General features: G+C 37.8%; 6 protein-coding genes, 1 long non-coding RNA gene and 1 pseudogene across 19 annotated transcripts in view; 2 read left to right on the plus strand and 6 right to left on the minus strand.

Moving 5' to 3' along the window:
• Positions 1-4,680: 4,680 nt before the first annotated feature.
• Positions 4,681-5,817, minus strand: LOC113463769. The gene is made up of 2 exons (XR_003388603.2): positions 5,609-5,817; positions 4,681-5,500 (listed from the first exon to the last, which is right to left on the minus strand). It is a non-coding gene; the product is annotated as an uncharacterized LOC113463769 (long non-coding RNA).
• A 5,170-nt stretch (positions 5,818-10,987) lies between these two features.
• LOC120105004 lies at positions 10,988-18,578 on the plus strand. 4 transcript variants are annotated; one of them, XM_039117027.1, is made up of 7 exons: positions 10,988-14,550; positions 14,644-15,687; positions 15,778-16,634; positions 16,968-17,034; positions 17,136-17,733; positions 18,194-18,260; positions 18,366-18,578. In XM_039117027.1, the coding sequence occupies exons 2-3, from the start codon at positions 14,995-14,997 to the stop codon at positions 16,603-16,605; spliced, it is 1,521 nt and encodes a 506-aa protein (XP_038972955.1). In that variant the 5' UTR covers positions 10,988-14,550; positions 14,644-14,994; the 3' UTR covers positions 16,606-16,634; positions 16,968-17,034; positions 17,136-17,733; positions 18,194-18,260; positions 18,366-18,578. The 4 variants fall into 4 exon arrangements, with proteins under 4 accessions (XP_038972955.1, XP_038972957.1, XP_038972954.1 ...); XM_039117029.1 differs by having other exon boundaries at positions 10,988-14,080; positions 14,165-14,550; positions 15,778-17,034; XM_039117026.1 differs by having other exon boundaries at positions 15,778-17,034.
• A 1,652-nt stretch (positions 18,579-20,230) lies between these two features.
• LOC113462875 lies at positions 20,231-23,750 on the minus strand. Of its 3 annotated transcripts, none has more exons than XM_039117034.1 (11): positions 22,977-23,750; positions 22,792-22,893; positions 22,586-22,675; positions 22,247-22,426; positions 22,078-22,163; positions 21,665-21,994; positions 21,388-21,551; positions 21,216-21,309; positions 21,041-21,136; positions 20,708-20,968; positions 20,231-20,623 (listed from the first exon to the last, which is right to left on the minus strand). In XM_039117034.1, exons 6-11 carry the CDS (start codon positions 21,791-21,793, stop codon positions 20,327-20,329), a joined length of 1,041 nt encoding a protein of 346 aa, XP_038972962.1. In that variant the 5' UTR covers positions 21,794-21,994; positions 22,078-22,163; positions 22,247-22,426; positions 22,586-22,675; positions 22,792-22,893; positions 22,977-23,750; the 3' UTR covers positions 20,231-20,326. The 3 variants fall into 3 exon arrangements, with proteins under 3 accessions (XP_038972962.1, XP_038972963.1, XP_038972961.1); XM_039117035.1 differs by having other exon boundaries at positions 21,388-21,513; positions 22,747-22,893; XM_039117033.1 differs by having other exon boundaries at positions 22,747-22,893.
• A 3,274-nt stretch (positions 23,751-27,024) lies between these two features.
• On the minus strand, positions 27,025-28,339 carry LOC103721550 (uncharacterized protein At5g39865-like). The gene has a single exon (XM_008811815.3). It carries the CDS (start codon positions 28,307-28,309, stop codon positions 27,407-27,409), a length of 903 nt encoding a protein of 300 aa, XP_008810037.1. The 5' UTR covers positions 28,310-28,339; the 3' UTR covers positions 27,025-27,406.
• A 6,938-nt stretch (positions 28,340-35,277) lies between these two features.
• LOC103722450 (flowering time control protein FY-like) lies at positions 35,278-77,491 on the plus strand. 3 transcript variants are annotated; one of them, XM_039117032.1, is made up of 19 exons: positions 35,278-35,804; positions 40,982-41,073; positions 58,504-58,546; positions 58,860-58,928; positions 60,476-60,580; positions 62,428-62,523; positions 62,616-62,698; positions 62,812-62,883; positions 62,965-63,062; positions 70,851-70,910; positions 71,008-71,068; positions 71,148-71,235; positions 72,730-72,793; positions 73,478-73,556; positions 73,848-73,937; positions 74,877-74,962; positions 75,135-75,676; positions 76,661-76,909; positions 77,068-77,419. In XM_039117032.1, exons 2-19 carry the CDS (start codon positions 40,985-40,987, stop codon positions 77,170-77,172), a joined length of 2,079 nt encoding a protein of 692 aa, XP_038972960.1. In that variant the 5' UTR covers positions 35,278-35,804; positions 40,982-40,984; the 3' UTR covers positions 77,173-77,419. The 3 variants fall into 3 exon arrangements, with proteins under 3 accessions (XP_038972960.1, XP_038972959.1, XP_008811236.2); XM_039117031.1 differs by lacking the exon at positions 58,504-58,546 and having other exon boundaries at positions 77,068-77,491; XM_008813014.4 differs by lacking the exons at positions 35,278-35,804; positions 40,982-41,073 and having other exon boundaries at positions 56,405-58,546.
• Positions 77,492-77,813: 322 nt separating this feature from the next.
• Positions 77,814-84,639, minus strand: LOC103722451. Of its 6 annotated transcripts, none has more exons than XM_026810541.2 (2): positions 83,464-84,638; positions 77,814-78,019 (listed from the first exon to the last, which is right to left on the minus strand). In XM_026810541.2, exon 1 carries the CDS (start codon positions 83,633-83,635, stop codon positions 83,489-83,491), a length of 147 nt encoding a protein of 48 aa, XP_026666342.1. In that variant the 5' UTR covers positions 83,636-84,638; the 3' UTR covers positions 77,814-78,019; positions 83,464-83,488. The 6 variants fall into 6 exon arrangements, with proteins under 6 accessions (XP_026666342.1, XP_038972965.1, XP_026666343.1 ...); XM_039117037.1 differs by lacking the exon at positions 77,814-78,019 and adding an exon at positions 78,026-79,081 and having other exon boundaries at positions 83,464-84,639; XM_026810542.2 differs by lacking the exon at positions 77,814-78,019 and adding an exon at positions 79,078-79,154 and having other exon boundaries at positions 83,464-84,639.
• Positions 84,640-96,196: 11,557 nt separating this feature from the next.
• LOC120105005 lies at positions 96,197-96,294 on the minus strand (annotated as a pseudogene).
• A 13,495-nt stretch (positions 96,295-109,789) lies between these two features.
• Positions 109,790-144,179, minus strand: part of LOC103696094 (CSC1-like protein At3g54510) — a 49,032-nt gene continuing 14,642 nt past the window's right edge. Inside the window, exons 4-14 of the mRNA XM_008777622.3 lie at positions 138,666-138,878; positions 138,517-138,538; positions 138,115-138,179; positions 136,435-136,494; positions 136,205-136,336; positions 128,279-128,467; positions 126,568-126,866; positions 120,794-121,073; positions 116,073-116,351; positions 112,819-113,052; positions 109,790-110,211 (exon numbers count right to left, since the gene is read on the minus strand). Coding sequence (XP_008775844.2) covers positions 110,059-110,211; positions 112,819-113,052; positions 116,073-116,351; positions 120,794-121,073; positions 126,568-126,866; positions 128,279-128,467; positions 136,205-136,336; positions 136,435-136,494; positions 138,115-138,179; positions 138,517-138,538; positions 138,666-138,878 — 1,926 coding nt within the window. The 3' untranslated portion in view covers positions 109,790-110,058. The remainder of the gene's footprint in view (positions 110,212-112,818; positions 113,053-116,072; positions 116,352-120,793; positions 121,074-126,567; positions 126,867-128,278; positions 128,468-136,204; positions 136,337-136,434; positions 136,495-138,114; positions 138,180-138,516; positions 138,539-138,665; positions 138,879-144,179) is intronic.

Consider the following 144,179-nt stretch of genomic DNA (forward strand, 5'->3'; position numbering starts at 1 on the left):
TGATCTGAAATCTCTTGAGGGTCATGCTGTAACCGTCCAGGTTTGCATTGTAACCACCTTAGGATTTGATGTAACCATCCAGAATCGTGTTGTAACTACATGAGGATGTGGCGTAACTATTTAGAGCCATTATGGTAAGCTTTATCTCTCGGCATGATTGGAGTGTATTCCAGCATAAAGTGGAGAGCTGCTGCTCGAGGTAAGAGGGCTCAAGCAAATCTGGGATGGATGCCGAGCTAAATGGCCATCTGGCACGTCAAGTAACATAACCATGGAGGTTGGTTGCTTCTTGTCTACTCGGTCGGGCTTTTAGATAGGTCGGGTAGATTCGTTTTGACAATGCAAAGTGCCACATCAACTTTGAGTTGGATAAATCCAATCATGCCATATCATCGAGCTCATGTTCTGCCACATCACTTCCCTCCACTTTTGATCTACACCGTCTTTTTTTTTGATTTGGGAGAAGGAAGTAACTGCATCATCTACTTCTGTGCTATTTTGAAAAAAGCCTTAAATTTTTGGTGAAGGACAAGTTGCCTCATTTAAATTCCCAAAGACACTATCCTATAAAGAGTGTTGGTATTGACACATGACAGCTCACTAAGCCATGGAGTTGAACAATCAGGTTAATCCAAGCTGTTCAAAACTCTATATAAGGTATGCAAACTCTAATGTCTTCATTCTACTTTAAGAGCTCTAGGATTAAGGTTGCTCCACCTATGAGAGTTAGGCTACCATGGATCCTTCAATAGTTCTGACTGAAGTTTCTCAAGCGAAAGTGCGGTCCAATGAGAAGATAACCCAGCCTCCTCCTCAACTCACTACACCTAATAAGTTCAAACTTGCCTGGTCAGCAAATGTTATTGCTAACAACTAGTCGAGATCCTGGTTTGCCTAGCTAATTTCCAAACAATGCCCTTTTAATTTAATTTTAGAGTTTTAGTCATTATACTAACTTTTCTTTATCTGTAGAGTTTTGATGTCATGGCTTTAGTGGATGAGAGCTTCTCTACTTTTAAACATCGATCAACGAAGCTCGAGCTAGTGCTGCACACAGCCAATCAAAAGGTGGCTGAGATGGAGGCCAAGCTGAAGGTTGCAAAAGGCAAAGTAGAAGCAACTAGCTTCAAGCTGTTGAGGCCGAGAAGGAACTACAGGCAACTAAACAGCAAGCTGCCGAGGCTGAAGAGAAGGCCCTCCGATCCATGGAGGACTATAAATCCTTAGCAGATTATCAAAGGGAGTTCACTAGCACTCAATTCACTTGTTCCTGCAAGGCTTTAGAGAATGCCGAAGCTAGACAATGAGGCTCTTCCCTGAGGTTGACTTCAGCTGCCTTATCCCTTCAACAGAGGGTAGCTTTCGCGACATCGAGGAGTAGTAAGAATAGGAAGGGAACAACATCAACCTCCCTCCTCATAATGCCATGGTCGATGATTTTCCCCCAAGCCCCAAGGAGCAGGCTTTCGGGCCCTTGCAATTTTCTTCTACTTGTGCTTAATCTTCTTAAGCTTGTTGTAGGTCTTCTTCAGCAAGCTTGACCTTCTTTTGTAAGAAGGTATGCTCAACGATTTTAACTTTCTATAATGAGATCTGCTTGGCCATGAGAAATGGCAACTTTTAACTTTCTTCTTTTGTAATGAGGTCTGCTCGAATTCTAAGCTGACCTATTTTATAATCAGATATTTAAATATTAATGAAATAAACTTTTTCACTCATACCCCATTTCTTTGTGATGGCTGAGTGTTTGATTTTTCGCTCAAGTGTTTGAGGTTATTTCACGAACATCGAGGTTGGCAAAATGAGACCGAAGCACCTTTGCAAATAGGCTCTAGTATTCGAGGTAGTCTGACGGACATTGAGGTTAAGGCTGAAGTAGTGGACTGCAGTCCTTTATGGGCCTCCAAATCTTTGCCCCTCATTCTCGGCATTGTTAGGCTAAGGTAGTGGACTACAGTCCTTTTGGAGTTGGCCTTGAGAGAGGCTTACAATATCTATGGTTGTCTAATGTCAAGGTAGGGGACTTTTGTCCTTTATGGCCTTTGGACCTTTGTCCCCCAAACTTAGGGGTTTGACTATGGTCCTTAGTGGCTGATAAGCCTCTGCCCTTCGATCTTAGGGGTTGGGATACGGTTCGTTATGATTGACGAGCCTCTGCCCTCTGTAGGGTTGGACTATGGTCCTTTGTGGTCAATAGGCCTCTACCCTCGGTTCTTATCATTGTTAGACGAGGTGGATTACGATTCTGATGAGATTGGATTACAGTCATTTATGGCCAATAGGCCTCTGCCCCTCAATCTCAAGGGTTGGACCACGGTCCTTTATGGCCAACGAGCCTCTGTCCTTGGATCTCAAGGGTTGGACTATGGTCCTTTGTGGCCAATAGGCCTCTACCCTCCAGTTCTCGGCATTATTAGGCTGAGGTGGATTATGATCCTTTTCAGATTGAACTACAGTCCTTTGTGGCCAATAGGCCTCTATCCCCAAATCTAGTGTCAGGACTACAATCCTTTATGGCCAATGGACCTCTGCCCCCAATTCTTGACGTTGTTAGGATGAGGTGGACTACGGTCCTTCTTGGGTTGGACTAGGGCCCTTTGTAGCCAACGAGCCTCTACCCTCTAATCTTCGGGGTTGAACTACGGTCCTTTGTGTCCAACGAGCCTCTACCGCTGGTTCTCATTATTATTAGGTCAAGGTAGACTAGGTCCTTATGGGGTTGGCTTATGCTCCTTAGCGGCCAATGGACCTTTGATCGATTCAGTTTTCTGGATAGCTAGCATCCGGATGATCAGGTCGGGCATGTCTCCTCCCATCCAAGCCTAGATCGTGCCTCCATCTTTGAGGTCGGTAGCTTCTATGAGATGTGTACGGCCTGTAGCACTCTGATTCTTTGGGCCGAACCTTAGAGAAGAATTGAAACATAATTTTATTGATTATTAGCAATCAAAGGTACAAAATTCAGTATTACAATTCCTACTGGTTGTGTGCCCTGAGATTGACGGGGTTTTACATCCAAAGTATGGGCATCCCTCCGAGCTTCTCGAGCTCGGTTACTCAGTATGGGCCCTTCAAGCATGGTGCGAGGTTTCTGTATTCTCCTTCCTCTATGGCTCCGCCTTCGTGAGGCTAACTCTTCAGCTTTGACTAGTTGGTCATAAGCTTCTTAGGTCAAAGGCTTGGATCCTTCAACTGTAAGTCCTATGGAGATTGTAGCGATTACCCTAGCAATTGGTTGATCATCACTTCATATTTCAGGAGTCCACCTGTCTTGCTGGTGATCTATTTATCGATAGAGGCACCTTTGTCGAATAAGAGCCTCGATCTCATCTTTTAGTTGGAGGCACTTCTCGATGTTATGCCCATGATCTTTGTGGAACCAACAATATCTGCTTGTGTCCCTCTGGTAGGAGACTTCTTCCTTCGAGGCTAGCATAGATATTTCTTGGGTGATGGGAGGCTCGTTGATCATCTCTAGATCGTCGCCTGCCCTAGAATGCTTTCTCCTTAATGCTTCGATCTTGTTATTCATTTCCTTGATCTTGCAATTGAGATCGGTCTCCCTCCTAAAGACCCACTTTGAGTGGTGCGAGGAAGAATTGATGGGACTGGAGCATGTCTCATAGGAAGAGCTGAGATGATCGCATATTGGAGCTCATCTAGGAGAAGGGTGGTCGCTGCCTTGCGTCAGACAGTCCTGGTGGTTTGGTTGGCTACAGATTTACTGCTACAGGTTTTGCACCGCTGCAATAAGAGCCTTACACCTACTAGACAAGCAGGTTAAATTGCTCGATGTTGACAACTCCGGAAGTTGATTGAGAAGGTTGAATTCTCTAAGAGCCGCATAGGGAGCTATCGGACTCCGGCTAGGTGTGGTGGGTGAACCCTTGATGATTGTTTCTCCTGAGCTTCATGGCTTTTTTCGCCTCATTCCCACAGACAGTGCCAATCTATTTCTACCGATCTTTGGATTGCTGATATTGATTGCCTTTATCAATCTGTAGAACAATAACAGGTTAGAGAACTTGCTAGAATTGGCTCCATTCGAACCCTTCAATGCTCAAGTCAAAGAAAGGGTTTGGATAATGGTGTGGGAGAAGAGACGAATGAGAGTCTCAGTATATTGGAGTTGTGTCACAGTCATCGTACCTTTTTCATGGAGGGATTTTAGATCTATATATATACACGAGTTCCGTCCAAAATTGCGTCATGCTGTAGCCATCTACGATTGCGTCGTAACCACATTTGGATTCAATATAACTATCCAGGATCATGTTGTAAACGCATGAGGGTGTGGCGTAATCTTTTAGGGCCATTATGGTAATCTTAATCTCTCGACATTATAGGAGTGCATGTCCACATAATATAGGGAGCTGCCACTCGAGGCAAGAGGGCTCAAGGCAATCTAGGATGGATGCCAAGCTAAATGGCTATCTGTCTGAGATGCAGAACTTTGCATCTGGCACGTCGGGCGATGCATGACCTCGAAGGTCAATTGCTTTTGCTCTATTTGACCAAGCTTTTAAATAGGTTGAGGTAGACTCGGTTTGATAATACAAAGTGTCGCATCAGCTTTGAGTTGAACAAATCCAAATATGCCATATCATCATGTTTATTTTCCACCATATCATTAAGGATTAGTAATAATTCAGCTCTTTCATCGAAAAAATAAGTCAGCTCTTTCGTCAAAAAAATAATTCAGTCCAATATATGCAACCTCTTTCTCTTCATGCATGATATTACAAGATAAGTATCACTCTCTAGAACATGGCTAATGATTGTCTGAGGCAGCAAACAATACTATGCATTGAAAGAGAGTTTATTGAAATGCAATTGTCTTTTCTAGAGATTAAGCAAATTTTCTAAAACTTCTGCAACTTAAAGAGCTTGCACAATAATTAATATAAACATAAATCACGAGTCCAAGTAAGTTTCGTTTTTGCCATCCAAAATCTTGGCATAACTATTTCACTTCAGAGGGGGAAAAAATGGTCTCCATTCTTGTTGCTCACGCTCCTGCCCTCGCATCTTCCTTCGCCTTCCGACTCTGCCCTCCCCAGCGCCACCCCCTCCCCCACCTCAAAGCACACTCCATCTGGTCCCAGCACACAACCTATTTTACATCCCGAATCGAGTACAAAGGTCAGCAGTGTTCCTTCCTGTGACAATATATGATAAAAGATGTGAGACCCTGGAACTGGGCCCGGTCCATTTGACCGGCCCAGTCCCAAACCTTAGGCAACGGGATGGAATTCCTTCCATCCCGAAGCAGAAGGAAGCCCTGTTTTTAGGGCTTCCTCTCCTTCTCCTTGAAGCCATCCGAACCACAGCCGCCGCGTCTAGTCGGGGGGTCTTCTTCCTTGGGTTGCCGGCTGAGAGAGAGGGAGAGAGCCATTAAAATCGGGATAGCTTTGGCACGGGTGGTCTTCCTCTTCCACCATTGCCGTCGGAGAGGAAGGAGCCGCCGGAGAGGGAGGAAGCTGCCGGACCTTCACCGGGGCTGAGGTAAGGAATCCTAATCTTTATCTCTTTGCAGTACCATTTGATAATTAAAAAAAAAAGAGAAAAAGAAAGAAAGAAGAGGAGAGGGAAGAAGGAGAAGGCTGACCGTCGCGGGGTCTTCTTCTCCTCCCGTCTGCATGCCTCCTCCGCAGGAAGAAGGAGCGCGCCGGCCGTCGCGAGCGTCGCCGGCCTCAACTTGGCTTCTTCCGAGCTCGCCGACCTCCCTTCACGGGAGAAGAAAGAAGAAGAAAGAAAGGGGGGGAGGAGAAGAAGTCGGGAGAAGAGGAGGAGGAGAAAGAAAAAGAAGAAAGAATAAAGAAAGGGGAGGGAAGGAGATGAAGTCGGGAGAAGCTTCTGGAGAAGAAGAAAAGAAAAGGGAAGGAAAGAAAAAAAAAGAAAAGAGAAGAAAAGAAAAGAAAAAAAAGAAGAAAAGAAAATAATAATAATAATAATAATAATAATAATAATAAAAGAAGGAGGGTGGTTTACGGGTATGAACCCGAATCCGAACCCGAACCCGGGGTGCTAGACACTTCTGCAGGGTCGGCCCTGGAAGAATGTTAAAATTTAAGTTTTATATATATTGTAATTAATTTTAAAAGAAAATATAATTTTTGGATATTAGGTTCTGCGAGAAATTTGTGAGATTAATTGGATTTGTTGTGGATCGCGTACAATGTAAGTAATGAACTGCCTTCTCTAGACTCTTCATTTATATAATATTATTTTTGCATCGAATAAATTGTTAATGAATTTATATGTGATTTATGAATTTTACGAGATGATGCTTTGAATGAAAAATGGATATGTGAATTGGAATAATATTTTTCGGACTATTGTTATATTACTGTTTGTACATTGTATATGCGTATTTAGATCGGATTATGATATATCTATTATGTTACAAAAGAATTTTGATGTGCATCAAATTTAGAACTCTCAGCCTGGCTATGTTCTGGACCCTGCCAATAGGGGGTTATGCATTGGCAATTCTGGCCCCACCACAGGGTATAAGTATGGTATTCTGGCCCACTCCGCAGGGTATAAGTGCGGTTCTGTTTCTGGCCTAGCCACAGGGTATAAGTGTGGTCGTAGCTAAAGGCTGATGAGATGAATATGATTTGTTTCGAATCAGATTTATGATTATGTATATAGATATTTGAAAAATACGAATTTTAATGAATTTGTGCTTGAAAAGGAATTGATTATGTTATTATGTTGATTCATCGTAATTTGTATTTATATTTTATGTTATTATATGAATTGACTAGTTAAGGTGTTTATTACTTACTAGGCTGTCTAGCTCATTATACAATTTCTTGTTGTTTTACAGATTCTGAGAACTAACCTATCGGGAATTTAAAATGGGAGAGCGACTAGAAGAACTGAAGCACAAGTTATCCTAGATTAGGCTTTATTTAAATTGATGTTTTATCTTTATTGTTCCGCTGCGTATTTAGAACTGTGAGACTATATAATTTGGATCAGTCAATGGAGTAAGATTACATTTATTTCAGTTGAATTATTTTAGATATATATTTATAAAATTGAGATGTTTGGTTTAGATGCCTTGCATGCTCGTCGGGAGAGTTCCCTACGGGTGTGCGGCGGTTGACGGAACCCCCGGCTCGCGATCTCGGGCCGGGGGCGTGACAACTTTTATGGTATCAGAGCATAATTGGATAAATAATGAGATAAGAAAATCTGACATGACATGAGTATAGGTGGGTAGACACTAGGGACATTGGGACGTTAGTTTATGATGATTGTGGCAACCATTCTATGTACTTGTAATGAATTGGTAAGCTTATTATTGGCATGCTGCTATCTGATAGACATAGGTCAGGATGCCTCCACGTCGGACGAGAAAGATTACTTATAGAGCTACTAATAAGGCACCCAACCCGCAAAATGACAGCATACCCCAACAAGCTGGTAACACCCCTCAGCAGGAGAGAGTTGTCAATCCTGCTAGTGATACTCAGACAGGACAACAAGAGCCGGGCCTAGGCCAAGTTATGCAGACCATAGTGGCCTTATGCAGATACAACAGCAGGTGCAACAGCAGTTGCTCTAACAACAAGCGCAGTTGCCCCAGACACAACCACAGCAAGGACGAGGGGAACAGTGTGAACAGCGTAGCAGTATAGCTGAATTTAAGAGGCTGGCTCCTCTAGCTTTCAAGGGGACTACAGAACCGTTGGAAGCAGATAATTGGCTTATAGAGATGGAAAAAGCATTTGCTGTCTTGAGATGCCAGGATGATGAAAAGATTTTGTTTGCATTATACATGATGCAAGGTGAGGCATTCAACTGGTGGCGGATGTTGGAACATAAATATGAGCAGGATAGGGAGCCACTCACTTGGGAAAGATTTTGAGGAGCATTTTATGATAAGTATTTTCCTCGAAGTGTAAGGACGCAGAAAGAGCAGGAGTTTATTCACCTAAAGCAAAGAAATATAACTATTGCAGAATATGAAGCCAAATTTACCGAGCTAGCCAAATTTGTTCCAAAGTTAGTCGAAGATGAACTAGATCGAACGCATAAATTTGAGATGGGACTAAAGACTGAAATTAGAAAACAAGTGGTACCTTATGAATTGACTACCTATGCAGCTGTGGTAAATAAGGCTTTAATAATTGAAAGGGAAGTTATTGATGAACGGTTAGAAAGGGAAAGAAATCAAAAGAAGAGAAATAGGTCAAATGAATTTCAGAGGCAGAGCAATGAAAACGCCGAAAGTTCAAACAAGAAATTCACGAGTGACAACCTTAAGCAGATGAATATCAATAAATGTTCCAGATGTGGTAAGGCTCATGCTGACAAGAATTGCCATTGGAACACCAGTGCCTGTTTTAGATATGGTAAGATAGGTCATAAAATTGCAGACTGCCCATAAAGAAACGAGAATAGATCTACTCAGGCAATGGAAGGAAGCCAGGGGCCAAAGACTAAAGGAAGAGTATTTGCACTTACACAGTAAGATGCACAGGCTTCTGATGTGTTGACGACAGGTATTAATCTAGTCGCAATATTTATTTCTATTTATTGTCTAACCATACCCACTGCTCTTTGTTAGATAACTCATTATACTGCTAGAAAAGATTAAATAGTTACATAACATTTTTGATTAGTTGTCAAAAGAAGAATATGAACTTTTAAATTTCGAAAGTGTTCACACGGATTAAGACATAATAATGAATGTACCAATAAGCAAGTAATTCTAGGGGAAAAAAAATCTAGACTTGACATGGGTATGTTGAGGTTTAAAAAAGTATGTGCAGAGGAAGTGTGGTGAATGGAATTATTTGACATTGGTCAGACAAGATGACTTTGATTTGAAAAGTGTTATGACTTGATTTGAAAGAAGTATTTCCTACTCTTGAATTGCATGTACGAAAATTTCGTGGACGAAATTTTTTTTAGGAGGGGAGAATGTGAGACCCTGAAACTGGGCCCGGTCCATTTGATGGAATTCCTTCCATCCCGAAGAAGAAGGAAGCCCTTTTTTTAGGGCTTCCTCTCCTTCTCCTTGAAGCCATCCGAAGCACAGCCGCCGCGTCTAGTCGGGGGGGTCTTCTTCCTTGGGCTGCCGGCCGAGAGAGAGGGAGAGAGCCATTAAAACCGGGATAGCTTTGGCACGGGTGGTCTTCCTCTTCCACCATTGCCGCCGGAGAGGGAGGAAGCTGCCGGACCTTCACCGGGGCTGAGGTAAGGAATCCTAATCTTTATCTCTTTGCAGTACCATTTGATAAAAAAAAAAAGAAAAAAAGAAAGAAAGAAGAAGAGAGGGAAGAAGGAGAAGGCTGACCGTCGCGAGGTCTTCTTCTCCTCCCGTCTGCATGCCTCCTCCGCAGGAAGACAACTTGGCTTCTTCCGAGCTCGCCGACCTCCCTTCGCAGGAGAAGAAAGAAGAAGAAAGAAAGGGGGGGAGGAGAAGAAGTCGGAAGAAGAGGAGGAGGAGAAAGAAAAAGAAGAAAGAAGAAAGAAAGGGGAGGGAAGGAGATGAAGTCGGGAGAAGCTTCTGGAGAAGAAGAAAAGAAAAGAAAAGGGAAGGAAAGAAAAGAAAAGAAAAGAGAAGAAAAGAAAAGAAAAAAAAGAAGAAAAGAAAATAATAATAATAATAATAAAATAAAAGGAGGAGGGTGGTTTACGGGTATGAACCTGAATCCGAACCCGAACCCGGGGTGCTAGACACTTCTGCAGGGTCGGCCCTGGAAGAATATTAAAATTTAAGTTTTATATATATTGTGATTAATTTTAAAAGAAAATATGATTTTTGGATATTAGGTTCTGCGAGGAATTTGTGAGATTAATTGGATTTGTTGTGGATCACGTACAATATAAGTAATGAACCGCCTTCTCTAGACTCTTCATTTATATAATATTATTTTTGCATCGAATAAATTGTTAATGAATTTATATGTGATTTATGAATTTTACGAGATGATGCTTGGAATGAAAAATGGATATGTGAATTGGAATAATATTTTTCGGACTATTGTTATATTACTGTTTTTACATCGTATATGCATATTTAGATCGGATTATGATATATCTATTATGTTACAAAAGAATTTTGATGTGCATCAGATTTAGAACTCTCAGCCTGGCTATGTTCTGGACCCTGCCAATAGGGGGTTATGCATTGGCAATTCTGGCCCCACCACAGGGTATAAGTGTGGTATTCTGGCCCACTCCGTAGGGTATAAGTGCGGTATTCTGGCCCACTCTGTAGGGTATAAGTGCGGTTCTGTTTCTGGCCTAGCCACAGGGTATAAGTGTGGTCGTAACTAAAGACTGATGAGATGAATATGATTTATTTCGAATCAGATTTATGATTATGTATATAGATATTTGAAAAATATGAATTTTAATGAATTTGTGCTTGAAAAGGAATTGATTATGTTATTATGTTGATTCATCGTAATTTGTATTTATATTTTATGTTATTATATGAATTGACTAGTTAAGGTGTTTATTACTTACTGGGTTGTCTAGCTCATTATACAATTTTTTGTTGTTTTACAGATTCTGAGAACTAACCTATCAGGAATTTAAAATGGGAGAGCGACTAGAAGAACTGAAGCACAAGTTATCCTAGATTAGGCTTTATTTAAATTGATGTTTTATCTTTATTGTTTCGCTGCATATTTAGAACTGTGAGACTATATAATTTGGGTCAGTCAATGGAGTAAGATTACATTTATTTCAGTTGAATTATTTTAGATATATATTTATAAAATTGAGATGTTTGGTTTAGATGCCTTGCATGCTCGTCGGGAGAGTTCCCTACGAGTGTGCGGCGGTTGGCGGGACCTCCGGCTCGCGATCTCGGGCCGGGGGCGTGACAAGTGTGAGGACTCGTGCGGGCGTGTGTTTAGTCTCACATCGGTTATTTGCTAGGTAGATCTTGGGTACTTATACAGGATCAAGGAACCCAAATAATAACTTCCGGCTAGCCATTTTGGGTGAGGTCCTGAGTTGTTACAAATGGTATCAGAGCGGACCCGGCCCATAACCTATGTGGACTAGGGGACACTGCAGCACGAATCTATTGGAGCTTACCACGGGCTGATCGTGGTGTTTGTGATTAGATTTGAATGGATTTGAACCCTTAGCCTGACGAGGACGTCAGGGCTTAAACGAGGGAAGTATGTGAGGACTCGTGCGGGCGTGTGTTTAGTCCCACATCGGTTATTCGCTGGGTAGATCTTGGGTACTTATACAGGATCAAGGAACCCAAATAATAACTTCCGGCTAGCCATTTTGGGTGAGGTCCTGGGTTGTTACAAAAGAAGTAGATCCAGTGGCTAGCCTTGAGCCCTTGACTGGATGCTTATGGCGCGACAAGTATCCATGAAACAAATCACGGCCGTCATGGCATGGTGGATAGGACGTGGAGGTGGCAACTGACAGGTGAATAAGCTAGGAAATAGATGTTACTCCATCAACTTCTATTGAGATTCCTTACTAAGCCCTAATCTTATTAGAATTTCTATTATATTGACCATTAATTATAATAACTTTAGGATTTGGAGATGTCAAGTGGAATGGTGATATTTTTATCTTTCAGTAGAAGATGGTGACTTTTTGTCTTGTGGTTGGAGAGAGATTTTATTAAGAGGGGATGTGAAGAGTTTGGAGAGTTTAAGGAAAACGTGTTTATGGTAGAAAGAGAATTCTTTTTGGTTAGATGAGGCATCTTTGAGATTGGAAGTCAAAACTCATTATTTTGGCTTCCAAATTTTTTCTTCTACAACTATTGCTCAATTTAATTCGTATTTATTATGAACCCTAAGTCAGCATGTTTGATCTACATCACGTGGCATGCCGTTCAACATGATATCTGAGTGAGATTAGAGTATAGCCACATAGTTTGCAGCTTTGTGAGATTTCTTCAGAGCCCAATCTTTGAAGTAACGACTTGATTATTGATGGTTTTAAAGGTGATTGTTCAACATAGTTCTAAAGCTTCCAGTAATTCATTGTACATATAGACAAATATATGGACTCTATTATGATTCAATATTCGGACTATAATAGTAGACTTCACCAACATTAACATGGCTTCTTTTGTTATTACCACTTGTCTCCAACTTCACCAATATCGACATAGCTTTTTGCCTCAACCACTTGTCTCCGTAAGTTGAATAATATATGTTATTCAATTTAGAAATCTATAGTCAAATCATATCTAATAGAACAAGATTTATGAGATATCTTGAAAGAGTCGGAAACAATGCCAGTAGATACTCTTAACAAAAAAAAATGCGAGAAGAAAATGGAATTTGATGGTTAAGAAAGTGATGTGAATTATTCAAACTTAGTTGATAAAGAAAATTATTACCATATCCATGATTTAAAAGAGCCAAAGAAACCATGGGTTATTCTTGCGGCTATCCACTGAAGTTTCAGCAAAATGAGACATCTCAAACAAAAATTATCTGGAGAGTCGATTTTATTTTTAGGCATTTTTGAAAATCCAAAAAAAAGAGTAAAATTAGTTTAAAGATGAAGATTTGAAGCTGAAGAGTTTGATCGATTAGAAGCTGGATCAAGTCCAAAGGGTTTTGAAGGATGGCAAAATTGATCAGATCAAAGATCAATCAAGTCAAAACAAAGATCTAAAGCAAAAAGAACTTAATCAGCTGGATACTATATCAAGTTCAAAAGAGATTATAATTGAAGAATCAGTTAATTTTAAAGTTTCTCAGAAATAGTCAAAAAATGTTATAGTTGATCCAACGTCGAAATTCATATTGAGAAGACAATCATGTAGAAGAGACTTATATCGAAACTATCTAAGATATGTATTTTTCTTTTAGAGATATAGTTAGTTATGAGAATGAAGAGATGACTAATTTGAAGTAATTTCAAAAATTAAACAGCAAAAAAAATATGCTTATTGTGGATAGTCTATATTGTCCCTTAGTATTCAACAAGATTTTTGGTATACCGGTTAATTTTGAAGCTACTCCAATGTTTAAATAGTTAAAATACTCTATGCATAAAAATTTGATTTGTATGTAAGAGCCAATTGTACGCAGATATATGAAACCAAGAAGCCATGTATGTTTCTGTAAAAAAAAAAGGGGAAACTAATCACCGGTCCAGTGTTGGACCGGAGTATAACGAATAGTCCCTGTTGACCGAAAATGAAACTTTCGGTCAACAGGCTCTCGAAACCATAATTTCCGGTCCCTGGGAGGAGAAATGTCCAAGAAAATTTGCCGAATATGCCCCGATTCAGTATTTTAAAGGCGGAAAATGGAGACGTTTGGAGTTTCCGTATTCCCTGGCCAACGGAAGAGGAGATTCGGTTTGAAGGTGGGATGAAGTAAGTCGTTTGGAGTTCTTCCCAATTCCCTGTTCGCGTGGCCAACGGAAGGCGGGAGAAGGTGACCGTTGGAATTCCAGAGAAGACTTTGGAGCTCCACAAGCATTCTGCTCTGTTCTTTGAGGTTCCAACGGACTGTAGGGCAGTCGAGGGCCAACGAAAGGCTTTTTGGTTTGATGTCCTCTGTTCTTTGGAGCTCCACAAGCATAGTTTTCTGTTCTGTGAGGTTCCAACGGACTGTATGCTTATCGGCCCAGCCAACGGAAGGCTTTTTAGAGCAAGACCTCTGTTCTTTGGAGCGACACAAGCATAGTCCTCTGTTCTTTCAACGGACTGTATGCTTATCGGGGGGGCAACGGAAGGCTTTTTAGAGCAAGACCTCTGTTCTTTGGAGCGACACAAGCATAGTCCTCTGTTCTTTCAACGGACTGTATGCTTATCGGGGGGCCAACGGAAGGCTTTTTAGAGCAAGACCTCTGTTCTTTGGAGCGACACAAGCATAGTCCTCTGTTCTTTCAACGGACTGTATGCTTATCGGGGGGGCAACGGAAGGCTTTTTGGTTTGAAGGCGGGAGAAAGTGTGGGGAATTAACTTAACTGTTTTCCATCTTGTTTCGTTTTGCCATAGGGTGTGGGGAATTAACTTAACTGTTTTCTTTGTTTATGAATGCCTTGTTCTGCTCCAGTGTGCCATCTTCTTCCGTTTTGCCTTAGGGTGTGGGGAATTAAGATCAGGTGTGCCTCTAACTTTGTTTTAACAGAGATATTTTGCTGATGTGTCTCTGATTCTGCACTCTTCGTCTGACTTTGTTATAACAGAGCTGAGCTCCAAGAATTGTCGCCAAATCATTTGTGCTGATCCCTCCTATTTTCATTATGATGGCTTCAAAGAACAGTAGTAGCCCGGTTTTGATGGCCATTTGTTGTTACGGTAGCGAAGCTGTTATTATTTCCATCTGTGAGGACACAACTCTTGATCAAATATTCAAGAAAATAGTGGAAAGGTGGAGACATTTATCTTCTACAATGATAGAAATTAAGTTTTATATTCCAAACAAATCTAGAATGCTTGTTACGCTCATGAGCGATAAAGATGTTCATAACATGCATCAAATACAAGTGAACTTAAATGCGGCAGTGATCGAGATGGTTGTTACTCATTCTCCAAGCTTGATCGAAGCTGCTGATGTGGTAATCAATACCAGGTATTCCATATTTGAAATTTTATTTTGTTCATTTGAAGCTAAAAGAACATTAATAAATGTGCTGAAATTATGTTTATCGTTTTGTATGGACAGTGGCTCATCCCATGGTGCTGAAATTAGTTGGAGATCCAAAAATATTTCAAAGAGTAGCTCAAGTAATTTTGTCCAAGTTGTTGAAGAGACGAGAGCTGCAATTGAAGAGGAAGAAAGTCAAAGAAATTCGTTGGATGCTTGGAAAAGTTGTATAGAGGGCGTTGGTCAGGAGTTCAGGAATGTCGAAACTCTTCGTGACAGCATTCGCAACTTTTGTATCGCAAATTGCAGAGATTTTGTGTTCATGAAGAACGATCGTGAGCGAGTTACTGTGGAATGTGTATATGAAGAATGTGAATGGCGTATCCATGCTTCTCGACTTGGTAATGGTGAAAAGTTTGCAATTAAAAAATGAACGGTAACCATACATGTGGAGGAGGGATGCAAGTCCAGTCGCATCCGAAGGCTTCAAAATGTTGGGTTCCGAACATTGTTAAAAATAAACTTCAAGATATGCCATTATATAAGCCGACTGACATTGTAAAAGATATTCGCCGGGAATATGGTGTTCAATTGCCGTATCATCAAGCTTGGCATGGTAAGGAGCTGGCTATGAAGGAGATTTATGGTGATAGATCGCTATCTTATGACCGAATTCGGTGGTATTGCGACGCCATTGTTCAAACCAACCCCGGCAGTATTACAGAGTACGAAACAATTGAAGGTCGATTCAGACGTCTGTTCATTTGTTTTCATGCTTCACTATTGGGTTTCATAAAAGGATGTCGACCTCTAATTTTTATGGATGGGACATTTATAAAACATAAGGATGGGGGTGTATTGCTTGGCGCCACTGCCAAAGATGGCAATGATGATATGTTTCCTATAGCTTATGGTGTGGTAGATACAGAAACTGATGAGAATTGGGAATGGTTTTGCCAGATTTTCAAAGAAGCTATTCATAGTTGCAGTGCGTATCATGGTCAAAAGTTCACATTTATGACAGATAGACATCAGGGAATTATTAAATCGGTGCCGAAGTACTTTCCTGGTTGCTACCACTCATATTGTATTCGTCATGTGAAAGAAAACTTCAAGAATCAGGTTTGCATCATAATATTGTAAATAATTTTAAGTAGAAAGTATCTAAGTAATATACCATCCGGTATGTCTGATATTTAATTGTGATCGCAGGTGCTTGTCCATTATCGTGCAGCTGACAGAAAGAGGCTGCTTGATTTAGTAAATGCTGTTGCGTATACTCCAAGGCTTAATGTTTTTCAAAAGCTAATTGGGAAGCTTACATCAGAAGCCCCTGGTGCTTCCACCTTTCTCCTACATGCCAACCCCGAGCATTGGGCAAACGCAATTTTTTCAGGTCCACGCTGGGGCACTATGACATCTAACGTGGCTGAGTGTTTTAATAGTTGGATCTTGGAGGCTCGTCATCTGCCTATCCCTCAGATGGTTGACCATATCAGGCTTCAAATTATGCAGATGATGCATGAACGGCGTAATCAAGGATATAGCATTCAAACCCACCTATGTCCAGATGCTGAGAAAGTGTTACATAAAAATGCAGAAGATGGTCGGAGATTATCCATGTTTACGTCCAACATAATGATATATGACGTAAAGGATACAAACTACTCATGCAAAGTTGACCTCCAGAATTGCAGCTGCTCTTGTGGCGAGTGGCGAATCTTCGGCATGCCATGTAAGCATGCTTGTGCTTGCATCGAGAAGGCCGGCAGATCCTTGTACCAATTCACTGACATTTGGTTCCAAGCTGAATTGTATAGAACAACATATGCCGAAGCAATTAATCCAATTCCTGATATTGAGGAGCCGCACAGTGCATCTGAAGAGATTCACATTCTACCCCCTATGAAAAAGACACGTACTGGCAGGCCTAAAAAGAAGAGAAGACCTTCTCAAGTTGAGTTAGTACGTGATATGAGATGTGGACGATGCGGAAAGCTTGGGCACAATAGAAGGACATGTAATGAGGTCATACTGTAAACAATATGGTGCTCTACTATACATTGAAGGTATGGAACACCTTTGGCACACCCTTGGCACACCTTTTGCACACCCTTGGCACACCTTTGGCACACCTGTGGCACACCATTGCATACAGTTTCAATCCCATGGCACGCCATGGCACGCCATGTATTCTTATTATAAATGCCATTATACACCATGTTTTTTAATAGAAATCTGAAGAAGAAAAAAAGCATCGCTTTAAGCTCTGTGCACACAGTTACCTGTTACCTGCTTCTTTGCACACAGTTACCTGTTACCTGCACTCAAATATGGTTTCTGTGCACACTTAAAACTTAAGCAATCTGATTTTTTTCCCTTTACTTATCTGGTACTTTCAGATTCGAGATGGTCTAAAAGTGGTGCAATTGCAATGGCCAAATGCTTATCGATGGTGCAGTCGAGAATGTATGCCTAACCTTTCATGTTTATGTTTCTTTTTCTTTGCCTTTCTAATTTATGCTGCAAGTTCACATTATATTTAGTAAATTTTTCCATTGTCGTCGCAGATGGGGAAGGATGTGGTGACGTTGTAGTAAAGGAAGACCTTTTGAAGTAAAGGAAGTTGATTGTTGATGTTGTCAACTAATACAAATTTTGGATTATTTCAGAATTTATCAATGTGGAATACTATTAAGTTCCTTTTTCATATTAATTTGTTGATGTTAGCTGATGCTATGCCTTTTTGGGTGGCTGATTTATGTGGAGAGACCTTCTGTTGACTGGAATTGTTCAGAGAAAGCTTTTTTTTAGGGCTAACTACAATATTTGATCTATAAACATGGTGTGCCATGGCACACCATGGCACAGTTTCAGATCCCCTGGCACAGCAGTGTTGCTTGGTTCATTAAGCTTGAAACATACTAAACATACCATGGCACACAGTAAATTAACCCCCAAACACAGTTTTCTGTTCTGTCTTCACAGTTTATCGTTTACTGCACACAGATATGATTTCTGTGCACACAGTTTATCGTTTATTGCACACAGATATGTGCCATGTGCACACAATTTATTGCAGATAGATATGATTTCTGTGCACACAGTATACCCACCCCGTACGTCTCCAAGTGAAGGTTTGTCAAAGCTGCGCGGTTAAATAAAAAGGTGTGTGATAATTTATGATTCGATATATATAATGCCATCATTCGACAAACTTTTACACCCTTGGCACACCTTTCGCACATCCTTCATTTTTTATCTACTTTGTCAGTATTATCCTTTAGTGTGATACTCCACATCATCTAGTTATTTCAGTCAAATGGACTTGCATGGAGGCACACCTTGGCACACCTTTCGCACACCCTTGGCACACCTTTCGCACATCCTTGGCACACCATGGCATACAATTTCAATCCCATGGCACGCCATGGCACACTATGTATTCTTATTATACATGATATTATACACCATGTTTTTCTAATTGAAATCTGAAAAAGGAAAAAAGAACACCGCTTTTAGTTCTGTGCACACAGTTACCTGTTACCTGCACTCAGATATGGTTTCTGTGCACACTTAAAACTTAAGCAATCTGATTTTTTTCCCTTTACTTATCTGGTACTTTCAGATTCGAGATGGTCTAAAAGTGGTGCAATTGCAATGGCCAAATGCTTATCGATGGTGCAGTCGAGAAGGTATGCCTAACCTTTCATGTTTATGTTTCTTTTTCTTTGCCTTTCTAATTTATGCTGCAAGTTCACATTACTTATATTTAGTAAATTTTTCCATTGTCGTCGCAGATGGGGAAGGATGTGGTGACGTTGTAGTAAAGGAAGACCTTTTGAAGTAAAGGAAGTTGATTGTTGATGTTGTCAACTAATACAAATTTTGGATTATTTCAGAATTTATCAATGTGGAATACTATTAAGTTCCTTTTTCATATTAATTTGTTGATGTTAGCTGATGCTATGCCTTTTTGGGTGGCTGATTTATGTGGAGAGACCTTCTGTTGACTGGAATTGTTCAGAGAAAGCTTTTTTTTTAGGGCTAACTACAATATTTGATATATAAACATGGTGTGCCATGGCACACCATGCAACACAGTTTCAGATCCCCTGGCACAGCAGTGTTGCTTGGTTCATTAAGCTTGAAACATACTTAACAAAGTTAAGTTAAGGATTCCGATTTATGTAGAGTATGGCGCATACTCGATTAAACTGAAAACACACTTAATTAACCTTGGCACACAGTAAATTTATCCCCAAACACAGTTTTCTGCTCTGTGCACACAATTTATTGTTTACTGCACACAGATATGTGCCATTTGCACACAGTTAAGTTAAGCATCTCGTAATATATAGAAATAATGGAATCAGTTACAAGAACGTCGTATACACTTATTATTGTAAGCCTATTCTATGGCGCATACTCGATTATGCTTGAAGCACGCTTAATTAACCTTGGCACACACTAAATTTATCCCCGAACACAGTTTTCTGCTTTTTGCACACAGTTTATCGATTAGTGCACACAGATATGTGCCATGTGCACACAGTTAAGTTAAGCATTCTGCTCTGTGCACACAATTTATTGTTTACTGCACACAGATATGTGCCATTTGCACACAGTTAAATTAAGCATCTTGTAATATGTAGAAATAATGGAATCAGTTACAAGAACGTCGTACACACTTGTTATTGTAAGCCTATTGTATGGCGCATACTCGATTATGCTTGAAGCACGCTTAATTAACCTTAGCACACACTAAATTTATCTCCGAACATAGTTTATCGATTACTGCACACAGATATGTGCCATGTGCACACAGTTAAGTTAAGCATTCTGCTCTGTGCACACAATTTATTGTTTACTGCACACAGATATGTGCCATTTGCACACACTTATTATTGTAAGCCTATTGTATGGCGCATACTCGATTATGCTTGAAGCACGCTTAATTAATCTTGGCACACACTAAATTTATCCTGGAACACAGTTTTCTGCTTTTTGCACACAGTTTATCGATTACTGCACACAGATATGTGCCATGTGCACACAGTTAAGTTAAGCATTCTGCTCTGTGCAATGCACACAATTTATTGTTTACTGCACACAGATATGTGCCATTTGCACACACTTATTATTGTAAGCCTAGAGCATGGCACATACTCAATTAACCTGGAAACATACTTAATTAACCTTCGCACACACTAAATTTACCCTCAAACACAGTTTTATGCTTTTTTTGCACACAGTTTATCGATTACTGCACACAGATATGAGTATGTGCACACAGTTTATCGTTTACTGCACACTAATATTAGTCATGTGCACACAGTTAAGTTAAGTCCTTAATGAGCAACTTTTTTTTGAGTCCTCAGATTGTGATCAAGCAAAACATGGATGATTGTCAGTTTATCGTTTACCTCCAAACAGAAGGGCCCAAAACATCTGACTGTCATGGCCTTTGGAACACAAACAAAGATGTTCTCCATTTTGCACACACTTACAATATGAACGACAGTTTCAATACTATCCGATTTTTGACCTGTACTTCCCATGGCACAAAATCATATGATAGCGGCACGGCATGGCACAGTTAACATATGTAACTAGACATTTTATAAATCATTACAACCAATTTAGAGCACGACAAGATAGACAATAATGCCAATCATCTCAATAATACAAATGTATTCATCATAACTGTCTCATTGTTACATTACACAAAAAAAGAAAATGTAGGAGTAGGTTGCCTGCTCTAATCTCTCTTTCTACATATCTTCTCATACCAATTCCAGAAACTATCATTTGTACTGCAATGGTCATTCAACAAAATATTGCCTGCAACCCAGCTTCTATATAAGGAGGGATCCTTGAACTGTTCCAGCAATGGTCTCGAAGTGCCCCGTGTCAGTTCCTCCGCATACATGAGCAAGTATACCCCACAGTCGAGAGTATCCGGCATTTGCTGTGGACACTCTCGAATTTCATGAATGATAGTTTCCGGGATATGGTATCCTACGCGGTCGCTTAGCCAAAATCGCAGAAATGATGCCTACATGGATGTGAAGAATATATTATTTTTAATGTACCTGTGAATACAAAAAAAAATGTAACAAATCTTTCAACTGACACTCACAAATTTAATATTATAGTTTGCATCATTGAAGCTCCACATAGAATTGTAGCATTGAAAACACTGCTGCTTCAAGTCCAAAACAAGTAAATACCAATGCCATTCCATATTCATTGGAATGAATAGATATCTATAGTTTTGGAGATCGCAGAGTTCTATGTCCCCTAACCATTTTATAATACTAGGCTGCAAGGACTGTAAAATACTTTTCGTAACATCAGCAGTTACCTCACCAATGCACAATAGATGTCGATTCACGGCAGCCTACAAAATTTATTATGTCAGAATACACATAATTTGTAGGAGAATCTTAAAAAATTTTGGGTGATTCAAAACCTGTATTTCACAGGGCAAGAATATAGATGGGTTATCAACAGACTCAGTGTTTTCTCGATGCCAAAGCTCCATGACACGAAAGTAAACGTTGACGACCTGCATTTATTAAAAGAACTTCATCAAATAGAACCGTTGATATAAATTTATGTGAGGTATATGTCTTCAATTAACCTACATCACTGCGTAGTGGCCCATCATGTAGGAGCTGCTCTATAGCATCACCGTTGCATGATGGTTTCAAAGTATCTGCATCCTCCCAAATGGTGTGCCTACAAAATTCATTCCAATATTTAAGCTACTTACATAGTGATAAATGTGAAATTGCAAACTTAATTTAGGTAACTTACTCCATGTGATTTTCTTGAAGGAAGAAATCAATAGCTTCTTCATGGTACATAGGGAGCACACCTTCCCCCTTCCCGTAATACGTATGTTTCCTTGCCATTTTCAGTTTACTCTTTGGCGTCTCCACTCTTTCAACATCAATGAATTTAGTGGTTTCTTCTAAAAGCTAAGTGAAATGAAATGAGAATACAACAATTTTACTTACCAAAGAACATGATATGGACTTAGCAAATTGCATATGTACGCAGAATATTTAAGGAACAGAACAAATTTGTATACCTCTATAGGGGGTGATGTTTCTTTGTCGAGTGGAATTGACTTGCGGAGCTCCATAAGTGCAGTAGTGATAGGCTCCAATAATTTACTCGACCGAGTGGGCAAATCCTCCTTTTTAATTGCTAGTGCCATACTACCTTCACCTAGAGAGGCTATTTTTTGTTTCTTTTTTGCCCTTCTATAAGTATTTGGAAAGTGTGCTATGGCCTTTGCTTTCTCTGTTGCCTTTCGCTCACGTGCTCCAAACTTCACGCGCCGGCATAAGGAGGAAACATATTTCGTGGAGATAGGTCCACCTTCTTTCTCACCCTCAACATCAGTGGGCCAAATAACCTGATAACAATATGCATTTCATCTAATAAACAAGATAGTATAATGATAAAAAAAAATTTTATCAAAATCAAATAATTACATACCTCCACCTCATCTGCACTATCCTGAATCTCATCTTTCTCCACTACACCTTTGTCCTTAGCTTCAACGCAGTATGCTCTTCACTCACCTAATAATGAGTTGTATTTAAGAAATAACAACAACCATGATCCCCACGACAACATAGTTAATAATTCATCAAACATTGCTTACCTCAATAAAATCTGTATCATGCTTAACATTTTCGTCATCCACTAAGAGACCATTATCTCGAAGGACCTTCTCAATTCTGGACACCCTCTTATCAACCAAAAACAAATACCTCTCAGCCACTTTTAAGCGGGTATGTAAGCTTTCCAATGTAGGTTCTTCACTCTGGCTGGATGATGGAAACTAAAACAACACAATTATCCAATTTAGAGTATGTCTTTAACTAAGTGCCACCAAATGAAATTAAATGTGTACCAAGTAGTTATAAGTTTGTGCCGCAAAATAAAAGGTGCGTGCCATATGGAAATAAATCTGTGCCAAGTACTTGTAAATGTGTATTACCTGACTTATCTCTTTCGGAGCTTCTAATAGTGGCCTTCCTCGCGAGAGAAGGTGCAACTCCTCCTCTCTAGGCTCTAGCTTCTCGATCACCTGTCGCAAGCAAAAACTTAAGTCTTGCATCATGTAAAAATAAATGTGATGTTACAAATTAATATTCAAACCTAAAATTTTTTTAAGTTCTTCATAACTTTGGCAATCACGTCCACCTTGCGAGGAAATTTGGCATTGCTCCAACGCAACAGACGTGGATACATAAACGGTGGCCGGTGGCTGCCTAAAAGGATATTCGAATGCTCAACAGCCCATACCTGCCAAAAAACAATGCGAACATCAAATTTCAACACAATACATATCTTAACAATGAAATTTAAAAAAATATAAAGATGCTTACCACCAAAGCCACCGTGCATCCATCCATATATCCACCAGATCCATTCCCGCTGATGTTCCTTCTCCTGACACTCTCGGATATAGTAGGTATCTGCTGCCGAACAAAAGCAAAAACGGCAAGACCCCAACTATATGAACCTAACCGCCCTAAATCATCAATATATGAACATAATGGCTTTGGAACATTGTAGTGTACAGTTGGAAACAGAATAGTGACAAAGAGGTATAAAACCCATAATTTGGTAAAATCCTCTACATCTTGTCGTCCTCTCTTTCCAACTAGTAATTGTCATCTATTTTCTATTGCATCCCTACCGGCCTTTTTGTGGTCACCATCAAAAAAAGGGGTGATAAGGTCAGAAGTAACCCTCCCCTCTCTATACAATTCTACCTCATCACCCGTGGCACTCAAACCAAGGATGAGTGCAAACTCACTCCCTAAAAAAGGCACTAAAACTTTACCAAACCAAAAACCTTCATCGACATCATCCCAAAAAGAGAGCAAAGTGTCTAGAACAGGCCTACTCTGCTTGATATATGGCAAACTTAGCATATGTCCAAAAGGAGTTGCGGTCACCCTATCATTCTGCTCCCGAGACATAGACTGCACAAGGGTGGCAATAAATTGGACATAGCGGCTGAAGTAGCACCTTCCATTGACCATATTATTCGGGCCAACAGAACATGCTTTGCCTCTACTCTGAATTGGAGCCATATCAAATGTCTGCATCAAAAATATTAATGAAACACGTTATCCATAAAACAAATTTTTCAAGAATGCATTGTTAAACAAATAATAAACATCAAATTAAGAATCACTGCAGGGTAAAATTAAAGAAAACAGCAACCTTATATCATGTATTCGCAGGAAACTATACCAATATATCACCTACCAATAATCTTCCCTGGGCGAAATCAATAATCGATTCCATAGCATTCAAACATGAAATCAAAATATTATTCGGAACAAAAAAAACGGAAAGCAAGAGAGATTACGGTTTAGCTTCCACTATAGCCAGCATTATGGTTCTCAAAAAGTAAGAACAAATCTTTCCTAAGCCAAATCAATATTTCATTCCGTAACATTCAAAACCGAAAACAAAAATTTCTTCGGAAAATAAATATGGGAAGCAATATTGATTAGGGTTTAGCTTCGATAATAGCAAGCATTATGGTATCCACTAGCATTGGGCGAGCGGAACCTTACCTGCAATTCGGAATGCTTATCGGGGCGGACTTGATCGACAGGAAGACGACTCCGTCGACTGGAAGAGGACTCCGTCGACACGAACAGGAATCGTTCGAGAGGAAGAAGAAGAAGGGGTTCTTTCCGAAGGCGAGAAGAGAAATACTCGGTCGAGAGGGAAAGGAAGACGAAGAAGGTTTCTTCCTGGGTCCAGAGGAAGAAGAAAATGAGAGGAAGAGGAAGAGGACTCGCCCGAGCGAAAGAGGAGCAAAGGAAGCCGGAAAGCCCAACGGATGAATAAAGGGTAGTTTCGTCACCATTTAGAAAGCCAAAAACTCTCGGGACCGGGAGTTAAAAGATCGGTCAACAGGGACTATTCCTTATACTCCAGTCCAACACTGGACCGGTGATTAGTTTCCCCAAAAAAAAATGCAGAACCTTGAGATCATGTTAGAGCTTTATCTCACTCTGGCATCACAACTGAAATAACCACCACTCGCCGTACATTAACAAACAAATTCCCAGAAAAAAATGATAAATGATTACAAGAAGAAACAAAAGAAAATGGACCTAGATATCATAAGAGTAATTGGCCCATCGGAAACAGCAAACAAGAAACAAAACAAGATGAACCTAGATATCGTGAGAATAATTGGCCATCAGAAACACCAAATCTCCAAAGTAGGAGGAAGTCAAAGGAAAGGGCCAATTCCCCAGCTGAACACATCTAAAGACCATACCAAAACCAACCTGGGGACATATGCTGTAGACATTCGATAATGATAATAACATATATGGATGTCAGTCTCAACTCTACCATCCACATGAAAAAAAATTCCAGGATTTGTGTATAGCATTATTCAGCAAAGCCAATTCCATGCAATGAACAAAACATCAAGTCACTAAGAAAAGATGATCAAATGCATAACGAACAGAATAGCATATCCTCTTAGTGAATTTGCAAAGATGTCAAGGTAAAAAATAACTACAATATTCTGCCAAGACAACCCAAACTTTCTCTCCAAATTCACCTTTCCATGCAACGACAGCCACAAGTCACTCTACTCAAACTCAAAAGGTAGGATTTAACTTTTGCCAAAACTAAAATATTTCATATGCTCCTCCTAGAAAACAACACATCCCTGCATACAAGTTAGGCTGCAAAAGGCCATATAATCCACGTTATCAGGACCTTTCAATTTGCCACTTAGTAGCCACATGGACACTTGGATATGGACATGGATTTCTTGTGTGGGTACAGGTCCACAGGATGACTTTCTTGAAGATTATAGGCTCTGATACTCACAAAAGCATCCACACCCAACAACCCTACTCAAGTCTATGTAACATAGCATTACACTGATAACCTCAAAGTCTCTTCCTTATCACCTGTTTCATTTCAGGTTTTTCTTCACCTTCAGCCCTCTTTTAACACAGAGGACAACTCACCAAGGTCACCTCCACTTCATTGTAACTAGCAAGAATGCTAAGACCTCAAAAAGTGACAGCACATAACAGGTTGTTTAAAACTACCAACTACCTCCAACATATACCCAAAAAATCCTACGAAAGATATAATATGCCTTTCCACACTCAATCTTCTTAGTGATGCCTTGCTCTTTGGAAATATATCATGCATAATACATTTGTATGCAAACCAAAGTTAATAGTACTTGATTCTAACTTTATAACTGCTCTTCCATTCACAATAATGAGAATCAAGTTCCCTTCAGTTCTTGGGCCAAAATGTTACATATGATCTTACACACCTTGTTTGGCAGACCACCATACTCCTTGAGTTTCTGGGATATCATCTTTCTTAGGAGTAAGAGGCATGCAACTCGGATCCTTATCTAGACTGATTGCTATAATTATTTGAAAATACTACCAATTAGACCATTTACAATGATCATGTAGAACTGTGACAGAAATATGGTTGAGAACCAATCTCTTGTTCTACTCTAGCCTGACAACCCTGAACTTAAACCAGTCAGTTTTGGCCCCATCTTCTCACCTCCAAAACAAACCATAATGAGTTTCTTGGGTTTCTAACATTCTTTTCATTGTTCCTTTAAATTCATACGCTAGCTTCAGGCCTGGATATGTTATCTAATTTATGTTTTTATATCCATTTTGAAAAGCACTCTAGTGATTACATCAATTTTTTATATCCTAGTGCTCCTATCCAGTTTCTCTTAAAGACAGCGCTTTAGCTGCTTCCTATTCTGATTTTCATCCTTCATATCAGTATCCTACTGCCTGTTTCCAAGATGTCTGTTTTGACAAATTTCCTCTTAACTCCCCAACCTCCTTCCACTATCTAAAAGTCTACTACCATCTTTTTACATAATTACCTGTTGTTGATATCATGAAACAGCTCAAAGATGCCTGTCTTGACAAATTTCCTCTTAACTCCCCAACCTCCTTCCGCTATCTAAAAAGTCTACTACCATTTTTTTATATAATCACTTTGCACCATACGGCTCATATCATGACCCTTACATAAACCCATTCCCTACATACTTCTGATAATTTCTTGTAAAACAAAAAAATGATCCAAATCAATCCTATACAAAAAAATATCTTCAGCATTGCATGCACAACACAAATTAGAGGCTCATATGAAATAGAATTTTGCCACCGCTGTTCTGATTTGCTGAATGAGAACCATCTTGAGTGCACTAATATAATACCAGAAACTAATCACTAGTATTATCCCAAAAGGAAGTTCCACAAATATTTCCATACCAAAAAAAACAAGAAAAACGAATCCAACCAGTATAGCATGAAGTGGAGATTGTTCACTTACAGCTTCTGCCTACAAAGATTGGAGCAATTAACTGCAGTTATTCCAAAAATACACTTACAAACCAAACTCCATATTGGCATAGATGAATTGATTATGACAGTTTTATACAAACAATTTTACTTCAATCATCATAACCACACCCTTTCGAAGGACAAGAAGCCAAATGTTCTTTTCCCTTCATAGGTACCAAGTATCCAACAATCACCATTACCAAAAGCCCGTCATTTATAGCCCCCATTTCTTACATACCAAGGAAACAGTTACTTCCATATATATCTCAATTGATCCCACCCCCTTCAAGAATCAATCGAGTGCATTTGAATTACATCCAAATTGACCCAAAAACAAGAAAGAAAATTACAGGAAAATCATATCTCATTCCTTCCCATTTCTTGATATCTAATTTTAGTAGCAATTTTTTTACGTGTGGGGACCATCAGCAAGAGCAGCATTTAGGGCAGCGTACCAATCCATTCTCGTTGCACTCCTCGCAGCGCCGCATCCTCCCCTCCTCCTCGACGAACACCTTGCGGCCGCCGCTGCAATTGGGGCAAGGCACAAAGCGAACCCCGCCGCAGCCGCTGCACACGAACGCAGGGTCCTGGCCGGCGACCCCCTCGAGCAGCCGCCCCAGCTCCCCGGCCTCGTGGAGCTGCCAGACTTCCTTCGCCCCGCCGAAGCACCGCCCACCGACGAACACCTGGGGGAGCGAGAAAGGCCGCCCCTTTCCGAGCAGCGCCTGCAGCTCCCGCCGATAGGAGGCGTCCATGGAAAGATCCCGCTCATCGACGGCGACGCGGAAGCCGCGGAGGATGGAGCGGACGGCGCAGCAGTCCTCATGGGTCCGGCGGATGCCGCGGAGGGAGGTGGAGTAAAGGACGACTTTAGGGCGCTTGGGCTCGTCGGCTAGATGCTTCCAGAGGGGCTTAATGGCGGGGTGCTCGTTCTTGGCCTTCGTCGGGCGGCGGTGATGGTGGTAGGTGAGGGATCGGGGAAGCAGGTAGGGCTTCTTGGCGGCGGCGGAGGAGGAGGAGGAGGAGGACGAGGGAGGGGAGGGGAGATCGTCGAGGCCGTCCATGAGGTCCCAGGCGTTGATGATGACGGCGGCGGAGGCGGAGGAGGCCGAGAGAGGGGGATCGGGGTCGTCTAGGATTTTGAGGGAGCCGTAGATGGTGGAGGTGAGGGAGACGAAGTGGGTGGACTCGCCCTTGTGGAGGGATGGGTGGTGGACCACGATAGGGGAGGAGAGGGTGGGGGTTCTCCCTAACAGGAGCGGCGGCGGAAGCGGCGGCTTTGGAGAGAGGGAGATGCAGGGATCGTGAGAAGAGGTACAGCCCATGGAGGGGACCGATGGGCTACTTTAGTTTGCTTTTTGTGGTTTTTTGAGATAATTCGAGCTTAATTTTACTATTTTTTAGTGTTAATATGGAGTTAATGGTAAAAATTAAATGCTTAATTTTCAAAAGAGGGGAGGGGGGTCGTAAATGGAATTTGGAATGCTTGGTTTGGACTAGACAAAAGTATCGGACAGATTAGATAATGATACTACACGTATCCCCTACTGTCTATCTCAATGAAGGAGCCCAAAAATCATAAACTTCCTCTAATGAAGTTGTTAGTTCTGTAATTAAAAAAATCATAGGAGAAAAGAAATCACATGTGGCATCCTCTTTCTTCCTTATCAAATCTCTCCATTAGTTTTTTTTTTCGTGAAGCTATCTTTTTCATCCATGACCATGAGATCTTCTATTTTCTTTTCAAGTTCCTTTCTCATTCTCCAAACTTCTCTCTTTGAGAATCTTTCCATCCATAACCTACTCTAGATTATCAATCTACCCATTTTTTTGGACAAAAATGTCCTTACTTTTTATAACTCTTAAGGATATTTTTTGTCTTTTTACAATCCCACATTAACTCACCTTCTCAACTTTTCAATTAATACTTTCTCTCTCCTTGGTATATGTATATATGTATATATATATATAGGTATGTATATGTATGCATACATATGCATACATACATACATACATATCTATATATATGTATATACATACATACATACATACAAACAGATAAACATACATACATATATGTATGTATATATATATACACGTATGTATATATATGCATATACATACGTATATATATACATACATATATGTATGTATGTTTATTTGTTTGTATGTATGTATATATATATATATATGAGAGAGAGAATATTAATTGGGGGTTGAGAGGGTAAGTTAATGTGAGATTGTAAAAAGACATAAAATACCTTTAAGAGTTATAAAAAGTAAGGGTAATTTTTGTCCAATAAAATATAGGTAGATTGATAGCCTACCATAACAGAGAGTAGGTTATCAATTCCCTATATATACATATATATATATATATATAATTTTTTATATTATGTTAAACAAAGCTAAAAAACTGTGTTTTATGTATCAGTACTGATGAACACAATATTTTGAAGATTATGTACTATGTATATAATTTCTTATATTAAACAAAGTTAGAAAACTATTGTATTATGTATTGGTACTAATGAACATAATATTTTAGAAAGTGTGTATCGATTTGCCTAGAAACGTGTATTAGCTTGCTAGATGACTAATTTGCTTTATATGTATTACCTCGCCATATAGTGTATACTAGTAAAAGGTATGTTTTAGAAGTTGTATATCAATTTATTTAGAGGTATGTATTGAATTACTACTAGGTATATATCAAAGTATCTTGCAGTATATATGTCACGCCCCGAACCCACAGCATAACAGATGTTGTATACTTGTATGGCGGACCATACAAGCATGTAAGGCTACAAATCATATCAAAACAATAATTCTTGAAAATTAATTTAGTAAACATCTTATACAAACAATTCTTACAATCAATTGTTTCAAAGTGACATAAGTCAATATGTGCTTAATTATTTATTCGAATCAATAAAATATTTTAACTAGTCTAAATAGTCTAACTAGAACTCTTAAAAAAATATATAAATATCTTCAGAAGATCTAGCACACTCTTCCAAGTCCCAAACAATCATGAATCTAGATCTAAAAAATAGAGAAAGAAAAGATAATAAGCTATACTAGCCTAGTAAGCAACATAATATCCCAAAATAGGGTCTAAGCATGCCAAATAAATAATTAGTTAAAGAGCAAGATATTGACTGAAAATAAATAAATTTTTGAAAAATATATATCTCTTTTGAAGTTTACTATTATTTTCATAAACTGATACAAGAAACTTAATATCAGGCTATGGCCACGTAATCCAGTGGCATAAGTCAAAATGCACAAAATGCCAAATACCACTATTTTTAACCATCAGTGGTTCGATGTCTAAATACTACTATTTTAATCACCGATGGTTCAGTGTCAAAACTAGTTTGTCAAATCACAAGTCGATAGGGCCAACGAATAATCTTCATTGGTGAGGCTAGATCATAGCTGTACTGAGAATACATACATATAAAACACATTTTATAATTTATCCAATCATATCTTTTAAATTTTATAACATAATATATAACATATTTTAAAATAATTACTATCATAACAGTAACATGCCTAATCCGTTTAACCAAGTATAAAATGAATATCATAATTAAATTTAATTATTATTTTACTAAAAATTCAGAAAATATACTTTGAAGCATTAAAATACTTAATTTTTCTTACTTCAAAATTCAACTTCAGTTAGATGAACCAGATTCACCTATTTTAATATTATTAATTTTATCGTTATCTTAGAAGCCAAACGAAGTCAAAAATTAAAATACTATTAGGGGCATGGCCTCATACCCCTAAATCAGAGTGGTCAAGTGGTGATGCCTGACTGTCTAAGTCGGTGTAAGCAAGGTGAACTTAACTGGTCAGGTTCAGACATAATTAGGTGGCTCAAAGAAGATCAATAGTGATCGAATTTCAAAAAAACCTGGCAAAAGCCGAAATAACGAGTTGGTCTACCGTCTAGAGTACAAAAGGCCTCCAAATTGGGTCAACTTAAATTCAAGTAAAAAGAAAAACAAGGCTTACACTAAGATCCCTGAGCCTACCTAGGGAGAGAAAGAGGAAGAAGAGAGAGAATCTTAGGGTAGGTTAAATCAGAGTCGGGTCTGGTTTTGGTTGTTAATAGCATGGATCATCCCTGCATCTAATCTACAAGCCAAAGAGGAAACAACAACTAGGGAAGTAATTTATTTTTTTAAATAAATAAATAAATCGGGATAAAATGGGAAGAAAAGAATACATAAGAAGAAGAAAATTGGGAGAAAGAGGAGGAACAGGAGAGGAAAGAGGCCAGGGTGCTGTTGGAGGTCCAGCAGCATGACCTTAGAGAGTTGGTAGTGATGGCCACTGTGGTGGTAGCCGGTGGAGGTGGCAAGACTGAGAAGGTCTTGGTTTGGCTCAAAAGCAAGAGAATGGAGGCTCAAATCTGGTTCACTCATCTTGTATTCACATAAAGGAGATAAGGGGGTTACCAAGTGCAATGGAGCTCGACCAAAAATGGTGGTTTTCAATAAGCTTTACAGTGGCAAGGCTCGAAACAAGGGAAACAGGACAGTAGAGGGCTTTTAGAGAGGGAAGATGGGAGTTCGGCAACTGCGCTCGACTGAAGGGGCTCAGAAATTTATAGAGATTTTGGGAGAGGTGGTAGGCTCGAATCAAGTGATAGTTCACCGGTTGTAGCGGCCCCCAACGGCCGGCAGCAGTTCATAGCGGGTCGGCGGATCCTTAGCAGCCATGTGAAATTACACATGGGTGGACACCTAAGTTGAATAGATAGAATTCAGCCTTGAGAAGAAAAACAGGCTAGAAAACTAATTCGAGTTAGTTTGTTAGAAGATCGAGGTGAATATACCAGTCTTAGATTCTCAAAAATAGAAGACAATATGGTAGGATAAATGAAGGAAGATGGCCAACATGAGCTATGCCAAGATAAGTTGAAGATTGATGAGGTATGATTATCAACCTAGTAGTTGTAGAATGATCGTACTTATGCATAGCGGAGAGATGGTAGACGATAGTTACCAAAACCGTCAAGAGTGGAGACTAGACATGAGAAGTAACTATCAAAGTGGATAATATATTTGTGGATAGTTATTATGCATTAGTATAAATAAGTGAAATTGTATTTTATAAGGAATCATCGGCAATCAATCCAATCAGTATATCTTTATCTTTATTTTAGTCATTTATCATAGGAGGAGGCGTAACTTAGCTTTTTACTATAGGTCGGCGCTACACTCTTACCATAACTTAGTATTATTCTCCTATTATAGCCTAGCACTACATTTTGATCTATTTCCATCTCTTTTGAACGGTGGTGTGACAATCGCGAAAGTCCTTGAAGGTCAAGGCTCCTGGACCCATGCTACTCTCTATCCTCTATTCGAACCACCCCTTTCCAACTAGCTAGATGTCGGTGGCATGCTTGCATATGCATCCAGGCCTCGCCCGATCAAGCTTAGTGAGCTACCCTCTACCTCAACCAATCGAGCTCCCCAGAGATCCTGAGTTTCTTGACTCATCTAAAACTAGATGGAAAAAAGGCACCAACATGTACCATTAAGCAGATGTATTTCACTAAGGAGACATGCTTGGGAAGGCAATGAGGAGATAATTTTTGGATGGAATAGGTTCCATAGAGACCCTAGGGAGAACTCCAGTGGAGGTTGTTGTCTTCAACTGCAAAACAAGAGGTGAAGCTCGACATTGCTAGTGGCCAATGAAGGGTGGTGCCAGCATCGCTTGTGGCCAATGTAGGGTGGTGCCAGCATCAAAGGCAAATAACCAAGCATCATCATGTTGGATCCTGGTGCAAGCGATGGATGATGATGAAGGAGGGGTGGAGGATGTGAGCATTGGCAATCACAGCACTGGCTAGCTTGACTTAGAAGGTCGACTCAGTGAGCTCTAGGAATCGGGTGAGGATTGGCGTGAACTTAAAGTCTAGGTTAAGGAGGGCGGCAAAATTGAAATGTCGTAGTAGCTCATGGCATCATGTCTCTTCTCTTCTATTGATGGCTCTCTCTCCTGCTCTACTATCCTGGTAGGAAGGAGAAAGGAGAAGGGTTAGGCATAACAATGGTCGGAATAGAGAGAGCATTATGAGCCCATCCACCTCCAACTTCGAGAACCATGGCCACAACCACCATGGCTTACACGCGTTAGGATTCTAGTTTGGGCCTAATGGGACACTAACATTGCCCCCAAGCCCCTCCACATCTTCAAACCCTCCAAGCCTACTCGCCTCCTCTCTCTCCTCCAATGATGGTGGTGGTGCTCTCCTTGAGAGAGAGGAGAAGTTGCCCCTAAATTTTCCATCACAATTGCTCTTAGAAAGGTGCTTCCAAGTACCATCAAATCCACCATTTTTTTTCCCTTCATATATTGGAAAGGCCCATGGTCGGTGATTATGACGGGATCAAAGAGAGCTAATTGCGATCAAGCAATTTTAGTTCAAAAGTTATCCAGGGCATTTTATGTCTAAATATATCACGCGACCATTATACATGATGCAATCACATGAGTTCATGTGAATAGAAATGGATAGTGAGACTATATTGTATCACTTAATGAACTTAAGAAATCTAATTGAAAATCTTTAAACAAGAGAGTGGTAAGTGGAAATCGACTAAACTTCCAGGGTCTGTTATAATTTTTCCAAGTTTTAAAAAGAGTCTAATTGGCAGATGAAAGATGGATTTGTTTTTAAAAAATAGAGACTAATTGGTTTGAGATGTCTGGGACAAAAGATAGAGATAGAAATAAATAAAGATGCATATGTATTATATGTCTAACTTATTTTTTTGTAGATATTCATGAGAAAAAAGAAACTAAAAGTAGTCTGATCATAAAATTTGACAAATAAATCCAAAATGACATATTCCTCTTTCGCTTGGTAAAGTAAGTTAGTTATTATTTTCTATATGAATTATTTATAATTTATATAAAATAGAATATATTTAATAATATGATTAAATATGATAAATAATTATGTTAAATTATACAAATGAAAGCGAACTCTCAGAAACTCCTTAAAGTGAGCTGGCTATAAATCACTGGAAGTAGGGCTGTTAACGAGCCGAGCCGAGCCCGAGCCTCCGCAGGCTCGGCTCGGCTCGTTTCACCAACTTCCCGGCTCGGGCTCGGGCTCGGGCTCGGTACCGAGCCCAGGATTGGGCTCGGGCTCGGGCTCGGGCTCAGGCGGCATAGCTCGGGCTCGGGCTCGTGAAGCTCGTTTGCCCGAGCCCGAGCCCGAGCCCGAGCGGCGAGCCCGAGCCCGCCCCATCCCCAGCCCCATCCGGCCATCCCCGTCCCTGTCTCCGTCGACCGTCGGAGAGAAGAACGAGCAGCCGCCAGCCGAGCTCAGTTCCGGCGGTTCGTCGGAGATGAATGAAGGAAGGAGAGAGAAGAAGAAGAGAAGAAGGATAGAAAGAAATTAAAAAAAAGGAGAAGAATGACTCACCTTCTTCTTCTGAGACGAACGAAGGGCGGCGGAGGGAGCTCGGATCTGGAGAGCTCGCGATCGTTAACAGCCCTAACGACCGGTGCCTTCTTCTGAGACGAATGAAGGGCGGCGGAGGGAGCTCGGATCTGGAGAGAGGGAGAGGGAGAGACGAACGAAGGCGACTCAGAAGAAAGAAATAAAAAAAGAGAAGACGCACCTCGTCGGCCGGTGCCTTCTTCTGAGACGAACGAAGGGCGGCGGAGGGAGCTCGGATCTGGAGAGCTCGCGGTCGTTAACAGCCCTAACGACCGGTGCCTTCTTCTTCTGAGACGAACGAAGGGCGGCGGAGGGAGCTCGGATCTGGAGAGCTCGCGAAAGCGACGATCGCCGGTGGAGGAGTCGGCAAAGAGGGGAAAAGAGAGAGGGGAGAAACGGAACCGAGCTCGGCATCGGCGGCGGAGGGAGGCAGCGAGTCATCGGCGGCGGAGGAGAAAGGCGAGAGGGGAGGGGAGGAGGGGAGGAGGGGAGGGATACCCGGAAGAGGGGAGGGGAGGGCACCGGAAGCTTCTGGAGAAACCCAGAAGAAAGGAGAAGAAAAAAAGAAAAAAAAAAGAGGAGGTGGTCAGCCAGTCAGGTGGGAGGGAAGGATTAACGGATTGGGTTTGGATTAACGGGCTAAGTCCCAACCCAAACCAATCCAATTCGATTTTGGAGCTCTCTTTTGGGCTCGTTTGGGCTCGCGAGCTGCTCGGGCTCGAGCTCGGGCTCGGGCTCAGATTTAAACGGGCCTCATTTTGGGCTCGGGCTCGGGCTCGTTTGACTAACGAGCCGAGCTCGAGCCGGGCTTTTACCGAGCCGGGCCCGAGCCGAGCCCGAGCAGCTCGGCCCGTTTGACAGCCCTAACTGGAAGTGACCCAAACTAAAATGAGACAAATTACAAGATACGGCTGTCTTGATCAAGGCTTGCCGTTGCCCCTCTCCATCCAAATTCACATTGTCACGTGCTTTCCCACTTGGACTCCGTCTTCCCGCCCCAATCCATAAAAAATCTCCAGCTAATCTCTCTCATTCCAATTTCCAAGTCTCGCAGAGCAGCCGATAGGGCACGTCGAATTCTGCTGCCAGTCTCCCGTCTCTTTGGTTTCTTTTCCGTCGCCTCTTCCACCGGAGTGAAGGACTCTTCAGCCCATCCTTCCATCGATCTTAGGGTTAGGGTTTGGATTTGGGTTTGGAGGCCGCAACTGGCGGAGCGATGATGTACGGCGAGCAGCAGCCGGTCGGGGATTTCCCCAGAGGGCCATCCATGCGGCAGCCTTCGGCGTCTTCCACTAATCTCGTTCCCGAGTACCAACGCCCTCCGCCCCCCTACGAAGGTACGATCCAGGAGAAGAAAACAAATGATAAAAAAAAAAAAAACGTTTTTTCGTCTCAGAATTGATAGCTGTTATTTTCATCTTCGTTTTTGTTCCTGCTTTACTTATACGCTCTTTTTGTAGCTGATTGTTTGGATTTTGGATGTGTATTACTATTTGCTTGTTTTACAAGTAATTGATGTGGATTTTGGATGGCTTTGTCAAACATAAAAAGAAAACTTTGACCTTGGGATGAGATGAGTCGATCAACTAAAATGTTGAAACTCATAATTGTGTATCACTTACTGCACCGGAAGCAAATTGTGTAGACTGAGCATTGTAGCCTTGTACTTGCCTTAAGGATGATTGTGTGTAGGTTTTACAAATAATTTGACGCGAATTTGGGATGATTTTTTGAAATATAAAAAGAAAAATTTGATCTTAGGATGAGATGAGTTGATTAGCTAAAATGTTGGGAACTCATAATTGTGCGGCACTTACTGCATTAGAAACAAATTCTGTAGACTGAGCATTGTAGCCCTGTAATTGCACAAGGATGATTGTGTTGCATGTTTTACAAATAATTTGATGTGGATTTTGGATTTTCTTCAAATATAAAAAAAGAGAAATGTGATCTTGGGATGAGATGGATTGATTAACTAAAATATTGGGAACTCATAATTGTAAGACACTTGTTGCACTAGAAGCAAATTATGTAGACTGAACATTGTTGCCTTCTAATTGCCTAGGGATGATTGCATTGCATGGTCTACAAGTAAATTGATATGGGTTTTGGATTTTTTTTTTCAAACAAAAAAAATTGATCTTGGGATGAGTGATCTGATTAACTAAAAGGTCAGGAGCTCATAATTGTGTGCACTTGTTGCACAAGAAGCAGATTCTATAGAGTAAGCGCATTGTAGCACTATAATTGCGTAAGGGTGATTGTGTTGCATCTTGCATGAGAAGCAAATTGAGTAGCCTGAGTAGTGTAGCCTTGTAATTGCCTAAGGATGATTGTGTTGCATGTTTTACAAGTAATTTGATGCGGATTTTGAATGGTTTTTTTGAATATAAAAGGAAAATTTGATCTTAGGATGAGATGAATTGATTAATTAGAATATTGGGAACTCATAATTGTGCGGCACTTGCTGCAGTAGAAGCAAATTGTGTAGATCGAGTATTGTAGCCTCATGATTGCCGAAGGATGATTGTGTTGTATGTTTTACATGTAATTTATATGGATTTTGGTTGATTTTTTCTAACACAAGTAGCAAAATTTGATCTTAGGTTGATATGTATTGATTGGTTGGGAACTGATAATTGTGCAACACTTACTGCCCCAGAAGCAAATTGTGTAGAACAGCGTAGCCTTGTAATTGCCTAAAAATGATTGAGGTCGTATGTTTTACAGGTAATTTGATGTATATTTGGGATAGTTTTTTCAAACATAAAAGGAAAGAATTGATCTTGGGATGAGATGAGTTGATTAACTAAAATGTTGGGAATTCATGAGTGTGCAACACTTGTTGCACCAAAGCAAATTGTGCAGACTGAGTATTGTAGCCCTGTAATTGCCTAAGGACTATTGCGTTGCATGTTTTGCAAGTAATTTGATGTGGACTTTGAATGGTTTTTTCAAACTGAAAAGTAAAAAAATTGATCTTGGGATGAGTTGAGTTGGTTAACTAAGGGTCTGTTTGGCATTGATTTTATTTTTATTTTTCTATTTTTAGAACAAAATTACAGAAATTGAATAGAAATCATGTTTAATACTTTTATTTTTTTCTATTTTCAAAAGTTATTTCTATTATTTTCTAGAAAAATTGAAAGCGAGAAATCCTTACCTTCAATATTTTCAAAAGCAATACATTCATATTTTCTACCACCATCACCAACTCTACCTCCACCTCCATCGTTATCGCCTCCCTTGTTGCCGTTGTTGCCATTCTTGCTGTTGTCCTTGCCGTCACACCATCATTACTATCATTGCCATCTCCGTCATGCCACCACCGTCACCACTATCACTGCCACCACTGTCACCACTGTCACCACTATCACTGCCAGGGTATGTCGTACCGGCCGGTACGAACCGGTTTGGACTGCAACCGGTACCGGATCAACGCGGGATCCAGTATTGGAAGTTTTTATTGGAAAACTTGCCGATATGACTACCGTACCGGTACGGAGCCGGTACAGACCGGTACAGAACCGGTATATATCGGTCTGGGCTGCCATCGGTACGCCGACTAGTATCGGTACGGCGGATCTTGATCATTGCCATTGCCACCTCCACTATACCACCACACCATCATTATTGTTATTACCTCTGCCACATCATTGGTGCACTAGCCACCACCATTATTGTCATCACTGCCACCACCATCTTAGTCGTCTCCACTACGCTATCGCCACCATCGTGGCCACCTCCGAGATGCCACTAGCTCTTGCACACCTCTGCCTTCGCTGCTATTACCATTGCCTTCCCCGCCATTTTCATTTTCTTTTTAAAACATGATTGATTATATGAAACATGTTTATATTTTTAGGAAAGTAGAAACATAAACATAATTTCTAGTTTTTTGTTTTTTAAAATAGAAAACTAAAAGTGATGCCAAAACAACACCTGAAATGTTGGGAACTCATAATTGTGCGGTACTTGCTGCATCACAAGCAAATTATGTAGACTGAGCCTTGTAAATGCTTAAGGATGACTTTGTGGCATGTTTACCATTAATTTGATATGGATTTTTGGGATGGTTTTTTCAAACATAAAAAGAAAAATTTAATCTTGTGATGAGATGAGTTGATTAACTAAAATGTTGGGAACTCATAGTTATGCGGCACTTGCTGCACAAGTCGTAGAGGAGTCATTGAGCATTGTAGCTTTGTAATTGCTTAAAGATGATTGTGTTGCATGTTTCAGAAGTAATTTGATGTGAATTTTAGATGGTTTTTCCCCATGGTTTAAAAAATTGCTGAGATGGGATGGTACTTGATAGAATTGGTACCTTACAGTTCTGGCATGAAATCGACACTGGTGTGGGTGTCAAGATGCCTAAACAACTGTACCAGTACATATCAGCTTTACCAATCTGTCTTGATCCGTATTGGTGCCTAGTGGCTATCGTATCAGTGGGGATCAAGGTTCGCCATCTTGGTACTGGGCCCCGTACCAGTGCCACGCTAGCACAGTGTTGGTATGGTACGATACATAATTTTTTTGGTGTATCGAGTGTCGGTACACCATCCGTACCGGGTATTGGTACCGAACTGGTATAGTACGTTACATTCCATACCGCCTGGTTTGGGTTAGTATGGCATACCATCGTTGGGACCAATGGTTCTTCAATTTTTTGGAGTCTGTCAGTTTTGGTAAGTACTTCAGTACCAAAATCATATCCATTTCCGCGGAAAAATAGTATTTAAAATCTTTGTTTTCTCAAACACAAAAAAGTTGATCTTAGGATGAGATGAGTTGGTTAACTAAAATGTTGAACTAATAATCATGCAACATTTGATCTTAGTAGCCTTCCAATTGCGTAAAGATGATTGTGTTGCATGCTTTACAAGTACTTTGATGTGGATTTTGGATGGTTCTTCAAAAAATAAAAAGAAAAAATTGATCTTGGGATGAGGTGAGTTGATTAACTAAACTGTTGGGAACTTGTAATTGCGCGGCACTTGCTGCACAAGTAGCAGATTTCGGAGACTGAGCATTGTAGTCTTGTAGTTGCTTCAGGATGATTTTTAAATTGTGGAGATTCATCGATATTTTCTATTGAATGTCGTGGTCAGGACAGTGGTTTTGGGACATGGAAACTGCTTGCTGTTTTAATGTGTTGATGTGGAGGGTTTAGGTAGGTTATTGCACTTGGGCCTAAGATATTAAGAGTTGGTTTCCACTTAGGCTTAGTTTTTCTGGTTTGTTCTTTGCCTAGGAGGCTTACTTTGACATACCAAAGCTTGCTGTCCAACTAGTATTTTCATCTCATTGGAAGGCCTCTTCTTTGGAAGCTTATAAGGAAATTTCTGTGCAAGTACTCCTATGCTGTTTGGAAAATATCCCCACCCTGTTAACATTACCTGTGGGCAAGATTTTAACAAATGATACATAGAATGCTGAAGGCAGTTGGATTGTTAAATATGAAAGTGCACCAGAACAATGTGCTAGTGCTACATGAAATGATGTACATTGTTAATCATTTGCTGGTGTATAAAATAGTATGACATTGGATACACCCTGATAATTTAACTTCTAAAGCTAAGATTTCTTTCTTGGGGTTGTGGTTTTCTATTAAGTTGTGCAAATTATCTTGTCTTCATATCCTATTTTTCTTTTCTTTCCTAGATTTTCTCCCCATAAACCCCTTGATAAATCTCTACCATTATAATGGGAAAGGCCTCTCATGGTGTCTATAGCCTGTAGGCACCAGTCTCTGTACTGTATCTATGTCATGCTTTTGTAGTCCATATCACCTGAACCCTAAAGTAAACCCAACTGTCATCTATAAACATTTACTTTATCAACAAAACACCCTTTGGTTTGGTACTTGCTCTCTTTTAAGGTAAAGAAGCATGAGATATTACCAAGTTTTTGATAACTAGAAGGTTAGTCTGTTGCAAATTGGACAGCATCACCTATTGACAGGAGGCTAACCATGGAATCTAATAGTTCAGAAGGCATGAAATCCTCCGCATTTGCAAGAATAAGGGCGATAAGATGAAAATTGAGCCTTAGGGAATTGATGTAGACAGTTTCTAGTTTCACCTAATAACAAATGTAAATTCTTCATTTACTTTTTTAATATTTTTCTCATTCAATTGCATGCATTTGTTCACCATGAATACCTAGATACTGGACTTGGCTGTAAGCAAATCCTGCTGGAGTATGACTTCCTGGGGTGTGTTCTTATCTTCAATGACTATTTAGTTAGTTACTCATCAACTAGTTTTCCCTCAGTGCTTCTGTACCAGAAATTCAATTTTTCACTGCAAGTAAAACAGTTGACTTCCTGTTCTAAAGAAGTTAATTTCTTTTATACTTGTAAATCTCTAGTTTTTCATAGTAGTGAGGGTGCGAATTGTGAATTCCATTCCTTTTTGGGATGATTGTAAAATATTATCTTTGCTTTTGCTAAATTAGGATCTCTCTTTTTCGTGTTATTAAATGGTGTGCTCTCTGTTTATATTCGCAGCCCATGGAGACAGTTTTGCTGCTAAAAGGATGCGAAAGCTTGTTCAACGGCGAGCCGTGGACTATACGAGCACAGTTGTTCGATATATGCAGGTAATATCTACTAATTGATTTTTACGACTTCTAAAGTTATGGTACAAATTTTGATTATTAACTTTTAGACCTTGATTTTCATGCTTGCTCACATTCTTTATTGCATATTACTTAATATATGTATATGCTTTTATCACATGGATTTCTGTCATTCTTCCAGGAATTGATGGACCCTTTATTTGGCAAAGGAAGTTAAATTCATCAACTTCTACTGAGGAGCAAATTGTTTTTGTTTCAGGCTTTAGGGATTTCTGCTGTTGAACCATGAGAAAACTTTACCAGCTCAATTTAGTGGATATTCATGATGACCTGAAACTTTCTTGACTTAGCATGGCCTCATTTGTGTGAGAAGCTTTATGCTTGCTGTTCAAAAGTTGGTTTTTCTATTAGTTATAAGGTCCATGAAGTGATCATTGACAAAAAAGAATGACAAGTTCTCATCTCATGGAACCACTGGAGTGATGCTATAAAGATTTGTGCCTGTATTTCACATTACAATAAATATTATGACTGGAATGGGCATTGTACCTGAGATCGTAGTCCATTGCTGGGATGCAGTTTTATGTAGTGGTAAAGCTTGTGCAAAAGTTAGCAAGTCTGGTGCTGTGAAAAGTCCTGGTTGAATGGTCTATGTAACACTTCACAGCATGGTCTGCCGTGTCGGTCCGTACCAGCCGGTACGTACCGGTCCGGCCTGGGACCGGTATCGGATCAGCATGAAATCCGGTACCGGTAATTTATTATTGACGAACCGGTACGGGACCGGTACGGACCGGTACGCCACCGGTTCGGACCGGTACGCCACCGGTACGCCACCGGTCCGGGACGCCATCGGTACGCCAACCGGTATCGGTACGGCGGACCTTGCTTCATAGGTTACAGAATTGTTGGTAGGTAACGGACTTATAAAGGAGAAAATGTTTTTGACCTTGAAGGAGGGGAGGAAGGAAAGAGGGTGGGGATGAATTCTGTTTTGTCTATACTGGTTTGTGCTGGTGTTGATTTACCAGATAACTGATTTTTGGATGGTTTCCCATGGACTTGTCATACTGGCTCAACTGGCCTTTGATCCAACAGGTTCTACCAAATACATGCTCATACTGCTCAGTCCAAGCTAGTTTAGGCTGTTAGAGATCTTTAAGGCTGATTAAGTGTCACCTTGAGATTTAAAGCATATTTTTGGATGATAAAATCATGCTTAGATCATTTTATTGTTTTTTGTGTCCATTCCGGCATCCAAAGCGGAAGAAGGAAAAATAGCAAAGAGGTTCATTTAGAATATGTTTATGCTTTTTCTTTACTAATTTGATTAAGAAATCATTCTACAAACTATGAACATAGAAGGGTAACGATTGAAAAGTCATATGTTGCCAAGTTTTTTGATATTAGACTTACTAGATACTTGCTATAGTTAAAGAGACACCTTAGATAAGTTTATTTATCTTTCATATAATTAAATGTGTAATTTTACTTAATATTCTAATTATTATTTTGTTATAAAAATTAGTTCCAGATTATGTAAATGCTCAAAAACATGTTCATCACATGCTGATTGGTATGATAATTGTCAAAACCTATCCGATATCATGTACTAGTGGTAATTGGTGCGATATGTACTAGCCATGAGAGAGATGGTGATTAATATTTTTATCGAAATTCTTGGTGGGGAACATTACGCCTTGCTTTTCGGTTTGCTAAACACAATGAACTGCCTGGTTTTGTGTTTATTGAACTGAACAGGTAGGGAAATGAGTCGGTTTGGCTATATGGTTCAAGATGGTACAAACTGGCCCAACTGCTGTGAACCAAGTAGAACCGCGTGGTTCGGTTGATGTGACTCAGTTCGAGTCGGTTTATGCCATCTCATGACCAAAAGGAGAGGAGGAAACCATAGGGTGCTATTCTCCTCTCTTTTCTTCAAAAAATTGTGAAGGGAAGGGTGGGTTTTGTGAGAAAAAATCAAAGAAGAATACTGATTTGTTAATTTTTAGGTCCAAATCCAAGCCAAATCAGGTATTATCCTCTTCCTCCTCTTTATTCTTCTCTCTCTCTCTCTAATTTTTTACACCTAAAATAGGCCAAAAATTGATAAAATCAAGAGAAATTATGCTCAAAATTTTGTATTTTGGCATGATTTTATGATATGTTATAGATCTAAGGATGATCTATGTATTAAGGAGGAAATCATGATTTTTTAGTTGGTCGTTTAATTTTTAGATTAAAAGTATATTTTTGGTTTAATATCAGAATAAATAAAACAATGCTTAAAGTCAAGAGAAATTATGCTTGAAATTTTGTATTTTAGCATGATTTTATGATATGCTATAGATATAAGGATGATCTATGTATTGAAGAGGAAATGATGATTTTTTAATTGATCGTTTAATTTTTAGGTTAAAAGTATATTTTGCGTTTAAATATCATAATAAATAAAACAATGCTTAAATTTTTTTAAAAATGTTAATTGCATATTAGTTGCTATCTTATATTGATAGCAAGGTCTGCTGAATCGGTCAGAACCGACCGGTTCAGTCTATACCATACTGGTACCGGCCTCCACCGGTACGGTATAACCATGGAATTCGATTTTTTGTCCGTACCGGTTCGCACCGGTACTCATGGGGAAGAAGAAAAGGAAGAAGAGGAAAGAAGAGGAAGAAAGAGGAAGAAAGAGGAGGAAGAAGAAGAGGAAGAAAGAGGAAGAAAGAAGAGGAAGAAAAAGAAACTTACCTGTCGCACTAGGCCTCGGGCCGACCTCCTCCCTTAGGCCGACGAGGATCATCTGTGTTGCTTGCGGGAGAACGGGGAAAGAGAGGAGAAAAGAGGAGAGAGGGGAAGAAAGGAGAGGAAGAAGAAAGGAAGGGTAAAAGAAAAGAAAAAAAAAACCATCCGTGCGCGGGGCAGTGCTCTTGCGCGGGCGCGAGCGGGGAATCGCTCGCGCCCTTGCGCGATTCCACATGTGGTTCTCCTCGCCCATGCGCGGGGCAGCGAGCCCACATGGCCCCGCGTGGGCATTTAATGCCACTATATAGCTAAAATGCGGACGTGCACGTGCCTGTGCGCGTGCCTCGGTTTTTTTTCTTTTTCGGTTGGCCGGTTCGGTACTGGCTTCAACCGGTACGTCGGTTCGGTCGGTTCTGCGTACCTTGATTGATAGTAATTTGTTTAAATTTAGGTATAGTTATGGCTATGTGAACTAAGCTTAAATGCAAATAATTTTTAAAATTAAGGGATAATTAAGACTTATCCGTGGGAAGAAAAAACATATGTACTACACATGATAGGGTTCTATGATAGTCCAAATTAAAACTAATTATTTAGATATTTTAATGTTAAATATTAATCTTTTTATTTAAAATTAAAAATATTTAAAAAATTATAATTTATAAGAATATAAAATACTAGTATTTTTTATGGATAATGCAGAATGATTTTTTTGAAGTAATTGAACTATTTCCTGCATTACAAATGCAAATTATCTGATTTTTGAAGCATTTAATAACTTAAAAACTAATTACTAATTCAACAAAAATCATGAAAATATGGTAAGAAATGCATAATTTTATAAATTATCACATATACTAGGTGCATTTATATCATAAAAGACATTAGTTTATCTAAAAATATTATAGAACTTTGTTTATTTTGTTGTTGAAAACACTTACTATTGTTTTGCTATCAGCTCTATTTAGATAGCCAGACGACGTTGAATGCTCGAGGTGGTTTAGGATGTGGCGCTACTGCAGTTAATGATATAGTAGATGGTTTAGAGTTTTTGGATGTCCCTGGATCCTCATCGTTCACTAGGTCCTATTTTGCATAGCCAGGATATGACCCATATGTATATCCTTCATCCGAGGCATCATATTCGAGTGGCTACTACCTCCACTGCATCAACCAGATTATGGATCATATTGGTTGTTGTGATCTTCTCTTAAATGGGAGTGCGATGGCTAGCTCAGTGTTAGACAAAATATCAGTATTGGGATGGTTATCCAAGATGCTCAAATTATTTGATGTAAGGGTGGGTGTATTTGGGTTGTAGTCATTCCAAGGCCTCAACTACGAACAAGATTCCTATGTCCACAAGTGGCATAGATATTCCACAAGGGACTAGATGTTGATATGTATTTTGTAATTGAAATTAATTTGATGTATGTATTTTCAAGCTAAAAAATGTATTGTGTATGCTTAATTATTATAGATGTGTATTTAATTATTACAATTGCTTCCATTAAGCAATCATTACCAAGGTTCGCCGTCTTGGTACCGGATCTTATACGGGTACCATCTTATTATAATGTTGCTACATTTGGTACCTGTTGCCCAGTAGATACAACCCAAGAGGGGGGGTGAATTGGGTCTTTTAAAACTTTTCAATTAATTAAGCTAAGTTGTATAGATGCATAGTGGATTTTAAACTTAGCAACAGTTTGCTTCTAATCTGATCAAAATTAAACTATCAAGCAGCGGACTCAAAAAACAATTAGTCTAGATTTTTCCAAGCAAGCATTTCAATACAATGTATCTTAATGCAGTTTTATTAAATGAAACTTGATTAAACAATTTGAATATACTTGCAACTAAAGGATGCGCGGATAAGAGTTAAGCAAGCAATTCAATTAGATATTTATCTAAGTAAGTGAGGTAATTAAACAATGAAAGAAAGCATCACAAACACAACAAACATATAGTGGTTCGGTGCACCCCAACACCTACATCCACTCCTCAAGACCTCTTGGAAATTTCACTATAATTCCTCAGATTACATCCGGTTGTTTTACAAGCTCACAACTTAACTTGTTGTTTTCACGAGGTCACAACGAACTCGGTCGGTTTTCACAGGCTCACCGACTAGAACCAACCGATTGTTTTTCCGGGGTGACAATCAAACCCAGTTGGTTTTTTCCGGTTCACCAACCACGACCTTACACCATTGGTTTTTTCCTTTGGCTCACCAACAAATCTTAACCCCTTGATTCAATCCCTTGATTGAATCAAGTTACAAGATATTAGAACAAGGGTTTAAAACAAATACAAGCTTCTTAAACAAGCAGATATAACAATGTAAACAATTAGAGTAAAGAGAAGAAGCCCTCAACCAAGTTTTGCAAATGAAGGAACTCGGCTTCTTCTTTACTTGATCCTCTTCTGATTTCGCACGAGGTAGAGGATCACTGAGGCAGCACACAGTTGGAGAGGAAGCCTTGGGATTCATTCAGATGCTCTTCTTCTCTCTCTTTTGCTTTGAATGACCTTTTTGTGCTTTTGGGAGGTTTCTCTTAAAATCCCTTTGAAATCTCTTCCCTATGTGTTCTCTCCCACTTCTTATCTTCTCCCCTTTCTCTCCCCTTGATGTTATAGCTTTAGATGGTGTGGGAACAAAAATCTAGCCGTTAGAGACAAAAATAGAGCCGTTGGAGTTGAGAAAAAACTAGCCGTTATGCCTCCCAGCGTGCTCGAGTCGACTCGGCTGAAGTAGGAGTCGACTCGTGAATAGAAATCTGCCCGGCACTGTAGCTGGGAGTCGACTTGACTGTAGCTGGAGTCGACTCGAGAACTGTAGCACTGAAAACTACTTTCTGTCCTGACTGAGAGAGACGGCTTGAATGAAGTAGGAGTCGACTCGGCACTATAGCTGGAAGTCGACTCGACGTAGCTGGAATCGACTCGAGCACTGTAGCGCTGAAAATCAACTCTCTGTCTTTTTCTGCGGGAGTCGGCTCGTGAATAGTAGGAGTCGACTCGAGCACTGTTCCTTGAAACTCCAGAGTGCCAGAGTCGATTCTGAACTTTCAGGAGTCGACTCGAGGACTGTTCTTTTGAATTTTTCTTAGAGTTTGTTCTTCCAACTTGAATCCTTTGAACTTGAACCTTGGGCCAATGCAGCATGGCTTTCTTCCAACTTTTCTTGAGAGCTTTTGAGGCCTTCTTGTATTTTTCCAATTTGCTATGTTTCTTGCAAAACAAATTATCTTTCTTCTTGCAACACAAACATTAGTAATTATACTTCAAGGTTTTGTGATCATCAAAATCAATCTTTAAATCAATCTTTGGGTCAGCAATCTCCCCCTTTTTGATGATGACAAAACTTGGAGTATATGCAATATAAAATAGATTGTGTTCTAGAACTAATGCATAGCTAAGTTGCATGAAGTAGAAAACATGCATATTTAAAATATACTTCATGATAATGTTTTAGATTTAATCAACTTAACGTAATCAACACATAAAACATTATGAGCATATACTCAAATATTTCTTCCCCTTTTTGACAACATCAAAAAGGTTGCAAAACAATGAAACATTAAGCGCAAAGTAATAAACTAAACTTAGATATTTCTCTCCCTTATTGTACTCTGATTTTCAGTCAATGCATGTCGAATTATTGCATGAATATGAATGAAATAACTCAAGGCAATAATGTCAGAACAAGATTAATGAGCATGTATCAGAGCCAATTAAAATGATTTCAGAGCAAATTTAAATGAGATCACATTGAATTTGATAATTTTAACATTCTTGTAAAGTTCTTTTACCCCTCTTTCAAAAAGAATAAACTCGAAATTATTTGGCTTTAAGAATGTCATCAGAATCAAGAATGAAAAGTTTGGCTTTAAGAATAATACATTTGAGATACGAACCAAAAGAGACCTTTAAATATAGATTCCAAAGATAGTTTTCAAATCAAGTGCAGGTGGAATCTTTTTCAAGTTAATTCAAGAAGTGTCAAGAATGATATTCAAAGAAAGCACGAATGGAAATCCAACCTTCCTCCTTTTTTGAAAGATCTTTAATAACAATTATGAAGGCTTGTTCATTTAAGATTTTTTGCCCAATATATTAAATATATAGCAACATGAGAGCAATCTAATCAATTTTTTATAGTATAATATCAAAACTTATATACTCGAAAAATATAACATCATGTTGGATCATTAATTCTTAATGACTTTAAAGTTCTTTTATGATATAACAATATTGTGGCACAAATACCAAAACATGAATTCATGCAATTTATGATATATCTTAGAGCATACAAAAAATGCAAAGCTTTGAAAGTTCTTTTAGAGCTCTTTTAAAGACTTTCTTTTGCTCCGTTAAAGAGAATAACATCAAAATCAATTAAAAGGAATTGGCACAGGATAGAAACTCTAAAGTGCAAGCTAATTAGAACTCATTAGTGAATTCCAAAATAGATTTTCTAATAGAGACAGATAGAATTCATTTTTTTTAAAATAATTTTCAAAACAGCTGATTTGCCAATTAGGTGCATTTTAAAATCTATAAATCTATCACATATAGTAGTTACTTTAAATTTGTGTTTATAAGAGATACTGAAGGAAATTTAGCTCTATACATTATTCTCCCCCTCTTTCATTAAACTAGAGGCTCTTTTGATCAACTGTTTGAATTGCAATTTGGTTCATGATTGATGCATAAGATATATTAACCAAAAAGCCTCAAGGTGTATCATAAAGATTTTCAGATTTAAATTTCAGATGATACATATTGGAGGGTATTAGGATCATTTCTCATTTAGTACTCTTTCTCTCTTCTTTAGTTATAGATTTATGCGATTAAGTTTCATATGATCTCTCCTCCTGAAATTTTCTTTCTCCCTCTTAATTGAGCATTCCATTTAGGAGTTTAGAATTTGAAGATAATTTTCAATAAAACATTCAAATTGTTAATCTTGAAAATATGTTTTTTATAAATTTCAGCATATTTTCAATCTTAACCCATTGAGAGCATATTTGCAAGTATCAAATCATATTCATTTGAGATAATAAACGCTCTATAGAATTAAACTCAAAGTATAGGCTATATATAACTAAGACAAGTAATGGCAACACAAGGAGGTTCATCAAAATCAATTCATAAAATATTCAAGGTATGCATGATATAATGGTGACTTTTGAATAAGATGCAAAATCTAGAGAGACTGATATGTCTAAAACTCCCCCTCAAAAGATGCATTCTTCTTTAATCATTCTTTTTTTTTTGTTGAATTTCAGATTTTAATGATAAACGTGAATAAAACTGAAATTCTATGATATCAAGAATGTAAAGTGATCTAAAGTTTTTCAAAATTTATAGCAATCACTCTTTTTCATCTTTCAAGAACAAGTTATGCTTCCTCTTAATCTTTGAGAAAATGTACTGAAATATTAATTAGAAAATAATTCTTTTGAAGCTTAATTTCTTTCAAAAGCAATTACATTTTCTTTCTTTTAAGAGTCATTTGAGTGAGTTAAAACATTTTTAGCTTTAAGATCATTCACTCTTCTTTAAAAAAGCTTGTTCTTTTAATGATAGAGGCCTTTAATAATGTAGAAGAGAAAACATATAGATGACATTGAAGTGTATATTTATAGAACTCAATTTCTTAATCATAGTTTCTCAGCAATGTATACATGAAGCACAATAAATCTTTTTAATATCAAAATAAAATCATATATTTAGAAACATTTGTTCGCAATCAAGATTATTGAAAAATACATCTTTTAGACCAATTTTAATAAACTTATAAGATAGAAAATGATATGTTTTAGATGCGTATCGGAGCAAACAATCAAGGCATCAAAATTATTCTATTTAAATAAACTTTTCTTATATAATTATGCACTGATTTCATCCTTAAGGTGTGTTTTCAAGTGATTAAAACTTGATTTGATTCTTCTTATATACTTTCATTTACTTTGTCATTCATTTCCTCATCATTTTTTTTGAATATCTTTCCTTAACCAATTAATGAACATTTTGATTTTGTTTTTTGTTTTTACTTTCTTATGCTCTATACTCTATTTGCTCCCTATGCGGTAGAGTTGGAAGGGGCACGAGGTATTACCACTAGCCTCCCTCTTGTGCCGTCCCTAATATACCCTATATCGAATAGTTGGATCAAATAGTGTCGGATACTACCACTAGTCTCCCCATTGGCACCATTCCTATGACGAGCAATATAGAAAGGTTAAAATGTTCACTTCAAACTCTCCCTGTTTAAGTGTAATTAACTACGGATTTTATCCCTTCCAAAAGAATGCTCACACAAGTTTCACAAATGTGCCGAATATATTATGCTTGTTTTGCTTTTCCTTAAGATTGGAGTATTTGCTTTTACTTAGATTTTACTTCCCTTGAATAATGTTCATTTTCTCTTCTTTATCTCTCTCTCTTTGTTATTCTCAAGTAATTTACATGAAAGAGCAGAATAAAGAAATAATCTAATGTATTATATACATGTATATCATGCAAACAATATTTTCATATTTTCATTATGCTTAAAGATTCATAACTTCTCACAAGTTATTTTAAATCAAAATTTTAAACATAAACTTGTGTATTTCATGGTTATGACATAGGCAAAGATATATTTTAGTTTGAGCAAACCATGAAACAATTTCTAAAAGCGTAAGTCAATCCATACATATATAGACATGATATTAAGAAATTAATAATTAAAGATTTTAATCATGCCACAATAAGATTTAAGTTATTGACTTTGCTCAGCTAATTTATGAGAGAGGTATCTAAAATTATCGATTCATTCTGCATTCTTCAAGTCAAATACCTACTAGATTTCTTATGTGTGAACTTTTGGCTGAAGAAGGTCCCCTCTCTTGTTTGCATGTGAATGTTTATTGTATCTTACGTGGAGGCGTCCTTCTAGTTAAAATCTCTCATTTTCTTGCTCAAGGATCCTGCATTATTAACAAAATTCTTTTCTTTCTTGAAAGAAAGTCATTAGTTTCTTCACGATACAAAACATTCATACAACATATTTCTTAACTAGATGACTCAACATAAGATATGACAATAATTGAATGTTGAGTCATTTTATTCAAGAGATTGCCTAAATATAAGCAAACACATGTCACTTGAACTAAAGAGATAGTTTTATTAACCAAGATGGTTCAAGGACAAGCAAGTGAGGCAATAGGAAGATTCATCAAAGGTTAAATCAATTTCTTGTTTTCAGAATCAATTTAGCTTAGATTTTATTTGCTTAAGATAATTATCAATAAGACATGCTAGCTAAGTTTTAATCAAATTATCTTAAACAGTTGTTTCTATCGAAATTCAGATTATGATTCATTTGTTATCAATAAAATATGATTCATTAGAGTTAGATTGAAATCTTGCACAAGGGCACATAATGAGCATACAATCTGGTCTACTAGCTATATGATAAAATAATTATTCTGTCATGCTTCAATACAGCTTTAAAACAATAGATCTACCTTGCTCATCCTTTTCAAATTCTACAAGATGGGGTCATAGACATACCTTCATGCCAATCTTCTATAAGAGTTTTTTTGTGGACTAACTTTGGTCAATGAAGATCCCCTTTCTTGTTTGTCTAAATTTGAAGTTCGAGAGAAAATGTTAATTCATTCATCATACATATTTCAAACTCACCTTGCATGAGCTTAGTAAAATATTCATATAAATCTTTATTAGTAGAACCAAAAATGATGTCATCAATGTATACTTTGAGCAAATAAGATATCACAAATTCTTCTTTTTGATGCATAAATTTATCACTATTACTTTATATCAAAAAGTTACTCGAGCTTTTATATCATGCTTTTGGTGCTTGTTCCAAATCACATATTGCTTTATCATATTTGTAATGAGTTTCAAATAAGGTGGTTATTTTACATAAATCTTCTTTAATGAAATAACCACATAGGAGTGCATTCTACACATTCATTTGACAGAATATAAAGCTCATAAAGCAAGCAAATGATAATGGTGATCTTTACTTCTAATCATGCAAGAATTTCATCAAGATCTATTTCATCTTTTCTTGATTGAATCTTTTAGTAGTCACCAATTTTTCTTCATTAAGTGCATTTCTGAAAAACTTAATTTGGTTCTAATTATTAACAAGTTTTTAGATTTTATCGGCAAGATTTCAAATTCTATCTCTTTCAAAAATGATTTAGTTTAACTTGACCAATTATAATCTTGTTCATTCTTCTTAAGGTGTTTTAGTTTCAGATTGTTATATGTAAGCAAAAAGATTAACCATATACATATATAATCTGATTTTAGTGACTTGATGAAAGATCATTAGTCTCATAAAGAATAAAATGAATTGATATTTCTACAACTAGAATCTTTTCATTGAATATTTTATATGCATTGCTTGATGAATGATACCCAAAGACAGAAGTATCTTTATCAGATTTGGCATTATTTTCATAAGAACATTATCAAGCATAACATGTACGACTGAAAAATATGAAAGATATGCAATAGTTTATTTTCTATTTTTCAGAAGATCAAAAGAAGTTTTCATTAAAAATAGATCTAATAGAAACCATATGTATGACAAGTAGTGATAGCTTTTTAATAAAAAATGACTATCATACAACATTGTTTTTTTCATTTCTTCAAGAATTCGATTAACCCTATTTTACTTATGGTGTCCTTGGTGCAGAAACAATTGTATTCAATATTTTTTCTGTGCAAACCTTATCAGAATTTTGGTTTTCAATACTGTGCCATGATACTCTTTATTTTCACAGTTTGGAAACCTTTTTCATTTGAAACACTTTTACAAGATTTAGCAAATACAGAAAATACTTCAATTTTATTTGCCAAGAACAAATCCAATGTAAGCTTTTGAAAACTTAGTGATGGAAACAACATCTTTAGATTTAGAAATTGATTCTTGTTTGTTTCCTTAGTTAACATGCATAGCAAAACTTTGACCTTGCAGAAGATAATCTAAGTAAACCAATGACAAGGTCTTTTGAAATTAGTTCCATACTAGCATAAGTTAATTTTATATGCCAAAAAAAATTTCTTTGATATTAGTATTTATAATGCATATTTTTAAGAGCATATCAAGTACATATTCTTATGTTTATGATCAATAGAAGATAATACCATGGATAAGAACTCTCAATCAAGCATATAGAAAATTCATAGAGTTATTCTGGGAGAATTGATTTACTAAATTATCCATCTATAGGTAAAGCATAATATAGAAAGATGGAGTGATTTGGATATATTTTTTTTTCATACCAAAAATATCACTTATATCACAAAAAATGATTAATACTTGCAAGTTATGTTTTAATCAACTAATAAAGCAATTTTAGTATGAGAGGATGCAAGAATTACTAATTTCATTATTTCCTCCATTTTAGTCACTTTTCTTAATTACATTTTAAGTTTCATTCTTTAACACGTGTCTAGAGCACCCATTGTCCAGATAATATCTTTCATTAGAACCTTGGGTAGCTAGACACACCTGCTGAAAAAATAATTAGATTTTCAACTTAGGAACCTAAGCTCTTTTGGGTTCTTGCAGGTTAGCTATAATTGTTCCTTTTGGAATCCATATTTGTTTAATATTAATAGCTTTACTATTTAATTTATGTGTATTAGAACTATAGGTAAAATTATTATGCCCATTCTTTTCATATTTGAAATAAGTTATCTTATTTGATGGTTTGCTTGGTGAATTGATAATCTTTTTCTCTAGGAATTTATTGTTAAGCAAGGGAGTCAAGCCAAATTTGGATTTATCAAAAATAGCATGTTGATTTTCAAACATCATTTTTAATCTTTCTGAACTTACAGTGAATTTGTTAATAAGAGATTTCAGTTGGTCAACTTCTTCACTTAAGTTTTGGTTTGCTTTAATTAAGCTATGATTTTTCTGAATCAATTTTTCTGAATTTAACCTTAAGCTTTCATTTTCAGAATTTAGTTTGTCTTGTATTTCAGCAATAGAATATCTTTCTTTTGAAATTTTCAGATTTAGCTTTTTAAGATTTTTATTTTTCATAGCTAATTTTCTACATTCACCATATAAATCATGAAAAGCATTTAATAGTTCATCATAAGAATATTTTTCATGAAATTCATTTGGTGTAAGATTAGATTCGGATTTTACCTTATCTTCTTGTGCCATAAAGCACAAGTTAGTTACCTCTTGTAGTTCTTTGGAGCTAATATCATCATTGTTGCTCCTAACTTTCATTTTCTTGCTTGACTCTTCCTTGGTCAAGGTTTTCTTGCTTTTTATCTCTTTCTTCCTTTCTTCTTGTTTCCTCTTCTTCTTTGTCTTTAGGAAGCTTTTGAATTTTTCGGTGTTTGGGAATGGATCCTTGTTTTCATCACCGAATTCTTTATTTGTTGTTCTTTCTTCCTGATTGGGAGATTCAACATCTTTTTCTGCAGGCTCATTGTTAGTATGTAATTGAAGCACATGTGAACTAATCTGGATTTTGTCATAAATATTTTCTAAAGTATCCTATATCTCCTTAGCAGATAAGCATGCAGAGATTTCATTAAATTCTGTTTCATGGATAGCACAATATAGTATGTTTATAGCATTAGCATTCAATTGTGCTTGTTCTTTTTCATTAACAGCTTGAGGGAGTGTGTGAGGGCCATTTATAATGATATTCCATAACTCAGTTTTATGATTGAACAAAAATTTTCATTCTAGCTTTTCATTGAATATAGTTAGTTCCATCAAACAGTGGAGGTCTGTTTATGGAAAGTCCCTCGGCAAATAATATATTACGTGGGGTTGTCATAATCTTTGGCTCTAGTCGGTTAAGACTACAAATAATATGAGAGCACCTGCTCTGATACCACTGGTTGCCCAGTAGATACAACCCAAGAGGGGGGGTGAATTGGGTCTTTTAAAACTTTTAACCACTTCTAAACTTTTCAATTAATTAAGTTAAGTTGTATAGATGCATAGTGAAATTTAAACTTAGCAACAGTTTGATTTTAATCTGATCAAAATTAAAACTATTAAGCAGCGGACTTAATAAACAATTAGTCTAGATTTTCGCAAGCAAGCATTTCAATACAATGTATCTTAATGCATTTTTATTAAATGAAACTTGATTAAATAATTTGAATATACTTGCAACTAAAGGATGCGCGGATAAGAGTTAAGCAAGCAATTCAATTAGATATTTATCTAAGTGAGGTAATTAAACAATGAAAGAAAGCATCACAAACACAACAAACATATAGTGGTTCGGTGCACCCCAGCACCTACATCCACTCCCCAAGACCTCTTGGAAATTTCACTATAATCCCTCAGATTACAGCCGATTGTTTTACAAGCTCACAACCTAACTTGTTGTTTTCACGAGATCACAACGAACTCGGTCGGTTTTCACAGGCTCACCGATTAGAACCAACCGATTGTTTTCTCGGGGTGACAATCAAACCCAGTTGGTTTTCCCCGGTTCACCAACCACGACCTTACACCATTGGTTTTTCCTTTGGCTCACCAACAAACCTTAACCCCTTGATTGAATCCCTTGATTGAATCAAGTTACAAGATATTAGAACAAGGGTTTAAGACAAATACAAGCTTCTTAAACAAGCAGATATAACAATGTAAACAATTAGAGTAAAGAGAAGAAGCCCTCAACCAAGTTTTGCAAATGAAGGAACTCGGCTTCTTCTTTACTTGACCCTCTTCTGATTTCGCACGAGGTAGAGGATCGCTGAGGCAGCACACAGTTGGAGAGGAAGCTTTGGAATTCACTCAGATGCTCTTCTTCTCTCTCTTTTGCTTTGAATGGCCCTTTTGTGCTTTTGGGAGGTTTCTCTTAAAATCCCTTTGAAATCTCTTCCCTATATATTCTCTCCCACTTCTTATCTTTTCTCCTTGCTCTCCCCTTGATTTTATAGCTTTAGATGGCGTGGGAACAAAAATCTAGCCGTTAGAGACAAAAATAGAGCCGTTGGAGTTGAGAAAAAACTAGCCGTTATACCTCCTAGCGTGCTCGAATCGACTCGGCTGAAGCAGGAGTCGACTCGTGAATAGGAGTCTGCCCGGCACTGTAGCTGGGAGTCGACTCGACTGTAGCTGGAGTCGACTCGAGAACTGTAGCACTAAAAACTACTTTCTGTCCTGACTGAGAGAGACGGCTTGAATGAAGTAAGAGTCGACTCGGCACTGTAGCTGGGAGTCGACTCGACGTAGCTGGAGTCGACTCGAGCACTGTAGCGCTGAAAATCAACTCTCTGTCTTTTTCTGCGGGAGTCGGCTCGTGAATAGTAGGAGTCGACTCGAGCACTGTTCCTTGAAACTCCAGAGTGCCAGAGTCGATTCTGAACTTTCAGGAGTCGACTCGAGGACTGTTCTTTTGAATTTTTCTTAGAGTTTGTTCTTCCAACTTGAATCCTTTGAACTTGAACCTTGGGCCAATGCAGCATGGCTTTCTTCCAACTTTTCTTGAGAGCTTTTGAGGCCTTCTTGTATTTTTCCAACTTGCTATGTTCCTTGCAAAACAAATTATCTTTCTTCTTGCAACACAAACATTAGTAATTATACTTCAAGGTTTTGTGATCATCAAAATCAATCTTTAAATCAATCTTTGGGTCAGCAGTACCAAAGCTAATTCAGCGTACTGAGTGTTGATATTCCCTATACTATGTACCGGTTTGGTACTGGTATGGTACAGTATGGTCGGTACGCGCTGGTACCGACTAGTACAGCCAACCTTGAATCATACAGTCTTTAAGGCTAATATAAAATAAGGTAACATTAAAATTATCTGTAAAACATAATTTTAAAAATCCATAAATCTTAAAATAACCTTAAAAATAAAAATAAAAAAATCCAAAAAACTGAATGGGTACCGAATCGATTTGCTTTTGCGTGTCGAGTGTTGGTATAGTTTGGTGCAGTATTGTATCACATCGGTACCTAAGTGGTATGCTCCCGGTAGTGAGATTGCGGACATTGCATTTCTTGATTTTGGGGCCATCTCGTGTTAGGCTTTTTCATATATTTGTTCAAGTGCCAACAAGTATAGGCACTCTGATAATCTTAAACCTAGACTATTTGTAACACTTTTGTATTAGTCAGCCCCACGCCAAGTCTAATTTCGGGTGAGGGAGTAGTTGGATAGACAAGGATTTCCAATTTAAAGATAGAAAGAAGGGGGCATAACAGGATACCATTGTGTGCATCTGGGTGAGCTCTTAATGGAGTTGTGAAGTATGGGCTTCTTTGATAGTTTTCTTTCTCTTCCAGAGCCTATTTGGGGAGTCAGTGCTTCCCATAGTGAGACATGTTTTCCCCGATATCTACTCATTTTGTTCCTGGGTTTTGACTACAATTTTGCTCCTTTTCAAAAGTTCCCATGTCTCTTTCATTTTGTCAACTATCAAACTATGCTACTTGTTTTTTCAAACTTGATCAGAAATTCTGCCTCATGTAGCCAATATGCCCTCTTGACTGTGTACCCAATGTCTCTCAAGAACCCAAGTAGTCTACCAGCCTGAAGAGGTTGGTTTTATGGGATGGGAGTCCTTTTATTGCCACCCATGCAGGGGTGACATATGGGGATTAGAGGCATTTCGATGATATCCACATTTGTAGATGCAAGAGGCATCTCAGATTATGTAGCTATTGCTCAAGAATGATTTAGTTTATTACAAATACTAGATTGTTGTACAGTTCTTTGATGTTGGATGACTAAGGGATGAAGATGATGCTGTTGTAATTTGATTTCTCATCTTACTATAATGATTTTCCTAGAGCAATTTTGTTGAGGAGGGCTAACTCTCTTTTATTGCTTCTGCTCATGTGAACAGTTCCTTGGCAAATCAGCAAAAAGAGTGTTCCATTCAAGGTATGCCGTATCGGCCCAAATCGGGCGGTACAGGACGTACCATACCGATTCGGTACTAGTACCCGGCATGGGTGGCGTACTGACACTTGGTACGCCAAAAAAATTTCGTACTATACTGTACTGACACTGTGCTAGTGTGGCACCGGTATGAAGTATGGTACCAAAGACGGTGAACCCTGGTTTTATTTTTCACCCTTACATGTGGTTTTGTCCTCTTGCTAAGTACCTTCTCTCTGATCCTTGTTTGTTCTGATTTACTCTCAAGAGTTCAGCCTCTATTTTTCTCATGTCTCTTTCATCGGCCCATGTTTTACCCTTGTCAAGAATCAGCTCTTATTTCTATAACGATTCTAATGTAGGGTGCTTGGTATGATTTAAAAGATTTTCAATGCTTCCCTTGTGCTAGTTACAAATCAGGAACTTTTCAATGATTTAAGCCACATTCCCTTTTGTAATTTCTTTTCTTTTTACAAAATGTATTGTTCAATAGTTGGTTATTTCAATGTGTTTGGAAACTGTTCCACTAAATGTGCTGGAAAAGCTGTTATATGATGGTTTTCTATTAAACTTCTGTTTAAATTTGGTCATGCTTCGTGACAAGTCTAATATTAAATATGATGGAAACTAGGATTTAATAGAGGGGAAGTAGAATTATCTAATTATTAGAATATAACCTCCGAAAAACCTGTACGGAAACTGTCTGTTTGTAATTTTTTGCTTTTTCAAGTTTTTTATGTATCCTCCAATTTTTTTATTGGATTGGACTAACAAGGACCTGCTTATGTTGAACTAGGGCGAACTATTGGTCTGCTTTTGCCTTACAAACAAAACTGAAGGTAATACAATAATATAAGTAGTCGCCAAACTTGGCCTATACATCCAAAACTGACGTCATGCTTGTTGCCATTATCCACTATGTTTAGAAAGCCAAAGCATTGATAGTTTGTCATTGTCTATTTTCTTGGTAGCTCTTTTCTTTATAACCAAGTAGTGAGTTAGCTTATATAATTTTGGAAGGATCTAAGCATGATTCATTGCTTGTTTTTATTATACCTTCTAAATCTTTCTAAATTTGGTCTTATTTATTACTTTCCTGGAGTTATTATTACCAGAGAAACTTATTTCATGGGTCATCTGATCCATATGCAGGTTCGTATGTGGCAGCAGGATGTTGGGGACATAACTGTGTTGCAACCTACTCCAGCTGCGGTCCTAGATGTCAGTAATTAAATTTTCCTATACATTTCTGATTAAGGGTTATCTGCCATAAATAGCTTGGTTTTGTTTCTTCCATGAATCCATTTTGGTTTTATGGTCTAATCATCGTGGTTAAGGCCTTGATTGGACAATTATTCTAGCTAGTCATGGTGATTTATTTTGCTTAAAATCTTCCACTTGTTTCATGTTAAAATTAAGCATCTCCTGAGACAACTTTCATGATGGCTTGCTTGGTGGGGTTCAATTTTTTACTATATAATTTGAATTGCATGATTACTGGATGAAGTTTAATTCAGTAGACCTTCCATGAATGCATAATCTGCTTAATTTTCAGCTAAAAATATCCTAAGAGACAAGAAATAATTACACATTGCTTACAAATTGCATGTACATAAACACGAGAATTGGATTTAGACATGTGTCCAAGTGGTTGATTCGATAAGCCAAAAAAAGATGATAATACAATGCATAGAAAGGACAATTTTACCTCAAATATATTTACTAAAATATTGCTTAAAAGAAAAGATTATAAGATGCTACTTGTTATGGTCTTTTAATATGTTTGTGTCTCATCCAAACTTTCCAGTTGGCTCAAGGATTTTAGAAAAATGACATTTTGCAGTTATTTTTTATAGTACATTCTGCACCAATCTTTATGCTGGATTTTGCATAAAATATCCACTTAACTATTGATTTTGCAAGAAAAAAGTTTGTTTGTTTTTTGGCTGAATGATACACATTTAGGGGTCTCTGACAATTTTGCCCTTGGATCTAAGTATGAGATATGCAGCAGTCCAACAAGTGTGCATTGGATATTCAAAAAATTATGTATTATATGTTCAATAAATGTCTATCACCCATTTCATACTTAGGCCAAAGACAACATTGTCCATGGACACTCCTAAATGTTTATCGTTGTGCAAAAAATCTTTTCTTGCAAAACCAATAATTAAGTGGATCTTTTATGCAAAACTTACAAGGTTTGCAATCTCGGTATTGAACCCCATACAGATACCATGTTGGTATACTATTAGTACGCCCGGTATGGGTTTGGTTTGGCATACTGATAATCGGTACGCCCTCCATACCAAGTATCAGTTTGGTACCGGTACGATAAGTCCACCAGGTATAGGGCGGTATGCACTAGTATTGTGAACCTTTCTCACATATCTATAAAAAAAGAAATGCTAACTTTTAACATGATTATAATAGGTGAACTCATTCTTGGAGGGATCCACCTATTTACTAATATTTATAAAAGCTACAATTAGAAAAAAGATAAGCATCAAAATGTCTGATGTGTTTCGAGTTCGGATACTTAATCGACATGGATTCTAGGAGCTGGATGTGAGTGCCCAGGTTGCTATGTTCAACTGCTGATCATAATATCTTATTTGAATGCAAAAAAGATAACTTGGAGGGACTAAGAAATGGGTAGATCACACTATTGGAAGGTTTTGCTTACAAATATGTGCTGTAAAGATTTCTTATTATTCTTGTTGTTTTATAAGATTTATTTCCTTTACTGAACTTTCTTATGGGTGCAGATGTTACCAACAGTTGCATATGCTGATAATCCATCAACAAGCTTTGCTGCAAAATTTGTTCACGCCTCTACAAACAAAAATAGATGTTCAATTAATCGGGTATTGGTAAGTTTAATATATTTTATTTATTTTCTTCTGTATGATTGCTAAATTACATATTCACACTGATCAGATTTGTCTAGTATTACTTAACACCTCTTGTATGCCTTTCCTTTTTTAATGCTTGCAATTGAGTAGACTTCTAAATGCATGCCATTTATGTTTGTGGAAATGATATTTTGAGCTCATTTTTCTGGAATAAGTTGAACCAGTCCATCCGCATATATATACATTTTTTTAAAATGATCTTTGCCAAGGTTTGCAAAATCAGTACTGTGATCCTTATCGGTCGGTTATTGGTGGTACAGTACACATGCTAGTGTCGATTAGGTGTCGGTGAGACTGAACAAGTGAGAAAGAAAGAACATGGCGGTGAAGAGTGAAGGGAAGGAAGGAACTACCAAAGAAGGTGAGGCAAATAAGGGGTTGAAGCTTGTTAATCATGGGTCATAGGTTGTCGATTGAAGCTGGAGCTGTAGGTGAGGCCTCACATGGCGTCGTTGCTGGAAGACGAGTAGGTGATTTGGAGGTGAGGCTGTGGGATTGGGGAGAGAGAGCGAAGGCTAGGGTTTCAAATAGGAGAGAAGATAGAGATTGATTGAATGTGTGTGTGCTTGGGGGGAGGGGGAGGGGTTAGGGGTTTTATAGAAAGCCTAGTTCGGCCTAGGAAAACCAGGTTAGAACCATTCGAAACTAGGTGGAATTGGTCAGTTCAGCCTGGTTTAGATTGGTTCTAACCTTGTTTTCATTTTGGTTGGGCAAACCGTCCAAGTTCTCAGCTAGCTCGATCTGATATGTCTTGAATTGGCCGGTTCAAGAAGCCTCGAACCACCTGGTTTAGGATGGTTCCATAGTCCTTAATCTTTGCTGTCATTATGCAGTATGAATTCAATGGATTAAACTTTCTCAATGAAACTGTAACTAAAATTAAATTTTTAATTTACGAGCTCATATATGAAAAAGGCTTTGGTCGACCAAAATGAGCTTGCCTTTTCAAATAAAATTAAACTTTAAATTTGCCTTCTTGTGAAAAAAAGAAACTCAGCTTAGCTTGCCAGAAAGCTCACTCAAGCTTGGTTACATGACAACAGAGCCAAGCTTGAAGATATCATGAGCAAGCTTGAAGATATCATGACAAGCTTTGCTCTAGGTTAGTCCTAATAGTTAAGCCTGAGCAGCGTACTACTTGGCTTGGATTTTCTTGTTTCCACATTGTACAAGGAGAAAGACTGTTTTTTTTTTTTTAAATTTAAATATAAGATCCATATCACAGAAGTAGTACTAAATAACTAACTATAAAACATCCAGAATGCATATGTAGACGGTAAGTGCCTTCAGATCATGGAAGTTTTGGTGGATTTGACAGTTGAATTAGGAAGGATAAATCAGTATTCTATAAATTCTTACTTTCTAATAGGACTTAATTTTCCACTGTCAAATATTTGAAATTAAACTCAGTAGGTTTTAGTGTAAGAGTGACTTTCAATTGCCTTTATTTCCTAGTTCTATTGCTTCTTCACCCTAGTCAGATTGTTATTCCCTTGCCATCTCTAGAGTTATTGATTCCTTTGATGAATCTGTTTCGTTCCTTTCGTATTAAGGAGATGACTTTAGGTTTTGTAAAATTCTGCACTTAATACTAGCGTGACTATGCTTGTATCAGCACGGTAGTCCTATATCATTTGTTTAAAACGTAATTTTATATGTATGCCATTTTGGACATTACTGTCAGATATGAAATGCTGTCTGTTTGACTTCTTTGTCTAACAAGAAATGAACTTTTGTTAGATGATACAATTACAGGATTTATCAATTATCTTTCATTGATTTTATAACCTTTTTTTGGGATATAGTGGACCCCTACAGGGCGGCGTCTTATAACTGGGTCACAAAGTGGCGAATTTACTCTTTGGAATGGACAATCTTTTAATTTTGAAATGATTCTTCAGGTATTTAATGACAACCTGTTTGTTTTCCTTTGAAACAATCCATTGCTCATGAATAAGCTTGACTTATTTTAGTAGTCCCATTTGTGCTTCAGGCTCATGAACAAGCTATTAGGTCCATGGTTTGGAGTCACAATGAGAATTGGATGGTCACTGGTGATGATGGGGGTTCAATCAAGTAAGTTGCCTGAATGATAGATCTGACTGCTGTTCCTTTACCATCTCTAAGTTAACTCTTGAAATCCCCTTTATTTCTCATGCAATGTCTTATGCTTATCAACTATTGCTTAGGTATTGGCAAAATAACATGAACAACGTAAAGGTAAATAAATCTGCTCATAAAGAATCAGTCCGAGACTTAAGGTGCATATTCCTTGGCTGTTATATTTTGGCTGTTCTATACAAATAGGATCTAGTAGTGTAAAGCTAACATTTGTTAAACAGTTTTTCTAAAACAGATTTGAAGTTCTGTTCCTGCTCCGATGACACTACTGTCAAAGTCTGGGATTTTGCACGGTGCCAAGAGGAAAGATCCTTAACTGGTAATATTGCAAATTTATTCCTTATGTAACTTCTGAGGTGAAGTTGTTGCTTGACTATTGAACATTGCAGCTTCTTTTGATGTTGAATTTTGTTGGAACTATTTGTACCTGCACAAAGGAATTTTCCACATTGGCTTTTATAGTTGATGCATGCATGTATGTTTCTCTGTTAGATGATACAACAAAATTCTGATTGCAAGGAGAGAAACATGTCTTATCATGGGTAAATACTTTTGAGACTGATTTAGCAGATCTAATTTTAGCTTGTATTTATTGGACAGTCATGAAAATACAAAGAAACTAAAGTTCATTTGAATGCTTGAAGTTTCACAAATATGTGATTTCTTACCTTGCCTAAATGAGAGAGAGCTTTTATTTTATGTTTATGTTGCATGCACGTTTGATCTTTAGTTTCTCTCCTTGCGTCATAATCTGTAATTAGGAACATGACTTTCTATTGCAAGGCATCAATAGAGGGGCATGTTTGGTCTTTAAGCTGTATTGCAAGGTCCGCCGTGCCGGTACCGGTCGGCGTACCGGTGGCGGCCCGTACCGGTCCGAACCGGTTCCGTACCGGTTTTCTAACAATAAACTACCGGTACCAGATTCTACGCTGATCCGGTACCGGTCTCAGGCCGGTTCGGTACGTACGGACCGGTACGGCAGACCATGCTGCATTGGCATTACTAGACTTGCCATGCAGAGGTGGACCCAGGGGGGCTAGCAGGGGCCATGCCCCCCCCCCCAAAAAAAAAAGAACCTTTTATTTTTTAAAGACAAGATACACGAGAATTCATGCAGCATTATATGGCAGCTCGTTCTGCTATTTCTCTAATAGAAAAATGGCCCCCTGTCCTAAAATACTACCCAATGAATAATAGGTCTCTTCTATAGATTTTAGTAAGTAGAATCTCATCTAATTGAAATAGAGATCTTATATCCTTATCTTTTCAGTTTCAATCAAAATACAAATTCTTAACTTTACACACCCAAAGTCTTATCTCCAAAATTTTTCAGAGCTCGCCACCATCCCTCCTCCCCTCCCCTTCCTGCGCGCTGATTTTTAGTAAATACAAAATTTATTATAAGCAATGATGATTGTGAGATTTTTATATCCTCATCACTCGTATATCTCTCATTTTTCTGGGCAGTACTGGTATATCTCTTCCAAAAAATCCCCAAGCTCTCTCTCTCGCTGTGTGTGTGTGTATCTCTGTGGAGGGAAAAAAACTGTGGCTAAAGGGACAAATCCAAGTTAATTTTCTCAAATTCTTTTCTCCCATTGCAAGAATTTAGGCGTAATTGCTCTATTCATCCTCAATTTTATTTAAAATGTGTTTTAGATTTATTTATTTATTCCATTATGACATCATTGGGTTATAAGAAATTTTATCTGAATAAAAAGTAAATTTTGATTAAAAATAAAATTTTGATAGTCATTGTTAAACTGTAAATAGTTTTGTATGATTTTTTGAAATTAATCATATCTAAAATCTATAATGGAAAGTTATAAGATGTGAGAAAAAAATACATAGTTTGTACAACATATTGCTTATTGATTTTTCCGCTTTAAATCTGTATTAATTAATATTAGTAAAATGTTTATGCCATGCATGAGGTTAAACTATCTAACCTATGCTTACCTAGCAAATGCTGCATATAATGCACATGAAAACCCTTTCTTGATAATGACTAATAATAAACTCCATATGTTTAAATTGGTGTGCAGTAATTCTTGATGCTTAATTTATTACAACAAAATTTATAAATTCCTGGGGATTTAGTCATAGAATGTGAAGAAGTTCGTGAGCTTCACAAGACAACATTATTTACCAAGGGTTCCTTGACGTAGGTATACCAAAAAAACTCATGTTACTAAAAATTGCTAATCATGATTTTGTAATATGCAATGTTTACTTGTGCAATAAGATTCTAAAGAGGTCTCAAAATCACAAATTGAAGATTTATACCTTGAGTAAAAATTTTTAAATTTACATTTTTCTCTTTGATATCTTCGGATTTGGTATTTTAAGCTTTCTATTATTAATAATCAATGACTTCCTAAAAAATCTGAAACTTTTAAAATACAATTTTTTTTTTAATTCATGAAGAAAATAAAAAAATAGCTTTTCAAACTTAAAAACCTTCGAAGACAATCTTAGTATTTTCCAAAAGAAGAAGAACTAAAACATGTATTAATCACTTGCAATCCTTACACATTGTATTAGGCATTCTTAAAAGTTCCTTTCTCCACTCCACACAGAAACAGAAAAAAACAAAAGAAAAAAACTTAGCCTTATCAAAATGCAATCTCTGATTTTTTTAAAAATTTTTATACACGTGGTGACCTTGAATTTTCAAATTTTTTTGAGTTCAACGTTGATATTTTCTACTTAAAGCAAAATAAACTGTAGAATGAGATACAAGAGGAGTGTTATTATCAAAAAAAAGTATGTGTCAGGATGTCTGCGAGTTGCTGTAAAACACAGATGACGTTGTAGGGATGAGAAAATTTATTTGACTTAAATGGTTTTTCTAAAAAAGCCAAATTCATTTGAAAAACCTATAAATGCACTGTTTTATTGTTTTTCTTTTACATTCTTGGTGCTTTTGTTCTTTTACTAAGGTATTATTATCAAAAACATTAATCTTATAGAGAAAAAGGGGTAGGAGTTGGGTGGACAGGGGTAGCAGGTTTTTTGAAGCAAAACTTGGTCCAAATTCTAGTGGTTGTTAAAGCCCTCCCAGCCTTAGCACCAACAAGACCATCATAGTCCCTTCATGGCAACAAGGTCAAAATTTGGCAGTCCATTAATGTAGTAGCATTAGAAACTGAAGAAAGGATTAATATGATCTCAAAAAGTCCATGATAAAGCGTGTAACATTCCCTTGAGCTCATAAACAAAACAGAAGGAGACCTTCGTACCCTAACCCATTATCTAACTGGGGATTTTGAATTTATAAGAGACAAATTATTTAGAAGACATAATACTTTATTGAATGAGAATATGGCATATCTAGACTTATCTTGTTTACAACCTTCGGACTTCTTTTATGGCTTTGAGTTCATTGTTCTAGTAAGCTGAGTTCATGTCTTATTCAACCTAAAACTTCACTCTTTCCTCTTGACCTAAAGCATGGCTCCTACACGTATTGAAACTCAACATGATGGACTCACGCTTTCATCATTTGTAGATCAAGGGGATTTAATATAAATAACTAAAAAAACATCAAGGACATCCTACATTCCAAGCTCCAACTACCAATCCCATCTTCCGAGTGCTTTTGGTCCTCTCTTAGCCTTCAAAAAAGAAAAAGAAAAAAAAATGATAACTGAAGTTGGGAACAAAACTCTGGATCAAATTGACGAATGGGTCAAGGAAGCACCTTTTTCAATCTCAAGCTCATCAGCAACATGAAAAATAAAAAAAAATTAAATCCCAACTTAGACATAGATGTTGCAAGGTTCTCCTCAATCACGATTCCAAGACTGCTTTGTGGTATCAAAAATTTTGTTCGGCCTTCTCCTCCCTTCCCCCTCCCCCCACTGTTCCTCTCCACCTCCATGTCCTCTTTGCTCTCTCTGTCTTCATGGCAGCAAATGTGGTAGACGTGGAGGTGGGGGACTTCAAGCTGAGTGATGATGATCTCATGGATGAAGATGGCAACACCGACATTGACACCACCCTCGCTGCCCCTCCTCATCCCAAACTTTGCTCAACCATCATCGGTGATGATCCCTTCGCTAGCCCCATGAAGACCAAGGATCATGGGTTCCAAGAGGAGGCCACCAATATTGAGCACAATAAGCCCTTGTTCTTTTTTTCCATATGATTTCTAGGATTCTCTAAGCAGAATTGTTCTAGGGTTTCTTAATCTTCTTGCAATGACTGGATGCTTGAATATTTCTTTCCAGATTTGGCATCTTTTGTCACACACCAACCCAAAAGTACATGCCAAGGGAGGTGGCAACCCACCATCCGCAAGTATAAAATGTCACCTGTCAAATAAAATAAGTATAATCAAACTAACAAAACAAAATAACACAGACAGGATGACCATTTACAGAACTCGCAAAGTTTTCCAAACTGGAGTTGGACGCATGCCAATCCAGAAATTGCTACTAACAAAGCCATAAGTACACATTACAAAACAATTAAAAATCTTTATGTTTCCAAAATTTCTATAGAACCACAAATTTGGGTCCAACTAAATTCAGGATCTTACTCTATGCCTACATGCCAATCGCAACCCATCATCTCCTAAACTTGTGCTTTGAAAAAGAGAAAGAAGGACAAGCTGAAAAGCCTAGTAACCAACCAACAATTCTAACCAAAGGGATCAAGCGAGTATAGTAAAATGAACTTTGAACAATTTATGGATGCATGATACAAAATAACTTATTTAACAATATAGGATTTCCATAATGCAAATTATATTTTTAATTCAAAAGAGCCGTGCATAGATCGTTTTTCCAAATCAGTATTCTTTTTATGATTTCAAAGAGTATTTTTATAAGCCATTACCAAAAACCAAAGTTTCTTATGCAAGGTTTTCATAAGCAATGTGTGATTATTTTTTTTCAAAATAGATTATCAAATAAGATGAAAATATACCATAACAAAGTTAGGATTTTTGTAATCGAAATTTCATATGCAATTTTTTCCAAATATGAATATACAGACTATTTTCCAAAACCAATATTTCACATACAATTCCAAAGGACAATTTATAAGTTGGATTCCTAAACCATGATATCAGTTATATAAATATTTCTACTAACATATTACTTTTCCAAAACCAACCCATTTTCTAGATCATTTTTTCATAGGTAATTCTAATAAACAATTTATAAACAATTTTCAAAAGCCAATATTTAACAACTCATCTATGTATAATGCTATGGCTACATAATCTATATGGCAGGGCCCAAAGTACCATATTTAACCCCTACAGAGTAGGTCCAAAGTACCATGTTTGATCCCTGCGGAGTAGGTCTAAAGTACCACTTTAATCCTTGCGGAGAAGCTTTGAAGTACAACTTTAACCCTTGCGGAGTAGGTCTAAAGTACTATATTTAATCCCTACAGACATTGTTTGCCGATCCGGATTCGGTACCAGTACTTAGTACGGGTGGCGTACCGACACTCAGTATGCTGAAAATATCCTGTATCGTACCTATCAACACAGTAGTGGTGTGGCACCGATACGAGGTCCGATACCAAGACGACGAATCTTGCCTGCAGAGTAGGTCCAAAGTACTGCATTTAATTCCTACAAAGTAGGTCCAAAGTAATCATGCTCTGGAATGATCAAATACTAATGTATAGCCTTCATTGGTAGGGTCAAAATATAGCCAGATTGAGAGTCTAAAACAAATACACAAAATCCAATTATTTTATGAATATCATTTTATTTGATTTTCCAAATTATAGAGATGGACCAAAGTGTTCATAAAAATCCTTAATTGTACATGACTATGAAATCATTTCAAATATTTGACATACACACATGGTTTTCAAAGAAGCATTTCAAACACTTCCAAAATATAGGATTCAAGTTTTCATGCAGGGGTTTTCAATGATTCAAGTAATTCTTATAAACATAACAATAATTCATAATTATGAATGTACAAATTTCAAAGATATTTAGGAATTTCAATGACATAACAATCGCTTGCTTGATCCAGTTTACAGGTACAAAGTAGATTATACAATTTTGAAAGCATTTTTCATCAATTTATAAATATGTAATTGAGAGATATATAATGAAAATCATGGTCTGCCATACGGGTCTGTACCGGCCGGTACAGGCCGGTACGTATCGGTCCGGCCTAAGACCGATACCGGATCAGCGTGGAATCCGGTACCGGTAGTTTATTGTTGAAGAACCGGTACGGGACCGGTTCGGACCGGTACGGGACCGGTTCGTACCGGTCCGGGTCGCCACAGGTACGGCGGACCTTGATTAAAATACTCTTGTTAAGTTGAAGTTACTTTCTCACGCCAACAAAACTTCTAGCAAATTTTTTGAACATCTCAAAATCAACCTAAAACAAGGTAGTAGAGAATTGAATGCTAGCTTTCTGTTTATCCACCCTTTTATACCTGATTAATTCTAGATATTTTGAATTTCCAAGTCTACATCACTACTAGCTAATCCAATTAAAATTTTTGTTTCTCCCTAAGTGAAAATCCTGAAATCACCAAAATTTGTAATTAAGAAGTATATTCATGCCACTTATAAAATACAAAATTTTAGAAGCTATTCTTATATCTAAGTAGTCCAATAACTTACCTAAAGTGAAGGCTTCATAATCTGCCCTGCTTTGTGGACAGCTGCAATAATCGAGCAATTCCCATATTTTCCTTCTGAATTAATGCTTGGAATTTTCAGATTCAAAGAAAAACATTATTGCTACAATATCACCAAAAACGACACCAAAATATTAGGTATAAGTAGGATTCTAATCAAATTGAAATTAGCATTCCGTTCTGCCGGTCCTTGCACATCAGGTCACTTCAAGGATTTAATTGACTAAGAAAATGTCCTCGAAAATTTCTCAAATTTTGCAGGTTTAATGATATTCGTGAGTTAACAATTTCCAATTAAAATTTCAGATTAAACTACTCACCCAAGTTCAAGTTATAATTTTTGGTTTGGAATAGGGCAGAACCTTCCCGTCTTGAGGTCGCCATCAAACACACAAAATCCTCACTCTCCCCTAATCCATTGCCACCGAACGTCTCTAAAATTTCAGAAATTAAATCTTACCCTAAACCTTTCAAGATTTTGGTCTTACCTTGATGATGGATTCAATTGCTTGGCGATCTAATTGGATCTGCAGTGAGTAGTTTGATGGCAATGACGGAAGGGTGGAGGGGGGAGAGATAAGAGAATGAGAGTGTGAAAGAGGGAGAGGGGTGGAGTGGTTTGAAGAAAATAGGGCCATGGCCCCTATTCTGATTAAAGAGGGCACTGCCTCCAATTGAGGCAGTTCATGTGGTGGGCTGGGCTGCGGACCCAGTCCATTACACCTTTTGATTAGAATAGTTAAGGTTTTAGGTTTCTTAATCACTCCTCTCTCTTTTCCCCTCCCTCCCTCCCCATTCCATAGTCCTCCCCTCCCTCCTGCAATCCTTCTTTTCCACCTCCATCTCCTCCTCCTCCTTGACCTCTCCTCCCTCGACCTCTCCTCCCTCCCTCTCTCCCTGTTCCCTAGTGCTTTCCTCCCTCCTGCAATCCTTCCTTTCCACCTCCATCTCCTCCTCCATCCCCTAGACCTCCCCCTTCCCTACCTCCTCCAACCTGAAAAAGTCTCCGCCTCTTTACCATCTACCTATTTGTCTCTAGCAGAAATCTTGCAAACATACAACTTTTAGACATGGAAACGAAAATCTTAAGTGGCTCATGAACTTGGTATAAGTTGGAGTTCTCGACACAATTGCCTAGATATTGGTATGTGGAAATTTTTCGCCTATTCGATTTCAATTATTGTATTCATATTCTTTGAATACCCTTAAATTGCAAAGAGATCCTCTTTTGGTTTTGTTTTTGTTTTCTTCCTCACTCTGAGCTTTACTGAGAAAATTATACTTTAGTTTTCATGTTTTGGTAACATCAATTGTATATGGTCGTGTACTTCTTTCCACATTTGGTGTTAATCTTCGATCTTTCATTCATGTTCCAGTCATGTAGTTATCTTATTTACAAGCAAAAGAACAAAACATCACACTGGTTGCATGAAGTAACCTGAGATTTCTTTATATGTGTTTTGAACTCAGACAGGCCATGGTTGGGATGTCAAGAGTGTTGATTGGCACCCAACAAAATCATTAGTGGTTTCAGGTGTGTTATTATATCTTTGTTCAGTTTGTAATGGTTTCCTCATCTTCCAAGGCTGTGAATGTTATTTATTTTTCCTTCCTTGCATGTGTTACAACAGGTGGCAAAGACAATCTTGTGAAACTATGGGATGCAAAAACAGGAAGAGAGCTCTGTTCATTGTTAGTACAATTTCATCATAGTCTTGTTTTATGTATATGAAAAGTATGCCTTCTAGTTAACAATACATTCGATTTGCAGTCATGGTCACAAAAACACTGTACTTTGTGTCAAATGGAATCAAAATGGTAATTGGGTGCTGACTGCTTCTAAGGATCAGATAATTAAGGTGCATCTTTCTCACCTTCTTTTGAATTTCTTGATTCTACTCTTGCAACATTGTGGACCTTTACTATGAAATATGAACACATATATGAAATATGAATCTGGTATATATGAATATGCTGGCAATTTTTTCATTTTAAAGGTACAAATACAGTGGGGATACGGCAATGTATGAGTGATTTCTTTATGTAAATAATTCTATTATATATAAAAAACTGACTTCTTTAGTTTATTGATGGCTTTATAGTCATGACTTATGTTAACTGCAGGAATCCTTGATTTATTCATCAAAAAAGATGTTTTCCTTTGCATCAAAAGGTTCGAGACATAAATAAGATATACAAGAAATTTAAGATGCAAGAAGAGTTAAGCAAAAGGCATCCATATATCATAATGACTTATCACATCATATTTACTCCATTCAATTATCATTTCTAATATCTAGACCATAGTCTGTACAATAGCATCAGCATTATGAATTTAAAATTTAACCATTCATATGTTTATCATTAAATGTTCTTCACTGGAAAAAGAACCCCTATACACTTTAATGGCAATGAATCAATGCACACACAAGCACAAGAAAGTCAAAAACTAAGCTGTAATTGATTCATCATTTCATGTTAAGAAACGAGGCAGTGTACTTTGTTTCTTATAGAGATTAACTGCATAGAAGAGGTATTCCATAAATAAGGTATGATCAGTTGACAAATGTGTGTATATATATGTATATAATTCAGAATGCACTTTTATGAGGTAAAAGTGTCGGCACATTCTTTAAGAGGGTGTGGTGGCAATGGTCTTAAAATGAAGGGGAAAAAAAAAGAAAACTTGTATCTGGACTTATTAGGATCATTTTTCTAAAAAGTGATCTATGAGATCATAGTATGCATATGCGGCCCGAGTTGCTTTGCAAAGTGACTAGGTGGCCTAGATATGCGCAACCAGAAAACCAGAACATTATCATTATCCAAGTACCCTGCTGGCCTATGCCGAAGCAGCCTGGGTAGATATGTGGATCAGGTAGAAAATGCAAGTTGAGCACTATGCCATATCCGATCTGGTCTTCCTCTGCCCCTCCTACCCTGCCTCTTCTCATCCACCTTTTCCTTTGCCTTCTCCCACTCTGCTATCATCATATATTTGTCTGTGTCCCTTCTCTTCCTATCTTTTCACCCAAATGCACATGTTGCCTACGTGTTATGCAATAATACCCTGGCTGCTCCCAGTCACATTTTAGAACCTTAATCTGGGCGGAAGAACATGATGTGATGCTTATTCAACATGTTAAGAGTGTAGATTATTTGATTTACCATTACATTCTTAACGGAAATTCCATCACCAGTGTTCAATTGACTTTTAGTTGCAGTTACAGTGTCTTGAAGCTCCTATCTTATGTGTTTTTTGTGATAGGAAATTATTTTCAAGGAAAGCATATCTTGTACTTGGTCTTCTTAAGCTCCTAATTAATTATAAAGTTTTGGTTTATTGATTTCAGCTTTATGATATTAGATCCATGAAAGAGGTTGCATCATTTCGTGGACATTGCAAAGATGTGACTGGTTAGTGAATGGTTTACCTTTTCCTAATATCTTTTTTGTTATTTGATAGTTATCATTTCATAATTGTAGCTTTCCACATGCACGGACAGAATCACAGACCTGTTTGCAAACTTGTTTTGATTTGGATTTCGAAATTCACATTGATGGTGTAACATATGTTACAGTAATGCAATATTTTACTCAAATGCCTTTATCAAAAAAATATTTTACTCCAATGCACCTTTTCTTTATTTTCTGCAAAACAAATAGAAAAAAAACCTTTATAATGACTTGTTCCTGTATAATATATCATCACTAACATGACCACAAATTTAAGCTTGATGGTACATGTGATGTTATATTACTAAAAAATAGTTTGCAGATTTGGTTTCGGGTGTATGAACCAATTTTTGCCATGAAGTATTAATTTTTCATTCTCAGATCTGATCTTGAAGGCTAAGGTTAGATAGCACCTCATATTTTTATTAGCGTGGTTTTAGTTTTTTTTGGTCATTAATGGATTTAAACATAATGTATCTTAAGATGCATGAAACATATTCTTCACTATGAAACATGAAGAAATGATAGAATTTGATGATGTTTTTTATTTTTGAACATCAGTGAGGCCTGAAAGTCTGTTATGTTTTCTTTTATGTGGATATTATAGTAGTTTACACTTACTGTTTGGAAGTTTATTTTTGCTAGCTCTGGCTTGGCACCCATCTCACGAAGAATACTTTGTCAGTGGGAGTTTTGATGGGTCCATCTTTCATTGGCTTGTTGGGTAAGGAATCCTTAATAGCCCATCCTCAATGAGATCCTTCTTCTTTACTTCCTATACATCTGGCCAAGCCAATACTTATCCAGCTTATATAACAAGTGATTTTTGCATGAATCATTGGAGGCAAAAATTCTTAGTAGATATATAACATTCCATAATTTTTAGTTCTTATTATTCACCTGCTCTTGATCTGTATTATATGTTGCAATTCTTGATTAGCTGTTGTTATCTCTGTCTAGTCTAGATGTTGCATATTGTCGGCTCTTGTTTCCACTAATGATTGTTGCTGTGCAGGCATGAGACGACTCAGATTGAAATACCTGGTGCACATGATAACAGTGTTTGGGATCTAGCTTGGCATCCCATGGGCTATTTACTTTGCAGGTATTCTTATTATTTTAATTGACTTTGGTGCTGCATATCAACTTTTCGGTTTTACTTTTTGCCTTTGAGATGCTTGCTCGTGTTATTATTATATCCCTAGTTATTCATTACTCCGATTACAAATAACATGCATTTTCTTTTTGTTATTCACATGTTTAACCATGTGTCTTCATTATTATGCATTGTGTACTTGATACTTTCCACAACTTCTTTCTGGTGTCTACATAGTTTTGTCCCTGCAGTTTTACTTTTATTAATAATTATTACAATATTATTTCTTTTTCCAAGCAGTTATTGCATGTGAAATAAATGTGTCACCATTGCGCTCACATTTCATCTTGAAGATTGTTATGATAATTATTGTAATCACTGTTATGGTGGGATTTATTGGCTCATGATATATACCTTTTTCTTGTTACTGGTTCCTTGTTGATGGTATGGTATATGTAATTAAACATATGTCAAAATCCCTTAATAGGGGAGGGTCCGGTTGAATTTCACAGGCCATGGTCTGTGTAGCACTAGGTGTATCGTTTTATCCTTTTTCTGCTAACTGTATCATCTTTCCTTTATTTTAAAATGACTTTATCCTCATTTGAGCTTATAACTACTGTCAGTTGCATATAGTTGACCTTCATACTAGTATTATATATTTATTTTTTTGATATCATCACTATTGTCTCTTCTTTCTGTTTAAATGTCATTGCTATATTATCACTAAAATTAACCTTCTTCCGGAAAAATGCTTTTACTTGTTACCAGAAAAATACCTTTGCTATATGCATGCAAATAATAAAGTTGATGTTTTCTTATACTAAACTGTTGTGTATCTTTGGTCCGATTTATAAAAGAAATCGTTTCATAGCTTTTAATAACTATATAAATGTTCCCACCTGCATTATGGTTTATCTGCTGCTGATTATAGCTGTTCTGCTGCAGTGGTGGCAATGATCACACGACAAAGTTTTGGTGCAGAAACAGGCCTGCAGATACTAGCCGTGATAAATGCAGTATTGGTCATCAAGGTTGCTGTTGTTTATGAGCAGTCTATCTTCCATTCTATTTTTAATTTAGCATATTTAAAATACTTCTAGCTTTCTTTATAAATTGCGCTACCCCTTTTTATTTCATGAGCAACTGTTTATTTGTATCTGGAGATCATTAAAGAAAATTTACACTTTTTGTTTGACTTCCTAGGTTATGGTGATCAAAACTCTCTCCTTGCTGGTCGTATAGCAAGTGGTTTCCCAGTGCCAGAGCCTCCGCCAACTCCAGGATCATTTGCTGCTGGATTGTCACGAACTGAAGGAACTATTCCTGGTATTGGAGTTGCAATGCCACTATCTGTTCCATCTCTTGATGGGTCAGATCAAGAACAGAGGCAGCCTATTCCAGGTATTCTTCCTAGTGGTGCACCTCCTCTAGGTCCCCATCCATCTCTTTTGGCATCCGGACAGCAGCAAGCATTTCAGCAAATTCCCCAGCAAGTCCCACCTCAACAGCAGCAACATATGACATTTTCACAGCAAATGGTTTCACTGCCACTTCCTCCAAATCTGGCTCAGCTACAACCTCCATCACATTTGCCGCTTCTTCAGCATCCTCATGGACCTCACCCTTCACATCTGCAGCTGCCACCTCTTGGAATTTCCCCATTTATTCCCTCTTCGGTGCCAGGCTCCATGTCCATGCCTTCATCAATGGCTCCATCCATTCCCCCGCCTTTGCCTAATCCAATGGTACTCATCTATCCAAATGCCCTAGTCTAGATGATTATTTAACTGGAAACATCTCAAGGTATTTGTAGCCCTTTATTCATTTGACGTCAGAATTTAATTTTAATATTTTAGTGTGAACTTCTGTGAATCTTGAGCATACCTCCATTTACTTTTTCCCATCTTTTTTTGTCTCAAATTGTAAGGTTTACATGGTCTTTTTAGTTTTCATCAATTTAAAACAGCAAGGTTGTAACATATTTCATAATCTTCATATATTGCTGGAATCTTACAACCAAATACCTGTATGATTGCTAGTTGTAAAGCTCAAGCATGCTTTTTTTGAAAATTTATTTCTAGAGTCTTATCACCTAAAAGCAGGGTCAAAAAAGGAAAGAGATAACAGAAGATAATGCCTCAAAATAGTCATTGGTCTTGAATCTTTCCATTTGGCCAATATAGAGTATTCTGGCCTCATGAGTTAGTCTTGACCAAACCTATGAAAATGACTTAGTTTTGGATTGGTTCTGCATGGAACTACAGCATTTCGGTTTTGGTTTCTGATTGATAAAACTACAAACCATTGGTCTGCACTCTTATTTGCTTTGATATTTGTGCAAGATTTTAGTGTCTGCTGGCCTGTTTTCTTCACCTTTGCTGCTGTGAGACATTTTGGCCATGTAAGGGTCAAGTGCAACTCCTTGCTGATGCATGAATTCACACATTTTGTCTTGCCTTGGATCATCTTATGCATAAAATTACTGTCACAAATTTCCTACTTTTCCCACACTCTGAAGGGTGAAAGCTGACTGGTTATAGAACGTATATACAAGTTTGTGTGATTTATCAATGCAATGATTGGTCAATAAATGGTATGTATGGGATAAAGAGAGTTTATTGTGTTTTTTTTTTTGGAAAATGGAATGTAGATCATCATATTTTTTTATGTTCGTTATCTTATAAACTTCACATTTCCACAAAAACTAATTACTGTCATTACTATTTCAGGTGGTGCAAGGTTCAGGAAATCAGATGATCTCTCCAATGCCACAAGCACAAATGATGGGCCTTACTCAGATGCACTCAGGGCCTGTTACCACCAGCAATATCCCTCCCATAGGGGGTTTTGCAAATGGGATCACAAATATTCAGGGTGCAACGAATGCAGGTGGACTGCAAAATCTTCCACTTGGTGCTATGTTTAACCGGCCACAAGGTGGGCAAATAGGGGCAGTTCGGGGACTAAATGCTTATCAGGTACCAAATGATCATTTATTCCTCCTGATTCGGTAAATGGAATTTGCCGAAATGAGCAAGTTATTAGTTGATTCAGCATTGCTTATGACCTGATCTGTGTCCACCTATGGAATGAATCCTCCTTGCGTGGCTAATGATTTTGAGTTGATAATTTGCAGCCTGGAATGATGGATGTTCGGCTCCATGGCATGGCTCTAGGAGGCAATATGGGGCTTCCGCCGCCACCGCCGCCGCCACTGCCTCATGGTTCTGCGCCCCAATAGCTCTCCCTCTGTGAACATTGTTTAGCTGTCAGCTGATAAAATAAATTTATTAGTAGCATCTTATGCAATTTTGTATGCCAACAGTTTTTCTCAGGGCTTCAAAGTTTGTTGCTATCATTTTATTTTTTTATTAGCTTCAAGGATCTATAATATTATCAAAACTGTAGACAAATCTCTTCTGGCAACAAACTAGAAACATAATGCTGGTCCACTGGTACAATGTTAAGGGCTATCATTCTTTTCCCCATGTAGGTTTGGTGTACGTTGTATAGTTGAAACAGCTGGAGTGCTACCTCTGTAAGATGACTCATCTTCTCACTACAGAGCCTCTGCTTTATGATTTCAGATTGAAATTCTTCATTGATCAGAAAACTGGAGGATTCCACGAGAATGTCACCCGCATAATACGATAATCAGGGATGTTTTTTGAATTATTTACGTCTCCATGGGCATATTCTCACCAGACCTACATCATAAATCTTTGTGAAAGCTAGAGGAAGAAAGTATTAAGTTGTAGGAAATAGCTCCACAAGGATCATCTGTCATCTTGGTGAATCCGAACTTCACTTTTTATAATTTCAGATTGAAATTCATCTTTGATCAGAAAACTGGAAAATTCCATAAGAATGTCGCCCGCAGAATACGATAATCAGGAATGTTTTATGAATTATTTGCATCTTCACGGGCGTATCCTCCCCAGACCTACATCATAAATCTCTGTGAAAGCTAGAGGAAGAAAGTATTAAGTTGTAGGAAATTTCTCCACAAGAATCACTGTCTTCTTGGCGAATCCGAACTTCACTGCCGAGAGCAGAGATGCCAATCATATTGCGGTGCATATATGGTACTGCAGAATTGAAAGAATGAACGGCACCGCAAATCAATAAATAGTTGTCGGAGTAACCTAGAAACATAATACAATGACGCAGGAAAATCCATCAAATAACCCAGGAATTTGCTCCAAATTGTTCATGCGGACTGTGGAAAGCTTCCCTATCATGTTTCAAAACAAATTTGGCCTGTGTACCAATAATCTATAAGCATGCTGAATGAATTAAACTTTTGAACCCACACTACTAGCAAGTTCTACAAAATGCCTTCCCTTCATGAAGCCGCCTTTGCCAAGATATAAATACGTTCTTCTGCTTGGTAGAAGATTGCCTGATTGGTGACTATTGCCTGGTGTTTTTGGTTGGATAGCAATAACAAGCTTTTGGAAACTAAAGCACGAACGGGAAACATGCTGCTACAATCTAGGTAATCATTCTTGGAAAGATATGGGGGCATTAGAAAAGTAGGGGGAAAAAGGCAAAAAACAAAAAAAAAGTAGACATATCATCACCATCAGGCATCATCTCAAACTTTTTGTTTTTTATGAGGACATATAATTTCAGTATTAGATATCTAGACATACCTAACATGTTTGCACTTCTTTAAGGCCTCAAAGTGACCAAGGAATCAAGTCCTTTTAAAATGCCAATATCTACTTGATTAGTGAACCAAAAGCACCATAAAGTCATTGACATGCAACCTGTTGTTTCTTAGGCAAAGAACAGGTGATAGGATCCACCATGTTAGACAGCAAGCATAACAAGCAGAACTTTTCATTGCGAAGACAGACAAACGAATCTCTTACAATGTTTGACAAGAAATAATGAAAAACCTTTGAGTTATAAATTATAAACATATTGAGATCTCATGCGTACCGATCGGCCATGAGCCGAGAAGGTAGGCGCTAGTAGGCATCGGCATTGGGCTAAGTAAGCTTGAAGCATGCTGCTACTGTATCGTCGTTGCACTGATCCCTTACTGCTCACTAAATTTTATTTTCATTTTTTTTTTGCCCAAGGCATGTGAAGGTGTATGGTACCCAAGATCTTGATGCAGAATACCAATTGAGGTAGTAGCCCTGGAAAACAATAGACTTTGATTGTTTTCCACTGGCAAATGAGACAGGTGCAAATGATCCTAAATATGTTGCACTGGCAAGAAGGCCAAATGAGACAGGTGCAAATGATCCTAAATATGTTGAAGAGAGCAGATTGTTATTAAAATAGATGCAAGGCCAAGAAATAATGTCGAGAAGATCAAGCTTGAAGCATGGGGCATGCTTTCTTGGCGTAAATGATATTTATCTCAGAGATAAAACAATGAAAAAGAATATTGACATTAATCAATTTCCATAGTTGAATAATAGTAAAATTAAGAATATTTATCTTTTCTTTTTCAACTACGCGGAACCTAACTAAACAAGACATAACTACCCATTGCTAAACTTTAAGTTTTACCCATGATCAAATCTATTGCTCTGATACCATATTTATCATGCTCCAGATCCGGAGTATGACACGGCCGTGCTATCGAGGGGTACAACCAACGATAATACGAAGTCAAATATTATATCTTAGATTTCAAATCAATCTTAACTTCCAAATTTATTTCAAAGAAAATAGAATAAATAAGAATCCAATTTCATTATCCATTAAATGCAATCAATACCGGTTCAGAGCATCTAAATTCAAACATAAACACCAAACCCATAATCCTCAATATTCAGAAAATCATTAACTACAAATTTATAATCAACTAAAGAACTAAAGATTTGCTATATAGATCGCCAAGCTTCCTAGCACGAACTCCAAGCCTAAATTATTCTTCGTCCCTATTGACCCTATTTGTTTGGAGAGAGAAAAATAAAAATAAAGATACATGAATAACACAGCTCACTAAGTTTACTACCTTACTGTATCAAACACAAGTTTTTTCATGCCAATGCATCATTTAAAAAAAAAACAGATATTACAAAATAAAGCATTTCATAATATAGTATATTAAAACAAGTCATAAAGCCAATCATACATGCATAAATCATTTATATTTTATAAACATGATTCCAAGTTTATTTTGTAAATAAATACATAAATCATTCTTTTATCATTTAGCCATATTATAGTTCAAAACATTGCTCACATATATTCGTGCTACAGTCACTTTATACCCGTGACAAGGCAACGTAGCTTCATGTTTCATATGTTAATTTTACACACGCTGCCAGGGCCTATAATCGTATGGATGTTAGCTCCAGGGGTCAATTTTTCTAGTTCTAGGAAACATACATTGCTATCGAGAGCTTTTAGAAAACTTATTTCTTTTTCTTAAAATATACACATATATAGATGAAAAATACTAAATGGCATTATCAAATTATGTGAGGACTCATGCGGGCGCGTTTAATCTCACATTGGTTATTTGCTGGGTAGATCTAAAGTACTTATATAGGATCAAGAAGCCCAAATAATACTTTTCGGCTAGCCATATTGGGTGAGGTCCTGGGTTGTTCCAAATGGTATCAGAGCAGACCCAGTCCATAACCTATGTGGACTAGGAGAGACTGCAGCACGAATCCATAGGGCCGATCATAGGCCGATTGTGGTACTTGTGATTAAAATTGAACCTTAGCTCGACGAGGACGTCAGGGTTTAAACGGGAGGAGTATGTGAGGATTCGTGCGGGCGTGTGTTTAGTCCTACATAGGTTATTTGCCGGATAGATCTAGGATATTTATATGGAATCAAGTAATACAAATAATACCTTCTGACTAGCCATTTTGGATGAGGTCCTGAGTTGTTACACTCTTCAGTCAAGATTGCATGAAAATCATGTGGTCCTTCCAAATGGACATAATTTCATACAAAATGTTCAGGATGTTGTAAGTTAAACAATGGGTTTGTGGTTTAACATTATTCTAGTTGGGGTTTTCCTCGAAGTTCCCAGCTTTATTTTAAGAAATATTGGGATTAGGCTTGGAGGTTCAATCATTATAAGGAATGGAAGGGCTATCCCTGTTTGGAAGAAGTGGGCTTGTCAAGGTTTGTTCCAAACATTAAATATTTAGATGTTTAATTACCAAGTTCCTTACAACAGTACTAGCACAAGCATCTTCTTCAATCTTAAGACCACTTGCATTCTCATACCTTGCAAAGTTTAGTTGGGTTACTGGTATGATCTTCAAATGATGGCAACAAGGAGTCATGTTCTCCTCACATCTCTTGGGTAGCTAATTTTATCTACCTGCCACCCCCAAAAAAGTTGGAAGTCAACAATAGGAAACTCGAGATTAGTTGCTTGTAACAAATGGGATAGAAAAAAATGGGATGGAGTTGATTGGCTTTGCTGCAACTAGATCTTAAACATGTGAACCTGCAATCTCTTTGACCTCTACAGGCTATAATGATGTTACAATTGCAATAAAGTTAGAAAAAGACACTTATTGACAAGTGACTGGCAACATGGCACATGTTAGAAGCAAAAAGATACACCACTTCTAGTTTTCAGATGAAAGGTGATAAGCCAAGATTACAGAAAAATCCTTAGGCATAAGACTAGGGCATTCTCTCAAGTATCTCCTCATCTTGAAATATTATAAGATAATCCATGGTTTCGTTCCGAAAAACTTTTCTATAGTCCTTCCAAGTTGGTAGCAATTTCTTCACAAGTGAAGCTCATGGTCTCGGGATAAAATACGCATATCATCCTTCAGTTGAAAACTAAAATAAGGACTTACAACATTTTTTTTTGTTTTTTCGTTCTTCAGTAGGTGCTTTTTAATACTTGATTGTGAGTGTTTTCTATAGCTGTTGAATTACAACATCACCATAGATCTCAAAGAGTTCATCACCCATAATATTTCACAAGTGGTTGTAGTAGTAATAATCATCCTCCTAACAACTTTCAGAAGCAGCCAATCTCTTAGCTTCCATTATGCTATCAAATTAGAAAAAGCCTGGCACCTTCAATAATGTTAAAACCCTGCCCAATACTATGAGTTTCAAGAAGAATGGTGGAAACTCAGAAAATTAGGAAGATCCCCAATTGGAACAATGCGTAACCAAAACTTAATTCTCCATCTGCATAAACCTAGTCATGTCACTTGATGTTGTTTCTAATTCTATTAAAAGATGTAGCAAGCTCCTAGTTCAAATGTGAGCAATCAATGGTAGCTATTATTTCCGAAACAAATATCACTTGCACCAAGAAAGAGTATCAACCACCTGTCATCTTCATCTCTTTCTTTAATTCTTTTATTATCACCGTCACTTAATTTTCTGCAACAAGACTTCTCAAGTGTTCACCATCTTATGCTGCTTATGCCCAAGATGCTTAATTACAGAGTTTTGATGTGATCCGGTGCTTGAGTCATAGTTAGAGAGTTACATCCTGATGCGTAGCAAGGGGACAGATGGCACACAAATCTCCCCTTCTCAGTGCAAATTCACTGTGGTTGAAATAGAATGTGGGGCAAATGATGAAAAGTATTGCTTCTCTTCCCATTGTCCTTGTTAACACCAAATTTTGATTTGTGATTAACCCAAATCAGCAGGCTTCATTTTACTGCCAACTTTCCTTGATAACTGATAATTTTATTTTTAAAATCAACAATATTTTGCATCAGATCAGTTAGTTTCCCGTACCTTACAAAGAACCTCAATCACCTCACCCTTCTATAAGCCAATACAGACAGTCAAAATGGATATAAACAACTTCGTCCCAAATATCTAGGTTGACAAATAATTCTGTTATACAGAGACTGCACAGCAGGAGAAAATTGGCTCCAAGTCTGATTTTTTCACCCAGTCTATTCAACTTTTCCTTGCTCTGCCAGCGAACTATTTTTTGGCAAGAAATGTACAGAAGTAGATGCCTCATATTCTCAACTCCCTCCCTTCTTGTGATGATGCCAAGTCACTCCTCCTACATTTTTGTTATGTGGAAAAGTCCTCCCACAAATTTTAATGCTGATTCCACACAACAAAAATAATCAACCACATAAATTTACCAAAATTCTGAAATTTTCTATGATAGAAAATTGTCCAGTTGACAACAAAATCTAATGAGACAAAGCTTGCAAGAAGGAAAGAAACCTCGCATTTTAAATTTTTCTCTAATTCACACAATTTAATATATACCCCCTCTCTTAATGTAAACGATGGGTGAACCAAAACAATAGCCAGCTTGGTGAAAATGGTCCCCCACCACCCCCCACCCGACCAAAGAAACAAATTTAATATATACCTCTCTCTCTCTCTCTCTCTCTCTCTCTCTCTCTCTCTCTCTCTATGAGGAAAAGCATAGCCAACACAAAAAATTAACAAGAGAATTGGTTAAACAATACTAAAGGACTACATAATTCACTCAACTGCAAGAACAAGAGATTCGACAAGATTCTATTCAATAAGCAAAGAATTCAAGAGCATGAGAGGATCGCAAGGAGCGAGAGAGATGGAGACCTACTCAACACTTAGGAAGGCTGGGACGGTCAGCCAACAGGAAGTGGACCAATGTCTCCAGTTCTGAGCGCACGAGCAATCTCATTAGCGACCATCAGACATGAAGAGATCCAGCCTTTCAAAATCATCCACACCATCTTCATCAGGTAGATAGCCGAGCCCCACGGCATGGCCATGGCAGCTATGGGAGCTCAAATGTCTCTTTCTCCTACTCTTCCTAATTTCGAGATTTTCTTCTGCAAGATCAAATTAAAATATGAATCCATCAAAAGCCAATTCCAGAATGAAACAGAAATGCAATGTCGAGCTCACAAGGGAGGAAACCAAAGAAAAAGTAAAAAAAAAAAAGAGGAGACTTTCTTCTTCAGACAGGCTTCCTTGTGCATGACCAGACAAAGCAGCAGAGGGATTTAATCCAAATCCAGTTCACAAAAGCTATGGATAGGCAGGCTAGAGGAGAGATAATAACTGGAAGATTCCAAGAGAGCTCTCTTTGCCTTCTTCCCCTTCTTTTTCCCCTTTTGTTGCCACTTATAGTAGGTTCTTTGTTTTGAACCATGAATACGTCCAACAGCACCAAATTGCCCAATTCACGTGAAATACACAATTATCAAAAATGAAACCAAGAGAGACTCCAGCCCAAAAGGGGAAAATAAAGATTATTTAAAATTTGCCGCTATGTGAGAAGACTCTCTATTCTTATTCCAATAGAATTCTTCGTCATGAATAGATCAACAACCGAGTGCTCAAACTCAAACCCAGTCCACAAAGTCATTTAACGAATGAGGAAAGAAGATTACAAAAGAGCAAAATGGTAGGAGAAAGATTTGAAAAAGGGGAACAGAACAAAAAAGCAAAAAGAAAGAAAACCTCCTTCCTTTGTTTCTATGAAACCATCCATCAACACCCAAATTCATCTATTTGCACATGATGAAGCCAGAATGGAAATCCTTCACATTATAATCATGGGAAAAGAAACACACAGATCTATGTAAACAAAATTTTAAAAATGCAAAAACAAGTTACTCAACATAGAAGACTGTATTCTTCCAGAAAGCTTCCACAGGGAAGTCTGATCACTGATCAGCTCAAGAGGAAAACAGGCAAGACAAAGGAAACAAGGAGTTGAGCCGCAGTCACGTGACGAGGTACGTTTCTGACCAGGCCATCCGGCAACGCCCGCGCCGGATTTTAGAGCAGAGGATTCGGCTGTGCATGTGGAGCTGACCGTCAGATCCGGATCGGACGATGAGAGGTAGAAAGCAAAGCTGTGTAATTGGCTGCCAATTTGTTTGTGTCCGACCCTGGTGGGTGGATCCAGAAAGCGAAAGTTGAAAAGGGGAACATTTGGGTCCACCATGAAGTGGATATGGATGAGCTTCTGGGCCTGGCGATTTGATGTTGCTAAAGAGTAATGCTAGTATACTGCATGCCACGTGTCATATAGGGATTGGATCAGTTCATTACGTTTGCGAGATTCGCAAAATTGTGGCTAGGCCCTGTGCAAAGAGAAAATTTCAAATTGCCTACAATACATGGCACGCTTTAAGATTCCAAAGCACCTCTACTGTTTATCACCATGGTAAACATGCATCACAAAATCATTTCTATATAGTTGGCATGTCCGAAGTGAAAACTTCCACTCACATTGGGCCTAAATCTCAACAAATTATTCAAAAATAGTGTTTTCTGCATGTATACCTTTTAATATAGAAAAATATATAAATATTTTTGCAAAGTTGCTATTTGCATGTATATCTCTATAAATTTTTCTTTTTGCACGTATATCTATTTAGGACATTTTAGTCATTTTAACTTTAACCGCTTGTACCTTAACGGCATTAGATGGCATGAGTACAAATGTATTTCAATCATTTTAATTTTAAATAGCTAATTTCTTTATTGTATTAGATAGTACGAGTATATACATTAAAAAAACAAAGAAAAAGAAAGGTATTTATGCAAAACAAGTGTTTTTTGATGGTATACATGCAAATAGCAACTTTTTTGGGTCGAGAATGAGCTATGTATGGGCTCGACTAGATCTAAATGACCCGTTGGATCAAAAATTGTACTTGTGGCCCCGATCCGATCCGACGTATCCGACATTAGGATCCGAACAAGGAATCATGTTGGATCGGAGTTACTCATGACCCGATCCAATCCGACTCATTTGTACCTGTAGTAAGGTATTCATACAATTTCATATATCGAGAAGGGTATGAACTCAAAGGCTACTTGAAAATATAAAGCAACACACTAGCGACACAAATGGTGCAAAATGCATAAAAGTTTTTATAGAGTATTCATAAAAGAACGGATATTGAACTTTTTTAACAGATAAAGAACCGCTTAGAATGATCGGACATGGCTGTGACTAGATCTATCGATGGATGAGCTACTGGATATGCGACTACTGATGCTGCTTCATTCGCTATCCCACGGTGCTGGATCGCATCAGTAGCTGGAAAATAAGAAAGACCTGCAACATATCCATTAGCGGATCGAGATCGGGAAACGGAACCAAAAGGGCAGCTCAGACAATGGTGCCAGCAGCTAAGGAAAGCCTCTTCTTAATGCAATGCTCCTCTGCTGACCTGATGAAAGAGCCATCGGCGACAATAACTCTGAGAGAACGAAAAAGAATTTGATACTAAAGGAAAAGTTTCTTGTAGTTTGGGATTTTTAGAACATTAAAAGTTTAATATATAATAAAAGGCCCAACCTTTTAATCTAAATATTTCTGCACAGTTGGCATGCCGCATGGCAAATAACTAGTGCTTTATATCTCCAATAAAAAAATAGTCATTACCCAATTATGGCCCTTGCAATCCAAGGATCCTAGAAGGGCAAATTAGGGAGACTAACCTTTGCATATTTTTTTTGTATTAAGTGGTTATAGCAGGACTCGAACCATGCCATCAAATTCTTTTACGTTCGTACCAAGCAATGGCCTCTATTTTGTTGAAGAGAAACATACCTGGTTGGTAACTCACTCATCGGTCAATTACTTGTGCATTAGCAAGATGCTCAATGGAGAAATTACACATCAGCTGTAACTTCGATGTATGAAATTTGTGCTACTGTATCACACAATTATCCTTTTGAATTGCACCAACTTTATAGTAGCACCAACTCTATCATGCCATATGGCATGCCAGTGGATTAGAGAGAAGTTTACGTGAAGAACAAGGAGCATTCGTGCACCACAATATTGAAATTTATGTTATATGAATGTTTACACTACATCCTAGCACTCAAAGATCACCTTACACGTGGCAGCTCTGAAATACGAGATAAAAAGGGAATTCGGCTTTTGAGCCAAGACATAAAGCTCTCGAAAGAACCAAAGGACTGGTGAAATGAAAGGAAGCTTGATAGACCGAAGCAAACAATTATGGTATAGACACAAGGTACTTTTACGTAAGAATTGTATAGGCCAAAGAGAGATGACCAACGTGAATTATTATGGGGCAGGCTGAATGAAGACTAGTGGTTGATCGAGGTCGATTGAGCATAGCTATCAGTTTGACAGAAGATATAGTATCTTACCATTATGACAACATAGATGGTGGAGAATAGTTGGTAGTAATTACCAAAAATGTCGGAAGATGTGGAGGCTAAACGTGGTTGTTGTTGATGAAAATAGACGGTTATGATACTATTTAGCTTGTCTTTTGGTATAACTAAATGGATGCATCTGAATATGAGATTTTTCGATCGATCAATGAAACTAGTTTATCATTAATTTATTTTTGCTTTTATCTTTAAATTTCTCATTTTTAGTTTCCTAATACGACTCTAATTTATCAGTAGGAGTAACGGTAGAGTACTGTAATTGTAGCTCCAGGTATACCTAATTATTCTTCTTTTGAATGGATGGTATGGCGGTGGTGAAGGTCTTTGACAGTTAAAGCACTCAGACCTATGCTACTTTCATCATTATTCTTTCATTATCTTATTTTTGGCTAATTTGACCCCAGTAGCATGCATGCGTGTAACCTGGCCATAAGATTGTCATCTTTCTCCCACCACCCGAGCGAGAGAAAAAAACATCAACAGTGAAGAAAGTGAGAGCATTGCAAGGATCCCTTCACAAGTAAGTATTATGTGATGTAGACCATTGAATCAAACTAGCATCATTAGCTCATGATGCAATATTGTAATAGTGAATTAGTTAGATGATTTTTTCCTTAGTATGAGGACTTGAATATGACGATGTAGCCATTACATGATAAAAATGGTTTGGGCCGTTGTTTTCAATATTAATTGCAATACAATCCTAAAGACTAGTAATAAACAATTAGTAGAAAGCCAATCAATCTTAACGCAGCTAGTTGGCATCTCTTTCCACCTAAATAGATCCTAAGTTCCAGCTCTAGTGATAGATTTTGTATTATATTTCTCTGAAAAAAGATTAATAATGAAAAAGGAAAAGAATAGCATAGTTCTTCGACTTGGTAGGTCATGGTACTACGACTACTAAATTGAAGCAAAAACACTTCCAAAATCCATCGCGAATGAAGAGAGGAAGATAATAATCCCATGATGTAATATTGTAATAGAGAATTAGTTAGATGTCTTTTTCCTTAATATGAGGACTTGAATATGAAGATGTAACCATGCATAATAACCACATTTCAGGCAGTTGTTTTCGATATTAATTGCAATAAAATCCTAAACACTTGAAATAAACAATTAATAGAAAGCCAATCAGTCTCAACTCAGCTAGTTGGTATCTCTCTCCACTTGAAATAGATCCTAGGTTCTAGCTCTAGTGATAGATCTTGTATCATATTTCTCTTAAAAAAGAGTTAATAATGAAAAAGGAAAAGAATAGCATAGTTCTTCAACTTGGTAGGTCATGGCACTATAACTACTAAATTGAAGCAAAAACACTTCCAAATCCATCGCTAACGAAGATAGGAAGATAGTAATCCATCTTCTTGAGCAATGAGTTAAGGGTCAGCATAATTTTATTTGTCCTTGGTGTAAAAGCAAACCCTAACATCTACTCGAGTGGCCTGGAGGGAATGAAAGGATTAAACACAAGTAGCTTGGTAGGAAAGGCCAACTAGTGCTTCTTGAAAATAGTACATATATTTTAGAAAATGCATGAGTTGGCCTCTTTCTTTTCTTTTTTCTTTCTTTCTTTTGTAATCGTAACAACTGGTGGCATGCAATGCCTATTGTAGAAAAACATGAATATAAACTAATTTAATAATTCTAAAAGAGTAACAAGATTTCTCTAGTATCTTTTTTTTATATTTTCACCCTCTAATCTGGATTAGAATTAGAGAAGAAAAAGTAGTGTCAAAAACTTGCTTCCCTAATAAAAGGAAGATTAGATTCTTATTTTTTTCCCTTTTTGAAAGCCAAAATTTCATTTTTCCTAAATTAGCAGAATTTAAATAGCTGGAATAATTTAAAGAAGGATTAGAATTTTAAATTGAAATTAGCTATGTACTATAGTAAAAGTGGAAGGGTATCCTCCATAAAAAAAGGATGGATAGTTCAATATGAAAGATTCTCCTAATTAAGAATTGTTGTTAAATTCTTAAATAGTATAGCTAGTTTTTAAATTATTTTTTATTTTTCTTAGATAATATAAATATGAAAGCAGCAAGTAGTTGAGTTAGTAAATCGACCACTAGCTTGAATCACCTCCACACACTCAATGCTGTCCAAGCTTTCATCCTCCTATCTCAAAAAATAGAAACTAAGCCATCCTAACATGATATAGCAAAGAGCTATTGGCACTAAGTCCCCGGGAAGTTTAAGGTTGGGCATAGCCCAAATATATTAGGTCAAAAAAATAAACTTGAATTTAACCTAATTCTATTCTGGTTGGTTCTAAAGTATATATTATAACTGTCTGGGATCGGATTGGGCCGGTTTGAGCTCAAATTGAAAATTTAGTGTTCCAAATACAATCCATGTTAAAAGGTTAGGTTTCCCCATCCAAGCCTAGTCCAAATAATTTTAGTTTGGGCTGAATTGGATTAATTTCGAATAGGTTTTAGATGAGAAGTGGATCAATCCAATCCACTTATAGCCCTAATTGGCTCCTACTTGGTTTTGAAAATTAGGAAACTCCTTTTCCAAGGCAAACATCTAACTTGCTCATTTGATATACCAATGATGAAAAAGCTTGGGATAAATTAAGAGATCCATCCTATACTTGGTGTTCATCAAATATTTTTAAAACAATTATAGCAATTCAATCAATATTCAAAACTTATGAATAAGGATTTCAAAAATAGGGCTTTTCTTCGGCACTTTTTTTTTGGTCCTTTTATACAATGCTTATGAACAGCTGAGATTTGAAAGTATAACCGGTCAATACCTAGTAGTCATTCAAAGGTTTTGGCTATTATTTAGAGAGAAGGAAGCTCGAGGCCCCAAGTTTTTCTGCTTTTCTCATGAATGATAAGAATAATCTAGAAGTTTGGATAGATATGGAAAGAAAAGTTGGAAATATCCAAATTGGGGTCCTACCCATCTGCCTTCACTAGCCCCATCCATGGGATGTTATCCAACCCTCTGACCCACCCACTAGGCCACCACGTGCGTGGTTTGGAGCCTACATCGATTTGAAATGAGATGCATGATTGAAAGAGCTTGGTATTTGATACAGGAGAAAGAGCCCGAGTCATTCTATATGTGCGTCGTGTTTGGATTGTCGCTTGGGTGTGCTCGAAACACAATGGGTCCTTAATTTGGGTTTGTAATTTATCGATTTATGTTTGATGATTGAATTCATGTAATTAAGTGCCAAGTGGCAATTAGATGGCATGAAGATCAAAGCATGATGTGGAGACTTTGACTTGGTCAAAGTCGAGTTGTCCTAGAAGTCATAGATTCTCTCTAATGTTAAGTGATTAGGAGTTGTCTATTTGGTCCATGTGGCGTTTGGGAAAGAGTCCTGGTTGATTTAGAGTCTCTTTTATGCGCCATGAGGAGTCTTAGATTATTTGAAGTTTTGTTTATTGCCATGTATCGTTTGAAAGAGTTCTAGCTGATTTGGACTTTTAGTGTATGTGTCTTTAAAGAATTCTAGTTATTTGGAAGTCTTAGTTGGTTTAGTGGATTTCATTAGCTGATTTTGTCAATTGATTTCATCAGTTGATTTCGTCAGTTGATTCGTCAAATGATTGATTTGATTTAAAAGAGTTTATATTTAGTTAGAGTCCTAAAATTCTAGTTGTAAGAGTCTTTATTTTTCCAACCTCTTACTCTATATAAAGGAGAGGTTGTAGAATAAAATTTAGAATTAATTTGAGTAAAATTTTCTTGAGTTTTTGAGAGTTTTGAGAGCCCTTCACGCGAGAAGAGAGACTCTTCTCATTCCTTGGTGCGACGCCAAGAAGAGGTGAAAGAAGAAGGTGCGACTCATTCTTCTCTTCCGCCTAGTTTTGTGGGTATTTAAGTGGAGGTGAGACTCTTCCCCTAAACCTATACTTTTCCCTCCTTAGAATCCTTCTTCCTTTAGGATTCCAAGACCCCATCCACGTCCTATTCCCCACACATTCCAAACCCAAATCAGAATTTGGGTTCAAGCCAATCTATCCGGCCTAGCCCAATCCAGTTCAATCCCAAAATTCAGCCGCCAATCATAGACCCAATTAAAGTCAATTAGCCACCATCCCATCTTCTTCTTCCTCCCTTCTCCATCCTAGAACCCTAGCTGCCATTGCCAAAGCAAAGAAGAAGAAGAAAAAAAAAGGAGAGGAAGTTTTAGCCATCATCCACAAAATTCAGCAACACCCATCCCCATCTACGTCAGTATTTTTCAGCCCAACCCAATCTCCTAGTTTGTATATTAGGAAAATCACATTAAATCCATGAAAAATGGATCCAACCCTAACCCTAATCTGATCTATAACAATCAAAAATCCTAGATTATATAATCCTCCTTACCTTCACTTGAAATATTTTTTCCAATTTATTGAATAAACTCTTATTTATTTATTTTTTCATCTTAAGCTAGTACATGTAGGAAGGGTTAAGAGAAAGGCTGACAGAATGAAATATAAAGATAAAAAAAGATGAAAAAGATATGGTGTCCCATCTGAATGACTTTTTGAGTGATGTTTTTGCGTTACTTACGCACTTTTTGGAGTTGGTAAGGTCTCTAGGACCCAAGGTCATGACATATGGCTGAGCTGAGTTGTTAGTGGTGTAAATGGCACCTAATAACAGGTTAGTTCATACCCAATTATTATTGTATGAGTGTGTGTGCAATGTCCACTTTAACAATTTTTTTTCATCCCCTATCACAAGGTAAGGAAATCTAGAAGATAGGTAGACGGAGTCTCTTAATGTCACACCCTAAATTTGCGATATAACTCGCCATGCTACCAAGAGGTACAACCGATGATAAAATGAAGCCAACGAACATAATCTCAAACAAAATCAAATATCCAAGTCCATCATTCATTAAATAATTAAACAAATACTAGTTTGGAGCGACTAAATCTAAATTTAAATACCAAAATCCATAACCTTAAAATTAAAAAAAGTCACCAACTACATATACGTGGTTAATTATAAAACTAAAATTTTGCTACGAAGTCGCTAAGCTTGCTATTGTAAACTTCAAGCCGGAACCATTCTTCATTTTAAGTGACCCTATTCACCTAGAAAAGAAAAAAAAAAATAAAGTGAGATATGAGCAACATAGTTTAATAAGTAAAACTTATACTACCTTGTAGGATCAAGCTACAATTTTCTATGAATGATGCATCATTTAAAAAAATAATAAATATTATAAAAATAAAATATTTTATAGTACAATATGATAAAACAAGCCATAAAGTCAATCATGTATGCTCAAATTATTAATATTTTATAAACATGGTTCCAAGTATATATTGCAAATAAAATTATAAACCATTCTTTTATAACAAATCATGATTTTCATAATACTATATGTTTGATCCTTAATTTTAAAAAAAAATATAAAATCATTATTTTTATGATAAAATAACCAGTAGTTTTGAAAACTGGTAAGAAGTGTCTGGATTACTTACCTCTTTTTATTTTGAACCTTCGAAACAACTATATGAATTACTCGAACCTATTCAAAGCCATCAAAATCTATAATAAACAATTTCAAAACTCAAGAAAATTGAGAAATAGGTTAAAATTGGACAAAACAATCCAATTTGAGATACTACAGAGTGTGTGGCTTTATACATAAACTAGAAGGAGGAAGGATAGGGTCGGCTAGGTGATGGTGCCCGACTACCGGAGTCGGATTGATAGGGTAAATTAACCGGTCAAGATCAACTATAATTTAGGTGACTCAATAGAGTCAAGGGTGATAGGATTCTAGAGGTACTCAGTAAGGGTTAGGATTAGGGATGGCAAAATATTACCCGACCTGCCAACCCGACCTATGTTCGACCCGCTATAAACAGGTTTGAGTTTGGCCTAAACAGATTCGGATCGTAAACAGATTGACCCGTTTAACCTGTTATTAATTGGGTCGGATACATGTTTTAGTTGTTTGACCCGTTTAATCCATTTAACCCGTTTATAATTTGATGCGAACAGTGCTTTTTTTTTTCGTGGTCTGGTCCGCAACTCCCCCGCTCCGCATCCTCTTTCGTTTCCCCATTTCCCCCTTCCTCTCTAGTCTCTACCCGAAGGCCGAAGCTCCATGGCAGTATGGCACCCTCCTCCTCCTCCTTAGTCAGTGATCAACGACCCCTAGAAGCCCCCCTCCAAGATCCGTCCCCTCACCATCCTCGGCCCCGACGACTCCCGTGACGCCCCTGGATGTCGCCGACCTGAAATCAAGAGGTGGGGAGGATGCCGGAGACGAAGGGTACTGGGAGTTTGAAGACCTCCGGAGGGAGAATCCGAGAGCACAAGGGCGGTGACGGGGGCTAGGGTTAGGGTTTCGGGCCCTCTCCTCTCTCCATTCTCCTTCTTCAGCCCTTAAGACCCTAAGCCTGCCCTAGCAGCTTAAGGTTAGTGATGAGAGCACAAAAGTGCGATCTAAATACCCATTAACTTAGCCTAATGCTAGCAAAATAATGATAAATAATAGGTGTTAACATTTGCATGATTAAATATTTTATCCTTAGCACTTATTATAATTTTTATTATTATTTTATATAAATTCATCTTAAAAGAATGCATCTTCCTAACTGCAGAACAGAGCCCAGATTCAGCCATCCACAATGCATCTCGAGCATTTCCACGTCCGCATCCGTGAGCCACATCAGCCCTCTCAAGACCCGTCCGCGTCTCAGGATCCGTGATCAAATCATGCCGCGATCAGCCTTTCTCCCAGCTCTTGGAACCTGCAATCAAGTGTTTCTCTCGTGCGTCCACGAAGCATTCAGCGTCCCGAGTCCAACATCCGGCCGTCCGTGGCGATTCCGCCGCGTCCCAGCGCGTGTGATCAGCTCCCAGCATCCACCACGATTTTCAGCCTTCACCAGATCCCGCAGGAGTCCCAGATCTCAGCTTCCTTCCGCTTCTCCCGCAAGTCAGAGCATACATCCCAGTTCTCCCATGCATCTCAGCATCTGCGATCCTCCGCGTCCGAACCAGCTTCCGTTCCAGCTTCTTCGGAGTTCCAGCCACATCAGCTCCCAGCCTTCCGTCTTCCTCGCAGTCTCCGTGTCCCAGCTCCATCTCAAGCTCATCCGTTCGCTACCCAACCTCCCAACATCCTGCAGCCGTCCGCGTTCGAAGATCCCGCATCCCAGCAAAGTCCCGGCCGTCCGCGTGCAAAAATCCACCGCGATCCAGCCTCTCCCAGACATCCCGCGTCCGTGATCTCAGCGTATGCGTCCCAGGTTCTCAGCAGTCCACGCATCCCAGCTCCTCTCGAATCTCCAACGATCCACCCGCGAAGCTCCCAGCGTCCGCGTGCATCCCGCGAAGATCGCGATCCATCCACGTCCGAGCTTCTCGCGTCCGGGATACTCGGCATCTCCACGTATTCCGGGAGATCAGGGACTCATCGCATTTTAAAAGGAGGGCTCTCTCGGCTGGGAGGAGGTATCCCTCATTCGGAAGAAAAGAAGAAACAGAGGAGGGCCCTCTGTCAAAAGAAAAAAAAAAGAGAAAGGGAAACAGGGCCTCCCCTGTTTCCGAAAAGAAAAAAAGAAAGAAAGGAAAAGGGGAAAATGAAAGGGGGACTAATTTTTAAAATGGGTGGCTGATTTCTTAGGAGGGAGATGGAGGAACCTTTGATGTATTGCTCTTTGAAGTAAACTCTAAACTTTTGCCTTCAATGAATCATATTTACTGATATGTTTTTGATCCATGCATAGTTATTTCGTAGATAGTTCTTAAATGGATTATGATTATTGATATATGGATTGCTTTAGTATTTGATTCGTCGTAGACGTAGAAAGCACGACGAATGCTTAGAAATTGAGTTCATATGTTCATGAAACATATACCATGATTAGATCTATCCTACCATTCATTTTTAATCAAGAACCATAGAGTTTATTTCTTGGGTGCAATATCGTCAAGGGGGATTCCAGATCCCTACCATCTTTATTTTATTAAACTTTGTTTATTGCTATATTGTTCTCCGATTTTAATTTCTAAAAATCAAAACATAATTTTAATCCACAAATTTATTGAATTAATTAATCTAAAATTATATTAAATAATCTCATATACATTTCGTTCCCTGAGGATTCGACCTCGGACTCCCGAGAATTTACTACTTGTGCGATTCTCCTGCACTTGGGAGAACAATTTTATTTTTGCATCAAGTTTTTGGCACCGTTGCCGGGGAACGGCTGATTTATTAGTATATTTTTAGAGTTAATTTTTAGTTGATTTGTTAGTATTTTTCTTTTGAAAAAAAAAAAATTGAATCTTTATTGCTGTTTTTTTTATTCCCTGCACAGTCTGCATCAAACTCTGATATCTGAGTAATTCACCGTCTGATTGGATTCCAATTTGGTCGTTGGGTGCAGGACCTGTTTTTCTTTCATCTGAACGGTCTGATGGACATTCTGATACCTTTACGACCATTATATTAATCTGAAACCTTGCTGCTGTCTGTTGTGAATTTTCTGTGTTTAATTTTTTTTTTAGAATCAGAATTTTATTATTATCATATCTCATTAACCCTTGTTGCTAGTTGAAAATTGATAAGAACTTTAAGAAAAGATCAAGGGTGATCATTAAAAGAATAAATAAATAAATAAACTCTGAAACTTTGTATGCTAGGGTGGAATAGGGACGACACCGGTCGATTAAGTCGTACAACTTTAGATCATCCCTTAGGACACATCCTTGAAATTCCTTCGCAGTATCTCATACCTTTTGAGATGGCAAATTTTCCTGATGATGTAGGAAGTCACCATGGTGATGAAGGTAGACCTCCAGTTATGACACTTCGACAATATTTACACCCTACTAGGACTAGTCAACCTTCATGCATGATTATTCCTGAAAATGTTGGACACTTTGAAATCAAACCAGGGGTAATTCAATTGCTGCCAAAGTATCATGGAATGGAATCCGAGAACCCTTATCTTCACCTTAAGGATTTTGAGGAAATTAGTATCACGTTTAGAGTGCCAAATGTATCGGAAGATGTCCTTAAATTGACCTTGTTTCCTTTTTCCTTAAAGGATAAAGCCAAAACATGGCTGAACTCCTTGAGACCTAGATCGCTAGGAACATGGCAGGATATGCAAAGAGAATTCTTGAAAAAATTCTTTCCCACACAAAGGACTAACTTTTTGAAAAGGCACATTAGTAACTTCCAACAAAAAGACCATGAAACATTTTATGAATGCTGGGAGAGATTTAAAGATTTGCTTCTCTCTTGTCCTCATCATGGGTTTGAAACATGGAGAACCATTAGTTTCTTTTACGAAGGGTTGTCTCCACAGTTAAAACAATTTATAGAGACTATGTGCAATGGTCTATTTTTAGAAAAGCAACCCGATGAGGCATGGGACTATTTAGACTCTCTCGCAGAGACTGCACAATTATGGGATACAGGGGATAGAGTGAATAAACCTTTGGCTAAGCCTACTAGCATTGGACACGGGGGCCTTTACAACCTTAGTACTCAGGATGATATTCAGGCTAAAATGGCAGCCCTTACTAGGAAGGTAGAGGAAATTGAACTTAGAAGGATTGAACCCGTCAAGACCTTAGAACATAACAGCGAGTGTTGTAGGATTTGTGAGATGCCTGATCATCTCACCACTGATTGCCCCACAATACCCGCATTCAAGGAAGTCTTGCATGATCAGGTCAATGTTATGAATACATATCAAAAATCTTTTAATAATCCTTTTTCGGGTACTTATAACCCTGGATGGAAGAACCATCCAAATTTCAGGTGGAGGAATGACCAACCTCAACAAGTATATAACCCAACTCCTCCACCTCCGCAGCCTCATTATGCACACGCACCCCCTCAAAAATCCAGTCTCGAAGAAACTTTGCAATCTTTCATGCAAGGTCAAGCTAAAATCAATAATGAATTAAGAAATCAACTGACAACGCTGACCACTGCTTTAAGTGCTCAAGAGAAAGGTAAGCTACCAGCTCAACCACAACCTAATCCTCAAATCTATGGCGGTAGCAATGCATCATCTTCAACTTCGCATAAAGAACAAGCAAAGAGTATAATAACTTTGCGAAGTGGAAAGGTTATTGACCGACCAGTCCCAGAACAAACACAAGTCATACCTGATTCTGACCCTCCCAAGACAAAAGAAAAGGATAATGAAGAAACTGAAACACCAATATCTACTGAAAAAATTGAATGTCCTTTTCCTGCACCATTTCCACAAAGATTAAAGCCCTTGCAAAAGCTTGAACCAAACTCTGAAATTCTTGAGCTTTTTAAGCAAGTAAAAATCAATGTACCTCTTCTTGATGCAATCAAACAAGTGCCTTCCTATGCAAAATTTTTAAAAGATTTGTGCACTGTCAAGCGTCGTTTAAATGTCAAGAAGAAAGCATTTTTGGCTGAAAATGTAAGTGCAATTTTACAGCATAACATTCTCCCTAAATATAAGGATCCAGGTTGCCCAACTATCTCGTGCATCATTGGCAATTTTAGGATTGAGCGAGCATTGTTAGATTTAGGAGCGAGTGTGAATTTGTTGCCATATACGGTATATGAGCAACTCGGTTTGGGTGAGTTGAAGCCAACAACTGTGACCTTACAATTAGCTGACCGGTCAGTGAAGGTCCCTCGAGGGATTATCGAAGATGTGTTGGTCCAAGTAGACAAATTCTATTTTCCTGTCGACTTTATCGTACTGGACACACATCCGGCTTCCAATTCACCATCTCAGATTCCAGTCATCTTAGGACGTCCATTCCTTGCAACTTCTAATGCATTGATCAATTATAGGAATGGTATCATGAAGCTTTCTTTTGGCAATATGACTTTGGAACTGAACGTCTTTAGTATAGGCAAACAACCCAGTGATCATGAAGAAAGTAAAGAAGTTGAATGGGTTGAAACCATTGCGGAAGAATATTTGTTAAAAGAAACATTTACTGAATTGACCGACAATGGTTTGATAGATTGGTGCTCTGAAGGTACTGCTGATGATATGGTCCCACCTATTTTAGATAACTCGGATGTCATGATGGTCAATGGGTGGAGACCGAGAATAGAGGAATTTGAACAGTTGCCACCTCTAAAAGCAAAGATAGTACCATCCCATGAACAAACACCTAAGCTCGAGTTGAAACCTTTACCGAAGGAACTCAAGTATGCCTTTCTTGGACCCGAGGACACATTTCCTATAATCATCTCATCTGATCTGGATCATGCCCAATAAAGAAAATTACTTGGTGTTCTAAAGAATCATAAAGGAGCTTTAGGGTGGTCTATTGCCGACTTGAAGGGGATTAGCCCTTTAATTTGCACGCATAGGATATTTGGAGGACAATGCCAAAACCACAAGGCAAATGCAACGCAGGTTGAATCCTACGATGAGAGATGTGGTTAAAGCAGAAGTCCTCAAGTTGCTTGACGTGGGTATTATTTACCCAATTTTCGACAGTAAATGGGTAAGTCCTACTCAAGTCGTTCCTAAGAAGTCAGGTCTGACGGTAGTCAAAAATGAGCAGGGTGAACTAGTTCCAACTCGTGTTCCGACGAGTTGGCGCATGTGTGTTGACTACCGAAAATTGAATTTGGTCACTAGGAAAGATCACTTTCCCCTACCCTTTCTAGACCAAGTTTTAGAAAGAGTTGCAGGACACAATTTCTATTGTTTTCTCGATGGCTATTCTGGATACTACCAAATTGAGATTTCACCAGAAGATCAAGAGAAGACTACCTTCACTTGTCCTTTTGGCACATTCGCTTTCCGTCGGATGCCATTCGGGTTGTGTAATGCACCTGCAACATTCCAAAGATGCATGCTCAGTATTTTTGAAGACATGAATGAGAAATTTTTAGAAGTGTTTATGGGTGATTTCTCTGTTTTTGGCGATTCTTTTGATGATTGTTTGTTATATTTACAAACTGTCTTAGCTCGGTGTATAGAAAAGAATCTGATACTGAATTGGGAGAAATGCCACTTCATGGTGCCAAAGGGAATTGTCCTAGGACATATTGTTTCATCGAAGGGCATGGAAGTTGATAGAGCTAAGATTGACTTAATCGCCAAGCTACCTGCACCCAAGACGGTTAGAGATGTTAGATCATTTTTGGGTCACGCGGAATTTTATAGGAGGTTCATCAAGGACTTTAGTGTCATAGCTCGACCATTATGTAACCTCTTATCCCTTGATACACCGTTCGATTGGACCGAAACATGTCAAGAGGCATTCGAAAAATTGAAGGCTATGCTTAGCACTGCACCCATCGTGCGACCACCTGATTGGTCATTACCTTTTGAGATCATGTGCGATGCTAGTGACTATGCGATAGGAGCTGTCCTAGGACAACGCAAGGATAATAAGCCATATGTCATCTACTATGCAAGCAAAACCTTAAATGATGCTCAAATGAATTACACCACCACCGAGAAGGAATTGCTTGCGGTAGTATTTGCATTAGACAAATTTCGCTCTTATATCCTTGGTGCTCCTATTGTTATCTTTACAGATCATGCAGCGCTAAAATATTTATTGGATAAGAAAGATGCCAAACCACGCTTAATACGATGGATACTTCTACTCCAGAAATTTGACATCACTATCAAAGATAAAAAGGGAGTAGAGAATGTGGTTGCTGACCATCTATCACGGCTAGTTGTTCATGATTTGGTGCCACAGTTGCCCATCAAGGACTCGTTCCCTGAAGAACAATTGTTTGCACTTTCTACTATGCCGTGGTATGCTGATATTGTAAACTTTCTTGTCACGAACCGGATGCCGGAGCATTGGGGATCGAATGATAAGAATAATTTCTTGCGTGAAGTAAGGAGTTATTATTATGATGCCCCCTATTTGTTCAAGTATTGCAATGATCAAATCTTTAGAAGATGCATACCGGATCATGAGATTCAAAGTGTACTCTCTTTTTGTCATGCCAGTGCTTGCGGAGGACACTTTGCATCTAAGAAAACAGCAGCTAAGGTGTTACAATATGGTTTTTATTGGCCTATACTATTTAAAGATGCCCACGAGTTCTGTAGGACATGTGACCCATGTCAACGTATTGGAAGTCTAACTCGTAGGCAAATGATGCCTTTTCAGCCCATTATTGCTATTGAAATTTTTGACATGTGGGGCATGGATTTTATGGGCCCATTTCCACTGTCTTTTGGATATGAGTATATTTTAGTTGGTGTTGAGTATGTGTCAAAATGGGTAGAAGCTGTTGCCTGTAGAACTAATGATCACAAACCTGTTTTGAAATTTCTTAAAGAAAATATTTTTTCACGGTTTGGAATGCCCAAGGTTATAATTAGTGATGGGGAAAAATATTTCTGTAACAAACCTTTTGAGATCCTGTTATGAAAGTACGGTATCACTCATAGAATTGCAACTCCTTATCACCCGCAGACTAGTGGCCAAGTTGAGTTAGCTAATCGGGAGATTAAACAAATTTTAGAGAAAACGGTGAATCCATCACGCAAAGACTGGTCTTTAAAACTTTCTGACGCATTGTGGGCTTACCGTACTGCTTATAAAACTATTCTTGGTATGTCCCCGTATCGGCTAGTTTATGGAAAAGCATGTCATCTACCTGTTGAAATAGAGCATAAATCGTATTGGGCCATTAGACAATTAAACTTTGAACTGTCAGATGCTGGTTTCGCTAGAAAATTACAATTAAGTGAATTGAATGAAATTCGTCGGGATGCGTATGACAATGCTAGACTTTGTAAAGAACGAATGAAAATTAGGCATGATAAATCAATTCTAAGAAAATCTTTTGAACCTGCACAAAAAGTTCTTTGTTATGACTCCCGCTTACATCTGTTTCCTGAAAAGTTACGATCAAGATGGACAGGTCCTTTCATTGTAAAAACTGTTTTTCCACACGGGGCAGTTGAAATTGAAAATCCACAGGATGGCACAATTTTTAAGGTAAATGGACAAAGATTAAAACATTTTCTTGAGAATTTTACAGATGAAGAGGACTCCTTTCCCTTGGAGGAGCCTTCTTATGACTGAGCATGACGGCCAAGGTACGTGTATATTAGTTAGAATTAAATTTTTTCTTTTATTTCTAGTTTTCTTCTTATTTTGTAGGTCTTTTTTTTTGAAAATCAACAGCTCAAGGTATTCTTCTTCTCTCTATTATTTTCTCTATTGTCTCTCATATATAGTTTTCTTGCATTTTTTTTACATTGAGGACAATGCAATGTTTAAGTTGGGGGGAGGAAAATTTTGATCCAAAAATAAAAAAATAAAAAATAAAAAAATAAAATAAAATAAAATAAAATAAAAAAACTTGTTTTTGCATTTGATTTATTCTATTGCTTTCTTTTCTGAGCAAATGCACATGTATTTTCATATTGAGTTTGTGCAACTATTAAGGCAAGGAACACATGCATACTATGATTGATCAGAGACCTATTATTAGATCCCCACACGTGTACTTAATGACAATAGGAAGGCCTCAGGAATTCATATTTGTTAACTGCATTTTTGTTAGCCTTATCCATAAAAGAAGTATGAGTATCCTTGTTCGTACCATAAGGTTCAGGATTTGGTTTTCACATAAAGATAGAGGTTGAATATCCCGACTAGATTACTTAGGTGCCTTATGATCCGACTTTGGTTGACCTATAGTCACGATGCAGTCACATATATAATAAAAATATTTATATGGTTCAGTCTACCATTTCTTTTCTTGCATAATTATTATTCAAAAAAAAAATACTTATGATGACAAGTCTGGCCTCGTGGCGTAGTCTGGTTCGAGTAATTAAGTCCGAGGGGTGTTTCACCTAATGTCTTGAGCCAACTGGATCGGGGGTCATTGACTGAAAGCTCGCTACATGGACCTTACTAGAGCCTAATGGGGTTGGATAGCTGTAGTTGTCATGTGTATTGAAAGAAAAAAAAAATGAAATAAAAATAAGCATGAATGAGTTGGTTAGGCTGAACCTAGTGACATGTGGTAATGGCTGGTTTGACTCCATTGTATTGGACCTCTGTGTACCCGGGTTGTTTAGTTGAGATTGATAGCTCTTTCTTTATATGCGAACCATTCTTGACAAATTTAGACAACAAGTGATATTCTGAAAATTTGATGGATCAGGTTCTAATAAAGTGTAGAAAACATTTGTGGACTTGAGTAGTGCACCTAAAACTCAGGCGGTGCTCTGTTGTGGTGGAGGTATTAGTACTCTGAGAAAGTCATATGATTTGATGCACACTACACTTTTATATTCCTTGCTTTGACAGTTGCCATGCTTGAAAATATATATCAATTAATTACATGTGTATTAGCTTAGGATTTATTTCATATTTTTATTAGAATATCATGTCATATAATTCATGATGTTTGTGGGTAACATCCCTGAAAACCCTCACGAGACAACACTCGTCCACTAGGGTAACCTAGGGGTTTAACGGCTTGTTGCACGTGCTAAGTGCAATCGTGATTCCTACGAAAGTGAGTATTTATCTTAATTTTATGTAATTAGTTCTAATAAAACATCAAAAGATCAACCAACACTTTTTGTACTCTCATGTTATTGTTTACTCTGAAATTGCTAGAGACTGGCAATAAGCTAGTTGGGGGGTGTGATGAGAGCACAAAAGTGCGATCTAAATACCCATTAATTTAGCCTAATGCTAGCAAAATAATGATAAATAATAGGTGTTAACATTTGCATGATTAAATATTTTATCCTTAGCACTTATTATAATTTTTATCATTATTTTATATAAATTCATCTTAAAAGAATGCATCTTCCTAACTGCGGAACAGAGCCCAGATTCAGCCATCCACAATGCATCTCGAGCATTTCCACGTCCGCATCCGTGAGCCACATCAGCCCTCTCAAGACCCGTCCGCGTCTCAGGATCCGTGATCAAATCATGCCGCGATCAGCCTTTCTCCCAGCTCTTGGAACCTGCAATCAAGTGTTTCTCTCGTGCGTCCACGAAGCATTCAGCGTCCCGAGTCCAACATCCGGCCGTCCGTGGCGATTCCGCCGCGTCCCAGCGCGTGTGATCAGCTCCCAGCATCCACCACGATTTTCAGCCTTCACCAGATCCCGCAGGAGTCCCAGATCTCAGCTTCCTTCCGCTTCTCCCGCAAGTCAGAGCATACATCCCAGTTCTCCCACGCATCTCAGCATCTGCGATCCTCCGCGTCCGAACCAGCTTCCGTTCCAGCTTCTTCGGAGTTCCAGCCACATCAGCTCCCAGCCTTCCGTCTTCCTCGCAGTCTCCGTGTCCCAGCTCCATCTCAAGCTCATCCGTTCGCTACCCAACCTCCCAACATCCTGCAGCCGTCCGCGTTCGAAGATCCCGCATCCCAGCAAAGTCCCGGCCGTCCGCGTGCAAAAATCCACCGCGATCCAGCCTCTCCCAGACATCCCGCGTCCGTGATCTCAGCGTATGCGTCCCAGGTTCTCAGCAGTCCACGCATCCCAGCTCCTCTCGAATCTCCAACGATCCACCCGCGAAGCTCCCAGCGTCCGCGTGCATCCCGCGAAGATCGCGATCCATCCACGTCCGAGCTTCTCGCGTCCGGGATACTCGGCATCTCCACGTATTCCGGGAGATCAGGGACTCATTGCATTTTAAAAGGAGGGCTCTCTCGGCTGGGAGGAGGTATCCCTCATTCGGAAGAAAAGAAGAAACAGAGGAGGGCCCTCTGTCAAAAGAAAAAAAAAAGAGAAAGGGAAACAGGGCCTCCCCTGTTTCCGAAAAGAAAAAAAGAAAGAAAGGAAAAGGGGAAAATGAAAGGGGGACTAATTTTTAAAATGGGTGGCTGATTTCTTAGGAGGGAGATGGAGGAACCTTTCATGTATTGCTCTTTGAAGTAAACTCTAAACTTTTGCCTTCAATGAATCATATTTACTGATATGTTTTTGATCCATGCATAGTTATTTCGTAGATAGTTCTTAAATGGATTATGATTATTGATATATGGATTGCTTTAGTATTTGATTCGTCGTAGACGTAGAAAGCACGACGAATGCTTAGAAATTGAGTTCATATGTTCATGAAACATATACCATGATTAGATCTATCCTACCATTCATTTTTAATCAAGAACCATAGAGTTTATTTCTTGGGTGCAATATCGTCAAGGGGGATTCCAGATCCCTACCATCTTTATTTTATTAAACTTTGTTTATTGCTATATTGTTCTCCGATTTTAATTTCTAAAAATCAAAACATAATTTTAATCCACAAATTTATTGAATTAATTAATCTAAAATTATATTAAATAATCTCATATACATTTCGTTCCCTGAGGATTCGACCTCGGACTCCCGAGAATTTACTACTTGTGCGATTCTCCTGCACTTGGGAGAACAATTTTATTTTTGCATCAGTTAGGGTTTCGGTGTCGACGGCGGCGACAATGAGAAGGCACGAGTTCTGCAGCTCCCCCAGGTATGCTTTCTCCGCCTCCATTAGGTTTTTATTCTCCCCGTCATCGGATCCATCGAACCCCTCAGAGCCCAACCCTTAGGAGAAGGGGAGGAGAAGAGATGCTGGGAGTCGGGCCCTCCGCTGGAGTCGTCGTCGTCGAGCCAGAGATCATCATCGTCGAGCCAGAGATCGTTATCTTCTTCCATGGGGAGTGCGGGTTTGAAATCGAGTGAATACCCGGCTAGCTCGGATCGGAAGGATGGGAGGAAGAATAGGTGGAGAATGGGTTCAGGTTCGCCTACATCTGGTCGGCGGATTAAACAGGTGGAGAACGGGTTCAGTGGGGACTGGGGAACACGATGAGAAGTTTTTTTTTTTATTAAAAGGGTTAAATAGGTCAGGTCGGGTTACCCATTTAATAAACAGGTTAGGTTCAGGTTGTAATTTTCTGACCTGTTTAATAAATAGGTCGGGTTCAGATTTATGATTTTTTGATCCGACCTGCATCTGACCCGACCCGATTATGTCTGATCCGACTCGAATGCCACACCTAGTTGGGGTAATGGGTCAAAATGCCACCCTGGTACCGGGGCAATTCAGGGCCTCCTCACTAGGTCAACTTGGATCCATAGGAAAAAATAGATAGGATTCCCTATTGGGATCCATGAATAAGATAGAGAGAGAAAGAGAGTAGAGAGAGAAAATAAATAAGAGACATGTCTTCTTCTTTCTCTCCCCTTTTTTTCTCTTTTTCTTCTTTGGTAAAATAGCGGAAGAAGGGAGGGTGGACCAGTGGTTTAGTTAGTGGACTGATGGTTTAGATGGTAGTTATGGTGGTGGTTCAAAGGGTGTTAACATGCGATAGTGGCAGGCGACAGAGAGCAGTTGGCGGCGGCAACCAACCAATGAGAATTAAAAAAAGGAAAGGGGCCTAAAAATAGGAGATTTTCTTGTGTCTTTGTTTTGGGCATTAGCCGCTCACCAGTGGCCATAATGTCCACTGTGGAGGGTCCTAAGGAGGCTAAGGAGTTCGGCCAAGGATCTGATGTTAAGGGGTGGTTGCACCGATGGCTGGAAAAAGGGTAAAAAGAATTGAAAAAAATAAGGAAAGTGGGCAGAGAGCTTTCTTGATCGATTTTTGGTCAATTTTTTTAGCAAAATCAGACCAGCAAGGGATCGTACCACTAAGTAAAAAGAGGAGGAAGGAGAATTGTGGCTTACTTTTGGCTCTAGCGAGCTCTTCAGGTTTAATTTCCAACAGACACGAACATGGAGCCTTAGATTCGAAGGGAGAAAAGAGGGAGACCCAATAATCTAAACCCATGCTTCTAGGACCCAATAATCTAGACCTATTTCTATTAACCTTAGCTTCATCATCTGAATAATGCAATTCTTAAACACAACATCAACAAGAACAACTTGCTTAAGAGGAGTCGCAAATAGCGGTTCATTTAGTTTCTAAGATATATAGTTCAAAAGTGTAGTAAACAATATAGGAATGAGAAAAACTATAATCAAATAGTCACACAACATCTTTTGAGTTTATTAGAATTGTACCAGTCGCAACTCTATCATCTGCACTGGCATCCTATTGAGTCAAGGTAGATACCAGTGTATTCTTTTTCTATTTCTGATCAGTTGGTTTGGTTGACTTGCAGTCATCCTTCTTGTTAAGAAAATCTCGCGCCAAATGTTCCTTCTTTCTGCACACAAAGCACACTCCAAGTTTCTTAAATCAAGGCCCACTACCATAATACCCACAAGTCTTAGCTCCCTTCTTTTTCTTTGAATTATTTTCTGAGTTTTCCTGTTGGTCGTTCTAAGTTCTCACCAATCTAGGACTCTTCCTGTCTCTTTCCTATTCAAATCTTTTTATCTCTGATTTATCTTTCAAATCCCATTCTAGCACATTATTGTAGTTGTTAAAAAGATGAGAGGACAAGCAAGACCGAATACTATATCTTTGACCGTGCTAAAATCTATTTGTTTTGCTTCTTTCGGATTCTATGAGGTGAGGGCAGAAGTGGCCTAACTCATTACATTTATTTGCATACTCTATCACTATCATGTGTTCCTTCTACCACAAAATTAGAAACTCATTTTTCCTTTTCTAATCTCACTGACTAGGAAAAGTATTGGTTATAAAATATTTTCTTGAACTCTTCCCACATCAACTAATTCTTAGCATTTCAGCCTGACCTTCACATCCTTGGAATATTGTAGTGCATTGAACATCTTCTCTATCTCTTGAATCTAGATCTCTACAACCAGAGAGTTAGCTCCACCTTTGAATGGTGGCGGGTTGAGCTTCTTACCTCTCGTAGTACGACTCCAAACATGGTGCAAGTCGAGGAGTGGTATGTATTTGCTGTTAATTCAGAAGTAGTTCCACCACTTGGCATACTCCAGCAATGTCTACCTAGGTAACTGGAGCATTTGGAGCTTGCTCAATCGGCTAGTTGTCTTCTCCCCTCATGACTGCTCTCTCCTCTTCTCCTAGCAGCAAAGTTTACCAAGACTTCCCCCTCACTATTTCTCTATCACCTATCAAAAATACAATATCAATCAATTTTCTCAAATGAACGATAGATGTTTATGAAAACTTATCTACTCTTATTCAACTGAATGTGATCTAAGTAACCGAGACCTAATTACCCATTGCTAGACTTTAAGTTCCATCCATGATCAAACCTATGCTATGATGCCATACAATATCATGCCCTAAATTTGGGACATAATATGGCCATGCCACCGACGGGGACAATCCACGTTTATATGAAGCCAACAATCATAATCTCAAATAAAATAAAAGGTCCAAATCCATTATCCATTAAGTAATTAAACAAGTACAAGTTCAGAAAGATTAATCCAAATTTAGATACCAAAATTTCTAACATTGAAATTCAGAAAGTCACCAACTACAAATTGATAGTCAATTACAAAATTAAAATTCTGCAACAAAATCGCCAAGTTTGCTAGTGCGAACTCTAAGCCTGGACCATTCTTCATTCCTAGTTACTCTATTCATCTGAAAAAAGAAGAAGAAGAAAGAGAGACGTGAGCAACACAACCTAGTAAGTAAAATTTACACTATCTTACCGGATCAAGTATAAGTTTTTCTATAAACAATGTATCATTTAAATATATATATATTACAAAAATAAAGTATTTTATAGTATAGTATGATAAAATGAGTCATAAAGGCAAGCATGCATTCCCAAATCATCAATATTTCATAAACATTGTTTGAAGCATATATTCTAAATAAAATCATAAATCATTCCTTCATAACAAATCATATTTTCAAAATGCCATATGCTCAATGCTTAATTATAAGAAAAACATAGAATCATTCTTTTTACGATAAAACAACCGGTAGTTTGAAAACTAGAAGGAGTGTCTGGATTACTTATCACTTTTTGCTTTGAACCTTCAAAATTCAACTATGCAAATCGTCCAAACCTATTCAAAGGCATTAAAATCTATAATCAATAATTTTGAAACTCAAGAGAATTGAGAATGGGTTAAGATTAGGGAAAATGATTCACTTTGGGATATTGCAGGGTGTGTTGTTTCATACCCAAACCAGGGTATAGAAAGGATAGGGTTAGCCAGGCAGCGATAACTGACTACCCGAGTCAATCCGAACAAGATAAACTTAACTCGTCAAGATCAGTTATAGTTTTGGTAACTCAATAGCGTTAATGGTGACCATATTTTAGAGATACCCGATAAGGGTTGGAGTGATGAGTCAACATGTCGTCCTAATATCGATGTGATTCTAGGCTCTGTCACTGGGTAAGCTTGGATCCATAGGAAAAAAGAGATGAGACCCTCTATTAGGATCCATGAATCAGATAGATAGAGAGAGAGAGAGAAATAAATGAGGGATGGTTCTTCTTCTTTCTCTCTCTTCTTTTTTTTTTCTTTTTATTCTTCCACAATACTGGGGAAGAAGGGACGGTGGACTAGTGGTTTAGATGGTAGTTGTAGTGGTGGCTCAAAGGGTGCTGCGGTGGTGGCAGGTGGCAGAGAGCAGCTAGTGACGATGACTAGCAAGCAAGAAAAAAAATAAGAAAAAGGGCCGAAAAATATACCCTGATTTTTTTATGGTTTTGTTTTGGGCAACCCATGGGCATGATTTCCACTATGGAGGTTCATAAGGAGGCCAAGGAGTTCGCCCAAGGATCCAGTGTCAAGGAACGGCTGTGCTGGTGGCTGGAAAAAAAAGGGTAAAAAGAATCAGAAAAGCATGGGAAATGGGTAGAGGGTTTCTTGATCTATTTCCAATCATTTTTTTAGCAAAATCCGACCAACAAAGTATTCCACATTTAGGATTCAAATTCTCATTAAGACGGACTTGGATGCAGCTATACAAAATTCAACGAAAGTCGAGAGATTGATTTGAAGTACCTTAGCTCCTTCTTTAGGGTTGTCATATTCAACTGTTTTGCCTACAAATAAACACTAGCTTCCGTGAAAAGAAAAATGCAAGATATAATAACTTGGCATTGTCAGATTGAAAAAATTGCATGTTTTTTTTGTGGATCAATAAGCTGGACAGTTGAACGTTTGTGATATGCTTGGAGAAGAAATTATACATTCTAGCGGTAGTTGTGTCAAAAACTTGGAGAAAGATTGAAGATTGGACTTGACGTCTTTGTCGTTGAGTTTCGCTGTCATGTTTGATATACTACTTGTTTGTACACTTGTTTCTAAAAATGATTATGGTTTACTTCTGAAGGTTGCACTTAAGTTGCATCAGCTCGTGTTCATAATCATAATCAAAATCAAAATCGAAATGGAAATGGATTGAAATGGAAATCATATACGCTCTTATTGAGAATTAGATCAATGGGAGGCAAATGCTGTAAAAAGGCAGATAGGATTTGCTCCCGTTGGAACTTCTCATTTCCCCCACCCAAGTTAGAATTGGAGCAACGTATTCTCATTCCCATTCCCATTCCCATTCCAATGCCCAACTATCAAAAATTTGGCATACCCATTCTCATTGAAGGACAAAGCAGGGAGGAGGTAGGGGCAAAGGGAGAAAGAAACTTCAAAAGCTGAGGTGATTGTGTCCCCCAACACAAAAGTACTGAAAATACATCAAGATTTGGGCTTAAGCAAACAACTAGCAACTGAAACAACATACATGGATGTTGAGAGTGTGATTTGTAATATAGCAAGAGGTTTTATTTTTTCCCTTTCAACTTTGGATTGCATCTGGCATTTTACAAGTCGCCTCATGCCACGTTGTCTTGTAACATGGTAACGAGTGGCTGCCTGAAGGCATTCATCAACTTTACACGGGTAATAAGCACAGAGTAGGCACTTCCACGCCTTGTCATTTGTAAACTGTAACCATTCAGGAAGTTGTCTGATATATTACAACCTGGTAGAATAGCAACTCAACAATTAGTGAACATCTTAAACAGTTCCCTCAGTTGTCAAGACTAATTTGTAATCCCTTTACAAGGTAAGAATGAACGATCTAAATCAAATAAATGGAGTCTCGTGGCACACATAAGTTGGGTACCCTATGATAGCTGATTTGATAGTCCCAGCCGAATACAATGTGCAAGCAAAAAAGAAATGAAGGGCCACAATCTCAAGATGATGAAACTAGAGGTTGTATAGAACTAGATTCTTGACTCAGATTCGGTGGACGCATCCAAGGAGGGCGGTAGGCGTTGATTGCACTCTGCTGGTTGACTTCAGTTTGACCCTCCATCTCATCCCGGTCATCGTTCTCCTTTGCGCTCTGACAATACCGATCATGTGTGAGTAAGAATTGACATGTTTATCTCGAGGCAGAAAAAATAAGAAGAACAAGGGTCATCTCTATATTTATATTCCATCCTAATACAGTGCATGCATAAGACTTAGAACGCAGAAAAAAAATTGTCAACGTCGAATATCAATAGCTTAGTTCCAACAGTATATACTCGTAAAAATGTCCTCTGCAGCTTCTATCCAGCCCTGAGCTGTAACCTGTTGTTCATATACCTCGTGCTATTATTTTGATGACAAATAACAGCATTTGAACAAAGTACCAATCTATGGAAAAATTAAAAGAAATACAACAGTCAGCAAAAGCCCAACCATAAAGTTTGGTTTCTTGGATTGAGATATGGCTTCAGAAAATGTTTGAAAGAATTTCAAATTGCTTCTCAACTTGACATCCACTCTCTATGTTAGTTGCTGCCATATGGTTGACCAAGTTATCTAGCCAAGTGAAAAACCGGCTTCAGAAAATGTCGGAAAGAATTTCAAATTGCTTCTCAACTTGATATCAACTCTCAATGTTAGTTGCTGCCATATGGTTGACCAAGTTATCTAGCCAAGTGAGGAACCTGCCAGTTGGAGTTCAACCCACCAGTTGGCACTTGACACCTCTGCAACCAAGCAGGAGAGGTGTTCATAAACTTAGCAAGTTGGTGCTCCTACCCTTATTCTTAAAAAAGAAGAAAAAACAAGAAAAATAGGGAAACATAAAAGGCCAATTGATGGTTAGGGAGACCTACATTTCTGGTCATGCAGTCATGGAATGTGGGGAGCAAGTCTCTAATCCAAGACATCGTAAAGGTCAGAGAAACAGGCATGGAACAAAGCTCCAGTAAGCACTCATGAATTGGCATGGCGCAACATGAGATTGTACCTACCATAACAATGACAGGCAAGAAGGCCACCGCCACATGATACCTCAATCCACTGAAAAAACTAAGATTGATATACATAACTCTAAAAAGAATATAGCATGATTGCAAGGTTGGGAAATCATTGAAGAATAAATGACATAAACTCAAACAGATTAAATAAACCAAATGCAACTCCTCTGTTCTAGCATATAATCTTTTTTGGGAGCCTAAAATAGAAAGTTATAGGCCGAATGAAATTGATAGTAACTAAAATTAAATAACCCATAGTTATAAAGAAAATTATGAACTGGAAGCAAGTAGCGAGGGTTTGGGAGAGTACTGCAAGAGCATGAATTCGAGAAGAAATCAACTTTCAGAAAACAAAAGTAGGAACAAAGAGATTCAGACTGGCAGCAGCAGAGGACATGATATATTGCATTGTTAGATAAACTCTGTTGTTTGCTTAATATGTTGCTAATATTACTCATGCATTAGAGGGTAGGGGTGGCAATCGGATCGGGTCAGGTCGAATATGGGTCAGGTTGGAAGTAGGTTGGGTCAAAAAATTGTCAATTCGAATATGATATATTTATTAAATAAGTTAAAATTTCGGATCCGAACCTGATCTATTTATTAAATAGGTAACCCAACTCGACCAAGGTTCGCCGTACCGGTACCAGTCGGCGTACCGGTAGCGGCCCGCACCGGTACGTACCGATCCCATACCGGTCCCGTACCGGTCTCGTACCGGTCCTATACCGGTTCTTCAACGATAAGCTACTGGTACCGGATTCCACGCTGATCCGGTACCGGATTCCACGCTGATCCGGTATCGGTCCCAGGCCGGACCGGTACGGATCGATACGGCAGACCATGAACTCGACCCACATAACCCGTTTGCTAAAGAGGTCGAGTTTGGTTAAATAGGTTAAGTGGGTTTTTAATATATTCAATGAATTTTAATGGGTTAAGAAGGTTAAGCGAGTCGTGTTAAATAGGACAAAAACTAGTCATGACCCGTCTCAATTATTAAACAAGTCAAAGGTCTAAACCTGAACCCGACCCATTCGATAAACGAGTCTAAAGTGGTTGACCCATTCATGACCCAAACCAATTTATGTCAAACCCGAACTTGCTTAAGCGGGTTGTTTGTGGGTTTGATTGATGGGTTATGTCATAAATTGCAACCTCTATTTAAAGGTCCATATTAATGGAGATATTGTTGCATGCCGACGCCTCTCACTCAATAAAAATAGAAAAGAATTTATGCAGTAGTACATGAGCTTTGGATTAATTGTCCTCCCATGAAAAAAATTAAAGGGGGGAAAAGAGAGGATATTATCATAAAGTTCAAGAAACTAAATTATGATTTGCCCGTTTTGATAGATTGTGACTAGTAACTTAACTAATGACGAAATTGGAAGAAAACATAACTAGAAATATTTTGGTTGGAAATAATGTTATTACTTTAAACCAAGGTTAACTATCTCGGTAACATACCTCATACAAGTACCATATTGGTACATATCGGTACACCCGGTATGGAGGGTTGGTTCAACGTAATTCGATATTAGTACGGTACGCACACCCAAAACCAGCAGCAAACCATGCTTTAAATAGTAATTTCATTAATTAATTTCTTATGCCTTCTTGCTTATGCTAGTCCTACCATTACCAAATCTAGTTAGTTGGTTAAAACACATTTTCAACAAGCATATAATATAGCTTACCTGTAGTGAGCAATGACAAAATGATGGTAGAAATCGCATTTTGCAGTACTCATTAAACAATAAGGTCAAAATTAGAAGTGGTACTGTGGAAATTGAGGCCCCTGGCTTTGACTTTAATCCAAATAGACCAATCAGAGTAATTTGCATGAGAATGATAGTGATAAATATATAGTGATGAATGTGCGGCCAGTACTGTCCATATGTATCATAAACGATTTCATAAACATCGTGCATCTGCATGGTGAAGAAACTGAATGTATCAATATCACGTCAAATATGAGTCATTTAAATTCGTTAGAAATCACAAACAAAACTGAAGTTTTATAACATGCATGTTTAAGCAATATAGAAAAACTTGAAATTTTGGTGCAAATTTTATCAAACTAAAGAAACCAAATAGAGTGGTAAATCTATCAGCCTGTATGATGTTTTGCAACAATATCAAAAATTCAAAAAGGGACTTCTCTATTCCCAAATATTTTGCCATACACACGATGTTGAGTTGATCAGGACCCTTCATGGAAATTTGAAGCATGCCTTGTCAACTACCACTTCACACCATCTATCTCATATGTTGGTCATACATTCAAGAGAGATGGATAACCAAAGTATATATCACTCAACAAAGTACGGTCAATTTCCTTTTATTGCAATTGATATTATTTATATTGTGACCTTTATGGCACATATAATATATATGACTAATTTAATATAAAGAGTGATTAAAGGATGATCCTAGTTCATGAAATCAAGAATATTCTTGGGTTAGGGTATGCTGGTCATCTTCATGGTCTTAAGTAGTAGTTTAACTTTGGCATATGCTTTCCTTTTTTTCATCCTTCCATTCATTTCTTTTCTTTTTCATTTCTAGCAACCATAGCATTGAAGATTGATGTTTCATTCCGTACTTGGTACCTATCATATGTTGCATCCATAGGTTGACATTTGACATCATTTTGCTTCTTTGATGCCAATCTAGCTTATCATTTTGCAAGGATTCAAGTTGCAATGCCAATGGAAGATCAGCCTAAAAGATCCTTGTCTTTTGATATTAGCAGTTTAGCACCAGAGCCATGACTGACAAAACCTAGTTCAAAACTTGGGTTACATGCATATACTTAATACTTTTTATTTCTGGTCAACAAAACTACTAACCATGACATCAGACGATTTTTTCATCATCCATTGGAAATGTTTTAGTGCACGGCTAAAAGCGGTCCTCAAGATGGCACCGCATAATACTATACACTAGATGCATACACATCATAATAAAGATATATTAAATCTATTGTTCCTTGGTGAATTCTTTTACACTTGCATCTTGCATAGTTGCATGTCCACATAACGATATTGTACACCTAGATCCTTTTATGGCATCATGTTCATAGGGTGAACCTTGGCGCAACAATAAGGTTGCTCCATGACCTAGAGGTCACAGATTTGAGACACAGAAATGGTCTCTCCACAAGCCAAGTAAGGCTATGTACATCTGACCCTCCCTAGACTCCACATTGGTGGGAGTCTCGTGCATTAGACTGCCCTTTTATGTTCATTTGCATGAATCATACAAATATGTAATCTTAACAAAGTCTCTCATGACAAATGAATGTTCATTCTACACGACCTCTTAAGTTTCAAAAACAACAAGATAGTGACAGTAGTCATAAAGCTATACCAAGGATGACCTAAACCTTTTCAGCAAGGTTGGCTACACTAGTATCGGGACCTGTACGTTTTGGTACTAGTACCATACCATTCTAGTCTGTTTTGGATTTTTTTTTTTTTCATTTGCAAATTTTGAACTAAAGTCGGCCATATTGTTTGCCAACTTCAATTCAAAATTTAAAAATTAAAAAATAAAGAGAGAGAGATAGAAGCGGGGACTGGTTCAGAATGAAAACGTGTCAAGGAGACTGCATGGTGAAGAGGGAGGGGTTTAGAGGGAGAGAGGGAAGAGGAAGGAGAGGGAGGATGGGAGGGAGAGAGGAATTGGATGGCGGTAATCTCTCACAAGTTGTAATGGATAGCAATGACGGGTTACCAAAGCTCGAGTAGCAGCGCATGGGCCTTCTCTCTTAAAGCCGTGGTGGTCTCGGCAAGTGTCCTATCATGGCCATGATGCTCTGCCTCTCGGGACAATCGAGTTCCCTCAAGAGTAGGGGTTAGAGAGAGAGAGGGAGAGGGAGAGGGAAAGGGAGAGGGAGGGAGGGAGGAGAGAGAGAGAGAGAGGAAGGCAGACAGCGTACATGGGACAATCGTTGGTCGGCAAGACGAGTGAGGGCAGTGAAAGCATGAACAAACAGGAGAGGAAAGGAAAAAAAAAGCCTTAAACCGGCACCCATCTTGAACTTATAGCGCAAACTGGACTGGTAACCAACCGGTCCGGTTCGGTACACCTCCAACAGCCGGTTCGGCATAGATCAGCATTCCTTGCTTGTCAGCATACCAATTCAACTCAAGTTTATACTACAAAGAGAAAATACACTACTAGAATAAAGATATACAACTTTTCCTTGTTGCAGTGACATCTTTCCTCTTATTATTCTATGAGATATGCTCTATACACTAGTTTCTCATACTAGGAACGCCTCTTGCATGATATTTCATTGTTTTACTCAAACTTTTCACTCGTTACTTGAGGATAATAGTTATCATTTGATCTCTTTGTCATTTACTGGAATGAAACAGAGAAAATTAGAAAATGAGTTTTCTCAGATATTACCATGTACAACCAGACTTTATGAAAAACAGGCACAATTAGAAGGCACGAACAATGTGGTGCAAATTCTGCCTTATTACTGTACCATAATAAGGCTGGAAGAGGAAATCTAAATATCAAGCAGATGATGCTTGGATATGCTTGGATCATCTTATCATTCAGCTAACTAATTATTCTTGATGTCTAGCTTCTGCAGATTATTAACTCCCCCCTATGAAGCTAACTGAAAGTATTAGAACATATCATGTTGTCCATGCTGCACTGTAATAGTAGGCAACCCTTTGCTTCAAGAAGGGTTAGAAATTCCTAGAGGACAGGTTACAAGATAATTATGTACATGAACAAAAATTTAACAAGTTAATTAAATACTATGAAATAAACTAATAATGAACAATTTTGTAAGAATCTAATATTCTAATTAAGAAGGAAAAAAGACTTAAAACCAGGTACACTTGCAAAGGTAACGAAAGTTATGCAATAAAAAAATATTAGAATGATTGAAACACACATTAACTAACTAGAAGAAAAAACTAACCTGATTGACATACACTGCATAACCAAGTAAGAAGTATAGAATAAGAAAGGGAAGCAACAATGGTGCGATGACCGCATATACCATACCAATCAATATTGCAAGTGAAACTATTGGAATGACCCTATAATATGGGAAGCCATAAAGATAAGGATCATTCTTTGTGCCCCGATTAAAGGTACGGGTCCTTATTAAATGCCAAATAAGTAACCCAAACTGCAGAATCTCCAATGAAAATCCTGATAAGCCATCTGTCAAAATGTATGTCATGAAGAAATTCGACTGCAAGGTAAACATGGAAACAATAAGGGGAAAAAATTATGGTTGACTAAGGGGAAAAAACAATAAAGCCAAATGTTTTTAATTAGAACATACAACAATCATCACTGCCATCAATCTAATATGTAATAATTTCCCTGTAACATCATTTCATATGGTTTGTAGTTTGTACTTTGCAGGACAGCTACAAGTGGGCCAGGATGAATCAGCCTTGAGTACAAAGCAAGCTTGAACCATTTTTTAATCAGGTCAACAATTTGAATACCAAGTCTGATCCACTTCCATTTGAGTCAGGTATAACCAACTTTAAGATTTATTTTATTGATCTTTTCAGTTTTTCTGGTTGAATCAGGACAAGGAAAGCTAAATCATCAACTAATTAGGTTACTTAATTGTATACTAAATATTTAATGCAAGAAAACAACAATTATGACAAATCGCAGCCTTCATTGACAAGACGCTGCATAGAATTAGTTAACGAAAAATAAATAATCTTCAAGAATACAAGTATATAAAAGTTATTACAAAAAGCACTTAAGTTTCTTAAATTCAAGGAGGAGTTGGAAAGGTTGCAGAAAATATATTGTATTAGTATCAGGTCAGTTTGAATTTGGATTGATCTCAGATGGTCCATATCCAATTCATATTTCAAAATGGACATATTTTTTCCTCGAGTCAGAACCAAAGGATTTCAGACAGATTCCAGATTGGAAATGGGTCTATTAATCTATTCACTCACAGACTAATTGATCACATATAACATTTACATGAATATTGTGTACATGTGTTCCAGGGGTTACAGCCTCCTATAGATGTGTTTTACGTGGAGGGATTAATGCTCCTGTAATGGATAACTGCATTGTACATCATCTCAACTGCTTCCTCAAGTTGCATAGTACAAAAACATCTGATAATTGTACCCTGTTAATAGCTTTAAATAACTATGGCGTGAAATTACGTCATTTAATTCCATTAATAACTAATAGTCTCCCCTTCCGATAGAAATCCAATCACCAAATTACTTTTAAGCTGGAAGCCAGTACAATAAACAAATCTCTTTACAGAAAAATATGAGTTTTACATTGGCATTGTCATAAAAAGCTTAAATGTTATGTTGAAGGATCATCCAAAAATCGAGGGTTTTTGCTTGCCTTACGAACTAGTTGCAAAAACATGAATCAGATCTTAGAACATTATTGCTTCTCCATGCAGTCCTGGTATTTGGGGCTGGTGCCTTCAGGATCATTGTACCTAAAGCCACTTGTTAGCATAATTTTAGGGATCGCGTAATAACCTACATCACCTATAATATTTTTCTTTATTAGCATGGTCCTGTATCAATCTTTTTTTTTTTTTTAGTATAATCTTGTTAGAGTGATTTTAGGGATCACATAACAACCAATATTACCTATAATATTTTTCTTTGTTAGCATGATCATATATCAGCCTATATTATTTTTCTTATATGGAGTTTGTACACGAGTATATATAACCCCTGAGATGTACCAAAGGTGATGGAACAGAAAAATAAAATCAGTTTTCTCTCTCTTTTTCTCTTGTTTTTTTCTTTTTCTGCAAACATTTTAATATGGTATCAGAGCCACTGATCACCTAATCTGCAGCCACCATCTCTTCCGTCATTGTTGTAGTCGTCGTTGCCACGTCTAGAAGCTTTGAAGACCCCCATTGCTGATCTATCAATCCCTATTCTTGGATGAATCAACACCCAAAGATTCTTTATTTTTCGGTGGATCTATAGATTCCTCTATTTTCCACAGATCCTCTATTTTCTAGTAAATCAATATTCGAAGATCAAATATTCCTTGGTAGATCTGCATATCCTTTATTTCTAGTAGATTAATACCTGAAGATTCTTTATTTTCTATGGATCCACAACTCTTCTCCACCACTTTTCTCCTCAGCTTTAGATCTTCGATCGTCTCTCCTCACTATTGCTCAATCCCTTTTTCTCCATCTCCGATTTTATTTGCTGCCTCCAGCTCGTCTTCCATGGTGCCTCCATCTATGAGAATCGTCAACCTTTGGTTGCTTTCTCTGTGAGCTCTGTTCTCGCTGCAACTGCCATCTTCTGTGTCATCTTGCTGCCACATCATCAGACAAGTCAATCAACCACATCGGCAGACAAGTTAGTCTATCACGTCAAACGCATCGACAGACACCAGTTTGCTATGTTAGTCAGTCATGCCCGTGGACGCATTAGTCCACCGTATCAGTTAGCTACATCAGCATTGCCAAAGACATCAGTTTGTTGCATTAGCTTTCTGATTTGTTGCATTAGTTTCTAAGTTGCTATATCAGCTTCTGTTCTTCCATATCAAATTCTATATTGTCATATCTGCCATATCAAATTCTATATTATCACATCAGCTTGACACATTAGTCTGCCATATCAGCTTTTGAGTTATAATATCAACTCCTAATCTGTTACATCAGTTTCTGAGCAGCATATTAGCTCGTGTTTTGCCACATCAAGCTCTATGTTGCCACGTCAACTCTTGATCTACCACCACGTCAGCCTCTGAGCTGCTATGTCAGCTTCTAGTCTATCACGTCAGCTTCTGAGCTGCTACTTCAGCTCTTGATTTAGTACATCAGTTGTCGATTATATTTGTGGTCTATTTTCCAAACTCAAGTTCGCATCTACAGTACCATTTTGAGTTTGTGGGAGGATTTTTACATAATTTTAGGGATCACGTAACAATTTGCATCACTTATAATATTTTTCTTTATTAGTGTGATCCAGTATCAATCTATATTATTTTTTTTTGTTAGAGTGATTTTAAGGATCATATAACAACTTGTTTCACCCATAATATTTTTCTTTATTAGCGTGATCATATATCAGCTTATATTATTTTTTTATATGGAGTCTGTACACGAGCATATATAACTCCTGAGATGTACCGAATGTGATGGAACAGAGAAATAAAATCACTTTTCTCTCTCTTTTTTTTTCTCTTGTTTCACTTTTCTCTCATTCTTTTCTTCTCTTGTTTTCCTCTTCTTCTGCAAATATTTTAACACCACTCTCTATTTAATTTAAAAATTCAAATATGTTGAATTCTGTTCATGTTTGGTGACTTGCATTCCCCTTAGTTTTGAGTTTCATCTTATAGGATTCATCATTTTAGAACTTCTAGGGAACTTTTGCAATGTTGCATTTAGGTGTCAGTTACATCAGCCATTTGTGTGGTTTTATGGAGCAAACAAACCAACCACCCCAACTGCTGAACTATGTTGATCTACAATTATTTATTTGAACTAGATAAGACATAAGATAAAAGAAACTGACATCAAAATCAATTCATGTTACCTACACTCTTCCGCTCCCCATCATCCTCAACCCCAAAATGGAATGCTTTAAGACTAATGATGAAGTTAGTAGCAAAAAACACTCTACACCTTAGCCTCCATAGAGAACATAGAATTTCAATACCTATTTATTTACTTTGGTCCCAAACTTTTGGAAAGGGAAAAGAGTACTTTCTTTTACATCAATTCATGATGCATCATGTGAGATTGAAAATTCATGAATCTGGGCAGCATAACTTTTCCCTAAATATGTTCAAGACCAACATGGTAGCAGAAGTATGTCCAGAATGAGAATGATTCACCCAAATATTTCTTTTTTGATTACATGAGGAGAACACCTTAACTACCAAAAATGGAAATGTTGAAAAGGATTTAGAAAGCTTGAGATAACAGAAAAGTATGATCGTAAAATAAGAAGTAGGGATAGTTGGGACAAGGCATGATATTTGTTTCTGTTTGACAGCTTGGCCTCCACGTTTATACGGAGTCATGGATTATCCAAAATGCCCACTTCATATACTAATGGCTTATGTGATATCATGCACCATCTATGAAGTATCTCCATTATATTCATCCCTACTCCAAAACAAAACAATGTGATATTGAACCACAACTCAATGATATTGACACCAATAATAATCCACATCATCCAACAAATCTAGTTGAGCCATTACAACTCCCATCCCAATCTTTGTTTCATCCTGTCCATAATGAACTCTCAATAGAAGTCTATTACCATAGCATGTAGATGATTATCATGTAACATTCTGCATAGGATATATTTGATAATATCCATAACTTATCAATTATATGCTTATATCAGAATTATAAATCTAGATAGCAGAGAGCTGCTGGAAAAAAACTTATAGTTGAAAAATAATAAAAAATACAAATAAAGGATTTTGCTCCTACTATTTGCACATATACTAGCTAGCTAGGATTACCTTCCCTATTTTTCTTCCATATTGTTGTCATTACTTTAGTCAAATAACAACTTGTAGATAATGACCATGTAACATGCCTTATAAAGCAAACTTTTCTCTATAGTACAATAATTGTGAAAATCACTATAATACATATCAATCACAAAACCAAGTATTTGTGTATCTTACTTGAGCTGAAACTGCACTTGCAAGGTGACTGGGAAAATCCTTCGGATGAGTGAATGACTCTCCAATTTGTTCCAGTAAAGATCCTGATAACAAGCTCAAGAAGAATACATTTCCTACCAAGAAATAGAATACCATGCTACAAGCTTTTATCTCCTTTTTGCTCTTGGACACGCAACCTTCTAATGAGGCCATTGACAGCATTGCATAAGGAATGATATATATAAAGCCATTGAGAATTACACTTGGAAGGTACCCCGTCAATATAGAGCTCATCCCAGGTCTGCAGGATTATGAAGATAGATTGAAAAGAATAACATATATGTGAGTAAGCTATCAATTTTTTCCCCTACACCCATCAACAGAAGCAACAAAGGTAACAATGTTAAGACAATAGTGGAATCATGATCATCAGTGCATTTTGGGGATGCCTACTAGATGTATGCAAGACAACAATTAATGAAGTTGACTTTCAAAAGATTTGGACAATGAACAATTACTTTAAGATAATTTGTGAAGCTAGTGAGCAGACCCTCATTGTAATAAGATAATAACAAATTAGAAGATTTTACTATTTGTTTTAGACAAAGAAACGAAGATGAAGTAGGATTGAAGATTAATAGAAATGGCAAAGCTTCCACTAGCATGTGAGGAGCTCACCGCAAATCACAAATACATGATGAATGCATAACTTATAAAACAGAGATATTCCATACAAAGCCATTGTTTACATATTACTTCTGTTTCTTTAATGATCATGTAGTTTATTGCGAGAGAAATGGGAAAGGAAGGGCATGCAGAGAAAAAATCAGATAGGATAAAGACAGAAACAAAAAGAAAAAAAGAAAATAAAAAAGGCAAAAAACTGGCGTATGCATAGTCTTATCCAAAAGACAGTTTTACCATCAAGTCTAGACAGCTCATTCTAGATGTTTTACCATCAGCCCATAAACACAGTGAATGTGCACATTAATTTAGTGCATATATATCTATCTTATGCGTGTGTCTATCTATATTTTTCCAAATCAGTTACCATGCAATGTGAGTGCTTCAAAGAAATAATTGAATAAATCCTTGGTTATCACAAAAGTTACTGCTCACAGTTACCTAATCTATGCTTAGTGGAAATCTATTCAATACTTATATGCATGTTAACTGTTTATATTCTATCTGTATAAGTCTTTAAGTTTCAGCAAAAACTTTCTCCATAATTTTCATGACAAAATTTACTCACGTGCAACATCACGTCATAGCCTAATAGTCAACAACCATGACCAAAGCGAAACAAGAGACAAAATTGAGTGAGAACAGTGAAACATAAATGCAACCAGACTAAGAGAGAGATGCATAGTTTTAGTGTAGTATAGTTCCCACCAAGGTACGCCGTTTCAGGATCGGGCCCCCATCTTGGTGCCACCATGTCACTATGTCTATACGCCCAGTATGAGGGCTAGTTCGGCATACCGAGTATCAATATACCCCCTGTATTGTATACCGGTATCGAATCAGTATGGTATGGTATGCTCTGTACTATTCGGTTTGGTACAGTGTGGCATACCATGGTTTCCAACAAAAAATGCTGAACCGGCCGGTTTAGCTTGTACTGAACCGGTACCGGCTCTGACCAGTCCGGTTCTGCATTAAAAACTGGTACCGGCCCGTACCGACCCAAACCGGCCAACCGTACCAGTCTGTACTGTTTTCAAATTATTTTGGAACTTTTGGATGCATGAACCAGGCCGAACAAGTGGTACCGGTTCATACCGGTCCGAACGGGTACCGGTGCCAACCGGTACGCCTACCGATATCAGTTCGGTGATCCTTGGTTTCCACTGCCACTCTAAGGCCGTAACAATCTTCTGATTCTTCTATCTCTATGTGTGTGTGTGTGTGAAAGAATGGGAAGAGCCAATGGACTCTAGAATAATTCTACTGCACCAAGCAAATAGGATCAAATAAGATATGGGAACCAAGGTTCGCCGTCTCGGTACCGGACACCGTACTAGTGCCACATTAGCATAGTATCAGTATGGCACTAGCATAGTTTGGTATGGTACGCTCGGTATCGTCCAGTTCGGTATGGTACGACATACCATGATGGAAAGAGAGATATGTGAATTGGCTGTTTAGGGACAAGAATAACATGTAGGGCAGGAAAGCAACAATAAACGATAAATATCATAAACGTAAAAGGGCCCTACAAGGGGATGAATGAACCATAAGTAGTAGAATTTGTCAGTGGGAATATTGGAGGGAACAATTATGGTAAGATGTTTGCATCATGAGACATGATAAGATGAATCAGCCGAGGATCCATCCGGGTCAGATAGCCTAAAAATATAAGCAAAAATCAAGATAAGACTTTTATAGGCCGACCACAAAGTGGGAAGCACGGATTAAATTCCAGAAGACTCGTGCCTAGATCTTCAGAACTGAGAATGACATGTTAATACATGGCACCTAGATGAAGCGAATTCAGAACCACGCCGAGCCACCAATATCATTCTGAATTCTACTATGTTTCTAAGCTCATTGAGTTGCTTCCATAGTTCCACAAATTCAGAAAACTCTCCATCAATCCCAGTGACACTTCATTGATTATGTTTAATGCTTCATTCTGATCAATGGGATCTTAGGTAACAAGATTATCACTTCATATTGTCATAAACCTCCATTCTAACCAATTGACCACCTCTTTCAACCAACTCTCGATTTTATACAACAGATTTTTTTTTCCCCAGACTATCCATCAACAACGTGGAGCTCCCCACAATCAGAGAGCATGATTTAGCTAGCAGATGTTAAATATGTTTGTACCATATTATAGATTTTATTACATCAGCCAATAAATAACTACCAATATTATTGTCGACTTTGCTTCTTATTATGCAGGACATCCTTGCATAAATAGAGGTTAAAGAGAAACAAAAGTGGAGAATCAACTCAACTCAACTAAGCCTTAATCTCAAACTAGCAAGGTCAGATACATGAATCCTTTTTCTCCATTCCACTCCCACTACCTAGTCCTTGGGTTCCTATTTTCTTTAGTCCTTCCCTTCCACTTTCTAATACAAACATCCAAAACCACCAATCTAGTTAGGTCATTGGACTCTTACCTAATATAACCTTACAATATTTACACAAAACTCAATCAGTCTTTCTAGTAAGAAAGAAATATATTTGACTAATATTATGCCCATTTTCAAAAGTTATCAAGTGAGAGTCCTTTTTAAAGCAAGTGTTAATTAATACTAGGTCATATGCTATCGCGAACTCCAAAATACCATTTCCTTCCTCATTTCTATCTCCAAAACTGTAACCTCCATTCATCCTTTCAAAACTTTCATTATATTTCCCCACATGCTTATTCAAATCTCCTCCGAAAAATATCATCTCTGCTAGGAATTTCTTGGACTAGTCCATTCATGTCCTCCCAGAAAGATTGCTTTGTAGCATCGTGCAATCCTACTTGAGAAGCAAAAGTATAGGATCACACCACCTGATACTAATATATAACTCCTTATGACTTATAGACCTTTCCCTACAATTTCCTATTAAAAGGACAACCAACAATTTCCTAAAATAGCAAAATTTGTAGTTTCATAGGATACCACAAAAAAGGCCATTGAATTCCTTCCAGCTGACAATTCTCATGAGTTCAAAAGTTTTTCCCAATCCAAGCTCGATTCAAACTAGGACCTTTAGACAATATTCATATACAAAATAGGACTCAAGAACACACTACAAAGATGAACCCTAAGGGCCACTTAAATCTTTCCAACTGACAATTCTAATTGAGTTCAAATTTTCCTAGTCCAAGCTGGATTCCAAACAGGACCTTTAGAAAGTATTCCTACACAAAATAGGGCTCAAAAGCACGCTGCAAAGATGAGCCATAGATGCTTGAAAAGTAGAAAATCTTAAGCTTATCCCAGCAAATTTGAATATAATACTCCTACGACTCAATAAAAAAGTAAATAAACTGAAAATAAAATAGATAAACTTAACTCTAGTTAATTATCCAGACCTGAACTACATCATGACTGTACAGATTGCAAGTAAGCACACTGCTACCTCTCCCTTCCAACAAGACACTCTTTGCTTCATTTTTACTTCATTCTAAAATCTGGTATGGGGATCCATTCCATCTCTAAGTAGTTATTAAATATTAGCTCTGTTGATGATTATTCATGCTATACTTTATTCTGCCTCTCGAGCTAATCTCATGTATTACAAATTCATGGGCGCTATCATCCCCACTCAATACCAAGTGTATTTACAGTTAAGGCCTTTCATTTTAATTGTAAATTTCTTCTGACATTCATAACATCATCTACTCCTATGGGACCTTCCTCAGTGGTCGTATCCATTTATATTATATCTCTGCATGTAGAGTGCTCGTGTTAGGTGAGGATGAGATGGTCACCTCTTCTGGAATGGGGGGAAAAAATAGGAGGGAGATGATAGCCAGGTCACTCTACATAAGAAGAAAACACAGAGGATTATTTTGCATACACAACCCTCAAAAAACTGTCAATTTTGCATGTGTACACCTGCCAATTTGCAATTAGCATGATTTTTGAAAGTAGGAGAGGTCAAACCCACTAGAAAATCTTCTAGAGGTGGGACTCTAACCCAAGTCATTAGTACCAACCCCAATGACTTTACCAACTTTACTGGTCGGCATTAATACCCTTTCGAATATGCCTTTTTTGCATATATTCCCCTATCCTTAAATAGCTGTTTTGACAATGTTAAAAAAAATTAGCCCTTTTCTGGTAAATTGGCATTGATATCCTTTAGCAAACGTTTTAATGAAGAGTCTATGACAAACTAACCAGGTTGGTGACCCCCATTTCTACTCCAAGGCTTCTACAAACATTATCTGCAAGAATCAAAATAATAACATACTTCTTTCTTTGCTAGCTCTGTACTTATCCTTAGTAGCAACTAGCTATGCTTATCAGTGAAATGCAAAATCTCAATTTCCATATATGCCCTCATTACACAAGCACATGCACATAGGCACACCTTCAAGCACGCATGTGCAATTACATCATAAGCTTATAGGGTTAGTCGAGTAGATGGTAGAAAACTTAAAACTATATAAACTCAATTGCCTGTTCAATACTGTTCTGAAACATAGCTTAACCAGAAAACTTTATCTTTTCTATGTGGATCAGTTTAAGGATAAAATATCAAAGTATGGTCTACCAAGAGGAAGTTTTGTGATCATCTTCCAACCTGAATCAATTCATTGTTTCTATTATAAGGAGTTCTGTGTATACCATGTTGCTAGCACATCATTTAAAAGAACTTTTTTCATTTTCAACTGTTCATTATTTTCATGGATTCATCAATAACTCAGGATTAAAAATTCAATTTAAATTTGAAAGTCAGAACATATGAAGGATTCTAGATGTATTGCTCAGCGCTCTTGACACACAAATTTATATGACGCCTTAAAATAAATGCAGAACTACAATCTTTATTCAAGATAACATCAAGCTAATCTTCATGATTTTCATAATCTAAAAGGGACCAGCAACAGATTTGAGCATGTATGGCAACCATTCTATTAACCTGGCATTTTCTAAGAGAAGGTACTGCAAGAAGAAAATGTATGGAACATTAATTAACATATGAATGCTTGAACAACTACAAAAGTTAAGCATTGGTATCGCTCAGAAATATGAACTGAATTTTCTTCCTATACCTATAGTATATGATAATCCAAAAAAAAATGACATGAGAGACAACTGGACAAGATGGCTTACATCAACTGAACAGCTCTTGCTGGAGGGAACCACTTCTTTATTTTTTCAAACTGTACAATTCCTTGAACAGCCGTAACAGGGAAAATAAAGAAAACTGTGAGAAGAAATGCTGCAAAGAAAACTACAATTTTGTAAAGTGCCAAATGACGGTAAGGGATAGCCAAATTATTCCATAGTACATCTCTTGGTTCTGGGGCAAACTCTGTTATCCACAAGAGTGGATGTACATGCTGTTGAGTTTGGGCAGCTAGAGCAGCACCTAGTCGAGATTTAAATGATACAAACGCAACAGACAACTCCTGGAAAATGAATTGTGAATTAGAGACCAAATTCCTCCTTGAGATGGCCTAAACAGACATGAGTTTGGCAAGATGTAAGTGATCTCACAGCCAAGTAATTTAGTAACTACCAATAAATGTAATATACAAAGCAAAGAAAGAACAGGAAACAAATCTCAATATGATGACAAAAAAACAGTGTGTGAAATTTAGACCCATTTGACTTCAAAAGATGATATTTAGTGCCATCAAAATATTACTTATATGAGAAAATTGCATGGCAGGCAAAAATTTTTAGGTTTCAAGAGTTATGTTAGTTTGGTGTTGATATGATGGCTAAAATTTCAGTTAGGATAATGGTACGTTAGGGTCAAGTTCTGAGAGGTTTTTAGTTGATCTAGAATTAGGTGTCATTGATGGCATAGTTCAGGCTGGGAAGCATTTGATAAGTATTCCGTTGGTTTCGTAGTTGTTTTAGATGCATAATATATAAGGGAAATAATGCCTACGAACTAATGACGCACTTTCTTTTGACTATTGAATAAGGTTATCTTCTTATAGTGGGACTACAGAACAACATATCTAAGGTATGCTGAACTGGTACCAATAGGTATACCGGTCGCCTACCGGACCGATTTGTACCGGTGTCGAACCGGTCCGCATAACACGTGCCCACGGGCACGCTTGTACTGGTGCGAACCGGTCCAGTTCGCACTGGTATGCCTCCATACCACTCGATTTCGGCTCTATAAGGGGTCAGAACCGTTTCCCACTGCCGTACCAGGCCAGTCCGGTACGTGTTGAACCGGCCGGTACGGGCCGGTTCAGCATACCATGATTATACCTATAAATGAATAATGCAAAAAGATAATAATAAGGTATAGAATTATAGATTATATTAAACAGAAGAAGAAAGTGAATAAGGAGATCTGGTAGAACATCTGAGCTAGCCCCTTTCGATTATTGTGATATTTAAGGATGACATTTCCATTATCAACTGGCCAGCCACTTTAGAATACTGCATATGTAAAATTGGTACAAGAGTCGCCCAATGGTTAGGGTCTAACAATATCAAACTCACTTTATAGCAACTACTAAGGAAACATAAAAGTACTACTGAAATAATCAAATATAAGAAATGATTAACAAAAATATAACTTCAAAAATCAACTTTTCATTAAAAAAGGTTTTATATATGAAGTCAGAATCACCAAGCTTATTTCAGATAGAAAAAGCATCTTCCGACATTTTCTTATAAGAAATACATTTGAAGTGTCCTATCTCCCAGCTTACAAGAAAGCCTCAAATAATCAACATGAAGATTAACAGGAAAACATAACTTAATCAGTAAAACAAAGAAAACAGCAATACTGAACTTTAATCAGATAATATTCTAATACCTTTGGATAATTAAACAAAATATCCTTTAGTACCTTTTGCTTAAGTATATTTTCGCACTGTAGGAGACGAATCTGACGACATACCTCCTGGAGCCTTTCCTCATGCATCTCCAAATCTGCAACATTTGATCGAAATATATCACAAAGCGAAAAGCCTGAATTTTGATTTCTTGCCCTTTGTCGCAACATTTTAATCTTCCTTTCAATAGAATCTCCCAACCGCTGCAAAATAATTTCCAGGAACATTGTATGAATAATGATAACTTTTGATGCAGAAAAATTGTTTCATATATTAGTGTTGGTTTCATTATAATGATATAAAATGACAGTACAGAAGATTCTAGCCATGGTACATTATACCAGCCCGAACCAGGCAATACGGAGTGTATCGTACCATACTAGTTCGGTACCGGTACCCGGTATGGGCAGCGTATCAATACTCAGTATGCCAAAAAAAATTATAACATCCCATACTGACAATGTGCTAGTGTGGTAACAGTACGGGGTTGGGTACCGAGACGGCGAACCTTGATTCTAGCTTTCTTCCTACTTTCAACCAACTTCTGTAGCTATAAGAAAAATTCCATATTTATTACTTGCAGTAGTGAATTCAAAGTATCTACTTTTTCCCTCTTTTTTCGAATAGAAGCTAAAAAGTCAGTTTTTCTCATATAATCCACCAAGGAATAGTTGTTTTGTATTTGTATGAATGATCAGAGAGTCATCATGTCAACTGATGTGGTTTCAGAGGAATAGCTATGCCAAGCTTACAAGCTCATACAAGTACTCAATGAATTAAGAGTTGGTTTTATATTTCTCTACATGCTCAAAGAGCAATCATGTCAAGTCATTGGGTTGTAGAAGAATCAATAAACCAGACCTACATTTAAGCATATAAACTACTAAATGAATTAGGAGTCAGTCTCTGCTAGAGCACAAAAAAGTTACATGGTTTCACCAAACTAATAAGACTCCAGGGTTTGCCAGGACAACCCGAGCCACTCGGTTCAGGAGGGTGTACCAACCGAACTGGTGAGGAACTTGATCGGTTTGACTCATCGGTTTGGGATTTGATACGAACAACCTAAACCGCTCCAAACCGAGTGAAACTGCCTGGCTCCACTCGGTACAACTCGGTTCAAGTTGGAAGGCATCCCATGACCAAAAAGAGAGAAGGCCACAAGATGCCATTATTCTCTTTCGAAAATCATGAAGGTAAGGGTGGCTTTTATGAGAAAAATCATGGAAGAAAACACATCTGGCTAGTGATTACTTTGATGTGACTACATATACGAAATTCGACAGGATTTCTCACAGTTAATGAAAAAAAACTTCCATAACTTTAAAGAAGGCAAGAAAGAAGTGCAAAGAAACAAAGCAGCGATTGATCATGGAACAACTAAACCAGCATCATATCACTCTAGGGATCCACGAGACTGAGGCATTAATCTAAATGACATGGAGAAGGTGCAAATTCAAGCTTCTATATGGGATAATCTAAATGACCAATGCTAGAGAGAGGAAGTTGTCCGGGACATGGCAAAATTTGAATCCTCACACTATAGAGGTGTTCCGGCTCTGGGTGCACTAGGGAAAATCTAGGCTGTAGGAGCCAATTGGTAAGACAAGTTGTTGGTAACAGTAGCAATTGAAGAGCATCTATGTTTCGGAAACTTTACTAGCAAGAAGAAAAAGAAGCCTAGAGATGTGGTTGTAGGGGCTACCATTTATGACTTCGATTCACATGCCTTCCCCAACAAAGACTCAAAGCAATAGAGGATTGATTTTATACCTACCTAGGATAAGAAAAAGGACATGTGGAGAGCTATTGCCTCTTGGTTCCACTATAGCCACATCCCTACCATTCTGCTATCAACTCCATTCAAAAAGCCAGTTGTGTGTCGGTCCTCCTCGGCAGAAGAACATCTATGGTATGTTGCTTGATGATAACAAAAAAGAGCTAGAGAGATAGAAAACCTCCTACTAGAGCAAGTGGAACATTTATGGTATTAATTAGTGTGTGATGGTTGGACAAAGCCCAGAAGGCAAAGCATCATCAATATTTTGAGCTAGAGGAGCTTTTTTTTTTGACAAATCAATTGATGCTTTTAAGAAGGTGCATGATGCCCCATACATCCTGAGCTTAATGCAGTAGGTAGTTAATTAGATGGAGGAGCAGCATGTCATGCAGATTTTCCTGATAATAGACCATAGAACAAGGCCGTTGGAGGGATCAACAGGCCAATGCATTTCTGGATCCCATGCTGCCCACTGCATAGATCTAATGCTGATGGGCTTTGGCAAGAATTGCCAAGTGACGCAGGTGGTGAAGAGAACCAGGCCATCACTAAATTCATATAAACAAGACATGAGTGCTGGATTTGAGGAGGAAGTGCACCAAGGAGAGATACTGAGGCCATCAATCACCCCCTTTGCTGTTGCACTCAATAGCCTTATTGAAAAGAAGGCAGACCTACACTAGATGTTCGTGAGTGCAGAGTGGCAAGAGAGCAGATATGCCCATAGTTGCATGTAACAGTGGCATGTAACAGTTATGCAGAGAGGTTAGTGACAAGCTAGCAGTTCTAAATGTGGGCTAAGAGAATAGTAAAAGAAATAACACCTTGGTATCGAGTGCTAGAGCCTGTAGATAGCGAGAGATACCCCCAAATGAGATTCTTATATCAAATGATACTGACAACTATAGCCGATATCAGGCAAGCATGCTAAGGAGTATATTGATATCATTAAGGAAAAATGGGATGACGAGGAGGGCAAGGCATTGTATCAAGATTCAAGTGCAACCATGATGCTGGTCTATTCTCATAAAATATAATTGTGAAATCCTTTATTGGCTAATTAAATCAATTGCATATCAGCAGCCTATCTCAACCCAAGTTCCAATATAGTATCCCAGAAATAGACATGGATGAGGAACAATTGATTGTGTGCAATGTCATTTAAAAGATAGAGCCTGATATGGTTGTTGCTACCAGAGAGGTAAGTTAATACTTATGGCCATTAAGAACAAGCAGATGCATGATGCCATGTGTGGTGTGTTTCACCCAGAAACTTTTAGAGAGAGCTCCTATGTGGCAAGAAAAGATAATATGAATATATAAGTATTTTTTGACACCAAACTTAATTGGCCCAATAGTTTATGATGAATAGAGGCTAATATCCAACTTATTTAGTTGCATCCACAGCAAAATAGTGGTTCTTTTTTGGGTGCATCTAAAAATCATAGGATTAGCAATGTGGATCCTCTCACAAATAGTCTCCTCTAGTAGCCATGAGCACAACTTGTCAACCTTCTTCTTGATACAAAACAAATAGAGAAAGCATCTAATAAAGAAGAGATTGAATGACTTGAAATACATCAAAGTCGGCTATCTTAACCCAAACCACTTGATTCATGGTGTGCTGACAGTTTTAGGTGGAACTGGAAACCAAGTCAAGATGCAGGTTTGATTTGGAACAGCCCTCGACTGGGCTGAATCAACATGAATGAAGTAGAATCACATGGTTTTGCTTGATTCAAGATGGTTCGCTGCCTTTATAAGCCCCCCTCTTGATCCTGAGTCACCTTGCCTTCTGATCACTCTCTCCCTCCCTCTCACATTCGGCTAAGGTTAGGGTTTTGACGCCGCCCTCTCACTATCACAGCCTCCAATGACCATAGGTACATGCTTCATCCTCTCTCTTTCCTCTCTCTCCTAGTCTCTCTCTTGAACATGATGACCATGTTGGCTTCACCCTCTCTCTCCTCTATCTCTCAGTTTCTCTCAAATATGATGACAATCCTGGCGGCTTTGCCCCCACTTTCTTTCTCCTCTCTCAATCTCTCCCTCCCCCAAAGATGATGACCCTGCAGCTTCGCTTATCCTCTCTCTTTTTCTCCTCTATTTCTCTCTCTGCTCCTCCCTCACCACCCTTTCCCCCTATCACACCTCCAACCCAAAATTGTGAGCCGGGGGTTGCGACAACCGCCGCATACTCATCATGAACCAAGGTCCGCCGCATACTCAGTTTCTATGATCCCGATTTAACCTAGATGATGCATCTTATTACTTTAAAATAATACAAATTATAAAATGAATAACATAAAGTATCCTCAAATCAACTTGACTCGGTGTGAACCGACTGGTTCCGACTAGAAAAGGACCGATTCCAGCTGGTCCCTTTGTCGTTCCGGCCCGGCCCTAACGGGCCGAAACCAAATTTAATTAGCAAACCAACCTTTTCGGCAGACCATGTCAGGAACTCTCCATATAAGCATGCAAGGCAACTCATCACGATATCATAAACAAGCATCAGAATAAATTTAAATAATTAACATTCAAACTTTAATTAAAATAACTAAGTGTAAATAAATATCTTACAACAACAATATTCTAAAGTCTTGCATCAACTTTAATCAAATCCTAATTTAAAATAAAGTTGCCAAAATTCTATCTCTAGTCGCTCTCCTATAATGAAACCCGGGTCACGCTAGTACTCTAAAACTATAAAAATGGTAAAAAAATCAACCAATAAGCTAGATAGCCCAGTAAACAAAGAACACTTTAACTAATTCACTCGGATAAATAAATATCAATTTACAGAAAATAAGCATATTAAATTCAACAATTCAAAACCCAAATCTAGATATACTGTATTACCAATACATATGAATCAATCTTCTACAAAATTTAAATGTCATTCATAAATTCAAATTCTTTCAAAATTCAAGTTCATCTTGTTAATAATGAGCTATGACTATATTTTTCCTTTTGGCAAGATCTTCTTGCGGTAGGCTACGCATCTTGTTGTGGTAGGCTACGCATCTTCTTGCGGCGTAAGTCTTCAGGGCTAATCAATTGGCAACATGTTAACCCCTATTGGCAGGATTCTTCATATAGACAGGAGTCCCAAAACAAACTGTGATAACCGCCCCCGTTCTTGGGAGGAACGGGGGGAGGCCATCACACCAAAGGGCAGGTGTTTGTAATTGCCTGATGGTGGGCGGTTACAACTATCCGCCTTCCCCAGCAATCAGAGGCTACAAGAAGCCTCCATTGGTGGAGCATTTCACCACCACCTTTCCTCTGTTCCCCTCCACCGTCTCTCTCTCTCACACTATCCTTCTCAGTTGTCAGGATCTAGTGTTAGGCCCGCGTCACTGGAGCAGAGGGCCGCGTTGCCGGAGTAGGAGGCAGACGATCTTCTTCAGAGCAGGTAAAGCCCTTCATAATTTATTTTTGTGATCTAGCTTAGAGATTAAATCTAAACGAAAAAAAAGAAAAGAAAGGCGAGTGTTGGCCGGGGCGGCAGTGGGCGGGGATGAAAAGGCGGGTGGAAAGGATCCGGCGATGGGGATTTTCCCCTTCTGTTCTGGTAGGAACCGAGAGAAAGGGAGGGAGGTGTGGCCTACTTTCCTATGGGGTGGTGGTGTGAGACGGCTGAGAGAGGGTGGGATTGGGAGTTGTGAGTTGCGTGAAGACCGAGAGAGGGGAAAGAAAAGAACTGGATTGTGACTTTGGCAGCAGGGGCAAAGTCGAAGCTCTGATACCAAGCTGATGTAGAACCACTGTAGGGATGAAGAGAGAAGGAAGAAGAAGGGAGGGAGAAGAAAGAAGAAGTTATAGAGACACAGGAAGAAGAAGAGGAGGAAGAAGAAGAACAAGAAGGAAGCTAGGATTTTTTTCATTCAATCATCAATCACCCCATACATGAGAGGGGTGGTCTTTATATAGACCTTACATATTGACCCAATTACATAAACCCAATTGACTAGTCTAATAATAAAACAACTGACCAAATTGACTTGACTAAGACAAAAGCAAATAATGCAATAAAAGAAAATAACTCGAACTCAAATGGATCCAATCCAAGTCTGACTCAATCCAAAGGCTCAGGATCATCTGAATGAAGGGCTATGATGTCCCCATCAACACTACTAGGAGCAGGGAGCTTGGTGTTACTCAGGGTTGGGGTAACTGAAAATGTTATGTAATAATCAAATTTTAGAAGCTCTGTATCTGTACTGTTTCAACTTCATGAATAATGTTATGACATTAGTAAAAGAAACTATTTATTTTTGTTATGAAATTTTAAGTGGCTTCGTGTTATTGCGTGCATAAGATTGCAATAGCAAGACCGTGTCATGATCCTGATTCGGGGCGTGACACAAGCGATTTCATATTTCAGTTCGACAAAATTACATGTCAGCATGCGATATCGAAATCAATCAAACAAGATGAATATTTTCATTTATATTATTCTAAAATAAAATATATTTAATTAAAAATATCATTCATCAAGTTCACACATCATGAATAGTATGATTCAAAATTTATCAAATATAATAATTTTATCATTTGCCGATAAATCTAGAAAAAGTGAAGCATTACTTACCTTGCAAGAAAAACAAAAGTACAGATTCCAACATCTGCAATCTCGGTATTGTGTACTATATCGGTACCTGATCGGCTCGGTATGATATGTTACAGTACGCATCCTATACCAAAATAGCTCTCTAACCATTTTTCTCAATTTTTATCTCAGTATACCTTGATACAGGTGCTTTATTAAGGACCGACATGCATCTCAATACACATCGGTACGCCTCGGTACAGGGTGGTATGCCTTAGTACAGTGTGTCATGTCTCGGTATAGTATGGTATGCCTCGGTACAGGGTGGTATGAGGCTTGTATTGACTCAAAATTGAGCTTTGTACCAATTTTCTATTAGTGCAGTACGACACACCTTGTACCAGATGGTATAGGGCGGTACGGTAAACCATAATAGATATGATCGGCAGGAGACTCCCATTGAGAGTTTTTTCGCTCAGTGCACATGTCGAGCATGTGCCTTTTTTTGTTTCTGGGCTAAGTTATTCATCTGGGCCAGTCAAGTGGACCAGGCCCAACTCCCTATTGGGTTTAATGGCTGTGCTATTACATTCCCCCCTCTTAAAAAAAAGTGCTCAAAATTTTTCATACTGTACTTTGAAGAGCTGGGGATATTTCTCCTTCATCTAATCCTCTAGTTCTCAGGTGGTTTCTCTTTTTGAATGACTCCTCCATTGCACTTTGACATAAGGAATGATACAACATCTTAATACTTGATCTTTTCGGTCCTCTATCCGTACAAGATGCTCCTTATATGATAGATCTTCTCTAACATATAAGGGCTCAAGATCCACAACGTGATTTGGATTTGACACGTATTTCTTAATATGGAGACATAAAAAATATTGCACACGCTAGTAAATGAAGGCGGCAAGACCAGTCTATATGTCACCTCACCAACTCTTTCAAACGGACCTACAAATTTGGGACTCAACTTGCCTCGAATACCAAACCTTTAAATTCCCTTTGTAGAAGATATTTTAAAAAGTACATGATCACCAACTTGAAACTCTAATTCCCGTCTCCTATCATCTACACAACGTTTCTATCTACTTTGTGCAGCTTGAAGTTGTTCCCTGATCAGCTGAATTTTCTCAACCATTCATTGTACAAGTTCAGGTCCTAACAACCTTCGCTCACCAACATAATCTCAACAAATTGGCAAACAACATTTTCTTCCATACAATACTTTATAAGCAGTCATCTGGATGCTATTCTAATAACTACTGCTATATGCAAATTCTAGCAAAGGTAGATGCTCATCCTATGAACCCTTCATATCTATAACACAAACTCTCAACATACCCTCTAAAATCTGAACAATTCTCTCCAACTAACCATCGATCCAAGGGTGGAAGGCAGTACTGAAATTCAGCTTAATCCCCAAGCCGTGTAAGTTTTCCAAAATCGTGATATAAATCTGGCATCTCGATCTAACACGATGGTCACTAAAATTTCATGCAGTCTCACAATCTCTTTTATGGATAATTTGGCTAACCTTTCCAAACTGAAACCAACTCTAATAGGTAAAAAGTGCGCAGATTTGGTTCATCTATCCACAATCACCCAAAATGCATCATTAGCTTTACGAGTCTTTGGTAGTCCACTTACAAAATCCATGGTAATTTGTTCCCACTTCCATACTGGAATATCAAGAGGCCGAAGTGGCCCTGTAGATCTCTGATGTTCAGCTTTGACCTATTGATGCACCAAACATTGAACCACAAATTGAGCGATTTCCCATTTCATATTATTCCATCAATACAACTCCTTCAAATCCCTATATATCTTATTACCTCCAAGATGTGCTGTATATCCAGACTGATGAGCCACTTTAAGAATTTTCCACTTAATTTCTGAATCCATAGGAATACAAATTCTATTCCAAAATCTCAAAGATTATCATCATATATATTCTGAATTCAGATTGATCCCCTGATTCTCTAACCTTCAATAATTGCTGATTATTATTCTAAGCAACTTTAATCCTTTCTGTAAGTGTCAGCTGAACTTGCATATTAGCTAATCAAATCCTCGAATCAAGTAATCGAATCTCTAAATCAAGTATTCTCATATCTTCCAAAATGTGTCATTGATTAGTAGTTACGGCAGCCATGTTCCCTATAGATTTTCTGTTCAAGGCATCTGCAATAATATTAGCTCTTCTAGGATAATAGTTAATCATCAAATCATAATCCTTCAATAATTCCAGCCATCTCCATTGTCTCATATTTAGTTCTTTTTGAGTAAAAATATATTTTAGACTCTTATGATCTGTAAATACTTTGCACTCATAAAGGTAGTGTCTCTAGATTTTAAGAGCAAAAACTATTGCCACTAACTCCAAATCATGTGTAGGGATAAGGTTTCAATTGTCTAGAAGCATAAGCCACCACTTTACCATGTTGAATCACTATGTAACCAACTCGCTTCTTACAAGAATCACTATAGATCGTGAACGGTGAATCCTTCATTACTTGTGGGTATGGTGAGAATAGGGGCTGAAACTAATCGTCTCTTTAATTCTTAAAAACTTTGCTCACAATCGTTGGTCCATTCAAACTTAACCCCTTTTTGAGTTAGGCGAGTCAAAGGTACAGCTGTACAAAAAAATCCTTTCGCAAATCGTTTGTAATAACTTGCCATCCCAAGGAAACTACAAACCTCTGAAATATTTGTTGGCCTGTTCCATTACGCCACAGCTTCCACTTTCATTGGGTCCACATGAATTCCATCTCTGGATACGATATGTCCCAAAAATACTATCTTATCCAACCAAAACTCACATTTCTTCATTTTAGCATAAAGTCTCTCATCTCTCAATGTTTGCAGTACACATCATAGTCTTCATGCTTCATTTTACTTTTTGAATAAACCAAAATATCATCAATGAATACCACAACAAATCGATCTAGAAAAGATTTGAATATGCTATTCATTAAATCCATAAAGGCTGCTGGAGCATTTGGCAATCCAAACAGCATCACTAAAAATCCATAGTGTCCATAACGAGTTTTGAATGCAATCTTTGGCATACCCTCTGCATTGATTTTCAACTAATGATATCTTGATCAAAGATCAATCTTGGAGAAAACTTGTGCACCTTGCAGCTGATCAGACAAATCATCTATTCGAGGAAAAGGGTACTTGTTTCCGTAATTTTATTTAGGTCCCTATAATTAATACAAAGTCTCATGCTTCCATCGTCATTTTTCATGAACAATACTGGAGCCCCCCAAGGTGATACACTAGGATAAAACCCTTGTCTAGCAAACCTTGCAGCTGATCTTTCAATTCATTCAACTCAGTAGGGCCATCCAATAAGTTGCTTTGGAAATCGAACTTGGACCTGGTACTAGATTAATGGTAAACTCCATTGGTGGCAATCTTGGATAATCCTTGAAAAAAAGATCCAAAAATTCATCCACTACAGGAATATCCTCTAACCTCAATTCATCTTATCGAGTGTCTCTTACCAAAGTCAGGTAGCTTCTACATCCCTTCTTTAAAATCCGTCCAGCTTGCAAAGCCGAGATGATACCTGAAAGGGTAACTCATACACACTCATTGTGTCATAGGCCGATGAAAATTGATGCACGTTTAATAAAGGAAAACAGATCAGCTTACAGTAGGACTGCAAGATGTATTCCTATTTTTTTCATTTAGTAAGACAGTATTTTACTTGTAAATGCTTATGTTACTTATCATAAATTCCACTAAAAGAACTACACTTTGTTTTACGAAAAATCGAAGAGCACCTTAGCCAACTGAATATATGGTTTAAGGGATAAACTAAGGCCATTCACCTAAAATCTAAGATTATAAAATCGAACATTTCTTATAAGATCTCCTAGACTCAAAAATAATGAAAAATCAACCTTCAGCAAGATATAGAATAAGCTGAAACAAAAACATAAGTGAATTACATTTGAATCATAAAGACAATATGACTGTTGTTAGCAAACAAATACATCTTATGATAAATAGAAGTACTTGAGTCTTAGCAATGGTAATTGATTACTCATACCAGTAGTTCTTCAACATTTTTTCCATCATAAAGTATTTGATAAGCTTGATAGGTATAAGGATGGTGCTTGGAGAAAAAGTGATCAACACAGCATCCACGAGCCTTGTGTTCTGTACAGACAGGAATTCCTCGAAGTAGCACAGTGAATTGGTCAGAGCGATGCCTGTGGTTCCCAATATGTTCAATCCTACGATCTAGGATTCCTTTATACTCCTAAAAGCCAATGCTAACACATCAGAACAAAAAACAGTAAACAAATGCTTGACTCACAAGCAACAGCTGAATAAAACTTTATTTGCACTCACGTTTTCAACATTTTTGGAAACTTGGAAAGGGCTAGACAAGTTTTGGAACTGTTCTGAAAAAAAGAATAGCTTAAACAAGTGGTATTCTATTTCCTCATGTTTAACAGTCCATGTAGTCATAATGTGACATATGTGGTTACAGTAGTGAATCTAGTGATGTTCCATACAACTCAAGTAACAAGCAGAATGTGACTTCACAACCAAAAACAGACATCACACGATCCAGAATGCCAGATCAAGAATTAGTTGGCAAAAGAGCTCAATATACCAAGCAAAATGTCTAACTAGGAAGCTCATTAAATCATCAAAGTAACAAAATATGAGACAAGAAAAAATGGCAATAACTGTATGTTAAACATCCATGGAATGAATAGAAAAAAATAATAGAACCAAGCAACAGAGTTCATTATAGTTACACTAGTTTTCTGGCACATGCATGCTTTTTTTTAATTGTCAAGTTAAATACTTCTAGAAGTCTTTCTCTAGCATGTTATATATATATATATATATATATATATATATATATATATATGTACATATGATTTTTTAAATTTTAAAAATTTATAATACTTATAACTGAATAATATAGTAGTCACATTTTTTCATCATGGTCTTATAATAAGATATAATAAGATGTCAATTTCTAAACATTGAATGGAAAAAAACAATTGTTGTTTGTTATTAGGATGGAAAATAATATGCAATATCAGAAAAATTCACCATTATTTGGTTAACTAATTATTCATAAAATAAAAATTCTAAAATACTATAAAATATAAACTATCTATTTTAAATTAATTTTGAGACTTCAATTCAAAAAGTGTTAGTATGACTTTGCATATAATAAAAGCAACATAATGCCAGAAAAATAGACCCTCACTGAACCTATTTTCCTACCATAAGATTCAAAGTAGAAATAGCGGCCATTATTTTTCTCAGGTTAATATTCCTAGGACAATATATATATGTTTATTTTTCTAGACTATTGATGAAATTCAAAATATTCTAATATAGAAAATAATTTATACTACAATAAAAATCATTACTTATGATAAATAGTGGTCAATACAAGAAGATGATAGATAAAAAACATTTGTTTTCATAGAATAGCCTGTCTAACAAAATAAAAGGTAATTAACAATCCTTATTTTATTGTTCAAACTATTTTTCATTAAAGTGAGATCCTTTCTTTGACAAGAAAATTTCTTTAATTCAAACCATTTACTTATTGATTAAAGTATTGATATTCTTTATACTTGGTAGCTGGATCTAGAAGAAGTAGAATTCTATTTAAATAATAAAATAAGAATGGCTATACTATTTTCTGACAGAAAGAGCACTGCCAATATACTATAAAAATAATATTAAATTAAACTAAGAATACCAATAATGAGAGGGAGAGTAAGCCATGGTCCTTTTGAATTCAAGGTTGAACTAAAAATGTCCAGTTCAAAATCACAAGTCACCTATATATTGTAAATACATGGATGGTAGGCCTCTGAAACACGAGCTACACCAGATGACCTTTTTTAGAATTGAACCTCTCCAGCTCAATATGTAAGAGTAGCTTAATTCATATCTAAACATTGCTTCATCATCTGTTCATTTAATGTCCCAAATTGATGTTGTGCTGATCAAATCTATTAGTTAATAATATTGTTAACCTAACTATACCACATTGAAATTTTTGGTGAATATGACACATTTGTATAAACTGCAGAGATATTTGTCATGGTTCTAATGCTTTAGGAAAACTCAAATATATACTAAATCAAAAACTATTGCCGGTCAAATATTGGATAATTAAAATGTATTTATAGGATTTCAGTTATGGAATAAAAGTAGGATCTAAGAAATCAATACCCCTCATAGTCAAGTCATGACGCATGTCATTATCATGCATGATTGCTCAAGTATATGGATGATGCAGATTCCTTTCATTATTGAATGAACATCCAAACTCATCTACATTATACCCAAATATCCTATCATGCTATTTATTTTTTAATTAAAATATATCATGCTATTTATTTTTACTTGTAGGATTAGTACAATCATAATTGGATAAGAAACCAAAAATAGTCATAGTGCTTTGTAAGGAAAGAGGACCACCATCTGATCTGTTATCAAGAGCCCAGATAAATTCACCTGACAAGAAGCTCAATCGATAATGGCTTCCAGATAATATCAAAAAAAAGGTGGCTTCCCAAGCATACTGCTCATTAGCATCCCTTAAGAGGCAACAACATGAAGCGAATAAAGAAGCCACATAGAGAAATGGAAGGGTAAGAACATGGAGTGAAGCAACGTCGGCGGAACCGTTGCAAACTAGACGGTTCCAGCCGTTCCGAGCCGTATCGGTGGCTTATCGGTACAGTTCCGGCAACGAAAACAAGACCCGTTGTCAGAGCCAGAGAAGGAGAAGGAAATACATAGCGAGTAGAGGAGGGAAGGAGAGAGAGAGGTCGGGACGCTGGCAGAGGGCCGGTGGAGGCTGCGGTATCGCCTGTCGCGGCCTGTTCTCCTATTTCAAATGAAACAAGGGAACAGCCGCAACTTAAAATATTTCTTGATTTTTAAGTGAAGTCGGCAAAGCGGCCTCCGCCGACCTCTGTCGGCCCTCCGCCGGCTCAGCCAGCCTCCCTCCCTCTCTCCCCCTTCTTTCTCTCTCTTTTTCTCTCTTCCATAGTACCATGCCCTCTGCTAGTACATGCCCGGCATGACCCGTACCGACTCGTGCCGCCGGAGAATCGGTACGGTGCCCGGTACTGATTTCTCCGACCTTGGAGTGAAGAAAGGAGATGGGCCACGTGAGTAATGAAAGTGTTAGGCTATGGGTACGAGACTCACAGGCAAGGTACGCGGTACCGACTGTACCGACGTACTGGTGGGCATCGGTACCGGTACGGTACCGAACCAAACCGAGCTGAACCGGTACTGTACCGATGGGGCTAAAAGTCAAAAAAAAAAAAATTGGAGCCAGTACGGACTGATCGGTTCGGGCCGGTACCGGTTCGGTACCGGCCGGTACGGTTCAGTACCGAAATATGTAGCTGTACCGTACCGGTGGGGTCCGGTACCGGTATGTACCGGCCCGTACCAACCTGTACGGCAGACCATGCTCACAGAAAAGAAAAAAAACAAAAATGCCATAGTAACCTAAAAAAATTACTCAAAAAGTCACTCATTTTGTGTGGAGTATTTTGATTACTCCCTCGTACGGCGAAATGTGCCATTAAGTGAAGCAAAGTGATTGTTGCAAGACATCTGAGGGGCATTTTTTAGTGATTTTTCTAAGTTACCTTCCCTCTTTTAATGTAAGATATAGATATCTCAATAGTAATTTTAGGCCCAGACCTAGTGAGAACACTTGAAGAACATTGTTCAATAAATCTGTAATGCATGTTAAAAAAATCAATTTTATATTGAACTAGGATGCACTCAACTACACTTCCATTTTTTTACTTTTTTTCTTAGAAAGAGAGAGAGATGCCCGCAGTTTCATGTTACAAGCTCCCTCAAATAGAAACTACATATCTTCTGTAGTTGGTTACAGCTTCAATGTTAAAAATGGCATTATCATCCTAGACGACATTGAAGAGGAACAAGATGGTGCCAATCCTCGAACCCTTGCCAAGGTGATCTACCTAGAGAACAATGTTGTGTAGTTGATCTAAGTCATATTTATGCTCATACCCTTATTATTGTCTATACATAACACACTGCTGTAGTGATAGATAGTGACATCTATGATCCTAAATAACATTATTGTGTAGTTGATTTGATTCATGTTTATGTGGTGTTTGCTCTTCATTAAATGTAATTAAATGTTTGTCGAATACCTCCTTAGCCATAGAGCATTCTTAAGTAACTATATGGAACTATATGATCGCTTACAATATTTATCTTTTAATTTGAGCTCTTTTATATCTTTGTTTATTTCTTCATCTGAGTATGCAGCTAGTTTATTCAATTTGTGAATTGGAATTTCTTCTAACAATTAAGTGTACATGCTTAGGACATGTCTATTAGCTATCAACATAAATCTTTATAAGTGTATCATATTTTTAGAAAGTAAATTATTTAAAAATAAAAAAATAAAAATAAAATAAAAAGTTATGAAAAAATAGTACTACATATAGGTAATTCAAAAGTATTTTTTGAAATAAAAAACATAGTTTTTTGCAGCACATTGAAATTTTATCATTTTCCAAAAAAATTAAATAATGATAATCTGGGATAATAGTAAATGCAGCATCTCTATTGTGATTCTGATTTTTCTGAATTAAAAAAAATATCTAGATTTTTAGTTAAATATTGAATTACTATAAAAATATAATTAAAATTGTTTAATTAAGCAAAATTATAGGAATTAATTTCTACACGTAATTAATTACCTAAATATCAGTTACTGTAAAAATTGTTTGGCATGTTCAATAACTTGCAAGAATAAATCCATCTAGGAAGGAGCCGGAGCGTGGCATCGGCTGGGATCATGGTGCCATGCTCTCGAGTCGGCAGCACTGGATGTGCAAGTGGTGCGACACTGAGTTTAGAGGTGACAGAATAACCAGGCTGAAGCAACATCTTGCTGTTGGTTACTCTAATGTATTGATGTGCTGGAAATGGCCCTAGAAGATCCGGCAACTGAGCCACCTTTGTATTACTCCAAAGTGTTAGAGGAGGGCTCCGCTCTAAATGATGAGGAGGCACAGATCGAGGTTGCCATCCAGACAAGCCTGGATGACCAGTGGCAGCATAACAAGGTGGTCAAGCATAAAGCTTGGTTTGGGCCCTTATAGGACGAGTCGGGTTCTGAGTTTGGGGCCGGCGGAGCAGAGTCAGAGTTTAGGAGGACCTCTTCGGTCAGGTAAGCTGTCAGTAAAGGTGGGGAAGCACAGCATCTATGTTAGGAGCCTTCAGCAGTAGGGGCTACAAGAAGTCGCTGGGGAGCCGATCATGGCATATTCCATGTCCGTGACATTGTCTCAGCATTTTGATCGAGAGATGCTCAGACGAGGTCACCACGCTAATGGATCTGGTCAGTCAAGAGAGCAAGGTTGATCCTCACAATAGAGCCAAGAAGAGAGGGGCAACATAGGAAAGAAAGCAACTTGGAAGAAATGCAACAGCAAGGCCCCATTGGAAAGTAGAGTCAGAATCAGACATCAAAGAGCCTCCACAGTCATATGGGAGTAGCAATGATGAT

Source organism: Phoenix dactylifera, unplaced genomic scaffold, assembly GCF_009389715.1.
Source record: "Phoenix dactylifera cultivar Barhee BC4 unplaced genomic scaffold, palm_55x_up_171113_PBpolish2nd_filt_p 000164F, whole genome shotgun sequence".
NCBI lineage: Eukaryota > Viridiplantae > Streptophyta > Magnoliopsida > Arecales > Arecaceae > Phoenix > Phoenix dactylifera.

Excerpts from the sequence above, each read along its gene's own strand:
- LOC120105004 (XM_039117028.1), top strand. The coding sequence starts at position 14,995 with ATGAACGGTAACCATACATGTGGAGGAGGGATGCAAGTCCAGTCGCAT. Across the intron at positions 15,688-15,777 it reads AAGAAAACTTCAAGAATCAG|GTGCTTGTCCATTATCGTGC; the intron begins GTTTGCATCATA and ends TTGTGATCGCAG.
- LOC113462875 (XM_039117034.1), bottom strand. The coding sequence starts at position 21,793 with ATGGCACTAGCAATTAAAAAGGAGGATTTGCCCACTCGGTCGAGTAAA. Across the intron at positions 21,137-21,215 it reads ATGGGCCACTACGCAGTGAT|GTCGTCAACGTTTACTTTCG; the intron begins GTAGGTTAATTG and ends TAATAAATGCAG. Across the intron at positions 20,624-20,707 it reads CAAACTATAATATTAAATTT|GCATCATTTCTGCGATTTTG; the intron begins GTGAGTGTCAGT and ends ACATCCATGTAG.
- LOC103721550 (XM_008811815.3), bottom strand. The coding sequence starts at position 28,309 with ATGGGCTGTACCTCTTCTCACGATCCCTGCATCTCCCTCTCTCCAAAG.
- LOC103722450 (XM_039117031.1), top strand. The coding sequence starts at position 35,684 with ATGATGTACGGCGAGCAGCAGCCGGTCGGGGATTTCCCCAGAGGGCCA. Across the intron at positions 62,699-62,811 it reads GATGATGGGGGTTCAATCAA|GTATTGGCAAAATAACATGA; the intron begins GTAAGTTGCCTG and ends ACTATTGCTTAG. Across the intron at positions 71,069-71,147 it reads GGAAGAGAGCTCTGTTCATT|TCATGGTCACAAAAACACTG; the intron begins GTTAGTACAATT and ends TTCGATTTGCAG.
- LOC103722451 (XM_026810541.2), bottom strand. The coding sequence starts at position 83,635 with ATGGCCATGCCGTGGGGCTCGGCTATCTACCTGATGAAGATGGTGTGG.